At 42.3% G+C, this 124974-nt stretch overlaps 2 protein-coding genes and 1 non-coding gene across 4 annotated transcripts; 2 read left to right on the top strand and 1 right to left on the bottom strand.

Annotated features, from left to right (window-relative positions):
- Positions 1-31438: 31438 nt before the first annotated feature.
- On the top strand, positions 31439-92152 carry NID2 (nidogen 2). The gene is made up of 21 exons (XM_012758005.2): positions 31439-32161; positions 32764-33072; positions 39606-39838; positions 45372-46114; positions 56492-56641; positions 57021-57269; positions 58514-58714; positions 60478-60708; positions 68758-68901; positions 69972-70100; positions 70943-71086; positions 77648-77767; positions 78552-78785; positions 82244-82465; positions 83084-83253; positions 85533-85662; positions 86175-86346; positions 88873-89030; positions 90205-90328; positions 91166-91278; positions 91481-92152. The coding sequence occupies exons 1-21, from the start codon at positions 31943-31945 to the stop codon at positions 91489-91491; spliced, it is 4206 nt and encodes a 1401-aa protein (XP_012613459.2). The 5' UTR covers positions 31439-31942; the 3' UTR covers positions 91492-92152.
- On the top strand, positions 59185-59247 carry LOC142871693 (U7 small nuclear RNA). Its single transcript, XR_012919910.1, has one exon. It is a non-coding gene; the product is annotated as a U7 small nuclear RNA (small nuclear RNA).
- Positions 92153-92250: 98 nt separating the features above from the next.
- RTRAF (RNA transcription, translation and transport factor) lies at positions 92251-107521 on the bottom strand. 2 transcript variants are annotated; one of them, XM_076004027.1, is made up of 8 exons: positions 107338-107521; positions 105642-105766; positions 103499-103598; positions 98344-98430; positions 96695-96783; positions 94637-94705; positions 92674-92722; positions 92251-92577 (listed from the first exon to the last, which is right to left on the bottom strand). In XM_076004027.1, the coding sequence occupies exons 1-8, from the start codon at positions 107396-107398 to the stop codon at positions 92423-92425; spliced, it is 735 nt and encodes a 244-aa protein (XP_075860142.1). In that variant the 5' UTR covers positions 107399-107521; the 3' UTR covers positions 92251-92422. The 2 variants fall into 2 exon arrangements, with proteins under 2 accessions (XP_075860142.1, XP_075860141.1); XM_076004026.1 differs by having other exon boundaries at positions 92251-92598.
- Positions 107522-124974: the final 17453 nt, after the last annotated feature.

Below are 124974 nucleotides of genomic sequence, written 5' to 3' on the forward strand. Positions count from 1 at the left end.
TATACTTTTTCTCTAACATCTGTGGCTCTGTCTTGAGTAGAATTGCAGATGGTCTTTTGTTGCTTTTTTTCTCTTTTTAATATCTGGAGAAATAGCTCAGCTTTCAAAGTAGAATTATTAAAATAATTCTGGGTAGAATGTAAAATCTTTCACTTTTTCCAAGACCTTAACTCTTCCTGTAATATCATAAATTCTGTAACTTTACCTACTCCCTGCCTTCCTCGGCTGCACTCTTGTAATAATAAAGTAGACTCCAGGGATGGGATACCTTCTTTTGATTGGGTGTTGGTAGGAAGAAGGCAAGGGAGCAGGAGCAGAGAGAGAGTGACAGCCTGTCTCACTGTCCATTACACACAGTTGCCATATTTTATGCTGGCGCCTGCAAGTCATGTACCTCTGTGTGGCTCTGTCGGTGCTGTCTGTATAACATCTACCTTTAAGAAAAATTAAATGTTTAATTTAGTGGCCACATGTAGAGCGAAAGAAGAAAAAGAAGCTCCAGGTTCTGAGAAATCTTAAGGAAAAAAAAGAAAGAAACTGTGATTTGGTGAAAAACAATGCTTTCATGTTTCCAATATGAAAGTATCCATGCATATTCAAGAAAGAATATGTGGAAGCATAAGAAATAACAGACATCACTAGAATCCCATCATCTAGCCACGGTGGCTGCTTTCATTTTGATCTGATTTTCTCTAACGACTCTGTGTCTGCATGTCTTTACTCGGATACAGAGCAGAGGGGTAAATGGGCAACCTTTGGAAAAAGAAAAAAAAAAGTTGGCATGGTTTCTTTGGCCTATGCAATATATTTTTTAGTTTAAATTTGATGACCTGAGCATGCAAAAATTAAAAGATATCACATTTAATCCAGATATAGGGTTCTTCTTGAAAAATTGAGCCTGCATTTCCAAAGGGCGGGAATTGAGGAGAGATGGCCACCCTCAGAAGGGGCACATGTTCGCCAGGTTGCCATTGTCCCATTCTGGTTTCTTTTATGTGTTTATGCTGCTGGTTTGGCTCCTGTAGGTATTTAAGTTTGATGCCCCTGATGTAGAGTTTGGATTTTTTAAATCATTTTTTTAATCATTGCACTTATTTTATGTGTGCAACTCTATGTTCAGATGCTTTGTAGAGGCAATATATTATGTTACCAACTTTTCCATATGTTTCCCTCTGACTGTACCAGTATGTATATAGTAGTACATGGGAAGCGCATACAAGAACAAACAAGAAAGTAACCAGTATTTGGAATATTTTCTTCCACTCTTCTATGCAAATACCCTCTTATATCATGGCAGTCATACAGTACACGCAATCTTGTATCCAGCTTTTTTCACTTTTTATTGTATTATAAATATGCTACTCATCAAGTATATACAATACGGCTAAGTATTTTCCATGTGGTTGGAGATTTAGGTTTTCCTTTTTCTATCATAATTATGTTATGGTGAATATATCTGTGCTGAAAGATTTTTTCCTATATTAAGGATTCTTTTAGGATATATTCCTAGAAATGGGCTATGCAATTGAAGAATACAAATAATTTTAAGGCTTTTGATGTATGGTATCAAATTGTGTCCTAACAGGGTTATCCAGTGTCCTGATTTGTACACCTACCTGCATTGGGCAAGGTAGGTGTGCAAATGTTTCATGACACACTTAACAGAATTAACTATGTGTATAGTTATAACTATATATGATGAAAATATATTTATGTGCATTACTGGTTTGATACAGAAACATGATACTTTCTCATTATAATTTGCATTTTTCTCCTCCCCAAGAACCCAACTTTGCCCTTTGAAAAGAATAGAACGGCAGGGAAGAAGAATCACTAGTTCAAAAGGATGGCCACACCAATGGAGGTGGAGGCCAGAGTTGGTGGCAAGAGTTAGGGGCAGGAACCAAGAAATCCCCACATTGGGCAGAACCAGAGGAAGATGCCAGAAGCAGAGATACCTGAGGACAAGATGAGGCAAAGGAATGGAGGCAAAGGTTTAGACATCAGACTAGGATCCAGACATTGCAGCTAAAGCCCCAAATAGCTAAATCCACAGGATGCGAATGTTTGATCTTCTAGGGCGTGGTGTTTTCAGGTGCAGAATCCTAATGACGCCCATAGCCTGGGAGGCCACTTTAAATTTTCTGCCACGGGAAATTTCTCTATCAGTTCTTTCTCCCCAGTTCATTCCATCAGCTTGAAATTCCTCTTGTGAAAGAATTTGTCCAGAATCCACCATCCTGAATCTTACTCAATTATTCAACCCACAGAAGCATGCGGCCAACCTAGAAACCGAGTACCACAGACCTGGAAAATCACCCAGGGCAGGAAGAAGAAGTCAACGTGGCCACCCAACTCCAGAGCCAAGGGCAACACAGAGAGCGGCCAGTGCTCTCTCTGCCTGGAGCTATTTATTACTAACATGGAGTAAAAAAGCTTTTCATATGTTTTCTCTGTGAGCACTTCATGAAGCCAAAGTTTGAAGGGAAAGGGGAAGTATGAAAACCTGAAACCTCATGTGAATAAACGAGTATACTTAGCTACAGCCATGTGTAATCAAACTTGAAGGCAGTAGTTGTTTCTAGATTGAATATGAAATCTATTTCATTAAAGGCAATTTTATTATTTTCTACCTCTGGATTTTTGGTTTTGATCTAGTGATTTTACTGCCTGGAAAACCGTGAAGGGGAGGATAAAAGTTATAGCTGTCTCTAGCTCACAGTATCTTAATGGAGGTATTGATCTCTTTTTCAGCGTTAGCAAATCCAGCTAAATCCTAGCCTGTTTTTATATAGTCTGTGAACTAAGAATTGTTGTTAGATATTTAAAAGAGCAGAAAAAACCAAAAGGAAAATAATATTTTGTGACATGTGAAAATTATATGAAATTCAAATTTTAATGCCCATAAATGGAGCTGTATAGAAACATAGCCATGCCCATGTGCTTATGAATTATCTATAGCTACTTTTGGGCTACAATGGTTGAGTAGTTGCGAGAGAGACCATATGTGTCCCAGAGAACCTGAAATAGTTACTCTCTGGCCTATTACAGAAAAAGTTTGTTGACCCTTGCTCTAATGCATTTAGAGACATGGCCTTACGTAATTTCACACCGATGCCAAGGGTTCTATCAAGAGTGGGAGGGCCGGGCACAGTGGCTCTCGCCTGTAATCTTAGCACTCTGGGAGGCCGAGGCGGGAGGATTGCTGGAGGTCAGGAGTTCAAAACCAGTCTGAGTAAGAGCGAGACCCCATATCTACTATAAATAGAAAGAAATTAATTGGCCAACTAATATATATAGAAAAAATTAGCTGGGCATGGTGGGCCTGTAGTCCCAGCTACTCGGGAGGCTGAGGCAGGAGGATCGCTTGAGTCCAGGAGTTTGAGGTTGCTGTGAGCTAGGCTGACGCCATGGCACTCACTCTAGCCTGGGCAACAAAGTGAGACTCTGTCTCAAAAAAAAAAAAAAGAGTGGGAGATCTAAGAGAGAGACGTTCTCATGACTTGAAATCAATCAAGTATTGAGCTTATGTTGGTTAAATTTGTAGATACCATTAAATCAGGCAAGACAAAGAGGGAGTGTCAGAAAATAGATTAAAAATGGACGTGAGAAATGATGAAGTTGCAGTGGGCATTTGGGATCTAAAATGAAATGCTACAAGTGTTATACAAAAAGAGGAAAGCCCGAGGGTAAGCATGGCGTTCTGATGAATGTTTTCACGTTGTAGTGCTAGGTAGTGACGTCACAGCCCTGAGAGAAGGAAACGTGGGCAAGCTGTAGTAGCAAGGACACTCCTGTCAACTTGAGAGCCACACTTCACTCAGCCTCAACGGCCACACTTCTTGGTTCTTGTTGACTCTTCAGTCGACCTCTATGCTGGTGTCTGGATTTTGGAGCCCCATGCTCTAAACAGCTGGTGTGTTTAAACCGGGGAAGAAGGAAGGAGCAGCTTTGACACTGTGGAGCAAGGACTGGGTGTGAAATGGAAGGCTTGGCTTCCACTGCCTGGCCTTGCCACTTCCCAGCAGGGTACTTTAACCTCTCTAGGCTTCCTTATCTATGAAACAGAGATAATGTCTCCTTAAATGATTCTTGAAGGAATTAAAGGAGATAACATGGAAAGAGTTTTGTAAACTCTAAAGAACCATGCAGATTTGAGATACCTTTACTGCTGGAAAGCCCTTCTGTGACAATGACTGTTTGGAGCACTGAAGGATTACTCCATACAGCTGTGGAGGTTGTGCACTGCCCAAGGGGTCGCAGCCAAGAAGGCCAATGGCTCAGGCTGAATTCGTCAGCAGGAGGAGCACATTTTTCTCATACTAAGGCACCATCTGCTTGTCAGAACATGCACCCAGCAGAGGAGGTATCTTTCCTCATTCATCCTTATAAAGGTGCTATAGAAGTTTTATATATTTATATATAAACACATAGCAGCATTGTATATTTCAATGGTAATCAAGAAGTTAATGCTAGATAGTTGTTTTCTGTCTCTTCAGAGGAGATGGAATATATGCTAAATTCACAGCAAAGAAGAGGAGCTTTCTGTTGATCTAAGAGAGTTCAAGCATTAGACCACTTAGAATGATAATAGAACATCCATCTTTGCAAAATCTTTTAACGCAAAATGGAAAACCTCCTCAGTGTCTGCCATTTAAACATCTACCTGATATTCCTTTCTGTTCTCTGATTCTGCCATTTGTCCTGACATAAAAGACACAGAGCCTTCTAAGTGGCTTCCCTGTCCTATACTCACAAGGAAATAAAATTGTTTCTTTCTTTTAAATTTGTATGTATCAAACATCAAACTGTACCACATTGTTGATGTGATGGTGATAAGTAAGAAGAAAAACAGAAAAATTTGAAACTTTTTAGAGTCGTTACAAATGTCTTATGTCCTGTGCATAGATCTTATTTACAATTTTTTCCTGACATTTATTGATTAATCTATTCAGCTTTTTAGCCTAGTCTGTAAGAAATGCTTCCTGTATGATGATGCTTCTTGGCATTAGCAAGAGGCTGAGGTTAACAGGGAGTGACAGTCTGGGGATAAGCAGTGATCACGCTACTTGTTCCGAGCCAGGAGTTGAAATAAGAGCAAACGGTGAGTTATTTGCTTCAGCCAGATGTACCTTTCAAAGGTCCAGCATGTTAAATTTCCCTTCTGCTATTGGAGATGCTTTGGAAATTGTGGTTGAACATTTCTGGACTGGAAACAAAGGCTTCCCTCACAAATACTTTGTGCAGAGAGAGGACTCTTTGCTTTCAACGTATTTTTGCAAAGCAATGACCGTTGTTACCTGTATAACTTTGCACCATAGAGGACCATGTGGTTTTTTCAGTAATAGAAAATAGCCCACAACCTAAATACTGCTTCACATGCATTCATGACTGATGGAGGTGCTCCAACACTTGTAATATAGAATAGTTTACATTGTAAATATCTTTCTATATTACATAACCTTTTATTAAGCTGTGTAACAACTCTATGAGACACAGACAAATATGATCCCTGTTTAACAGAGGAGGAAATATAGTTGGAAAGAAGTTAAATAATGGATTCAGGATCACATAAGAAATGAGCAGCTAAATTGGGCTCGACCCATTGTTTTTAGTCAGGTTCTTTTTGGCCTCCTCTCTGAATAATAAACAGAAAAACAGCAGCTTATTTTTGGCTATTCTGAAAAATAAAGAAGCAGATACCACCATAAGATCACATTAGATTCTCAATTATATTAATCCAGTCAACCTGCTTGCTGCTGCATTTTCTAATATCACATGGTTTAAAAATTATTTTTCAGGGGCCTCATGAGTAGAGCATAGGATAAGAGAGGAAGAGCTTGACCTATTTTAATTGTTCTTCATTTCCCTGGATTCAGACCTCTAGAGGTTGTTTTCATTTCATCATCAGCCAAATAAAACCCCCCATATGTACTGAGTGCCTGCCCTTGAGAAATTTACAAGTAGGTCAGGAAGCCCGATTATACATATTCAAAATGGAAAGTATAAATATAATCCCAGTGCCTGGGAAATACAACTGGCAAATACAACTGTGGTCCCATTAATACACATATCTAAGCCTTGATGGCAGTTGACTGTGAGAAGTCCAATCTCTCCCAAAGCCTCTCTCCCTAAACAGATCTTTGGAATTCCCAAAGATGCACACTTATGTCCAAGGCCCAATCTTGGCTACCAGTGAGTGACAAAGCCAGTGTTCTGAGCTCCTTGTTCTGACAGCCTCACAGAGGTGTCTCTTCTCTGTTTCCAAGCACGGCTCCCCCTGCATGGCCACTGTCACAGCACAGGGCGTGCTTAGAGCAGTGCTTGGACATCATGAGAATCGTCTGTATTAGGAACAGAAGGAAGGGTTCCTGGGTTTAGATCAGAGCAGCATTTAACTAATGTGTAGGAAGCAGACAACACAAGAATTTCATAAGTGACAATCAACCGGCCTAGATGTATTAGTCAAAAATAAATTGGGGCCGGGCGCGGTGGCTCACGCCTGTAATCCTAGCACTCTGGGAGGCCGAGGCGGGCGGATTGCTCAAGGTCAGGAGTTCAAAACCAGCCTGAGCGAGACCCCATCTCTACCATAAAAATAGAAAGAAATTAATTGGCCAACTAATATATATAATATAAAAATCAGCCGGGCATGGTGGCTCGTGCTTGTAGTCCCAGCTACGCGGGAGGCTGAGGCAGCAGGATCGCTTGAGCCCAGGAGTTTGAGGTTGCTGTGAGCTAGGCTGACACCACGGCACTCACTCTAGCCTAGGCAAGAAAGCGAGACTCTGTCTCAAAAAAAAAATAAAAAATAAAAAAAAATAAAATAAAATAAATTGGGCTGCCTATTGCAGATAAACCAGGTGGGTAAGCCCAAGATGAGGCTCAAGAGGAACAGTAAGGTAGGCAACGGGTTTATAAGTTCCTAGTTTTTAATAAGTACCCTTAAAATAAACATTGTCTTTTATGCACAAATTGAGAGAAGGTTTTAGCAACAGTTAGAAATGTCCAAATGCAGGGTCAGTTTAGTCTTCACCTAAGAAAGAAAAGCCTGATTTGGACTGGATCCCGAAAGCAGGTGTTGACATACTTATTTTAGTCATTTGTGTAGCTGAGAGAGCTCTTTAAAATCTGAAGGTCATGAAACATACCTTATCGTTTTAATATCTCTCCTTTCATATGGTGAGGAACTAAATCTTTGTGGTTACCTGGGGACCATCTGGAAAGCCTCAAAGATAGTTTGATGGATAAGAATCTTAACATTAAAAAAAATGGGGGGCTTAAATTTAGGAAAGACCAAAAAAAAAAAAAAAGAAGAAGAAGAAGGAAAAGAAAAAGTTTATATGCACTGGGTAGTGCTTTAGGGATAATGATGCACATCTGTATGATGATTTGGAATGGAGAAGGTCTGCAGCCAAGGAAATTAGTTAGGAAAATATTGCAATGGTCTAGGCATGACTTGATGGGGGCCTGAGCAGGAATCTGGCATTGAGAACGGAAACGAAGGGACAGATTTACAGCAGCTGTTGAAGTAAAGACTGGCAGGACTTAGTGGCCACCTGAGAGAGAAGGCAAAGGAGAAGCCAAGGATGACTTTTAGCTTATGACCCCAGGTCACTGCAAGAAGCAGGGGAAGCCCAGACAGAAATAGGGATATAGCATATTAGAGCTGACATAGAAAAATTAAGCAGAGAAGGCAGGTACAACCTTGTAAAGGAAGAAATAGAGGGAAAGATATAAATGTTTCTACTTGTTCATTCATTCATTTAATATGCCACCTCATTCTGCAATGGATCTGAAACCATTTATAAAATTACACAGAATATAAATAGATAAATGAATTGGTAGATTAAAAAAATAAGCATAGGAAACATTAAATCCAGATGTGACATTATTAATAGCACATGGGTTTGCATACTGTAGATACCATATTGCATGTTACTAGAGTTACGGTGTAAATTTGGCGTAGACTTCTTAATGACCTGCACAGACACAAAAGCACTACCGGTAGAGGATTGCCAGCATCCATAAAAATGAATCTGCTGTTCAGGAGAAGCACAGCTTTTCATGACACTGAAACGTGCGTGCTTTCCTGTGCTCACAGAAAGAGGACACAATGTTGTAACAGATGATGTACTCCCTTGTCTAACCCAGCAGGGATTTGTGATGGAGAAAATTTATTACTAGATGAATGTTACCAGCTTTCCCCCGCCTCTGACTCCTTAAGAGTTTTTTGGGTTTGCTTATTCAGTTTCTTCTCTTCCTCTACCATTTGAAGACAATTTTGCCTTTGCAGACTTTTTTCCCCCTGGATTTTGTTGATGACTAATTGAGAGGAAAGGGAGAGGAATGAGAAGCCAAGATATGTGTGAACTGGGGCTGGGAGAAGGGCCCTTTAAGACGTTTTAGGAGGACAGTTTGTTTTGGGAAAGCCATGAGGTATAAAAAAAAAGCCATGAGGCATAAAACAAGAACAAAATGACTTTAAGAAACAGTTATAACAGTGGTTATATACCTTTTATGGTGTTTGAAAAATACTAGTCAGGGATGTCTTTATTTTGAAATCTTAGCTGGTTGCTGGAGTTTTTTCCATGAATGCAGGCACCATTCTGAGACTGGAGGATGCAGGCCATAGTTTTGTTATGGACGTATGAAAGGGTTGCTGTGTGTTAGACTTAAATCATCACTGCAGGTATGAGCAGAGAGCACAGCTTCCCTCTGACTGTTAGGCCAAGACCATAGTTGGTCTTGAAACTTTGGAATAGGAGCCAATCAAACTTAAGACTTGATCCACTTGGAGTTGCAAATTAAAGGATAATGTGCTGGTACGTGGTCTAAATAAAGATTGTTTCATTGGAAACAAAACAAAAGAAAACAAGACAAGAACTCACACAAAATGCTTAACTTGAAATTTGTTTCCATATTAATATATATGAATGCTCACTTTCTTAAGAAAACTCCAAGTAAACATGTATAGCGAGATCCACACTCTACATGGTTGGGATTGTCCAGTGGCACATTTAATTATAGGAAATTTTAAAATTTGAGGACATTTCTTTGTGAGGGCTACAAAATATGAGTGTTCCTACCTCTGCTTTCTCTGCTTTCACCTCTCCCCCAAAAGACTCTGGTTTGGGCTGTTTAGTTTTTTCCTCCTCTCTTGTTTTCTGAGCAGGATCCTGTGGTTGGTAGACTAGTTTTTCTGAGGTTTCATGATGAAGAATTGATAGGAAAGGGTATGGTATGGTGTGATGGTTACTCTTATGTGTCAACTTGACTGGGCTAAGGGATGCCCAGACAGCTGGTAATACATCATTTCTGGGAGTGTCTGTGAGGGTGTTTCTGGACAAGATCAGCATTTGAATCAGTAAACTGAGTGAACAAGATGCCCTCACCAATGTGAGCAGGCATCATCCACCCCATCGAGGGCCTAACTAGAACCAAAAGGCAGAGGAAGGATGAATGTGCTCTCTCTGTTTAGACTGGGACGTCCATCTCCTCCTGCCCTCGGGCATCAGTGCTCCTGTTTCTCAGGCTTTCAGATTTGGACTGAATTACATCGCTGGCTTTCCCAGGTCTCCAGTTTATAGACAGCAGATGTGAGACTTTTCAGTCTCCATAATCATGTGAGCCAATTCCCATAAAAAAATCTCACGTATATATTTATATTCAATTGGTTCTGTTTTTCTGGAGAACTCTGACTAATACAGATGGAGAAAGATAATGGGTAGGCAAGTTAGGACAAGTCAGGAATTTTTCCAAAGATTTGAGAGTTGAGAGACTCTGTAGGAACCGTGGGGTCTTGCGTGATGTTTGAACACAAGTGGTGTTTTTTTCTGGTAGTTTTATTTATTGCTTTTTACAACTTTATTGAGGTATAATTGACATACAATAAATCACACATATTTAAACTATTTGATAAGTTTTGATATAGGTGTACATTCCTGAAAATACCACTACAATCAAGATGATGAACTTATAGATGAGATTTTAAGAAATATTGCTGTGAAGTGAGTATCATGTTCATGGTGTTTAAGAAACACAAGGTAAGAGTCTGAATTATTTTGAAATTACATTTTGGTTGCTGAACTATGTTTCTTTGACTAGAACTCGACTCAGATTCTGGCCCATTGCTTCAGTAGAGTTACCTTATAGTACAAAATTTAGACGGCTGTTTCTTTAATGTTCTTCAGTTGAAAATATAACCTCAAAATGTAATTTTATGGTTGATGGATGGCTTAGGAGGGAGAAGGAGGCATTTGATTACATCCATGGTTTCTAGACAGTTTGCTTCAGCCAAGGGCAAAGTTGCTAATCTCCAGTAGAATGATGGATTATATGCCTTTTGGCACACTCCATTCTTGCAGCTGAGCTCTGGAAAAGTCTTGGACTACAGAGAGTTGAAAGCTGTAGTATTTAGCAAAAACTTGGAGTGGGATATCCTGGGTTGCTAATTAAAGCCACATCCAAATGTTCTGGCAATCAATAGAGCCAAGGGTAGGATTACGATCTTCTTATTGGAATTGAGGAACCTGACCGGGATCATCATCTGAATAAGCATCTACTTCATCTCTGCATGGAAGAATCAAAATCATCCTTAGGAAACATTTCTGAGTCTACTCTAACTTACAGATATGTGAGCAATCAAGACTCCAGGACTCCAAAGTTCTGTGGCACAGAATAGATCATTTTAGATTGGAAAATTTTAAAGAAGATAATATTAATTTCCCACCAAAGTCATAGAAAAATCTAAATAAAATTCTCATAAAACTTCAGTGTGCCTTTCTAGTGATCTCATCAATACAAATTAATTATAAGTTGTATCCCTTTATAAAGCAGTTAATTTGACCTGTTATATCAAGTTGCTTTCAACTGCAAGTAACAGAGACCCTAACTCAACTAGCCCAAACAACGAAGGATCTATTAACCCTAGTAGCAAATACACAGCTTGGGCATCTTCAGGTTTGGTTAGTTTAGTGGCTAAACGACATCCTTAAGAATCCAGTATCTGCCCAGCTTTCTGCTATACCTCCTCAGGATGTCAGCCTCATTTTTAGACTGACTCTCCTCCTAGTCACAAGGTGGCTGCAGAAACTCCAAGCATCCCATTTTCCCTCGACAACATCCAGTGACAATGAAGTCATTCCTCATTCTTGTTTACCTTTTATCAGGTATAATCTTTCCCCAGAGTCCCTCAGCTGGCTCTCCTTCATATCTCACTGGCCAGCTGGTATCATGTGTCCATGCCCAAACGAATAACTAGCAAGATGAATGAGAGTACCATGACAGACTTAGACTAATTAGGGTCTAATACTGGGCTGCTGCAGGGCAGATGGCTATTGAAACAAAGTCAGGATTCTGCTAACAAAGATAATGGGGCGAGTAACCACATCTGCCATGCAGAATTATAGTTATAATCTGATTGGCTATTAAAAACATATGCCATAGATGATGATTTTCTTTCAGATTCATTCTTAAGCCATTCTTTCTGGTGAAAACTTATTGGGACTAATAATCTATAAAGACCACTCCTAGGCTGGGTGTGGTGGCTCACGCCTGTAATCCTAACACTCTGGGAGGCCGAGGCAGGTGGATCAATTAAGGTCAGGAGTTCGAAACCAGCCTGAGCAAGAGCGAGACCCCGTTTCTACTAAAAAATAGAAAGAAATTAATTGGACAACTTAGAATATATAGAAAAAATTAGCCAGGCATGGTGGTGCACGCCTGCAGTCCCAGCTACTCAGGAGGCTGAGGCAGGAGGATCACTTGAGCCAGGAGTTTGAGGTTGCTGTGAGCTAAGCTGATGCCACAGCACTCTAGCCTGCTGTAGAGTATCCATACGTTGAGTCTCCTTCCTTCCTTGCCTTCCTATTCTTGCCCTTCACTCCTGCTTCCTAAGATTCCAGCCCCTGCCAGAGCAGTGAGATATATGCAGCTTCAGTCTCTGCTTTCTCTGCTAAGGCAGTAAAGTAGCTCAACCTAAAATCTCTAAAATCTACTGGCTCCTTGTATAAAATAGAAGTTTAAGAAGTTGAGGTTCATAATTTATAAAGGAGGAAACTGACACAGAGTTTACAGTAGATAGTAATAGATATTTTTAACAAATAAATGTAATTTGGGAGGATGAGAAGAATTCCTTATTTAAAATAGGATAGGCTAAACTTGGTACTCCTAGGAGGGAGGTGTAGATGTGGGAGGTGAGGGGTGTGATTTATTCATCTTCTTAGGACTAGCACTTCCTTCATGCTTAATGTACAGTAGATGCTCAAAATACACTTGCTGAGTGAAAAGAAGAATAATGGACATTTTGAAGTGGGGACAATGATGTATGTTTAGAGAGCAGTTTAAAGGTGGGAGACAAGAGGAAGACGGCATTGCCTGGCTGGCTCTGTGATCTTGAATAAATGACATTGTCACTGCCTTGAAATATTCATTAATTTCTGAAGATCAGTGATCTTGATTCCTTCTCTGTAGGAGGAGATCCATTTAAGGGCTACTAGTTCTTAACATTGTGTGATTCGGGAGTTCTCCAGGCTTTTCGGAGAAGGGGGGAGGCAAAGAGGACTGGGTGAGTGGGAAAAGCTGGTAGGGTTTCTCTGGTGAGTGTTGGGGTGAGCACAGGAAGGGTGGTCGACAGGGTTCCGAGCAGCAATGAGTACCAAGCTAGGCTGGCCTGAGCCCAGCCAGGCCCCGCAGCCTGAGCTGACAAGTGGGAAAAGTCCAAGGCTGGGGAGACCCAGACAAGGCAGATTGGGACTGTGACCTGTGGAGCCAGGCCCTGGGGTCCAGCCTCTGAGTGGGGAGAAGTGAATCCAGATGAGGTTGGTGTTGATGGAAAGCAGAAGTGGACGGGTGTCCCTGTAAGGGAATTTGGTTCAAGGTCAGTCTGAAGGAGAAGAATTCACAAAGTCAATTCAGAGAAGGAGACTTGAAATTTAAGATCTTGGAAGTGAAAAATTCCAGTCACTGTGTGGACTGGGAAAAGTTGCTCTTGGAAGGAAGTTAAAAAAATATATAAAAATGTAAACTCTACACACACAGTTAATCAACAAGCTGCACAACCGCAGAAAAAGGATTTCACCTCTTGGGTCCTGTCAGTAGAACCAAGTGTAATTCTGAGGTCCTGTTTGGGGCAGTGGTGCAGCTCATGTCCCGATGTGCCAGGGAAATTCTGCATAAGAATAAAGAGGCAGCTGCCCATAGAGCAGCTTGCACTTTGCCCTGCTCTGGTGAGGGTGCAGTGCACGTGTTATGTCGGCAGTCCCTCCGGCAAAAAGAGGAGGCAGATGGTGGGGATAAAGAGGAAGTGGGAGAACTTACCCAACGCTGGAGGACCTTCCAGGGGCCATCCCTTCCACATCCTTCTTTCACCAGCTGATGGGGTGTGGCTTCCGGGCTCCGCCACGTCTGCTCTCTCCTTTTCCTGCCGCACCTTCTGCATGCCCTGGCAGCAGAGCAAGGAATGAATGGACAGCCCTTCCCCCAGCTGCAGGGGGCCAAGGGCAGCGACAGGGGGCTGACCAGATACTCCCTTCGTGATACGGGAGCCGAAGGGGAACTTGGGTGTGGACAGAGTCCAAGCCCGGTGGTTGTCTGGGCTATCCCTGTCCTACAGTGAGAGTGATGTAGGGCCTAAGCCCTCCATTCACATGCCTCTGAGCTACAGATTTGTATATTTGAATAATATTTCTTCTCTGTGTTCTGTGCCCTTGGGTATTTTGAAGTCTGTAATATCACAAGTTTTTAACTACTTCTTTTTTTTTTTTTTCTAAACAAAAAGGATGAGGGCCTTAAGATATTCGTAGGGAGGAAGATTCTCTTCTTGGCATTGTATCAAATTCTTTCCTATGGGGGAGGACTGTGGAGGCAGGGTGGGGTAGGTTCAAAAAGTTTCTAACATGTTCTGGCTTTGGGCCCAACATTGTTGAAAAATGCTCAGAGGAGACTTAGAGCACTTGGGGTTTTTGCTTTAAAACTGTCTTTGTTTAGATGTTCACATTTGTTTAAATATTTTCTGAAACAAAAACAATAAAGGAACTTGAATAGAATTTTTTCCCCCCACAAAACAAATTCCTTCCCAATATAGGCCAAAGAGTTCACTCTGAAATCATATTCATGTCTTTATTAAGTATCACTCAAAGGAAGTGAAATATATAGGACCCACCCGATATTTAAAATACTCCAGACTTTTTAACAACAATAGTAGTAACTATTGTCATCTACTATTTAATGTTACTATTTGCTAGGTCCTGGTTTAAGTGTTTCACATGCCTTCCATCACTAGATCTTTCTAATAGTCCTTTAAACTAAATATGATACTATTATCCCCATTTTCCAGGTGAGGAACTAGTCCCTCGGGGGCTGAAAAGGCTTCTCCAGGGGATACTGGTAAATGTCAGAGCTTGGATGCAAACCTAGATTTGTTTGACTTCAAACAAGATCTGTATCAGTGTGTTCTGGCGAATGTTTAACCACCAGCTCTCTGGTAGGGAAGGGGAGGCCTGCTTTATAGTGTTTGCTGGTTTAGCATGATATAAATATTCTCACCATGATTGATTTCAAGCTACCAACTTGACTTCAGAGTTGGGAAGAAACTTGAACACAGAGTTAGGAAGAAATGCACAAAATTGACGCTTGCTGGTACCAGCCGCCCCCAGCACACTACACATTACCTTGTGTGTTATATTGTCATCAAATACATTTTGGGGGCTGGAGCAAATTTGTGTCACCCTGTAGGTTGGTGGCAAATCCATCGTCATTCTACTCTTTGTATCCCCATAACTTGTTCCTACAGGGTGCCTTCTCAGAACACTGCTGTGGAGACTTAATCCAGCCAGGCACTGCCCTAAAGGCTTTCTGGGTGATTTCTCACTTGATTTTCCCTACAGCCATTTCGAGGGGACTGCCATTGTTTTCCTATTTCACAAAATAAGGAAACACAGGCTCAGAGAGTTTAAGTGATTTGGTGAAAGTCACACAGCGCACAAATGAGGGAGTGGCATGGCTAGACTAAGGCTGGACCTAAGTGTATGAACCATGTAGACAATGAGCTTTTGGGGAGGAACTGAGAAATAAATAGGGACTGGAGAGAAGTAATGTTAGTTGAATAAGACTGGACATAGATGAAGTTTTTATCTACATAATGCCAAAAAATATATCAGTGACCTGATACCTACATTAAGAACCATTCAGCTTTATTTATTAAAACAAATCAAGTTCACATGTAATCTGAATAAAGCATTTCAAAATCCACTGTATGCACACTGGTGAAGATACAGACTTCAAACACTCAAGCAATGTTCTTCTGATACAATGATCTATTGGGAAAGATACTTTTTTCCAGTTTTCAAAACTAGGGCCAATTATTTAGTGAAATTGGATTTACAGTGAGATTTGTGTCCTTTTAGAGAGGAATTATCTGCACTTTTCTTTAATATCTGTAAAGATTTCTTTATTGCTACCAGATCAACTAATATTCAGTTTCTAACAATTGTTTCTATTATATCGGGATATTAAGGGACTAGGTATACAGTCCTCTCTAATGTACAACTGGTTAAATAATACATTTCTAAAATTCAAAGACTGTGGAAGAATGATACCCTGAACAACTACCTCATGCATGACTTAGAACACTAAGGCAGTCACAAAAACCATCTCTTTTTAGTTTTTTTTTTAATGCATCCTACATTTCAGTGCCTTAATCTTCTACAGAAAAGTTGATATGAATGATGCCTACCTAATATAGAAAAGTCTCTCCTCTCTCTGAGGGAACAACTGACCATTTGCTTTCACTTAAACACTAGGAATAAATGAATAGCATCAAGTGACTTGAGAGTTGAATTACATCCATGTTTGTGCTTCAGAAAATCTCCAATACTGTTAACACAAAAAAGTATATATTGACTATTGTGTACCTGTTAGATCATTGATCTCTTTCCTCCTTTGAAACATGCAAATAAATTATCTAATTGCATTGATTTTGAATGATTCTCTGTAACACTCTGATTCAGAGTAATGACTGAACGGGATACAGTGACCCATATCTGGATGATAGTGAACATCAGAATGATTGGCTGTGGCTCCAATTTTTTAAATCTGAATATTTTGGGTGAAATTACTGTGGTACAGTGGAAATAACATGGAGGGATCAAAGGGTCCGGGCTTGAGTCTGTCCCCAACTGCTGGAGAGCTACGTGGTCTGGGATGTGTCACCAGACCCCTCCTGGCTTTGGCTATCTCATCCCTAAAATGGTTCAACAAATGTCAGCTGTTCAACATAAAATGGCATTTATGATCCAGATGTTTGTATAATATTAGGTTTGAGGGGTTGAACAGATACAGCTGAACAAAAGGAACTTCTTTGGTCACAGCCATTGAGCTTTTAGGAAAAATATTGAGTTGAGAATTAGATCAATTTACTGTGTAATTTGGAGGTTGATGATTTTTAAAAAATAATACCTAATTTTTTTAAATCTTTGAGGCCTTTAAAAATGTGTTCAAAATAATTGTTTTTCATGGAACTTTGAAGTTGTGAACTGACAGATGAATATCTGGGGCTAGTCTTTTCCAGAAGAGCTTGGTCTGGTGGTTTTATTCTGTTTCTTACACTTTTTCATTCTTGCTGGTTTTAAGGTGAAGAAAGACAACCACCTGGATCCAGAGGGACTAAAGTATTGCCCCTGGTCCCTTCTTGGGGCACCCTAAATTCACTCTGCATGGAAGTGGTAGATGCATCCAGCCACAGGCTTAGTGAAGTTTTCTGATACATTGATACATGCAAATCACAAGCACTATTGGGTTAAGACTTGATATTTAAAGAATTAAATCCTCTACATTCTCCTTTGACCAGAAGGAATGTTGAGAAAGAAAAGTATGGTTCTGTTTCTCCAATGATGTGATAAAGTCTGAGACTTGCAAAAGACCTTAAGTAGTACAACTTGTGTAAGAATTCTTTGGGTGCAGTTAGTATAAACAAAGGGTCCTTGGCATGAAGAGAGAACTAAGCAGCTGCAAAAGATTTGCTTGGAAAATCAAAAGATTAAATACTCTTAAGAGAAGAGAGCGAGGGAAGAAATGCCCACGGAGGTCTCTGATATTTCCTTTTTCTTTCTTACCTCTGTATGGCCTTCTAGGATTAAATATGCCTATCTATGGCTAAAAAGACCAAGACCAAAAGAATCTTCTACTTAAGAATGAATATGTTGTTAGTATTTTCCCTTTATTGCTCTAAATTTAAGCAAGCATAGGGGCCTAAGGTTAAGCCACTAGAAATAACCAAATAAATAAAAAAGAGGACACTGATAGTACTTTAACCCCCATGAGAATATTATGAGTTAATAGGTGTGACTGATGCAGAAAGGAATTGCCTTTAAGTAAAATAATTGAAAGTTTATACCAGTATCAGTTTGTTTACTATGGAAAACCCTGGAGAGCAATAACACAGTGTAATAAATTCCTTGCTAGTCTTGCTATTCCTTATGATACAGCAGATATCCATGTTCCAAGTCTCTTAAGATATTAACATGAAATTAACTGGAACTTGTTTCATATTTCAACATAATTTAACTAGTCACATCTTTCTAAAATTGTCCTTATTGCTGCAACATAATTTTCAGTTCAAAGCTGGGCAATGTGCAATGTATAATTTCATCATGAAGTTTGTACAGCTTCAGAATTTTACTATAATATACTAGAAATACAATTGCTATTTTGTTCAAACATATAGATGTCAAAATGTGACTTTTTTGACCTCAAAAACCTCATTTATATTCTACTAGAAAATATAGTAGGCAAATAAATAAAGCAGACATTAGAATACCACAGAGTCATCAGAAAAAATGGGGGTAGATCTATATAATATACTGATGTGGAAGATTATACAAGATTATTGTTAAATGATAAAAGCACTTTCTCAATCGGCATGTATAAAATGCCATTGTTTTTACAAAAATCTTAAATAAATAATATATGTTAGCATATACATGGAGAAAAAGGAAAGAAATATACATTGTTAACAGTAACTATATCTAGAAATGAAAATTATTATAGAAAACCTTTGTATTTTATATAACATTTCTATAATATTTTAATTTTTAATAATAAGCATGTATCATGTTTGAAATAATCTAAAAACTTCAAAAATATAGATAATAATATAGACATGAAATAATTACATGAAAAGATGCTCAATATCCTGACTAATTAGAGAAACACAAAGTAAAACTATAATGAGGTACCACTACACACTCATCATAATGGCTAAAGTAAAAAATAGCTATAACACCAAATGCTGGAGAGGATGTGCAGAAACTAGAATATTTATACATTGCTCGTGTGACTGTAAAATGGTACAGCCCCTCTGGATTAAAAAGTTGGGTAGTTTCTTATAAAGTTAAGCATACACTTAGCATATGATCCGGGAATTCCACTCCTAGAAAAAGAGAAAGAAAAACTTATCTTCACACAAAATTCTGTACATAAATGTTTATAGCTGATTTATTCAGAAGCACCAATATCTGGAAAATAGCTCAATGTCCTTCAACTGGTGAATGAATAAACAAACTATGGTATACCCATAAAATGGAATACTACTTAGCAATAAAAAGGGACATGCTGTTGATTTATGCAACAACATGGGTCAATCTCAAATGCATTATGCTACGTGAAAGAAACCATACTCAAAAGGCTAGATTCCATTTATATGACATTATGGAAAAGACTCTACTTACAGGTGCCTTTATAGGGTTGGAGAACCAATAGATAGTGGCAGCCAGGGATTAGAGGTGGAGTGAGGAAAGTGGAGCATTCGGGAATGTTTTAGGGTGATGGAACCATTCTGTATCTGGATTGCGGTGGTGGTTACACATCTCTAAGCATTTGTCAAAATTCATAGAACTGTACAACAAAAAAGTAAATTTCACTGGATATAAATTTTTAAATAACTTTTAAAAAATAAACATGCTATTAAAAAGTCTAATTAATGCTTTATTTTTTTTAAAGTCTCTGAATAAAGTCTTGATTCACCCTGTAAATTATCTGGGTAGAGTTAAGAGAAATTGCATTTGGATTGACAAAGGTGGTTGCCAAGTATAAATTAACTGTGATATTCTTGCTACCTGAGGGAAGATTTGGAGTTCAGAACCATAGCTTGGAAATTCTCCATGTAGCAACTGCAAACTGTGTGAAGTGGAGGTGGATCAACACTCAGTTATTCATGAATGCGCTGCACACATTTAACACCAGGCATCACCCCCTTCACACACAAGGGTTACCCTTCCCTACCCCTCAATTAGACAGATAGGAAAGATTGTTTGATCATGTATATCTTAAATTCCTCAATCTCTGTCTTCCTTCTATCAAAACTACGAACGAAAAAGGCACTTGAGGGCCACAGCCAGGTTCTCTCTCTTCTGACAGCTTTGTAGATTGTCACTGTGTGTATCTGCTCAGGCTCCAAAATGTAAACTGTAGCATTTATGGGTGGCATGAGATTGTATCTCTTCAGCAATTAGCATACTATTTGGCAAAATAACTGCACTATTCCCAATTAGATTTTTCCTTTAAGTTTGTCATATGGAGGGGCGATTAAAACATAACAGAAACAAGAGGAAAAGAAGGAGGAGGAGAAGGAGGAAAAAAAAAAAAATAACACAACAGAATCTGCCAAGCCCGAGGCTGGAAGGCTAAGCTGTCATCATTCCAGCTCAGCCTAAAAAAGAGGCCGACCCTATTCACGTAGCTTATTAATGATTCAGGCCTGACAAATTTGGGTTTGTAAATAGAGGCTGAACCAGACTGTTCTGTGTAAATAAGTCTTTAAAATGGCACCGTAAGTAATAGCCGTGGTGCACCGGATGTTCTTAACGAGGTGACCGCTTCACATAGCAGCAACCCCGAGGGTCTAAGCTAATGAAAGGGCCCTCCTCCAACTGCCTTTCTATTGTTTTATTTTTATTTCCCTTCTTGTAATAGACCACCTTCCCCCTCGTGCCAGAACAGAGGGAACAGCAGGAAGCTAGCTTTCTGTGTATTTCATGCTCCCTGTTATTCTGTTTACTGTGGCTGCCAGGTGCTTCAAATAGGAGCTAAAGAAGGTCTTTTCATCCCAACTAGCAAGTTAATGCTCTGATATCTAGGTCAAGTGGGCAAGGGGCTCTTAAGCCCTTCTGTGTACTTAGTGTTTGAAGAGATGGTTGCCAGAAAGCTCAGAAAGAGGCGTCACTGGTGCTCTGTGCTGATCTGAGAGAGGGTTCGCTTCTGTCTCTGTTTACCTCTGGCTTGACGTGGGGCAGAACGGGCTAGAACTTTGGCTCACTGACCACTAGACTGGGAAATTGAATGTCTGCTCTGTTACTGCTTGTGCTGTGACACTTGAACGAGTGACTGAATCATTCTGAGTCAGAGTTTTGTCACACCACAATGAGGGGGTCAGATTACAGGATTTCTCAGGCCCCCTTTGGTCTTAAAAGACGATAAGTCTGTGAAATAAGGAAGAGAATGTGTGAAGCCCAAGTAGATCAAATCCATAATGGAGCTCAAAGATGCATAATGCTTAGGATTTTTCCTGAATCATTAAATGATATATATCCCTGTTTATCAGTACACTGTACGTTCGTATACAGAATAAAAGTTAAAGAAATGGCAATGAGAGACAAGTGGCACTTTTTTTTTTTTTTTTTTTTCTGAGATAGGGTCTCACTCCGTTGCACCAGCTGGAGTGCAGTGGCGTCATCATAGCTCACTGTAACCTGGAATTCCTGGGCTTAAGCAATCCTCCTGCCCCTGTCTATGGAGTGGCTGTGACCACAGGTACATGCCACCATGCCTGACTTATTTTTCTATTTTTTGTAGAGACAGGGTCTCACTGTGTTGCTCAGGCTGGTCTCAAACTCCTGGCCTCAAGCAATCCTCCCACTTGTGCCTCTCAAAGTTAGGATTATAGGCGTGAGCTACCATGCCTGGCCAAATGACACTATTAAAAGACAAGTTAGAAAGGCAGGGATGTTCTTAAGGTTCTAGGGAATGTGGCATAATGACGTTAAGCACTCAGGGTTTTGAGTCAGCCTACTCAGGTTTAGTTCTCAGCCGCAACACTTAGAAGCTATGTTACCTACGTTTTTTTCGCTGAGCCTGACTTCATAGTTACAAAAGGTGATAATAATATTATTCTCTTTAAAGAGTTCTTAGAAGGATTAAATGAAATAATGCATGCCTGGACCATGAAACATTTGATAAAAGATATATTATTATTATTACTACTACCTACTATGCATGATTGATTACTCCAGAGCGACTTATAGCAATGGAGCGTGCTAGAGACAAGAGACAGCTGTGGTGGAGTGTCTAATGCACCCAACTTCACATCCAAAGTCCACGGTTTTACCTCAAGATAACACAGAGGTAAACAATGTGTCTTCAAACAAACAAACAAAATTCCACAGTGCAGATACACCAGGTACTGCCCCATAGCTAGGTGACTTTGGCCGTGTCACCCACCCCTTCCACGAGGATGTTGGTATCTCTCAAGGATGTTGGTATGACTTACAAGAGATGACGCATGTGAACCACACATTGTAAACCACAGACTCCTCTGTAATTGTAAGGATTGTTCTAATCTAGTAAGATTATGAACCAAAATCTATAACAGAAGTCTTTCTAAAATGAGACAGCTGTGTCTCTGACAGGCTGAAATATTCTTTCTTTTTTTTTTTCTTCCTGACTCGAGGTTATTTTATTTTATTTTTTTTTAATTTTTAAATTTTTTTCTACTCAAGATTATCTCCATGGACATCTATTACTAACAAATAAAATGCCCTCTCTGTGGTGCTTCCCTGATTCCACCTGCTTTCATGTCCATGCCCTTCTTTCATTCCCACGACCTGACAGGGGCATCGGCTCTTTGTCCCCACCCTCACCCTGGCCCAGTTCTTCCTTCATAGCTGGTGTGGTCGGGCCTCAGCTGCCGTGGTCGGGCCTCTGCTCCCTCTTCTGTTTCCATGTACTTGTTATTGGAAGCAGACGTAAGAATAATATCAAACACTCATCTTGAATGCTAGGTCAAGGGGCATCTTTGAGCTAAGAATGGGGCATATTATGGTATTTGAGGACACTTAATCAGCAGCAGCTGAACTCCAATAGACTGGGGGGTGTGGACTGAAGCAGGGATGGATTAGAACAAGAGGGACCAGTGAGCGTTGTAACATGAGAGAATATAACCTGTCATGTAACTGTCACAGAAAAGGTGGCAAGACTTGTGCCTGCATGATGACAGTGAGAATGAGAAGGAGGCAAGACACTCTGCAGGAAGTATATCTATGAACTTCATTCTTTTTATTTTTTTTTAATTTTTATTTATTTATTTAGAGATGGGGTCTTGATATATTGCCCAGGCTGGTCTCAAACTCCTGGCCTCAGGTGATCCTCCTATCTCAGCCTCCCAAGTAGCTAAGATTATGGGTGTGAGTCACCACATCATTCTTTCAGTAAATGTTTATTGCACATTTACCGTGTGTCAGGTATTGCAGTAGAGGCTGGGAATGCATCAGGGGTAAAATAGATGAAATTTGATCTCCATGAATTTATGATCTGTGGCACCTGTCAAGTGCCTAGGTGTCAGTGAAAAGGAAAGCGGGAAGTCAGATGGTCACGTCCAGCTTGAGTGTCAGAGGAAATAGTGGTGCCATGAACAGCAATGGAAGGGTAGGACGACTGGGTTGGCATGAAGGGAGACTTGTTCAGTGCTCAGCACAACAAATTGGAAGAACTGTTATCGAACTCAAATGCTTTTCTAAAATGAAATGAGATCTGGATTAAACTCTTGGGTTTTGTGGTTGGTGCCAAGTGATCTACATGGAGTTTCTCAAAGTGTAATTAAGAGGCACCCAATTTGACTAGATACTCGCTTAGTCCTGGTCCCAAATTTTAGGAGACATTTTTCTTATAAACCTTGTATGGGAAAATTCATTAGATTAGTAGACAATGTCTTTGAATGTAGTTTTACAGAAAGATACTGAAAAGTGTATCAAGTTGATTTTTTTCATAAAGACCTATAAAAATCAAAAGCATAAATTAAATCTTAGTCAAGTTTTTTTTTTTTTTTTTGCAGGTGGTAAAATACAACCCAAGTACATTATTTTCTGATGATCTAACTTACTACAAGAAGAGAATATAGAGAAATGATATGTCCCTTAGGCTGTGTCTCAAATGTCAAGTGTGTTCTGGAAACTAATGCCAAGGGCTGGATTGTGGTTGATTCCTGACCAAATTCTCTGCCTGCTGTCTGACATAGCAATATTTAGTGTGATTCATCAAAGGAAGCTCTATAAGCCACAGATGTACATTAACAGAGTTCACATATAATTGGGACAATTCGGGAGCCTTGCTTTTTTCTTCTACTTTCTTACAAAAATTGACCACAGAGATAATAAGATCCTATCCCCCCCCCAAACAAAAGTATTGAATATGTGCACTCTTGAAGAAATTTCTTAAATCTTACTGCTCTGCACCATAAACTATAAAAGAGACCATTTTATCCTGAAAAAATATTGAAAGTAGATTCAACCAATCAGTACTTTCACCAAAGAAAAATGTATGTATAAGGTGTCTGTACAACAGTGGGACTCAGTCTTAGTTCTGATGCCTGAGTGTGACCCAAGGAATTCTGATTTAATTGGTTTGGGATGTGGTTTGGGCTTTGAGAGTTTAAAGAGTTCCCCAGGTGATTCTGATGTGCAGCTATTGTGAGAACCACAGCTGTTTCTGAGGTCTGCTCCGGCTCCTTGGTAATCAAACCCGCACAGAGGAAGGGGCTGCTTTCCCACTTGACTTTGGCAGTGGGAATGCACCCTATGGAACTCACAGGCTATCTATCAGGCTTCGTGTCCATGGTAAAAAAAAAAAAAAAAATAGAAGAAGAAGAAGAGCAGCCTTGGAATATAGCCCACTTTACATTATTTAAGATGTGAGAGCTTGTTCTTCCCCATGCTAATTTTGGCAGTGGTATTGCAGTATGAAGAAACATGAATAGTGTCTGATGTGGACATTCTACTGCTTGGGGATGTGTCTCTCTCAATGGAATCAAAGACCGAGGAGACTTTTTAGCCTTCACGTTTCTCTTTTTTCATTCCTTATTGTTGTGATTTCTGATGTTCATGCTCAGAGGATTTCTGATTCATTTTAGAGTTCACAGTCATTCTAGATGGCTTAAGAACCAGGTTCCTGTTACCAGATTAATGAAGCATAACTATGTTCATGTGTGATGTGGCCCTTTGTGGGCATTCGTATCCCAGTTCAGCTGCTACTAGCTGTTGTAGCCTGAGCAAGTCACTTAAATTCTCAGAATCTCATTTTACTTCTCTTGTAGGTTGTCATAGGATTACAAATAACATATTACAGTGTCTGCTGCACAACAAATAATAAATTATAGTTATTATCTTCAAGTCTAGATTGCAAACTCATTAACGGTGTGAGGTCACGTTTCCTCTACAAAGTTTAGATGTTTATAATTTTTTAAGCATTAATAAATGGTATTCAATAAAGATAATACAATTTCAACTTTATAAATGACAGGGAATATTAGAATTCTTTCATTAGGTTGTTAGAATTAGAGATACAATCTATGACCATGTTCCTGAGCAAGGCAACTGGTCTACCAGTAGTCTTAGGTGGTAAAAAGTTTGGGTCATAGAGTCAGTCCTTAAATTCTACTTTCAACCCTTGCTGGCTGGGTTCTTGATCAAGTTACTTAATCCCGCTCAGCTCAGTTTCTTTATCTGCAAACTGGCATGTTCATTGGGTGAATGAAATAATGCATATATTGCATATATGGTCCTTAGCCAGAACCCTGTACATCAGGGGTCCCCAACCTACAGTGAGTTGTATAATTATTTCATGAAATACTATAATGTAATAGGAATAGGAATAAAGTGCACAATACGCATAATGCCTTTGAATCATCCCAAAACCATACCTTCCTCCCTGGTCCGTGGAAAAATTGTCTTCCATGAAAACAGTCTCTGGTGCCAAAAAGGTTGGGGACCGCTGGTGTACATTATAAAGTTTCAGTTAAGGCTTCCTTTATTATTAGTATTATTATTGGCTTTATTAGCATTGTTCTGACTCATGCACCAACTTCTAGAGGAAGCAACAGTGGCCAGGAGGTCACATACAACAGAAATGAGGTGACTCAATTTTGTAAGAAGCACAGCATGTCTAGGAAAGAAGAAGCCAAGGTCAACAGCCTCTGGAAACACAGCCGCAGCCGCTGCCCAATGGAGACAGCACACGCTGGCGTCACTCTTGGGCGCCACCCAACTCATTAGAAGTTGACCAGCCTTTATTTATTCAACATTGTGTTGGGCAGCGGTAGGAGTCTTAAAGGAAGTGAAAAGTAGAACTTTTGAGGAACTTACAGTATGGGTGCGGACAGAAGTCTTTGTGGAAAAGATAGATACTGATGTTGTTAATATAAAATTAAGTGCTAAATTGTGTGGTTCAGCCTGTGCTTTCAGTAGAAGTTACAGGAGGGGAGAGCGGTATTGGCTTTTCTATACTATTCTTTCTAGAGGAAAATAATGCCATTAGCAATAATATCTTCAAGTATAATTAGCATTGAATGTATCTCATCTGCTAACATAAAAACCAAACCTTTTAATCCCTAGTTTTTCCAGCAAGAATCGAGAATGTAACAAATATGTGAAGAATCAGGGAGTGGATTAGTAAAAAAAAAAAGTCCAGGAGTTATAAAAGATTTCTTTACAGCAGTGTTTTTCAACTCAAATCAACAAGGGTTTGCTGAATAGCCCTTCTGTGACAAGTAGGTACCATGCTAGACTCATGAGACACAGAACGAGTTAGAGACAGTCCAGTCCTCAGTGTCGGTTCACATTCCAGTGTCCATGTGGGACTGTCAAGGAATACATTTCTAAGGCCCGACTCTTTCCTATGCTCATGATAAGAGACAGGCAGAAATAGAGATACTAAATAGATAAGAGGACACAAGAAATAAAGATACACAATAGTGCATCATTACATGAAAACTACTCTTGAGGCCCTTTAGCCAGTTGAAGGGACAGACATAAATGGTCCATTTCCGTATTTCAGGTGAGGAGCTAAGACAGGGGCGTGCCCAGGTGCTGGGGATGCACGGGGGAGAGCTTCCCCGTGGACGCTGGACCAGAGCGAGGCTGCCGCTGGGAGGCAACCTCTGAACTGAGTGCTGAAGGGAACCAGAGATCTTCAGAGATGGGAAGGGTGTTCCAGGCAAGGAACAGCACACACGGAGGCACACCAGGGGCTGGCTGCTGGTGTGATGGGAACCTAGAAACATTTCAGCATTGATAAAGATGTCAGGCAGGAAAGGCAGGAGATGACAGACAGAAGCCAAGCCACAAGGGCCTTCCCACCCTGGCCAGATGGCTGTAGCTTTACCCAAAGGGGAGAGAGATCCACTAACGGTGTTAGGCAGGGATGTATGATGGTTTTAGATATACATAGAGAAAGAATTTAGGGAAAGATGGTATCAGGTAGGACTTGGTACTGATGCATGTAACTGTGGCTTAAGCAATTAGGGGTTTGTTTTCTCACATGATAAGGAGTCTGGTGACTGAGTGGCTCAGATACTTATCCGCTTTCTGTGTTTTTGCTTTGCCATGCTTTTGTTTTCATAGTTGTCACTTTACAGTCAGAGGTGGCTGGCCAAGTTCAAAACATCACATCCACGTTTAAGGCAGTAACAATGGGGAAAGATGCTACTATTCTCTTTAATTATCAATACAAGAGCCTTTAAAGAAACCACCAGACTTCCATCAGATTTCTGGTAGTTAGGTCGGGACTATACTAGATGGCCACTTTTGGCTGCAAGAGAAGTCGAGAAAAATGTGGGCAAGGGAGAGGGAATTTGGAAGTATATCTTCACAAAGCTAACTTATTATTTCTGCCACAAAAGCTAGTAGCTGAGAGATGATGAGGACCTGAGACAGGTTAACAGTGATAAAGAAGAAGTGGATATTGTTGCCATTAAGTGAAACTGAAAACTCAGAAATTCTGAGTAATAGATCTAGTTCTCCTAGATGTGGGCTTGAAGTGTTATCTCAGGGAGATACTCAGCAGGGAACTGGCTATAAGTTCAAAACTTAAGTGAAGACTGAGGGTTGAGGATTTATTTGAAGGTTGTGGGAGGTGAGGCCATTAGAGGAATCAAGACACCCAAGGACAGCAAGGAGAGAGAAGAGCCGTAGGCCATGATATTGCCATATTTTTAGATACTGGAGGCAGAAGACAAGTACCTCATAGAAGATACCATAAAGAAATGGCCAGAGAAGTGAAAGGAGTGGAGGATGCCTAGAAGTGAGTGGTCAGTAGATTCAACATCTATTTGCCACACTGTGGAGCAAATGTGTTTTCATTCTCTTGATTAAAATAATGGGAAGTGTCATCATTCTTGAAGTCTTGGTATTTATAACATAAATATAGCCACAAACAAATGTAACTATGGAGAGTCTGAGGTGTATTGGCAAAAAGGTCCAATAAGATAAAGACTAAAAGGTACCCATTGGGTTTGGTAGTGTGATTAGAATGATTTCACTGTTGGTCTTTGCCTGGGCAGTCCAGTGATGGAGGTGGAAAGATTATTTTTGTTGTGGATTGAAGCAAGCAACAAGAATAAATCCCTTTCCCGTGAAGGTGCTCAAAAATAAGAGAAATAAAACTAAGCTAACAAGGAAGTAGGATTTTTACTGGTAAGACTGGGATGTATTTAGAGGCAGAGGGGAAAGGGCTAATAGGAAAGGGCTGAAGATACAGGAGACATCACTGCTAGGAGAAAGGCATAATCGTGATTGGCTTCCACCAATCTTAGCTCATCTACTGGGGCTAAGAGAGGAGCACAGCACTCCTAGGCTTGCTGTACGTTTTACCTGAACAATATGGGGTTTCTGAAACCAAGGAATAAAAGGGTAATGCTGTTGGGAAACTCAATAGTGTCTGCTACACCAACCCTCTCTCTGCTTAAATATGTCGTGGCAAAATTGCATCTGCAGTGATTCATTATCAAAAGATTGAAAGGCTCATATTGCACATTTAAATACTTACTCCATGGTTTTTCTTAGCCTTAACCTAATTTTAATTAAACCTGAGTCTGTGAAGACATGCTAATTTGCTCAAATCTATTTTTTTCTACATACTAGCACACCCACCTTGGAATTTAATGGACACTAAAATTATGCAAAGAATTGCTGTGCAACAAGAACTGGGATATTTTCTGCCAAGACCACCTCCAATACAAACATATACACACACCAGTCTGTGTTATACATAGAATTTGCTCTTGAATACCAACATCTATTTGCCACACTGTGGAGCAAATGTGTTTTCATTCTCTTGATTAAAATAACAGGAAGTGTCATCATTCTTGAAGTCTTGGTATTTATAACAGAAATAGAGCCACAAACAAATATAACTATGGAGAGTCTGAGGTCTATTGGCAAAACATCTGGCACCATCCCTGGTTTCTGATGAAAAGTGTTGCAGCTAAATAATTGTACTTCTCAAGCAATGCTCAGATCCTTGAGGACCCAACTGTGAGGACCCCACCCAAGAGGGCTAAAAACTGGTACAGAAGTCCTCTGTGACATCTAGCCTGAAAGGGGCCTCTGCCTCTTCAGCCAGTCTGGCAGGTCATGGAAATTCTACTCTTGCAAAGGGAGCTGTGGATACAAGAGAAGTGTTTCTTCAGTATTTACTTTGACCAGTGAAATAGCTATGACAGATTTTTTTCTTTTCCCCAAGACACAAAGTGACATTTTAAAGGAGAAACTACTCTTGGTGCCATACAGTCTTTTAAAAATAATATTAGAATAAAGGCTCAAAGGAATGTCTCCATAAGCACAGCTGTCCAAAGCCTCTATTTCAAGGAGAATTCAGCCACCTTATGCAGACAGGGAAACAAGACTGCTCATTTTAGTTCCTCGGATCTATTTGTTTGTACTCAGATAGCATCAGATTCAAAACTAGTGACACCCTCTTGGATCAAGGGCTCTTTTTGCCTGTGTTGCTATTAAATGCATGCTACATTGTAACATTGCTTCTCTTTTCATATTTATGCTCTGTTTTCCCAACCAGATCATACGCTCTTTGAGGTCAGGGCCACATCTTGTACTCCTTTATTTCTTGCAGAGTTGTGTTTATCATGGTAAACTTGTAGGAAATCATTGTCGAATGAATGAAAGAATGACAAAAACTGGAGAGCAGTGGTAGGTGAGTTGCTAGGCAGCCTGGCAAAGAGGATTACAAGAGTCAGGTCTGATTAGCAGGAAAGGTGGTACAGGGGAAAGAATGTTGCATTTTGAGCCAGCAGACATAGGTCCTAGTCCCAGGCTGGCTTGCTTGTCTTCACTCATTCAACAAACATTTCTTACACTTCTAATGGACCAGGCAGGCATTGTGGCAGCCACCAAATAAGACAGAATCCCTGCCCTCAAAACGCCATAGTGGTGGTGAGGGGGACATGTGGAGATCAGGATTATAAAAGGAGATATGTGTCATAGACGATATGATCATGGGCACACAGAAACAAGGAGAAGGGGCATCTAAATCAAACCATGGTTTCCAGAAACCCTCCTGAAGGAGTGGGGTTTGGGTTCAAGTCTTGAAGGATGAGTACGTTTTGGCTTGAAATTGACTGGGAAATCTCACTGTAGATAAAAGAACTTGCATGTGAAGATGTTCTAAATCATAAAGTAGGATGTTGCATTTGAGAACTAAATTCTCAGCTGAAAGGTGGCTGTGGTTAGAGACCTAGGCTAAAGCTACTTTTCCAAGGGCCTTGACACAATATAATTTAGTGGTTAGGAGTAGAGGTTTAGAGATCAGAAAGAACTGGGTTCAAGTCTCAGCTCTGTTACTTAGCAGCAATGTGATAATAACTAATTTTTTAAAAACCCCTCTAAGCCTTAATTTCCTTAAAACAGTGTCTGGCTGTATCAGCTATCTATTGCTGCATAACAAATTATCCCAAAACATAATGGTTTAAAATATTAGTAATAAAATATTAATAACACAGGCTGAGGTATCAGCCAACATGGCACCTTGTTCATCAAAGTCAATGACAGAGTGTCTGCTAGCAAGACAGAGTCACAATCTTTTTTTTTTTATTTTTTTTATTTTTTTTTTTACTTTTTTAAAAATTTTTTTCCCAGAGTCACAATCTTATTTAGCCTGATACCATTGAAGTGACATCTTTTCACTGCTGCCACTCTGTTAGAAGTCACATGTCAGTCCACACTCCTGGAATAGGGATTATGCAAGGGAAGGAACACCAGGAAATTTGGATCATTGGAGACCATCTTAGAGTCGGCCTGCCCCAATAGCTTCTGGCTTAGTAGCACTGAACAAATGTAAATTACTATTATTGTTAGCTGATTTAGGAAAAATTACAGGGGCCAGTGAAGAATTTTCTATCAGCCAGTAACTTTAGGTGACCCTGGGCAAGTCAAGTCATCTAATGTGTTTGAGCCTTCATTTCATCCTCAGTAAAATGAAAATTCCTGACACCAGAAAGAACGAGAAAATATATGTGCAAGCATAAAGATACTTTTATATAACAGCAAATACACAACTCTCCACAGTCTGAGGGAGCAAACCGCTTTGGGCCAGTTTTTTCCCATTTTGTGTTTATGCTTGTGAGTCTCACAGTCTAATACCGTCAAGGTTTTTAGCGTTTGGTCAGGATCCTGCAGGCCCACAAGAGTCTGTAAAATTGGAATAAACACCTACAAAGAGAAATCTGTCTTTCCAGTGTTCCTTAAGGAATTTTCAAGGGTTCGTTTTTTCCTTTCTTTTTAAATACCATTGCTTCTAAGGACCCTATGGGGGGCCTGAGAGAGAAAACAGACTGGGAAATTTCAAGCTCGCGATAATAAAAATGGTAATAAAATCTCATCCTGCTCCTGAGGCTTCCCAGAGGGGATGTTTGGGGTGGATGGGGTTCCCCTCTCCTGCGCAGCTGGCTTAGCGGTCGGGGCTTCCATCCTGCGGCGCAGCTCGGGTTACCAGGCCGGCGAGGGCAGCCCCGACGGGGCGGGCAGCGGGCGGGAGCCCAGGGCTCCCCCGACGGGGCGGCTCGCCCGTGTCTGCCTGCTGCCCTAACGGAGCGGATCACACACAGGCGCGTTTCATGCTCGTCCCTGCCGCGGTTTCCCCGGGGAAGGTATTTTCAGAGGGAGGCGGGGCCCTCCCCCGCCGCCAGCCTCCGGGAGGGGTCGGAACTCGGGCGTCCGTCCCTCCCGCTCCGGACAAAGGCGCGCTTCTTCTCCGGGCGCCTCTGGGCGCAGCGAAGCGGCCAAGGAGACTGCGACGACACCCCTTTGCTCCTCGGACCGAGGGCCCGGCCTTGGGGGCCAGGGTCGCCCGGGACCCCAGGACAGGGTGCAAACCTCACGCCCTAACTGCAGCTCCCGCCCCGCCCCGCCCCGCCAGCCCGTCGGGCCGCACCGCGCAGCCAGCGCAGCACCGGCCGCCGCGGGGTCCCTGCGCGCGGAGTCGCCTCCCGCAACGCGGCCGCCCTCCGACCTTGCGGGCCGCCAGCTCCCGGGGCTGGGGGCGGCTTGCGGGGCAGCGGGCAAGGGAGGCGGGCCCACGGAGCTCTCAGGAGCGGAGTGGAGGAGGAGCGACTCGGAGCGCCAGCCCGCCGCTCCCGCGACCGCTGCCTTAGAAAACTTAACGAGAACCAGATGTGGTGGCAGCTGCCGAACTTTCTCAGAGCCGGGGATTGGTCGCCGGCCGAGGGCCGCAGCCAACCAGCGCGCTGGGCAGGCCTGGAATCCCGCCCCGCCGGGGCGCCCGGGGTTTCAGGTTCGAGGCTGGCGCGGCGGGGCCAGTGGGCAGGCGCGCGGGCGGCCGGGCCGGGACGCGCTCTGCGGCGGGGCAGCCCACGGGCCGAGCGAGCATGCCGGGGGACCGGGCGGCCGGGCGGCCGGCGCTGCCGTCGCCACCTCTGCTGCTGCTGCTGCTGTCGCGGGTCGCGGCGCTGCACCCGGGCGAGCTCTTCCCCCACGGGGAGTTGTTGGGGGACCAGCTCCTGCTGGAAGGCGACGACGAAAGCTCAGCCGCGGTGAAGTTGGCGATTCCCTTGCGCTTCTACGAAGCCCAGTTCAGCACCCTCTATGTAAGTTCAGCCCCCTCCGGCTGCGCGACTCGGCACTTTGCTCCCAGGGGTTGATACAGGGTCAGTCTCACCGACGCTTGCCCTCGGAGGGGAGGAATTAGTCCCCAGCCCCGGTTGTCCTCCAGCGCCCCTGTGGTGGGACCCAGCGAGGAAGAGATGCTGCTGCCTGACCGGCAGCTGTGAGGAGCAAGAATTGTTCGCAGCCACTTACGCGTCCCAGGCAGGAAAGGTGGTGGCGTTGCTAAGGTGGCCACTGGGGTCTGCAGTTAGGACCGCGAGAAGGCTGTGCACGTCTGCAGAGATGGGGTGTTCCCTCCTCGGACCAGCAGGCTTTCCCCCCAGGGACATGGGGCTCCCGGGGTGTTCGGGGGTGAGAAGATGGGTGAGGAGTTTTAGGGCGCCTGGACCTATTGTATCACGCTGCTGGGGTAGTGGTAGGGGATGGAACCGTCGCTGAAGTTGCTTTGGTCACTTGAACCTTGGCTCCCTAGTGGGTGAGAGAGGGGAAGCTTCTTGTCCTGGGCAGTCCCCTTCCTTCCTTGCGCGACAGGGTGGCCGCCCTTGGGCTTGAGCGAGCGTCACTTTTTTTGCCCCTCTCCTAGGTGGGCACCAACGGCATCATCTCCACCCAGGACTTCCCCAGGGAGACTCAGTATGTGGACGACGATTTCCCCACAGACTTCCCAGCCATCGCCCCCTTCCTGGCCGACATCGACACGAGCCACGGCAGGGGCCGGGTCCTGTACCGCGAGGACACCTCCCTGCCAGTGCTGGGCCTGGCCGCCCGCTATGTGCGCGCAGGCTTCCCGCGCTCCGCCGCGCGCTTCACCCCCACCCACGTCTTCCTGGCCACCTGGGAGCAGGTGGGCGCCTATGAGGAGGTCACACGAGGGGCGGAGCCCTCGGGGGAGGTAAGTGACCAGGGATGCTTGACCAACGAACGAACTGAGGGATGGGCTTGAATTCTGGGCAGAAACCCAGGGACTGGTTCGGAATTTCTTCTGAGTCTGCTCTTGCGCTGAACCTTATGTATCATTTGGTGGCACCAGGGCTGAAGCGGTTTGGAAGTGAAGAAGGCTATTGTCTCTAGACATCTTCTGAGGCTCTGACAGGTGGTCTCTCTATTGAGAACAACTGCTTAGGGGATATGAGACCCCAAGTACAGATGGAGTACAGATATGAGACCCCGAGTACTGTGGAAACTCCTTGGAACATAAGCCAATTTACTGTTTGGTTGCTTATTTTAAAAATCATCTCTAAGTATACTAGTATTTCTAACTGTATATTCATCAAAGCAAAAGTCAGAAAATACGGGGAATTTAAAAAAGAACAACCACTCATTTCCCTGCCACTGTTAAACATTTTCTTGTATGTGCTTTCCAGAATTTTTTCTTATGCATATCTCTATTGCTGTTAACAATGATGGATTCACCATGCACATACTGTTGTATAACTTGCCTTTGTTTTTTTTTACTGAATAGTGTATTGTGAATGTTTCATTGTCAATAAATATATTTCTACAACAGCATTTGTAATGACTGTATATTTGTAATGACTGTATCTAGTGGACTACCGCAGTTTACTAAACCAGTGTTCCCAGTGGTCATTAAGGTTATTTCCAACTTTTCATTATTATAAATAAAAGCATGAAGCACTCTTTAAAAAGTTAAATCTTTGCACATGTTCTTAGTTGATATTCCAGGAATTGCAATTGGTAGGCCAAGCTACCAATTGGTAACTTTTGCCTAATTGCCTTCCAGGCACCAGTTTACTGTTCCTTAGTTTGCAGGAGACTGTCCTGGATGTATTTTACACTCTCTGACTGGAGAAAGTAAAAGAACCCAGGCCCCCAGTCTTTAGTCTTGTCATCAACTCTTGCAGTACTCCAAATGGGCATCGGCTGGGGCCGGGTTGGCTTGGTAAGTGAAGAAATGCCTCATTCCTAGAGTAGGGAAGGGCTTCCTTCTATGAATTGAGATTTGAATCTAAAATGTCATACTCCATGGCTGAAACTGTGTGATTTATCTCAATGTTAACTCTTCAGAGTGTTTCTTAACTCTAGAAAGTTAGCGCATATCCCCTCCAAGAGGTTAAGTTGCTTGCCCGTTGTCACTGATCTCTATCTTGTAAGGATGCAATGATACAAGTCCTTTGCATAACGACTGTTTAAATGCAAGGTTTCCTGAATTACCTTTGTCTGGGCCTTTCTTGAGCAGGGAGAGTTAGGATAGAGAAAGATTTGTGGATTCCATTTCTCTTTTGCTTTTCTAATTAAAATCTTTCCTCAGTCATATGCTGAGTTGGCTTCAGAATCTGTTTCATTTAGAAAGGAAAGGAGGATTCTGTTTGGATAGGGGATGTTTTTTCAATTACCCACGTTGAAGGTTCTTCTGAATATTTTAAAGAGTTCTGGGACTTGAGTTCTTGTTTTAATAGTTCTTTGGAGATAGATTTTGGCAAGCAGTAATCTACTTTGCTTGAAGGACTGTGTGAGCACTACATGGCTTTCTTAAATCTTGGCATACTAACCTTATATTGCAAAGTTACTGGAAACTGGAAGATATCAGAGGAATGGTATCTTTACCATTTAAAACAGTTTTAGTCAGTGCCCTTTCTGTCCATGAATATGTGTGTTGGGTGTGACAGGATGTTGTACCTGATATCACAGGAATGTCAAGGTATAATGGCATCTGAAAAAATGTGAACAAATAGTGTTTATCAATTTAAGTAATCTGAGATTTCTTGAACTGTCATAGGCACTTCATAAAACAGAGACATCAAGGTGTTGACCTTTGAAATACTGATTGAAGACATAAAGAGAACTAGTGTTTACTTTAGCTGTATCTTTTTGGAGGGAGAAGGACTATTTTGTTGTCATTTTAGGGATGGAGATTATAGAGGACTAGGTTACACATATCTGAGTATTGTGGAGAATGTTTTGTTGGTCTGGACTTTAAGTTGGGTGGAAAGTGCTGAAAGAATGGACATTAAGAATGAGGAGAAGATACCTGCTGACTTTCTTCAGGAAAAAAAAAATTAAAAAGAAAAAAGAATGAGGAGAAGAGATTGTTCTGAGCTAGGGCATGTCCTGGGAGAAGGTTGAGTGAGCTGGGGCCGGAGAAATGACTAAAGGAGTCATGGGGCAGTGACATAAGACAGATGAATGGAAGGTTGCCCCCTATGGTTTGAATGTTTGTCCTCTCTGACATTCATGTTGAAACTTAATCCCCAATGTGGTGGTATTGAGAGGTAGGAACTTTAAAGGTGATTGATTCATGAGGGCTTTGTGCTCATGAATGGATTAATCCATTCATGGAGAAATGGCCTGTCATGGGAGTTGGGACTGGTGGCTTTATAAGAAGAGGGAGAGAGAACTGAGATATCACGTTCAGCCCTCTCATCTTGTGATGCCCTGAGTGCCTCTGGGACTCTGCAGAGAGTTCCCCCCCCCCCAACAAGAAGGCCCTCACCAGATGCAACCCCTTGATGTTGGACTTCTCAGCCTCCATAACTGTAAGCAATAAATTCCTTTTCTTTATGAATTACCAAGTTTCAGGTATTCTGTCATAAGCAAAAGAAAACAGACTAAGACATTACTCAATGAAGGCCTTAACATGGGGACTACAGCATGTTAACTTGGTTCAAAGAATGATAGTCATTGATGCAGGTGGTTGGAGTCCACTGAGAAATGAGAAGTAGAAGCAGGACTTTGTTGTAGCTTTTTGTCATGTGGAGCTAAGGTCGGGAAGAGTAGAGGTTTACAGTCTATCTGAGAGAGTTTGACCTGAGTCTGAGATACAACTGTGAAGGACAGAGAGAATAGAGACATCTATGGAAATTGGTTGAAGAAATGCTGAAGTTTTGCTGAAGACTAAGAGTCAGGAAGAATATAATATTAAGTATGTGATAGCACCGAGCAATTATCTTTGAATTTTTGGCAGGATCTGTAGGATTTGGTGCAGAAAAATAAATTAGGGAAGATCATGCATGTGAAAGTGTCCTATAGGCAATGGGAGGTGAAGAATTATCGGAGGAGGTCAGTTTTCACACCAAAACACTGGAGGCCCAAAGTCAATGATCCAACTCCAGAGGGCATGTGGCCCTAAGGAAGACAGGAAAGAGAACTTTGCAACCCCTGTAGGAGTCACCCTAGTTCTTACTTTTCATTTTAATTTTGGTGTGCCTCTATAGGCAAGCCCCTTGGGGAGAGGGATGGCACTATTCTGATTTTTTTGCCAGATGGATGCAGTTAACTAAGTGAATTGCAAAAATTAGAAACTCTTAGAAGGGCATGTGTTATATGCATCAGCCTGGCTCTGCTGAGTGTCAAATCAACATCCATTGGTAATGTCCCCATACCTGAAGGAACAGTCAGACTCCTGCCTGGGTTTCTGCTGAGGGTTCTGGCTTTTCTCTTTCTGATAACAGGATGGCAGAAACCTTGAAGCTGCAGCCACTGGTAGTGATCCTCTCTGTGCTGCTCCTCTCCTTGCGGAGGCCCCACTCTCCTCTCTGGGGTCCTGGGGGCGCTGGGAACCAGTGACCCTTTTGTGGGGCTTGGCAGCCCATCTGAGGGTTTCCCTTCATAGACAGAGCCTGTGGGGCTCTTGCAGAGGCTTGTATCTAGGAATGCGAGGACCTTTCCTGTTTGGAAGCCAGTCAAGGAGTGCTTTGAGAGGAGGAGCCCTTCAGGACCTCATGAAGTGGGCTCTTTAGCAATTAGATGTAGAATTTTGTAGAACAGACAGAGAACTTTACAAGTGATCATTTGGTGTGTGGGTGGCTTTTAAACAGCCCAACTCTTTTGGAGTTGGGATTGTAAATTCTACTTAAAAGGAAATTGTTTTCTTCCTCTGATATTGGCCTATTTCAGTGGAGACAAGGAAATTAAATACTCACCACCTATAATAAGTGTTTGTGTCAGAGATGGCATATAGAAGACACTGAATAAATTTTAATTGAAATGAATTTGTTGGCTGAATGAACGAATAAAATAAAATGCTAAATACCCAGGCTGCACTGCAAAAAGCCAGACTTTTTCCCTTCACAGCTCTGTTTACTTCTCTCTCCTCCCACTTCCCCCATTCCATTTAATTCTTCACAATCTATACAACCTCCTTATCTTACAGAATTTCTCTAAACTTAGAACCAGGATTTTCTGCTGTCTTGCATTTATTGCGGGTGATCAATGCCAGGAGCTTTGAAAGCTTAGCTTTTTAAAACAAGGTTCTGCCACATTGCTCAAGTACTTTTCTTTCCCTAGTTGATCTTTATTTATGCTGACTCAAGCAAAACTCTGAAGTTAGTGAGTCCACATTAATTGATGATGTAGAATATCTTATGTACAGACATGATGCAGAACAGCCTTTGTTTACATTGGCAGCAGTTAAGGCTTTTTAGCTTTGAGAAATTCTAGAAAACAGTCTTTGCCTTTTGTTTTTGAAAAAGTCAAGCTTTGCTGATGAAACAATCAACAACCAGAACATTAACAAATATGCTAGACCACTGTCTATTACTTTGTGAACTGAATGAATGAATGAAACAAAACAAGATGACTTTTGTATGTTAGAGAGCTAGAAGAAAGATTTATTGTATTTTGTTTTATCTTGAAAAGCATGTTAACACCTACATTTCTTTTACCTATCAGCAAAACCTCAAAACCATACTTTGGAATTAAACATTGAAAAGAAAAATTAACATTGGAAAAGAGGTGGAACAACTTCTGGGGGTAGAGGTCTTAGAACAGAGCTAAAGGAAGTGAACATTCCTTCCTTGCTGTTTTATTTAGCAAAATGTAACATTCTTCTCTGTGCCTAATTTTGTCTGTCTAGAAAAATGGGGAGGTAATACTATAATACTTATCAAATAGTGTTTCTAAGAGTCACATTATGTATGAAGTTAGTAGCATTTTAAAAATACCTCCCCAGTTCCTTAGTAAATTGTAAAAGGAGTGTGATATAGTGAGAAAGGTAGTCTAAGAGTCCTAAATATAACATCTTTTTGAGATACACAAGCACCATTAACAAATCTTTTGGGGGGTTGGAGAGCAGATAGATACCTGGATGAAAGAAAAGGCAAAAATCTGTCTTGTTGAAAATGCAAATGTAAGTGGAATGTTAAAGAGTGATCCTAGAAAAACCTGGATGTGGAGTGTGTGGCTAATTCAGGCTCCGGGTCTGTCTCTGGTCTGCCTTGGCTCCTGCAGTGTTTATAACATTCACAGGCCGCCTCCGTGACGCCTCCGCACCCCCACCTGAGGCCTAGGGCACACAGTCTCCTCTGTGGCCTCCACTACCTTCTCCAATAACTCTCTTACAATTTCAGCCAAAGCTGTTCCCCTCTCCTAAAGTGTGAGACTGTCCTGAGCACCATCTCTTTGCCCTTTGCTTCTTTCTGTCTTCAGCATTCAGCATAATGTCTAGCGCTTAGCAGGCACTTGGCTGCTTGAACGAATGTACACATGAATGAATGAACGGAGTTTACATATATGTAAACCCCTAACCGAGCAAAATAAGGTAAATGCTAACTAGAGATACCAAGGTGTTATGGAGGGTCAGAGAACAAAAATAATTTTACAGGGAATCTAAAACGCCTCTGAGTGGCAGCATTGGAAGACTATGAGGATTTCTAGGAACAGGGAAACATGAGCAAAGTGTAGCAGCAGCACAGACATGGTGCTAGTGGGGACTGTTAAATAGTCTATGAAGATGCAATGGGACCGAGCCCAGGAGGGAGTTTGGAGCCAGGTTACAAACCATGGGCATGCTGAGGAGTGGTTAGAATGGCCGAGTGGTGCAGGGCTTGGACTCTGGAGCTGGCTGCCTGGCACCGCGAACTTGTTACCTGACCCTATGTAGACCTGTGAGCCGCTGTGTCTCCCTTTCCTCGGCTGTGAAATGTCTGCTGCTGGTGTGGAAGGGTAATGGACTAGAAAAGAGAGTGAGGCTGTGAGAACAGTAAGGAGGCTGGACACAGGGCCTTCCCATAATGGGCATTTCATAAACTGATGAATGAATGAATGAATGAATGAATGATCCAGATGAGAGCTGCTGAGTGCCTCGGCTTGTAAACCAGGGCAGTGACTATGGGAATGGACAAGTTTATTTTGCTACTTGTTCTTAGCCCTGAAAGAGATTTGGATGAGAGAAGTTTGAAACCTGCAAAAATATTTTTATTTTTTTAGCCTATGTTTTACCTATGCATATTTAAACTATTAATCTAAAATTGATAAAAGATGATTTTAATAATAAGTAGTATTGCTTATAAAATTGTATTTGTAACTTGAAGAGGAAATTTTAAAGAAATGCAATGTTTAAAGACAATTTGGAAAAGTCCTGGGAATGGGGAAATCCTTTGCACTTTATGATGTTTTGGTTACATTCTGGTTATTTTCTTCTTTTGTTTGTTTTTTTTAAGGATGTTTCCAATTTTTTTTTCCCCACAGCTGAACACTTTCCAGGCAGTTTTGGCGTCTGATGGGTCTGATACCTACGCCCTCTTTCTTTATCCTGCCGATGGCCTTCAGTTCTTTGGAACACGCCCCAAGGAGTCTTACAACGTGCAGCTCCAGCTGCCAGCTCGGGTGGGCTTCTGCCGAGGGGAGGCTGATGACCTGAAGAGAGAAGGACCATATTTCAGCTTGACCAGCACTGAACAGTCTGTGAAAAATCTCTACCAGTGAGTAACACGGAGCTGAGGCCCTTTCCTGTTTGCATATAAGAACTTTTAGGAGGTCCTCTAAAAGTGACCATAAGACCATTAAGATGATACCTTGGTGGCCGGGCGTGGTGGCTCACGCCTGTAATCCTAGCTCTCTGGGAGGCCGAGGCGGGCGGATTGCTCAAGGTCAGGAGTTCAAAACCAGCCTGAGCAAGAGCGAGACCCCGTCTCTACTATAAATAGAAAGAAACTAATTGGCCAACTGATATATATATAAAAAATTAGCCGGGCATGGTGGCGCATGCCTGTAGTCCCAGCTACTCGGGAGGCTGAGACAGAAGGATTGCTTGAGCCCAGGAGTTTGAGGTTGCTGTGAGCTAGGCTGACGCCACGGCACTCACTCTAGCCTGGGCAACAAAGCGAGACTCTGTCTCAAAAAAAAAAAAAAAAAAAAAGATGATACCTTGGTGACTTCCAAGCAAGGCATCAGGTCAAAACCAGGAACTAGATTATACCATGGTAGGATTAAGTTCACCAAAATATGAAAGGTTGTTTATTTGTCCTTCCCTATTGAGTATAGATACTGGAAACAGAACTCTGTGTGTGTGTGCGTGCGTGTGTGTGTGTGTGTGTGTGTGTGTGTGTGTGTGCGCGCGTATTTGGGGAGCCACTGAGGCTTGCTATGAAAAACATTGCTCTTGGAGCCACATAAAAATATCTGGTAATATAACTGCCTGAATTGAGGTTTGCCAGATTAATCATTTCTCAGAGGAGACATTGTGATTTAGTCTTTTGGACAGACACTGTTAAAAATTAAATTGAGTAATGTAATTTAGAAAAAAATAAATAAAATGGGTTGGTAGGTTTTCAGAAGTCTCAGGATTTCTCTCTGACTTCATTACCCGCAATGCCTTGAACCCATTCCTTAGTCCCATCAGTGACTTACTCTGCTAGTGCAATAACAAGCCTTGTCACATTTTGTCAGTCCAGATAGTCCACTAGGGTGCTTGTTGAATTCAGAGTTTTGGGGGATTTTGTTTTTTTTTTTTTTTTTTTTTTGGTCCTTGCTTTTATTCCTTCCCTGAATCCAGAAGCCAGCCAGAGCATGTGGTTTACTTCCTGGCCTCCCTTAACTGCTTCTCAGTTTCATTAAATCATTCCTGGGTGTAGGAATACCTTACAGTTTTGCATGACACCTGCTTTGTTCTACTCACTACCAGAAAGAGGGCACTAGCGCCAGGTATAGTTACTCAGAGATGACATTTATGGAGTGCTTACTATTTGCCAAACATTGTGCTAAACATTTGCCAGTTGTTATCTTAATTAAAGCTCAAGAATTGTAGGAGGCAAGTACTACTATTTTCTCGAGTTTACAAAGGAGCCTGTGATCTCCAAGTTAAGTGACAAAGCCAAAATCCAAGCCCAAGTCTGGAGCTCTGAACTACTTCTTTTATGCTGAGTCCCTGTTGGTCTTTCCTCTGGGCTGCCGCTTAGTTTAGACTCTGGAGCAAACTCAGCTCCTTGCTCCTTCTCTGGTTCCACCCTCCTCTTCTATGTGGGAGTGCGCAGATTCTCTGCTCCTCCGGCATTATAGAGAGTGCTCAGCAAGCCAAGCATTTAAACTACAAAGATACCCAAGGCACAGGCCCTGCACACTAGCACCTTGTACCCTACTAGGCTAGACAGACAGACAAACTATAGAGCACTGGAGTAAGTGATGTCTGCACAGGGTCCAGGAGGCAGAAGGGATCAAAAAGCCTGTAGGAAGAAGCAGCTTTGTTCTCCCACCAGAGCCATAAAGACCACTTAGAACACCCACACGCACACCACACACACACACACACACACACACACACACAGAGCACTTCCATTTACTCCTTTGTGCCTTTCCTTATTTTCATCTTTGATGCTTCCCAGAAACCTCTGATTTGCTTGGTGAGAGCAGAGTAAGATATGAGGCCAAATGACTGACAGATTTTTCTTTAGTGTAATCCATGCTTAATATAAAATAAAATAAAGTATAAGCAATGCAGAATAATGTGAAATAAAAGTAAAATTACCCACTTCAGGTGATAATTAGTGTTAATAGTCTTTTCCAGAATTTTAGGTATATGAAAAAACTTTTTTAAACCAAAATGGTTCTTTTGTTATACATGTGGCATTTTCATATTTTTCACTATCTTTAGGGATCTTTCTGTCAGATATCTGTCTATATTATCATTTTAAGGCCATAAAACATTATATATGTTCTATATTATAAATATGACTTAAACATTTAACATGTTTCTTATTTTTCTTGTTATAAATATCTTTGCAGTAAACAACATAATACACATTGCTCACATGCTCATTTCTCCTTTAAATTCTTAAAAGTGGAATTGTTGAGAATAGATATATGCAGTTAAATGTTTTGATATATATTAAAAAGTTCCTTCAGAAATGTGTCACCAAATTATATTCTCGCCAATAATCAAGAGCTTGATTGGCAGAGTCTATTTCCTACAGGCTTTTGTTCTTTTTAATGTTTGCAAATCTGATCATATAAAATGTTCATATTTTCACTCTAATGTCTTTCATACTAGCAGAACTGAACACCTTTTCATATCTTTAATGTCCATTTACAGTCATTTGCCATGTAATGACATTTTTGGTCAATGGCAAATGATATATATGACAGTGATCCCATAAGATTATAATACCATATTTTTATTGTACCTTTTCTGTGTTTAGATATGTTTAGATACACAAATACTTACCATTGTGTTATAGTTGCCTACAGTGTTCAGTACAGTAATATGCTGTACAGGTTTGTAGCCTAGGAGTGATAGGCTATACCATATAGCTTAGGTGTATAGTGGGATATACCATATAGGTTTGTGTAAGTACACTTTATAGTGTTCATACAATGATGAAATTAACTAACAATGCATTTCTCAGAATGTATCCTCATTGTTAGCTGACACATGATTATATATATCTTTTTTTTTTGGTGGTGACTTGTTTGTTCTTATCCTTTTCTATTGCGGTGTTTAGAAAGAGCTCTCATAGATAAGAAAAAATATAGCAAGGATAGTAAGCTTCTTGTGTTGTGAATATTTTATCCAGGCATTGTTTGTCTTTGAACTTACTTATGATTTATAAGTTGTAAGTTTTGGGTTATCAAAGTTATTGGTCTTTTCTTTTATGATTTTGGGTCTTGGTGTTATTCTTAGAAAGACCTTCTGTATTTCCAAATTATAGCAATGTCTCTCTATATAATCTTTTTGTTTACTTTTCATTATTAAAATTTTCAAAAATATGCAGAAAAGTGGAGAGTCTAGCTAAATGAACACCCAAATACTCATCATTTAGATTAATATATTATAAACATTTTGCCAGATTCATCTTTTTGTTTAAATGTTTTAAAGTCACAAACATCATGCCAGTTCATTCCTAAATAGTTTGGTCTGTATCTCTAAAAAGTAATTTTCTTAGTCAATGGAATCTTTCTCTTCCTCACACTTGCCTCATAGTTGTAAGCTCAAAGGTCATAAATTCTATAATTCATAATGTTTGTCATATTCTTCTTCTGAAAATTTAAATATGAATGCACATAGGTGCATTTTTGAAATTATACTCTTCTATTTGCTGAACAAGACAGTAGTTACTAAGTATGTATTATGTGCAGGGCCCCTGGTAGGTATTTCATGTTGTTTTTTCACTTAATTCTCCTAACAACCCAGGGAAGAAGACAGTGTCATCCCGTTTTATAGCCCAGCTTTTCTTTCTAGGAAATAAAGTTCTTTCTATCACTAAGCTTTCCAAATGACCTTGGATTTTAAAATGAACTCAAATTGGTTACTTTCCTATCATGCATAATGACAAAAGCCAGGATAGTGATTTATATCTAATTAGAAGGTTATTTTATTTAGCTTTTATATGCCATAATTTGTATTCTCCTGTTCTTTGAAGCTTTTATAGTTTTCTGTATCTAACTTCAAGAATAAATGTCACAGCTGCAGTACCTCCAATGTGATGATAAACTCAATAGCCTCAGATCTTCAGGATTTTCTCTTCTTTGGTTTTTCTTATTTGCTTGCTGATAAACACCAACATTAATTCTTTTGTACTTACCAAATATACATAGCACATTGCACACAAGATCACAGTTATGCTTTATACACACACACACACACACACACACACACACACGAGGAAGATATTCTGGAATTGTGTTGAAAAATATTATTACTATAGAAATCCACATGAACAGGATGAATACCTACCCAAAGGAGGAAAGGCCTTTTGTTCTTGTACAGTTCAATACATTTCTTATTATCTTATTAGTCATTAACTCTTACTCATCATTGACTAATTTTTGAGGAAATTCCATGGTGTGGGAGAATTTGCACATAGTATTTTATACAAACATCAGAGGAGTACAAAAACTGCTGTATTTAAGCTAGCCACCTTTGTTTGCTCAAGATTACCCATATTTTTAGAATATGCAGTTGTTCCCTAAAGGATGTAGTTGTCCTCTTTAGGACAATGTCTCATTGACTAAAATAATGGATTATTGGGATATTTGAAAGACTGAATAGAGTCTCTGTTCTTTTCTCATGGAGAAAATGAGTGAGCTGTTTCCAGATGTTTCTGGAAAGACCTCTCACCTATGATCCTTTATATTTTGATTAAGCTACTTTTTAAATTTTCCCCTAAACTTTGTTTTGCATTTGCTCACATTTTTTTTTTAGACTTGGGCATTTATATTTCTTTGAATTTTTTTATATTGACTCACCATTCTATGTAGATTAATTAATGGATTAGTCCATGTGAATAAACAGTGAAATGTCTTTAACATTCCATAAAGTAATGATAATTCAGATGCTGATTGACTGTAGTATATGGGATTCATTTTCTGACATAATGTAATGTAGATGTTTAGAGCATGGGCTTTGGTGTTAGCACTGAATTCAGGCCCAGGCTCTGCCAATTATTAATATTAGTTATGTGATCTTAAGAAGATTAGTCAACCTCTCTAAACCTCTTTTCTCCTCTGTAAAATTGAGCACAATCACCACGCCTACCTTGCAGATTGTACTGAAGAATGTTCAGCACTTGTCACAGGCTGGCACATAACCAGCTCTCAAAAGCGTGAGTAGTCGTTACTGTTTCTGTATTTGGCAAAGATTTTTAAGCATAGGTTTCCTTGAGTCTGTTACAAGTTTCCAGACAAGTAGAGGAAAAATTCCCACATTCCTTACATGTTTTCAAATAGCCAGATTTTAGATAAACCATTTGGATTGTAGAGCAGATTGATAACTTGATGGTCTGGCATTCTATGGCACACCACCTTTGACACATATTGTTAAATAAAAGGTAGTCTACATCACAAGTCCACGATGGTCCTTTTAGTTACCATGTAAGCCTGCTTCTATTTGGTTTTATACACCAGTGCAAACTCTGAGTCAACTCCTAACAGTCTTTTGGTTTTAAAATAAATTGCTCACCTTTGTAGGAAGGTGGGTGAGTGGGCACTTTTGTTACAATGGACTGTTTCCTTTTTATTTAGACTAAGCAACCTGGGCATCCCTGGAGTGTGGGCTTTCCATATTGGCAGCACCTCCCCACTGGATAATGTCAAGCCAGCAACAGCTGGAGGAGAACTTTCCACTGCCCACTCTTCGGCTCCCTTGGAGCCTTCCTTCAGCCAAGCTGCAGCCCTAGAGAGGGACTACACTGAGGACAACTTGGATTATTATGATGAGAATGAAGAGGAAGTGGAATACCCGCCGAGTGAGCCAGAGGAGGCATCCAACAGCCACAGCAGCATCCATGTTGCCCTCCACCCAGAAGCTGACTCGGAGCCTGTAGGAGGTGGGATCTCCCCTCCACAGTCTGCCCTGGCCTCCCCTCCGCCATACCCAACACCTAGTTCTTGGCCACTCTACCCTGAAACAGAACCTGCCACCTTGGACCCTCAAACCAAAGAGGGGGCATCTTTGGAGGAAGTGGAGGCCCCCAGTTTAAAAGTTGAGTCTCCAGACCAGACAGGGACCAGAAACCTGGCTCCACCAGAGGTGGATGGAGAATCACTGGCTCCTTCCTGGGGGGCCCCACCACCCCACCCTGGAAATAGAAGCATCCAGCCCCACCCAGGTGAAGCGGCGGTGCCTTCAGAAAGGGATGTTCCTCCAGCCCATCCTGAAGGAGAAGTTGTTCTTCCAAATTACCCTGTGCTGGCTCACATTCCACCCCTGAGTCGAGGGACGTATGTAGTAGGAGTGGAAGATGACATCGGTTCCAACACCCAGGGTAAGTGTGTTAGAAAGCTGGGTGCTGAGGTTTCATTTTAACAGTGCTTATTTGGCATAGAGTTGTGATTTTTCTCTTTAAGTGAGTAGGTGAAAAGTTTAGCAAAGAGAAGATTGGAACTGATTTTTAATCCCTGTGTTTCAGGAGATAGAGTAAATTTCCTTTGCCAAATAAATCTTGGCAGGCGGATTCTGTTTAGGAGCCCTTGGATCATTAATAATGTTTTTAAAAAAAATAGGCCTCATGAAGTGAGTGGGGAAGAACTGGGTTTCTTATGCCAGGCACGCTCTCAATCGTAATGAGGTATTTCAGTTTGAAAGTTCAGCAAAGGTAAAATATGTTGAGGCTTCATACACATTCCAGTGGCAGAGGGCTCACTGCTTTCATTTTAGGTATTGAGTTGTGCTGGCTCAGATGAACATGCCAGATTCATACTTCGTTACGGGCCAACCCTCACTCTCCCTTTGCTTAGGAAGAGACACTTGCGGTGTGTGGGAGAGGAGAGCCCACGGGGAGAGAAAATGACTAAACACCTATGTCTGTTGTCATTCCTGGTTCATGGCTGTGCAGCTGCGGCATGCAGCTCCCTGGAGCCTTGTCCTCATTTCATGACTCACTGACCAGAGGGAGAGGCGAGGAGGGAGCTGCCGAGAGCAGAGTGTTGAGCAACACAGACACGGAGCCCCCCGTGCCCTCTCTTCCCGGGAGAGACTTGTCACGCCAGCTCTTTCTTCCCAGCCAGGGATGGAAAGACATGAATGGGAAACTGACCACAGATTCATTCCATTTGTTCCAAGGACTGCTCCTCTGACCTCTAACGGTAGGAAAGAGGTCAGAGGTGCCAGCTTTCTTCTGAACCTAAATTTTTTTCCACCTTTTCTGTTTCCTATCCCTGTTATGGCAAAAACACGCTGACCTAGCAAAGAGGAACTTCTGCTGTGATGTGGAGCTGCAGGATATTGCACTTTTGCAGGAGGGAAAGACAATATTTTGTGCTAATGTGGCACCGTGCAAGGATTAGAGGGGGAGCTTGGTGTCAGACCTGAGCTTGAATCCTGGCTGCCACACTCCCCGGGTGACCTGAGGCAACTCATGGAACCACCAAGCCTCGGATTGCTCATGAATTTGTTGGGAGGATTAAACGAGATAATGTATGTGAAATTCTTAGTGTCTTCACTAATTGGTTTTTAACACATGGTAGCTGCTGTTAATTGTGGAAGATTTGAAACTGTAGGAATGGGGCAGAGGATGGGTAGAGAGTGAAGAATGTGCGAATTAAGGAATTTTGCCTTAATTTGTGCCTAAGGGGCCACATTCCATAAAGTTGAAGATGTGAATTTTCTTGGGAGTCTTAAGAACCTTCAGATCCTTCTGATAATCTCCCGAATTTCCATTGTGAGTTCTCTGTATCTAAAGAAACCTTAAAGCCAAGTATCAAAGATTTTCACAAAAGGGATTTTTGTGAGGTAAAGATGCATTTCTGAACAGCCTTTTCATTTGTGAGTTGTGGTTTCCTGCCCTGGGAAGAGCTTGGGGATATTAAAAGGCAGATCCACGGAGCCCACTAGCAAAGAGTTAAGAAGGGGCCGCATGCCCTGTCAGGCCGCGAGAGGCTGAGCTCTCTGGAGCGGCGGTGCGGGAGGCTTGGGGAGCTGGCCGCAGAGAACAGCAGGCTGCAGCCATGACCCTTGTGGGGCATGAACTATGATATTTATCCGCTGCTGGATGGAGTCTACTACTGACGTTTTGGAAATGGCAAAATGCCTGTGAAAAAGCTGGTTAATACACCGAGACATTTAGGAGGAAAAAAATCTAACTAGAAGTTTTTGAACCTTGGAGGAAAAACACCCTATCTTTTTCTAAAAAAGGGCTTTAGGGAGATGTGTGAAGTAGAGAAGCATGCAATTGTTAAATACTTTGGGGGGAGGGCAGTGGCCATTTTTTTCCGAATGAAACACTGGATGGGCCCCAGAGGCCCATTAGGCAAGCGTGGGCTCACTGTGGGAAGCGGGTGGAGTGGGCATGGCAGAGACTCCCACAGCTCATTGCCTGGTGCCAAGTACCCAGGCAGGGGCCATCTGCCTGGCTTTTTCTATTAGTGCAGTAGAAAGTGCATGGCTTTGGTGCTAGGTGGACTTGAGATTGAGTCCCAGCTCTGCTATGTTGTTTGGGGCAAGCCATATACCCTGTTTGACCCTTGCTTTCCTCAGCTATGAAATGAGGTAATGCAAACCTCATTATGTGCATGTGAGAATTGGTATATTGGGCATGGGAATAATACATTTTATTATACTTTCCCTTTTAAGCTTCATATTAGGCATCTTGCTAAACCATGAAATTAAGATTTAGTGTAAAGACCAGAAAATATTTTTCCTCTTACTCTTTTTTTCTCTTTTTTTTTTTTTTTTTTTTTTTTGAGACAGAGTCTTGCTTTGTTGCCCAGGCTAGAGTGAGTGCTGTGGTATCAGCCTAGCTCACAGCAACCTCAAACTCCTGGGCTCAAGCGATCCTTCTGTCTCAGCCTCCCAAGTAGCTGGGACTACAGGCATGAGCCACCATGCCCGGCTAATTTTTTCTATATATATTAGTTGGCCAATTAGTTTCTTTCTATTTATAGTAGAGACGGGGTCTTGCTCTTGCTCAGGCTGGTTTCGAACTCCTGACCTCGAGCAATCCGCCCGCCTCGGCCTCCCAGAGAGCTAGGATTACAGGCGTGAGCCACCGCGCCCGGCCTCTTTTTTTCTCTTTAGGGACTCTTTTTTTCAGACTTTTTTTGTTCAGAAACCTAGATTCTTAGCTGAGCACAGTGTCTCACACCTACAATCCCAGCTACTAGGGAGGCTGACGTGGGAGGATTGCTTGAGCTCAGGAATTGGAAACTAGCTTGGCCAACATAGCAAGACCCCATCTCTAAAAAAAATAAATAAGCAAATCTTGATTTTGTTCAGATTATGTCTATACCAGGTGGGAATGTCCTAGTCACACCCTGGTTTTGTTTTCATAGATCACAGACCCGGCAATACCCGGATGTGTGAGTATCCTGTGTCTGGGGAGTCTTGTTCTTCCAGAGAGCACAGTTTTGTTATTAAGCTGAAAAGTTACCCGAGCACCTGCCACGTACCATTCTCTGAACTAGATGCTAGTGGGAGTTATTGCTAGCTTTTACTGAGCACTCCTTGCTAAGTGGGAAATTGGCTTTAGATTACGTCATCAGTCCTCAGAATTTCCCATGAGGCAGATGCTATTATCCTCCCCATTCTACAGAGACAGAACTGAAGCCTGGAAATACTGACTGACTTGCCCCTGAAGAGGAAGACCAAGACTGCAGCAAAGCCATGAAGGGCTTAGAGAAAGCTGTAAGGTAACAGAGAGAGCCAGAGGCACTCTCTGAGTACAACTGTAGGGAGGGAAGTCTTTGAGAAGGAGGAGGGGTTGGAGTCAGGCCTTGGAGTCAGAGTTTGAGTTAAAACTCTGGGGAAAAGGGGAAAAGTGTGAAAGCATTCTGGACAGAGGAGTGACAACAGTGGACGTGCAGAAGTGGAAGGGGAGAGAAGGGCAGAGAGAGAGAGTAGGTTGACACAGTGCCTGGGACCCAGGATGGCCTGTGTTGTGAGCAGCCAGGAATGAGCTTGACTGTCAGGGGTCTTAGATGTGCTAAGCTGGCTGAAGTGGTGCAAAAGCAGCTTAATTTAATCTCAATCTGCATGACGAATCAGAAAGAGGGGGACACCTGGCTTTCAGAAACCTCCTGTAGTCGAGTCTTGGCAAAAGCTGCAGGAATGTGTTGCCCACTTGACTTCCACCCTGGAACGAACACAAATAGGCCCTGCCGCCCAATCCAGTCTGCCAGGCACAAAAGCCGTCTCCTGGGTGCACTTCCAGGCTGCGGAGGGTCTGCGGATGAACTGGGAGGGACCCCCTGTACCTGTGAAGACTCCAGCCTGGAAAGATCCCTGGTAGGGGCCTGTTCCCTCCCAAGAAGTAGAGAGAGCCTGTCAGTGTCGTGACAGCCAACCCAAGGTCCTGATCACTGTGCCCCACCCCCCACATCAAAATTAAACATGAAAACCGGAGGGAAAAGCATACCACTGTTTTTCATTATAAGGTTGGATGTGGTTCTTCTCACTAGTCAATCATTCTGTGGGGTGAGGAAACTTAGAAAAAGCTGTTCTGCAGTGAAAATATCAGTTCTCTTTCTTGAGGTGGCAGTAAAAGTTGTTAAGAGTAAAAGCCGCGCCAGCTGCCGCGGGTCAGCCCCGTGCGTGAAGCCCTCTCGTGGGCACAGTGAACGTGGCCGTGGGGCCGCCCTTGTCGCTGGGCTGGAGTCCCCAATGGAGGAGGGCAGGCGGCCAAGGGCTGCACACAAGTGCGTACGTGCTTCTGGGAAAATGAAGATTGAAGGATGGGTCGGAACAAGTGCAGAGGAGAATTTTCCATTTCTGTTAGAAACTCCCAACTAGGACAAGTCTCCAGTACTTTGGCAGTGCCCTTGTTTCTCTCTCCTATGCATCCCCACCCCATTTTTCTTTCTGGATAGAAAGAAAAGGTTATGAGGAAAGTAAGGATATGAGAAGAGTTTTTTAAAAAAAGCTATAGATGGAAAAAAGAAGTGAGATTTAAAAAATCTTCATGTTAAGAATCCTTTTGCAATGACTAGTCCTCAGGTAACAAATCTGTGACAAAGCTCATTCGAGCCTGGCCACCCTCTTCCCTCCCGCTGTGCCCCGAGATGCCAGCAGACTTGTCTCTGGGTTGGTTTTGACTCTGTGACAGGAGCTTCCTGGCAGAGTGTGGATCCCAGAGGGCCTGCCCGTGTGGGTAGGTAGGGTCAGAAGAGAGGAGGCCGTGGAATAGAAATTGTGTTTCTCAGAGGCTCTTGTCCCCCTTCTTCTCACTCACCTGGGTCCTGGCCAAAACCACTGATTTCCATGCCTTTCTTCTACCTTCGTGACCAGAATCTGCAATTTTAAGCCAGGTCCCCTGGCTTCCATGCCCCCTGAACTTGAGTACTGCTGGTGTAATGGAGGGAGCGTGAAATTTAAAGCCAGATGGTCATTTAGTCTCTGTGGGCCTCAGTTTTCTCATCTATAAAATGGAGGTAATATCTCCTTGCCAGGATAGAGAGAAGTATGTGGCAGTGCGCTCAGAACTATAATGTAAAGGGCATACAAATGACCACTGAAAAGGATGTAAATTGCACATCTCATCGAGCTGGGATCCAGACCTTGATTCCCAAGCCTTCAAGAAGTTCAGCATCTTTGAATCTAAATGCAATTTGAACTAAATGCAGAGATCTATTCCAACTAGCATGGGTTCAGTGCTGGGCCTGTGGGAATCACTTTATTTGTCCCTGGAGCTCCCTCTTTCCCCTCTCCACCTCCCCACCTCTGCTAAGAACCACTGCTCTAGGAGACATTATAGAGTTCTTATGTGGCAATACAGCATCTTTGATTAAGTATGAATAATGTAGACCTGACTACAAAAACTTATAGTAATGGTAATACTGTTACTGCGTCCCAAAGAAATCTGAGAAGTTGTATTGTCCAGAAGTCTGGCTTTTCTTACCCTTGACAAAGAGCTGCCTGTGGGATCATGTTTCTAGGGCTGGCCTCCCCTCTGCAGGGTAGGGGCTGGCTGCTGTGCTTCTAGGCTGCCTTCCCTCAAGGGCCTTCCTGTTGCAGCCTTGTGGACGGAGGCCCCAGTGGGCCCTAAGCACTGAGCTCGACTCCCAGACAGGCGGGAATGACTGCCAAGAGCATTCCCTGCCATTCTGCCCACCCCAGGAGCCGAGAATTGGTCAGATTAAATTGCTTAACTACATTATGAGCAATCCCTAGCTCAAAATGGTAGGCTTGTGAATGTCCTGTATGTCAACACCAACTAGCCTAAGAATCACTTGGGGAGTGCCTCAGGTGCAGATTCCTGGGATGCACCTGGTAGGACTAAGCAGGCCCTCAGAACTTGAATTTTTTTTTTTTTTGACACAGAGTCTTGCTCTGTCACCAGGGCTAGAGTGCTGTGGCTTTAGCCTAGCTTACAGCACCCTCAAACTCCAGGGCTCAAGCGATCCTCCTGCCTCAGCCTCCCGAGTAGCTGGGACTACAGGTGTGCGCCATGACACCTGGCTAATTTTTTTCTATTTTTCTTAGTGGTGGTGGGGTCTCACTCTTGCTCATGCTGGTCTTGAACTCCTGAGTTCAAGTGATCCTCCCACCTCGGCCTCCTAGCGTGCTAGGATTACAAGAACTTGCATTTGTAACAAGCATCTCAGGTGATCCTGATGCAGTGGTCCCCAGAATCCCCCAGGAGGAATGCAGCTCTCCCTGTGAAGAAGGGGATGGCGCCGTGCTGAGGGTGCAAGTTGCTGTCAAGGTTGGGGTGAATGTCCCTGATGCCTTGGGCTATTGCCGAAACGCCTGAACCCCTGCAAGCCCGTCCCTCCTCAGCCTCCCTAACTGGCAGCTCCACCCTTCCAGTTTCCCACACCAAGATCTAACGTCATCCTGAACTCGCTCTCTGCCTCTCACACCCCACACATGTGCAATCCATCAGTAAACCCTGTGGATTCCACTTCCAGAGTATCCCAGATCCGGTCCCTTCTCGTCCTCTCTACTAGCACTTCTTACTACCAAGGCACCCGCTCCTTCTGATTTACCATAGTCAGGTCATGTCACTCTTCTGCCCCAAACCCTCCAGTGGCTTCCCGTCTCACTCAGACAAAAGCCCAGCTCCTTCCTGGGGCCCCTGAGGCCCCGTGGGCAAGGCTCAGGCCAGCTCTCCTCTCACCGTCCCTCCTGCATGCCCATGCGCCCTTCCTGCCCAACGTCGTGCCCTCCCCCTACTCCTGCGGGAGGCTAATGCCTGGCCGCCTCCAGGCCTCTGCCCGAACGTCACCCTCTCCTGAGGTCTTCCCTGACCACGCTATTTAAAAGAGCCAAGTGCACTTGCTCCTTCTGCCGTCTTGTCCTTCCCTGCTTTATTTCTCTGCACAGCTCTTCACACATCCACCACCCTAAATAATGTACTTATTCACTGACTGCTGCCCAGGAGAATGTAAGCCCAGGAAAGGAATTTTTATCTCTTTTGGTTCTTGCTGAACCCCTAATTTCTAGACCAGGGCCAGGCCTATAGTGCGCGCTCAATACATATGTGTCAAATTATTGAATGAATGAATAAAATTCGCAGCAGGCATTTACTTTTCACCTAACAAGCTGCCATTGTGTTAAGTGTGCAGACCTGTGTGTGCGCGGGGCGTGAGCGCAGGTGTGGAAGAAGGATTATAAAGGGAGCCTGAAATCCCCCCAATTAGGGGCGAGTCCACTTTCCTTCCTTCCTGCGGCTATCGTGGAGTCGGACGAGTGAGTGTGCGTTCTGGGCTCAGCAAGTTCCATCCTAAAAATATGGCTTTCCATGAAAAACTGTTTTAAGAGATTTCCAGGTTTGCTTACCAATAACTAGTTAACTCATCATAATCATGGTTTGAGTCTCACAAGAGCCTTTTATGAGAGCCTAACCATTATAATTATTTCTATCATTATAGAAAAATAGTCTGGTTTCCAACCAGTTTATAGGCCTCTGCACAGCTATGTTTGTAAACTGCTGGCTGGGTTACCCTGCTCCTCTCTTTTCACCTGTATAAAAGCTACGACTACGCCTCATGTTTTAGTTAACTCTCCATTACTGTAGTCTCCCTTCCATTGTGTCTCTCCCTATTTTATACCTAGTGTGAGAATAGCAATTGGGCCAAAAAACAAGTTCTTCACATAATAACCAAAGCATCAGAGATGCAATACTAACCCTCATTTCCTTAGCTGTGGGCAGAGCAGTGTGTGGAGTTTTATTTTTACCTGAATTTCCTGAAAATGACTACCCTGTACACCTGCATCGGATTGCCTTTTCACCTTGGTGCTCAGAAGTACATTAAAAAAAAATGTGATTTCTGGCAATGCAGGTTTGAGGAAAGGGGGGTGAGGGGGTGTCTTCCTGATTTTTCAAGATGAGGAAGCTGAGGCAGAGCCAGTGAATTTCCATAGTCTCCACAGAGCCCCTGAGCAAAAGCTGAGGCTGAGTCCCAAAGCCTGGGATCCCCTGCAGCCCCTCATACCGTGAGCGCTGGGGAGAGTCCTGCCGGCCACTTTGCGCCATGAGCACACTTGCCAGTGTCCAGTCCCTCCAGGAGATGCTTGTTTGCTTTAGTTGTCACTTTCTGAGCTGGAGAAACCTGAGACTTTGACACACCCAAATCACATTCATTTCTTTTTACTCAAAATGGTTTTCTTTTTCCCTTAAGTCAATGGTAGATAGTGATCTATAGTTTTCACCCCAGCAACCTCTATAATATTTTTGTCATCATCTGTTCTGTTTTTTTTCTGCCTTAAGTTTTATGTCACTTTCCTGTTTAAAAAAAAAAAAATTGAGTTATGCCTAATTTTCTATTTTTATCCAACTGGAATTTCTCAACTAAGTCATCAAGGCCCTGTACCAAATCTTGAGTCATTAACTTCATTCTTACTACGTTCCTAATCAAATTTTCCACTTGCATCAAGGTTGCCTGTCTGTCCTGCCGGCCCCCGGCGTGCTGTGTTTTCACGGATCTGCAAGTAGCATGCAGGCGCTGGCCAGACGTTAATGCTGCTGCTACTGCTCTCACTTCTCGCTTGTGCTTTTCTTCCAACATGCTGTCATACTCATCTGGATAATCTCTGCTTTTGTCTACCGTTAAGCCTGATTGACAAGGTATGACTCAAATCCTACTTGTTGAAGCCTACGCTGACTCACCGCAAACACCTGATCGGAGCTCTAACCTAGAGCTCGTGCCACAGGTACTCTGTAGTTACGATGCTGAAGCCAGGCTTCCTGGGTCCAAATCCAACATTTGCCACTCCCCGGGACTTCAGGCAAGTTGCTTTAATCCTCCGTGCCTCAGTTTCTTTACCTGCAAACAGGGATTAAAAAATATGCCCTGCTACCTAGGACCCTTGTGCAAATTAAGAGTTAACAAAGCTTGTAGAGTAGTATCTGGCATATGTTAAACACTGTTTCGGTGTTAGCTTTGTTACATTTTTATTTGCTGATACAAATCTTTATCCTGGCGGTGGTGGTAAACATATGATGCTCTATCTTCCCCTCTTGTTTTTTTTGTTTTCTGTTCTCCCCTGGAATCCTGGGTAAATATTGATCTCTCAACTTCTTCCTTCCCCTCCTGTTTCCTCCTTTTCAGACCTGGACCTGGAACACACGATTACCTAGTTTTTCCTAAGCAGAGGGTGGTATCCTTCTTCCTCAGGAGCTGGCACTTCCTGCCAGTCACCAGTGTCTCACACTTGAATTCCTAGTGAATTTCTCGGTGTGCTCCTGGAGTCTCCAGCGACCGCTCCAGGGGCATGGAGGCGGAGGTGTGCGCGGCCACTTGGCCTCCTGGTGGCCGTGCTTGGGAATGGCATGTTCCCCAGAGTCCTGGAGAAAGCGCCCTCCTGTCCATCCACGACCCCTAGCCACACCCTACCACCTTGGCATTTCCTTTATGGACAATGGTATTTGCTCCAATCCCCCTGTTTCTTTGTAGCATGAATGGCCCTCTTCTTTATTTTTTTAATGGACAGAATAAGTAGGGAATACAAGAAACAGCTACTGGAGCACTGAGCTTACTCTGGTCCACCCTGGCTTCCTAGGAGACCTATGACTGTGGCCCAAGCTCTCTACTAATGAATGGAAATTGGCATGTGCCACGCCCATCACAGTGAACCCTGCCTAGAGCATAGAGAGTTCTAGCAGCTTGTTCCCCGTTCCTTTGCCCTCCTCCATCCCCTTCTCCACAAACACTTTAAGACCTTTCCTTCTTAGGGAAAAAATAAATCTGGGTAGTAGACCAGCCTAGGTTTTTTAAGTTCAGGGTTATCTAAAAGAAGAGAAGAATGGTTATGCATAGATCACATTTGCTAACTCCTTTCTTATGTCTTCCTCTAAGGAGGTCATTACTAGCAAGTTGAACCATATAAAACTGTTGATATTTGGCCATTTTGGGTTCATAAAAATTGATGGTTTCTTAAACATCAACCTAACGTGTACTTATTGATTTGCTTTCATTTTATTGCACTCGGACCCAGGGGTGCAGCTCCGTCTCGGCTCACCAACTCTGCAGAGAGGCCGCGTCTCCCATCTGGACGGGAGCAGTAGGCAGTCCTCCTCGCCAGCAGCCAAAGCAAGTTAATTCCCCTGGGTTGAATGTTATTCCTGCCTCTTAAACATCAAAACCCCATTTGTTTGTTACAATCTAAACCACTTTTATGGCGCAGATGCTGTGTCCGCGATGAAGCTTGGCAGCAATGATGCTGGAATCACTCAGTCCTTGTAATGCAAGTTTGTTTTATTTTTCAGTCTTCACCTATAATGCTGCCAACAAGGAAACCTGCGAACACAACCACGGACAGTGCTCCCGGCATGCCTTCTGCACGGACTACGCCACCGGCTTTTGCTGCCACTGCCAGTCCAGCTTCTACGGCAACGGGAAGCACTGTCTGCCGGAAGGTGAGTGACGGGCCGGGGCTGCTGTGCGCATGTTGTTCCTGCTGCTTTATGGCCCTGACATCTCCACTGCTTACAGCGCTAGTAACTTGCAGTGTTCAATAAATGTTTGAGGAATTAACTGGTTTGGGCTGATTTCCCAATTGGAGGATTATCCAGAAATGTTTCCTTCTTTTTGCCAGCTCATTAGAGCCAAAGTGGAGGGGAGAAAAGAGATCATAGGCCGGGCTGTTTCATAGGTGGATAATTGACTGGTTTGGCCTTCGTTAAAATGACTTGTGAAAGAGTAAGTTTTGGAAGTTGTCAGGGAATTATTTTATCTGTGTGCACAAATCCCTAGCCTGGGCGATGCCCGCAGCTGACTGGATCTGCTGTCTTTTAGGGGTACCCCATCGAGTCAATGGGAAAGTGAGTGGCCACCTCCGTGTGGGCCACATGACCACTGTGCGCTTCACCGACATGGACCTGCACGCCTATGTCGTGGGCAACGATGGCAGGGCCTACACGGCCATCAGCCACATCCCGCAGCCCGCGGCCCAGGCCCTTCTGCCCCTCACTCCAATCGGAGGCCTGTTTGGCTGGCTCTTCGCTTTAGAAAAACCAGGCTCTGAGAACGGCTTCAGCCTCACAGGTGAGTAGGGCTTCTGAAGGGGTTGGTAGCATTCGCTGCTTTGCTGCTTTGCTCCTCGGAGTGTGCTGCCTTGGGTCTTTACACAGTGAAAGAGGGTTTCTAGAGCCACAGGTGTGTGGTTTTCTGTCCAGAGGTAGTTGGGGATGGTTTGGCCTCACACAACTGATTTTTTTGAAAGTGATTGCTTCTCAGTGTTCACTCAGCTGTTTTGAGAAATAGGATGATTCCATTTGGAGCATTTGTGTTCTCTTATCTCAATTTGTTGAAGCAGTATTTGTCAGGCTTTGTTTAATTGAGTTATTGTGCACAGGTCTGTCGAATAGGGATGCAAACATGACGTTTCCAGGGCACTTGGGGATGATTTGATTTCACTGGGGGGGATGCCCTTCCTTTCTCCCACCCCATGTCCCTGACCTGTCATGGTACAGGCCAGTGCATCTCAGACTTTCACCTGCAAGAAAGTCACCTGGAGGTCTTATGAAAATGCAAATTCTGATCCAGTAGCCCTGGGTGAGGTCTGTGCTTCTGCTGCTCTAACAAGCTCCCAGGAGATGCCAATGCTGCTGGTGTGAGGACTACCCTTTGATAGCCAGGATGCAGAGGATACGTTTTAGTTTCTCACCGCCCCACCTGAAAAGGCTTATTTCTTCATGGTTTTCTTTATTTCTTTATTGCACGAAAAATAAAGTACTGCGAAAAAAGTTCTTCCTCCATTTCCACTGCAGAGCACAAGAGCTGTCAATAGGATCTTGCCTTTTAATTAAGACTTGACTCAAACCTTGGGTCAAAAGTAGGTAGATAAAACATAGTATACCTAGTTAAATTTGAATTTCAGATAAATAATAACTTGAATAAGTATCCCCAAAATGCTGCATGGGACATACTTATCTGAAATTCAAATTTAATTGGGTGTCCTGTTTTTGAGTTTTGTTTTTTTTTTTTCCCTCCCTTTTTTGTTTTTGCCTAGTCTGGCAACCTTAGAGAAAAATCAAGAATGCTCAAGAGTTTATTTCTCACAGAACACAAGCTCCTACAAAGAGAAGCAGTGTGAGGTAACACAGGATGAAACCACACTCTTTAATCAAAAATCTGGGTAATTTATGGAACCAACAGCTGATAATCTTGGCTATCAGATAATCTCCATCTCCTACAGCAGTAGAAATTGGGAGGGAGCAGTGTGCACTGGTAATTATTTAAGCAGCCTCTTTCACCCCTGTGCTGAATTTAGTTTTATTCTTTTCCAGGTGCTACCTTTATCCATGATATGGAAGTTACTTTTTACCCAGGAGAGGAGAGGGTTCATATCACTCAAACTGCTGAGGGACTTGACCCAGAGAACTATCTGAGCATTAAGACCAACATTCAAGGGCAGGTGCCTTACATCCCAGCAAATTTCACGGCCCACGTTTCTCCCTACAAGGAGCTTTACCATTACTCAGACTCAGGTATGTGTAACCAGTTTTCCCATCTATAAAATGGACATAGCCCCTATCTCACAAGATAGTTATGAGGATCAAATGTGTTACTACATGGAATGTCCTAGAACAGTGCATGGCATGTAATGTGGGCTCAATATCATTTTTATTCTTGTTATCAAATATATATCATAAGTGAGCAGAATGCTGGCTGCTACACACAGGAATATCAATATCCCAATACTTTCAAATAATATTAATGTTGTCTATGGGGTAGGGAGGGATGGTATAATTACATAGCGTTTTTAACCATCCTACCCTCTGAAACATGGGAAAATATTGACTACTGAAATTTATATTTGTTTTGTAACTTTTTCAGTTGATGATTTCAGCTTGTGTTAAAAATCACAGATGTTGCACAATATTATAAAACTAATGTTAGATTTGGAGTCAGAAGAATAAGAATTCATATCCTAGATTTGCCATTTAAACCATGTGGGAAGTGTTACAGCTCTTTTAGAATTTCTCTAGCAGGTTTTCTGGTTTTCACTGGAAAAACTTCCATGCAATAAAAAAATAAACAAAAATGTGATGTGTGGGAAAGATCACTTAATATCTGAGAGGCTATTTTGTTCTCTTTAGCATGGGAATAAAAATACTTTTTCTGTCTACCTTACACGGTCAATGTGTGAAGCGTGATGTTCTGTAAGACACTAACTGCATGTGAGATACTGCCTAGTCACAGCTGCTGCTCTGCACTACAGCAGTTTGGTTTGAGCAGTGCCTTTTTTTTTTTTTTTTTTTTTGGAGACAGAGTCTCACTCTGTTGCCCAGGCTAGAGTGAGTGCCGTGGCGTCAGCCTAGCTCACAGCAACCTCAAACTCCTGGGCTCAAGCAATCCTGCTGCCTCAGCCTCCCGAGTAGCTGGGACTACAGGCATGCGCCACCATGCCCGGCTAATTTTTTCTATATATATAAGTTGGCCAATTAACTTCTTTCTATTTATAGTAGAGACGGGGTCTGGCTCTTGCTCAGGCTGGTTTCGAACTCCTGACCTTGAGCAATCTACCCGCCTTGGCCTCTCAGAGTGCTAGGATTACAGGTGTGAGCCACCGTGCCTAGCCTGAGCAGTGCCTTTCTTAGGCCGTTACTTCTCTGATGATGTGAGAGATGTAGGGAAGAGGATGGGAAGTAGAGGTCTGGAGTGTGCACAGAATAGCTAATGGGCAGATGACTGGCCTGGGCTCGACTCCCAGACTCAGAGAGAATCCTTTCCTTAGAACCCTTCAGATTCAATGAAGTGCCAGGGGTTGGAAGCTATCACCTTTTCGCAGTGTAGAGGATGCATTAAAAACTTGGGGTGTAGAGTCAGACTGACCTGAGTTTCAGTTCCTGCTCTGCCACACACCAGCCCTGCGTCTTGGGCTACTTACCTAACCTCTGTGAGCCGCTGCTCGCATGATTGCAGTGCCCACCTCATTGCGCTGTTGTGAGAAATAACGGAGGCAGTACGTATAGAGCACCTAGCCCGGCCGGCACAGAGTAACAGGTTATTCTTTGAGTATAATGACACCAACAATTGTAGTACCTCCTCCCTCTTGGCCCTGTGACTTTGCATCTACTCAGGTTCTTGAGATTTCCTTGCAAGTTCCCCGTTTAAACTCACGAAGTTCCCAAGGGAACATGCTCCAAAGAATTAGATGGAAAAACTGTGCAGAAAAACCCACCCCATGTGAAAATCTCTAATATTTAAAAAAATGTACCGGTTTGCCCGTGCAATGTGTCTGTTGCAGCCGTGACCTCCACAAGTTCCAGAGACTACTCTCTCACTTTTGGTGCAATCAACCAAACACGGTCCTACCGCGTGCAGCAGAACATCACTTACCAGGTGTGCAGACACACCCCCAGACACCCGGCCAGCCCCACCACCCAGCAGCTGAACGTGGACCGGGTTTTCGCCTTGTACAGTGATGAAGAAAGAGTACTTAGATTTGCTGTGACCAATCAAATTGGCCCCGTTGAAGGTAAGGTTTCCTTTTTTGTTGTTGGGCAAAATTTTGAGGGGTTACTAAGGGTTACCGAGTGCCTGACTTTGTGTCCGGTGCTGAGTGGAAGGATAAATCGGGGTTCTTGAGGTGGAGACAGGCAGAAATGGAACTTTTAGAACAGACAACCATGTCCCTGCCAAAGTTGGGGAAATAGAGCACAGTAAGTGAGGCTGGTGTGCAGCCATCCCCAGCTGTATGTGCCAATCGGGAATGTGCCCGTGATGGGCAGGTGGGGCCAAGGTAGGAGGGAGAGTGATGCTGACAAGTATTTATAACTGGGGTAAGTGCAGGGTGCTAGGAGTCTAGTCTGGAGGTTCTAGGAAGATGTCTCAGAGGAAGTGACATTTTGAGCTAAAACTTTTAAAGGATGACAAGGATTTCACCAAACCAAGAGCCCAGTGCCTAGGAAGATAGAGTAAAACCTCATGTATGAAAACCTCCAGGAACATAATATACTGGTGAAAGACTAGATGCTTTCCCTTTAAGATCAGGCACAAGACAAGAATGTCTGTTCTTGCCATGTCTGTTCAACAGCGTTGGAAGCTCTAGCCAGGGTGGTTAGGCAAGAACATGAAATAAAAGGCATCTAAATTGGAAAGGAAGAAGTAAACTTATCTCTATTCTCAGATTTTATGTGTAAAATCGAAGGAATTCACTAAAAAACTATTAGAACTAATAAACAAGTTCAGCAATGTTGTAGGATACAAAATCAATATACCAAAATCAATTGTATTTCTCTATAGTAGCCATGAGCAAACTAAAAATGAAATTAAGAAATTCCATTTCAAAAAGAAAATGTTTAGCAATAAAATTTTTTAAAGTAGTACAATACTTGTACATTGCAACCTATAAAACATTTTTAAGCAAATTAGAAAACCCAAATAAATGGGAAGATGTTCCATGTTCATGGATTGGAAGACTTAATATTGTTCAAATGGTAATACTTCCCAAATTGATCTATTGATTCAACACAATCCCTATCAGAATCCCAGCTGACTTTTTTTGTGGAAATTGACAAACTGATTCTAAAATTGAAATGGAAATTCAAGGAACTCAAAGTAGCCAAAACAATCTTAGAAAAAAACCATGAAGACTCGATTTTTAGAGTAATCAAGACAGTGTGGTCCTGGCATAGGTTAGATGTACAGATCAATGGAATGGAAGTGAGAATCCAGAAATAAATGCTCACATTTACAGTCAATTGCTTTTTTAACAAGGGTGCCAAAACAATTCAATGGAGAAATAGTTTTTAACAGATGGTGCTGGGACAACTGAATAACCACATACAAAAGAGTACAGTCCACACCTAACAGGTACAATGCACACTGGGGGAAGGGCACACAACTTTGACTCAAGTTGTACAAAAGCAAATTATATAAGCAAAAATGTGTATACCCCCATAAAATTCTGAAATAATAAAGTTGAACCCCCTACCTCCTAGCATATACAAAAATCAACTCAAAATGGGCCCAGAACTTAAAATGTAAGAGCTAAAACTTTTAGAAGAAAACATTGGAGTAAATTTTTGTGACCTTGAATTTGGCAATGGTTTCTTAGGTATGACATTCAAAGCACAAACAAAAGAAAAATTGGTTGTTATCACAATTAAAAAATTTTGTGCTTTAAAGGACATCATCAACAAAGTGAGAACATAACCCATAGAATGGGAGGAAATATTTTAAGTCATATATTTAATAAGAGCCTTGTTCTAGAATATATGAAGTACTCTTACAACTCAAAGATAAATCTAATTAAAAGATCACCAGATGATCTGTAAAGACATTTTTCCAAAAAACATATACAGATATCCCAGGAACACGTGAAAAGATGCTTAACATCATTAGTCATCAGAGAAATGCAGATCAAACCTGCAATGAGATACTATTTTACATCATGTGGAGGACTATAATAAAAAATGGGTAATAAGTGTTGGTGTGAGGAAGTGGAGAAATCGGAACCCTCGTACATTGCTGCTATGAGTATAAAAAGGTGCAGCTACCATGAAAAATGGGAGTTTCTCAAAAAGTTATATATGAAGTTACTTTTGACAGAGCAGTTCTAACTAGTACTAGGAGAGAAATGAAAACTTAGGTCTTCACAAAAACTTGTGCACAAATATTCATAGCAACACTATGATAACCAAAATGTCAAACAACACAAATGTCAATCTGTTGATGAATGGATAGAAAAAAATCATTCACACAGTGGAATATTAGCCACAAAAAGGAATGAAGTATTAATACATGCTACAACATGGACGAACTTTGAAAACATGCTAAGTGAAGGTAGCCAGTCACAAAGATCAGCTTATTGCATGCTTCTCTTCATGTAGAATTATCCAGAATAGGCAAATCCACACAGACAAAAAGTAGATTAGTAGTTGCCCAGGACTAGGGTTGGGGGCAGGGAATGGGGGGTGTAGGGAGTTAACAGCTAAAGGGTGTACAGGGTTGCTTTTGGGAGTGACGAAAGTGTTCTGAAATTGTGTGGTGGTTTCACAACTCTGTGAATATACTAAAAGTAATTTAGTTATGCCCTTCAGATGAGTGAATTATGTGGTATGTGAGTTATATCTCAATTGAAGAAAACAACGCTGGAAACAAAACCCTAAAGCAGTTCTCAAATTTCAATGACCATTAGCCTCATCTGTGAAGATTGATTTTTAAAAATAGATATAAAAAAGTTCTAGAGCTACCAAGGGATGAAACGGCATGGAGGAAACTTAAATGCACATTGCTATGTGAAAGAAGCCAGTCTGAAAAGGCATCATACCATGTGATTCCAAATATATGACATTATGGAAAAGGTTAAATTGTGGAGACAGTGAAAGGATCAGTGGTTGCCAGGGGGTCAGAGGGAGGAGAAGCTGTATGATTAGGTGGAGCATGAGATTTTTTCAAATGATGCTATTCTGCATGATAACTGTAATGTTGGATATAGGCCATTATGCATTTGTCAAAACCTATAGAACTATACAACCCAAAGAGTGAGGCTTAACACAAACTATGGGCATTAATAACATATCAATATTGGTTCATCAATGATAACACATGTGCCACACTAATGCACGATGTTAGTGGTAGGGGAAATTGTGTGAATGGGAGGCGTGGGGGTACATGTGAATGTTCTGCTCCATATTTCTATAAACCTAAAACTGTTCTAAAAGATAAAGTCTGCTAATCTTTTGAAAATGTTCTGGGCAAGCCAGAGGATGAGGTGGTAAAGTCAGGGATCTTAAGATGGGAAATGACTTTGTCAAATCAAGGGGACATTTTCATTCTGAAAACCAATAGACCTTGTTTTTCCCTAGAATGCAAGAGCCATGTGAGGAGAAAGAGAATGTAGCCCTCATTCAGTTTCTTTGTTGATAGTGTTCAGCCCAGAGTTAATGCTTCAGAGAGGCGACTCTATAACCGAAGAGCGGGTCTGTGCTTTCTTGCTGGGGCTGAGGGCTCCTTAAGTCTCAGCAGGCTCAACAAAGTAGAATCGCTTTAGCAACGTGCTAACAAGAGCGTAAGGTCTAGAGGACTAGACTCTTCTCTAGGATACAGAAGTGACTTTTGAGAATCCTGAGTTTATTGGTTTGCTTGGTTGTTTTGGTTTAGGGAGCTTGTTTGGAGATGTTAGGTGTTGGGTATCCAAAGCTGGGATTGTAAGGTCGTGAACTAGTATGTGAAAATGTCAGTTGATTTTAGAGAAATGTGTATTATAGATTAGGAAGGAAAATATTTTTGTGGATTTCTGAAGGAGAGATTAAAACCAAAATTACTGGGGAACACACTCTTTACCTTTATATGTCCGGTGCATTCCTTTGCTGGGTGTGGACATTTGATCTGTGATGACAGCCATCCGTGAAATGGAGGCCCATAGAGTCCATTCAGATTCTGGAATCATGTAGGGAAAAGATATATCTATGGATATATTTTTCCTGGAGACATACCAAATGGGAGTTAGAAAAGATCTGAGAAAGCCAGCAAATTGGCAGGTACTAAGTAGCTAATTTGTCCTGAGAATTTTATGACGTTTCCCTTCCACCCAAGTCAAGTAATAATAGCAAAGGGTGGTTTACTTGGTGCCACGCACTGGTCCAAATACCTTACATGAATTAACTCATTTAAGCCCTACAACAACCTTTACCCAGGGGAAAGTGCATTATTATTATCCCATTTTACAGCTCACAAGACTGAGGTCACAGTAAGTGGTGTGAGTTGGGACTCACACCTAGGCACCAGCTCCAGAGCCCATACTCTCACCCCTCACGGCCCTGCTGTTCCCTGTGGACTCCCCTGGCCTTGTAACTTGCCTCATCATTTAGACCAAATTTAAGAAGAGGCAACATGTGTGTTTAAACCCTTTGCGTTTGAACCCTACTTCACCCACAGCAATACTATTCATTCTACTTGAATGGGAGAAACATGAGGGAAAAGAAAACAAAGGAAACACCAAAATGAAAAGCCCTTTTCTTTCCCGTCTCAGTGCATAGCAGTATCATCTTGAGTCTTTCACCTTTTCCAGAGGGAGCTGTTATCTGGTTGGAATGCGCGCGCAACAGCGCAGCTGCCTGTATCTGGCCACCCGGCGTGGGCGCCGTGGTTTCCCAGGGTGGGATGCAGACTGAGCGTGTCTCTCCCAGCGAGTAACCAGGGCCAGCAGCCCTTGCTCCCTTGGACCACTGGTGCCGCCCCTGGTTGAGCTTCAAGTGCGGTTGGCTGTTTTTTGTGGGGTCACAGAGCAGGATCCCCAAATCCTTCCTGTCCTTCCACTGCAGGGGTCGTCTGGGAGAGGTGGGGAGACTCTGGGCAGAGGGCTGTGCTGTGAGGCTGGACAGACTGTCCCTTTAAGGAAAACCGCTCTTCCCCTCTTAATTAAATGAGTAAATTAGTTCCAGATCCTCTGTCAGAGTCAAGCAGTTTAAGAGGGTGAGGGCAAAACACAAAATGTCTTAAGAAGGATATTGCTGTTCTTTGCTGACTATAATAGGAGAAAAGCTAACAGGCCATAGAGAGTGAATCGTGAAATGGTTTTAGAAATGTATTTTTAAAATGTTTTTGGAAGCCAAGTTCAGTGAACAGGGGCCCGTGCTCAGAAGGGCTCCATGCTTGGTTTAATGCTTTGCTGTCATCGTCATGAAATTCTTAATTTTTGAACAAGGAGCTCCATGTTTTCCTTTTGCACTGGGCTCTGCAAATTATGTAGACAGTCCTGTCAGTGCAGTACGTTGGAAATTGGTATCATGTGATTATAGACATTTTATTAATTTCAGGTAGGATAGTGTATCCTATCCAAGTTTGCTAGTCAACTTTTGAGCTGCATTTTTTTTTTTAATGCCTAGCAGAGTGGTAAGCTCTTGACATCCATGTGAACTCACTAATCTTTGCTGGAATGTGCCATGGTGAAATTTTGATGCTGGAAAGTACTCAATAAGAAGGCTAAGCATTAGTATTTATAAATTAAAACATTTTGAGGATTACTTCCTCCTTTGATAGGGTATGCCAGACATTTTGTACAGAATCTTCTAACATGGAGAAATAACAGTGGGGGAGACTCAGGTTCTTGTCTCCCATTGGGCCTTCAGTGAGGTCATGACCCTGTTCTCGGCTTATGCGTGCTGGGGCCTGACTCAGGGACCTGGCCTATGGTCTCAAGTTAACTCTGCAACCGCAACCCCAGTGTTGTGCTGCTTCTGCCTGCCAAGGGGTCCAGAGGGAGGGACTCCCAAGGACGCCTGCGTGATTCGGGGAGCGAGGCTTGTGCTGACAAAGTGCTGGCACTGTTTGTCAGTCCGCTGTTTGGCAAAGACTCTGTTACTCCAGCCAACATCATTGAGGCGAACCAAGGACAAACCCGTAGCCCTCCTCGTTTTCAGCCAATAATGTGGGAATCAATAATATGGGAATGTTTTCTGCTACAGGACCACACTGTGGTGTTACTTACAAAGTGGATGGTAGGAGTTTACCAGAAGACATGAGTATCTCAGCCAAGACATCCCAGTTCGTGGCAGACTGGCGGAGAAAATGGGAAGAAGAGCCGTAACGTGGGTGGGGGCGAGCGCTGGGAAGATGCCCGCTGTCCTGGACGCCTGGGAGGGAGGTGGTCTGCAGGGCAGGCAACAGCAGCAAGCACCTGGGGTCTAGAGTAGAAGTCGCTTGGGCAGGGCTCACCCACAGGAGGTGAGGGGGGTGGGCGGATGTGGGTGAGACAGAGTGAAAGGCTAGTTAGAGGAGGAGGAGGCAGTGCTGCCGAGGTCAGCCTGCAGATGCCAGGGTGCTGGTGTCCGGGTTAGCAAGGGGACTAGAGTGCAGGGTGGGACCTGGAATGTACTAAGCTGGCTATCCAAGACAGGGAATCGGGCACAGAAGTACAAGGCCAGAGGCCCAAGTATAACTTAGAGCCCCCTTAGTAGCACAGATGGCTTAACGTAAAGCCTCACGGGCTTAGTTGGAGCTCCTGAAATCTTCTGAATCTACAATTAGAATTCCTAAGGACTCTGAGGCAAAGTGACAACCTCAAATGAGGATGAACAGTGGCCCCACTGAGGAGGAGGAAGGAATGCAGTTACTGGAGGCTAGGTAGACCTGCCATTGGGAATGGCCTTTCAAATGCGTTGTATTGGATTTTTAAAATTTATTTATTTTTTTAGCAGTTCTGGCAGATATAAGCATTTTTATCTCTTTTACACCTGAGGAATCAGAAGTGCCCAAAAGTTAATGGATTCATCCCGTTAATCCCGGTTGCAGCAAAGTGATGGAAAGCATGAGTTTTGGAGCCACGTTGTCTGGGTTTTTATCTTGTTCTAGCTCCACCTACCTCTTCTGACTGCACAACCTTGGGCAGGTTACTTGGCCTCTCTGTGCTGCAGAAAAATGAAGATGATTATAATGCCTTCCTCACCATGCAATTCTGAGAATGCAATGGAATAGTATATACACACAGTTTAGAACAGTGCCTGGCACCTATTAATAAATACTCAAGGAGCATTAACTATTATGTTGTATCTAAAAATAGAGTTCTTTAGGGGAGATTTCAGATGTTCACAGTCATCACTACCTAGTGGGTGGATGGATCCATGGCAAGGTTACTCCTGAAGAATAAACACTGGGAAAGTCATTCCTGTTTAATTGGTCATACAAATCTTTTTTTTTTTTTTTTTTTGAGACAGAGTCTCGCTTTGTTGCCCAGGCTAGAGAGTGCCGTGGCGTCAGCCTAGCTCACAGCAACCTCAAACTCCTGGACTCAAGCAATCCTTTTGCCTCAGCCTCCCAAGTAAGCTGGGACTACAAGCATGCGCCACCATGCCCAGCTAATTTTTCTATATATGTTAGTTGGCCAATTAATTTCTTTCTATTTAAAGTAGAGACGGGGTCTCCCTCTTGCTCAGGCTGATTTCGAACTCCTGACCTCGAGCAATCCGCCCGCCTCGGCCTCCCAGAGTGCTAGGATTACAGACGTGAGCCACTGCGCCCGGTCGGTCTTTACAAATCTTTACAAAGCAAGATATCTTTATTAATTAGACTTTACTCATAAAAATAGTGAATTTTAGTGAGAGATTGACCAATTTAGAGACAGAAGTTTGGGATCTGAGTCCTTACTCTACCATTTCCTGACTGTGAGCTCAGGCAGTTTTCCCCATGTTTCTCACTTTCCTCGTGTGAAAATGACCCATCGTGGGGGCAACAGCTCACCACACAGAATTATTCTCAGAATCACAGGAGATGATGGAGCAAAAGCACTTCTAAATAAAAAGATGTGTTGGACGTTTTTATTCCCCGGGCCCAAACCTACTGAGAGCAAGAAAAGGTACCAGTTGTGTATAGGGTAGGCAATGGGAAGCCGTTTCTGGACTTTAAAACTGCCATGCGGATGACACATCTGGCTTTGGATATTGATGATTTACTAAGGTCTCCAGGTGTAGCACAAAGCAGATGAGCACACAGTCAGTTCCACGGACTCTTCTGTCTCCTTCCTTCTGTGTCATTTTCTTAGCAACAGCCAGATTGTGCTTTTATTTCCTTTCTATCCATGCAGAGGACTCGGACCCCGCTCCAGTGAATCCTTGCTATGATGGGAGCCACACGTGTGACACAACAGCCCGGTGCCATCCAGGGACAGGTGTAGATTACACCTGCGAGTGTGCATCGGGATACCAGGGAGATGGGCGGAGTTGTGTGGGTAAGAGCCGTATCTCTGTGTCTTTCAGGTAGCCCTGGTGTGTGCTTTGCCCTCCCCAGAATTAAGGCATTGTGGGAGACAAGCGTCTACCATCTCTGATTTCCATTGGTCTGTGATTTTAGCAGCTATTAATATGAATACAGTCATTTAAAAACTAAAGCATGGCCTAGTTACGTTGGAAAAGGGGAGCATCTTGGGCTAGAGCTGTGGAATAAAAAAAAAAAACTATTACAGTTCCTAGATATTTTGAGTTTTATACTTTTGAGCCTGCATTAAGTAGTTCTTGGATTTACTAATAAAGCATGATTTCTGGTTTTGTTTAAATTTCAGACATTGTGTTTCTTTCATCTATTATAGCCCAAAAAGCAGCAATAGAAATTCCTTTATATTTTAAAGAAATTGTTAGTGTATTTTTCTTCTAAGTATCCATTATTTTTAAAAGACTTAAAGAATTCTTAGAATATTCATTCAAAAATTGCCTCCCCATATCTTACTCGTGAATGACTCTAAATAAATTTTTATTTCTGATCTGTAACATGCATTCGTATCTGATGTTTAGAAATTCTGTGTGTGTGTGTGTGTTTTTTTTTTTTTTTTTTTTTTTTTGAGACAGAGTCTTGCTCTGTTGGTTGTGCTGGAGTGCTGTGGTGTCAGCCTAGCTCACAGCAACCTCAAACTCCTAGGCTCAATCGATCCTCCTGCCTCAGCCTCCCAAGTAGCTGGGACTACAGGAATGCGCCACTATGCCTGGCTAACTTTTTTCTGTGTATATTTTTAGTTGTCCAGCTATTTTCTTTCTATTTTTACCAGAGTCAGGTCTTGCTCTTGCTCAATCTGGTCTCAAACTCCTGAGCTCAAATGATCCGCCCGCCTCAGCCTCCCAGAGTGCTAGGATTACAGGTGTGAGCCACCGCGCCCGGCCAGAAATTCTGTGCTTTGACTCATGTTTAGTCCACCAACCGTCAGTCCCACTGAATCATCATAGTAGTTAGAAAACATTGAGTTTTCAGACCTTCACTTCCGGGATCTTTGATTTAACCAGCATCTTTCTGTTTCCATTTTTTCCTTAGATGTAAATGAATGTGCAACTGGCTTCCACCGCTGTGGCCCCAACTCTGTGTGTATCAACTTGTCTGGGAGCTACAGGTGTGAGTGCCGGAGCGGGTATGAGTTTGCAGATGACCAGCACACTTGCATCTGTGAGTACCAGAATCATTTCCCTTTTTGGCCAAAATGGTGCTGAATCTTGCTCTTTAACCCATTAATGTTTCCATGTCTGTTATACAGAAGCTTTGGGATGTGGTTTCCTTAAAAACACAATTTACATAGAAATAACCCAAAGCTATGGCTTAGTTCTGCCCTGTTTGTTTTGTTTCCCCGTAAATATTTTTGGTGGTGGTATTGAAGGATGTTCACCTCAGCTGGGATTCCCGTGTGTCTTGGTATTTGGCCTAGTCATGTAACAAGACTATGAACCTCTAGTAAACACCCCAGCTCTAGATAGAGCTCAAGTATTTCTCAAATTAGAATGAGGTAGATTTGTAAATCACAGGTGCATAATTATACCACTTGTCCAGCAAAAGATCTCATCTCAAATAAATGGACCCTAATAAATAGGGCCCCCCCCAAAATGCTTCAGACCTAAACATGGATCCAAAAGAACTAGAATTCCAAACTCATTCCATTGACAGAACTAGATGATAATAGAAAAACACACTTTTTAATCCAGTGGCATGAAAAATAGCAGTGATGAGAGAAACTGTGTGTGTGTTTGGCAATTGCCTTGGAGTGTTATGAACTTTAATCTAGGATTGTTTGGGATGTTCATGCTTAATATTTTAACCACAAACCCATATCAGCACTTCTCGAACTTTAATATGTGTGTGAACCATCTAAACTTGCTAGAAGACAGATCATGACTCACTGGCTCTGGGGTGGGGCCTGAGAACCCACATTCCTCACAGACCCCAGGCGTGCTGTGAGGAGGGAGGCTCACCCTCCACAGGCCTGAACTCCTAGATGTCCGTGCTTCTCTTTTCAGTGATCGCCCCGCCTCCCAACCCCTGCGAGCACGGCAGCCACACCTGCGCGCCTGCTGGGCAGGCCCGGTGCATTCCCCACGGGGACGGCACGTTCAGCTGCGCCTGCCTGCCTGGCTACACCGGCAACGGGCACCAGTGCTCCGGTGAGTTACCTGCGGGTGGCCTCAGCCACCTGGAAAGCAGCCTTGGATCCACATCCTCACATAGATAGACCGGACCTCTCCCAGAAAGGGCCTCTGCCTTCCTTTCACTCAGACATTCTCACAGCTGCCAAAAGAGGAAGAGAAAAGGTGACCTCTGAGTCAGAAAGGGGAGCCAAGGGTGATTCCCCTTGGACGAAGCTGGCAGCGCGTGTGGTTGTCCTTTATGGAGACGTTCCTGGAGGACCACAGAGCCCTGCCAGCTTGTGACCCTCAGTTCCAGGGAGCGAGTGACGGCTGGGAACTTAGCAGGGAGGTGCGTGTGCTCCTGTTGGAAGTCTCTGTCCTTCAACCTCTGTGGTTCGCAGCTTAACTCGGCACTTCTAGTCATGCTGCTCTGCGATGCCATCTCTAAATACGCGTATGATTCTTTCTCTTTAATTTTTCCCTATCTTCTCAGAAAAGAAGAAAAAATTCCACGGATAAAACAGATATTATGCATACCTAATTCAGCAAAACTTTTCCCTCAGAAATCTATCTTTAAGACTTCATATAATATTTTATAAAACCACTAAACCAAAATGCAAGGCTAACCATGCACATTTAACTTAGAATGTGTGTGGGTATTACTTAAAGACTAGCTATAACTCTCTGGGTATAAATGTTCATGAAACTAGGATCAGTAGTTCTTTAATATAGAGATTATTCAGTACATCTACATAAACCATGAAAGATTGTCTAAACATACCCAGTGGTATGTGACCGGCTTGAAACTCAGTTTCACGTCAGCCCTGCACACAGTTATGGGAAACTGAGACCGTGGGGGTGAGAGAATGGTGGGCAAGGCGTTTGGAATGAGACAGGGCCTGTGTGGGGACTACAACCCTTAACAGGCAGGCTTTCCCCTCCTTGAGTTGCTGTCTGCCTCTGCCGCCACCACCTGGGCCCACTGGGCTGGTTGCTGAGAACAGCCCGGGAACTCCTGGGAGCATGCTAGCAGATGTAGAGAGCGTGGGCTTCTCCTCCCCAGATGTTCCGTCCTCAGCCTTCTCCCCTTTTCCCTCAGGTTTTAGCAGGCTGAGGACACGTCTCATTGATAGGACAAATGCGTGACGGCAGCCCAGCCCTCTGCTCCTCTGCAGACGGGGCAGGCCACGTGGTGCTGTCTGAGCCCTGGTCTTGGTTTCCTGCTGTGCAGAAGCTCTGCTATATGGTTTCCTTGGAAACATAGTTTATATTGAAGTGACCTAAGCTGTGGTTCAGTATAGCCCCTCTTTTTTTTTCCTAAATATTTTTGGAGTTGAGTTATTGAAGGATTATTTGAATATTTATCCCCTCCTAAAACTCATGTTGAAATTTAACCCCCAGTGTGGCAATATTGAGAGGCGGGACCTTTGAGGTGATTGGGTCATGAGGGCATTCTGCAATCACGAACGGGTTATTCCATTCATGGATTGATGGGTTCATGGGTTGTTGTGGGAGTGGACTGGGCTTTATAAGAAGAGGAAGAGAGACCAGAGCTAGCTTGCTCAGCCCCCAGCCATGTGATGCCCTGCACCACCTCTGGACTCTGCAGAGAGTCCCCACCACCAACAAGACCTTAATCAGATGGGGCCCCTTAACCTCGGACTTCTCAGCCTCCAGAATTATAAGAAACAAATTCTTTTTCTTTAGAAATGTCTCAGTTTTAGGTGTTCTGTTGTAAGCAACAGAAAACAAACTAGGACAGGTGGAAACCCTCAACTGGGATTCCTGTGTATCTTAAAGCCCAGTCTGGTAACAGACTGTGAACCTCTTTAATAAACACTCCCAGCTCTAGATAAAGCTCAAGAATTTCCCAAATTAGAATGAAGTAGATTTGTCATTCACAGATGTTTGCCCAGCCAAAGAGCTCCATCTGTTAGACAGGTAGGGGGTCCCCTCTATGGGTATGGAGTCAGGGTGAGGTCCACAAGCCTGACAGTGGGAATGATGCTTTTTCCACCTTTGTGGAACTTGTCATTCGGTTTGATTTAGCCCACTACCAGCTCTAAGAAATGAGAATGCAGAAAAAAAACCTGTCTGTAGAATTTCATATTTAAACATCTGGCTGCTCAGGTCAGCAGAGGTGGTGCTTTGAAGGTATTTAATTCCTTAGCTCTTTAGTTTCAAACAGAGAAGTTAAAATTAATTGCAGCCTAGATGTGATAAGTATTAATAATCAGATGTTAATTTAGGTAAGATACTGCCTGCTCTAATCCTTTCTAGAATCATTCTCTCTTCCTTCTTTTTGCTTCCACTTGTCCTGTAAGCTTTGATTACCTTCTGGGGTCACATAAGGACCCCGAAATGAGCTATTCTTTTATGTTGAGAATTTGAGTATTGCCACTGTTTGTTGCTGCCCTCTCTTATTTCTGTCATTTTCAATGGTCCTTGTTTTATCTCTGGTTCTCTGCTTTTAGGATTCTCTCTGGAGCTCACAAACCCATCAAGTGCTTCCCCAGTGCATTAGTTTCTATTACTTATATAACAAATTGCCCCCAAATGTAGCAGCTTAAAACAATTCACACGTGCTATCAGTGGGTAGGGGCCTGGGAATGGCTTAGCTGGGTCCAGCTTCAGGATCTCTCACAAGGCTGCAATCAAGGTGACTGGCAGGTCTGCAGTCTCATCTGAAGGCTTAACTATGGAAGGATCCTCTCATGGTTATGGACAGGAGTCGGTTGTTTGAGGACTGTTGGACTGAGAGCCTCAGTCCTTGCTGGTCATTGCTTGCCTTCAGTTTCCTGCCACGTGCGCCTCTCCAGCATGACAGCTTACTTTATTAAAGCCAGCTTGAAAGTCTGCTAGCAAGATAGAAGTCATCACAAAAATGACATCTCCCCAGTGTGGCTTTATTGTGTTAGATAAAAGCAAGTTACCAGAGGGGAGGGGATTACACAAGACCATGAATACTACCAGGTGTAGGGGTCAGAGGCTGCCTACCACAGCCAGTTACCACATGGTTGCCTTCAAAACAAGCCATTTTTCTAAAGACCCATGCACAAATCAGGCTAGGCTAATCCATGAATGTAACTTGGAGAATAAATATATAAATATATTACTGTGTGCGTGTGTGCACATATATTTAAAGGTATTCCATAGTACACGTGTGTCTCAGTCACTGAAGGATATTTGATGGAGGTTCTATTTTGTGGGAAATGCACCTTCTTGAAGCATGCACACTCTTTTACTCCATCAAACTAAAAATAACAAAGTGTGTGGGTTTTTCTCCAGGCACAGTTTGTGAAAACCCAGGCTCGCTGGTGAGGCTGCCCTTGGATTTGGGTTCTCAGTGTGGTCTGAGTCACTAGCAGGAGGCTTTTATTCAAGTGGAGTTAGATCTTCTCTGGTTTCCCTCAATCTGGAGTCATTTCAACCCTGTATTGGTGCAAACTGGGTATTTCTCAGGCGTTTCTGTCCTTATGGATCTTGGTGACTTTGCCAGGTGCAAAAGCAAGTTGTCTTGTGCTGGGACCTTCCCAGGGAGGAGCGAGTGTGAGCCGAGGAAGCTGGGCTGCAGATGCGTGCTGATCTGTAATGATGAGCTGTCATCACTCAGGAAAGGGGGCAGAAGGGAGGGACTGACATTCTTCTTTCTCAGGCTTTATGCTCCAAGAACGTAGATGGTGGGCATGGTATGGTAAAGTCGGTACAGTCACAGGAGATGAAAGTGAGGCTTGAAAGGAAGCTTATTATACTCAGGTCTGGGGTAGGGTCATCACAGGGGTACAGCCAGAGGGTGCTCAACTGAACAGGGAGCAGAGAGAGATGGGGCTCCTGTGGGCTGAAGCCTTTGTTGGGGTCCAGGGTGGGGTCGAAGTTAATCGGCACCAGGGAATTTCACTGGGCTCAAAGGCAAATGTGTGGTGGTGGGGACTGGAGTCCAGAGGTTGGGTTTGTTATCAAGCGGCTCCAGCTGGATTTGCTCAGAATGAAGGCCCTGAGAATGAAGTTGAAGCCCCCAACGCTTGGACTCAAAATGGAGGATTTTAAATACATTTTCCAAACTGGTTCTTTACCAGCTTAATAGCGTGGAGAACTGTGCCGGGGTTGAGCTACCTCTCATTACCTGAATGATAAGGGGACTCTACTGGTCCTTGAACAGTGTCATCTTAGCCTCAGTCTTCTGTCCCTACAGACCCTTGCCCGTGGCTGTTAAGCATAGTCGGTGGCCCCCTCCCCAGTGGTGCCATGAGGAAAGCTGCTCCGTTGCTGAGGGGCTGAAAGTCTTCCCATGTTTTCTCTCAATGCATGACATCCTGTGAAATAGGAAAGGAGACTCCCTCTTTATACACAGGCTGTGGCTCCCCACAGCCCCGTTAGCATTTGCACTCCCCAGGAGAGGCCCTGGCGCGGCTGGATGCTCATTTTCCGTCACCGTGTGAGGCACCACCCCCTGAAGGAGTCGGGGACGGGGGTCAGGAGCCTTCGCCTTCTCTGGCTTTGTGGGGACGGGGATTTCTCACCTGTGATGCCTTCAGTCTCTTTGTGGCCCCTCTCCCCCATGTTGGTTGGTCTTAGCAGCTACTGTCTCCCCAAAACCTTAGTGTCTGCAGCGGTGGCGGCATGGCTGTGGGCAGGCCGCGTTCAGGCTGGCCGCGGGCTCCAAGAACGTCAGTGAACCGTGGCTCTGGGGAATCCCCCGCTCTCCGTTCAAAAATAACCATAAGAAACTGATCCATGGGTGCTAGAAATAGGCCTTGTGTCTGCTTCCCGTTCCTGTCATTGCTGCTTCCTGTCATTGCTTGGGGTTCCTGTTGCCATTAGAAGTACTTTCAGCGCATGTATTGTGAATGGCTTTAATTTCTTGCATTTGGCTGGATGCTAATTTTTTCAGCTTTGGTTTCACAGCCAGTTTTACAGCCTCTGCCAAGACAAGGAATTGGACGCTCACCAGCCTCACCCTGCTGGCCACCTGAGCTGTCCTTTTGGAGAGACAGAGAGCCAACTTCTAGAATAATTAAATATAACAATATTGGCTTATTTGGGGGCAACTGAGGTGCTAACTAGAACACCTTGTTGGTGTCTATCCTTGCAGATGAGTTTATATCTACTTTCCTGCCTTCGTAGGTGAAATGAAGGCACCAGCTGCTCACCAAGCAGGGCCTCGCTGGGTAGTGTTAGACTTGGCCATGTTGAGCATTCAGAATGTTTCTGGACTCCAAGGAACCAATGTATATAAACTAAACTTCCCAGAGGCAGAGGAGTAAGCAGAATGCTACTTGGCTAACTATAATGTGAGAGATTCCTCTTCAGTGAACAGAAGGGCTGTGTCTAGTGTCCAGTGACTCAGCTCAGCAGGACCTGAGAGAGCACCTTGGTTGGGAGGAGGTGGCTCAGTGAGAGTGTGGTCAGAACACAGGTGGTGTGGAGAAGCCTACAACAGTGTCATCTGGGACATGGGGGGGGGCTGAGGGAGGAGCCACCCCCATCCCCAGCCCAGTCCCATCACAGGGCTCCAGATCCTTGGTTTCCCAGGCCGATGTGTTTTTGCCATGGGCTGTTACCAAATTGATGTGATTCTGTCCCATCTTGTTATTTTTTCTATTCACACATTTAAAAAAATAATTTCTGCTCATCATTATGAATGTCACTACTGCTTTGCTTTTAGCCAAGCCTCTATCAGACCTACACCCTTTGTTTATCCTCCTCTTATGCTAGAAGATTTCCTCTTAAGAAAGCTTACCTCATGTATGGAGCATTAGTTTTAACAATTAATTTCTCGGGTTATTTTGGGGGGTGGGGGAGTGACTTGCTATTGTTGGGATGTGCTGATTTCATTAAATAAATGGAATACAAATGGCTTTTGTTTGAAGTATCAGGATTTTACAGTTTTGAAAACTATAGTTATGGACATTAATCCTCATGGTACCAGGTGCAGAATGGAGGGGCTGAATTGTTTATTCTGATGTGCCTGACGAATTTAGATTCTCTTTTTTATGTGTTGTTTCAAAACCCCAGATAATAATTTTCTTATTTTTTCTCCTATATTTCTAAAAGTAGGAAGTAAAGAAAATGTCTGAGTAATTGGGGATTCTAGATAGTGGGGCTCTGACTAGACAAGACCGAATGTGTTTCTTAGTTGAAAAAGTCTTAGGGGCAGCCTCTGGCTCCTTTGCCTCTGTCATTGAATATTACAGGGAGACAGTACAAACAGTGAAAGGAAAAAAAAAACTATCGTTACATATATTTATTTTAGTGTTACTAAAAGGAAGTTAATGATTTATAGTCTAAAGGTTAGTTCAAAGGTAACTTCCTGGAATTCACTATAGATGAAAGATGTTTTCAAAATATACTGCAGGGTGTTTTTTTCTGCAAGTGACCACCTGTTTGATTTCTATACTGAACATTTTTAGTCTGTGTTAACTCACATGTTCCTTGACTTTTTTTTTCCTATTAAGTTTACCTTTAGGTGTCAGCATTTTCCTGCTCACCCCTAAAGGTCCATATTGATCCACATGTACAGAGACCACATAGTAGCACAGATTGTGTACAGTGAAGTCATGCCGTTCCTTCCTTCCTTCCTCTGTTCCTGACCCGCAGATGTTGATGAATGCACGGAAAACAGATGTCACCCCTCAGCTACCTGCTACAATACCCCTGGTTCCTTCTCCTGCCACTGCCAACCTGGATATCACGGGGATGGATTTCAGTGCACACCTGGTAAGGTTTGCAGGGCCAGATTAGGCACATTCATCTCCTGGCTCCTTCAGTGGTATATTTCTGTGACAATAGGCCCAGTCTTGGTTTAGCCCAGTCTGGGGCCTTTGTTGGATTCTTCTCTCGGTGACCACCTGCTGCACTGAATGTTCTCCAGGGCCTGGAGCAGATGCCCCCACTACACAGCAGCAGCTCTGGTTAACTGGCCTAGTGATCTGCTTTGCCTCAATAAGTATGAGTTGGATGATGTATCGAGGTGACGTTTATTAAGCAGAAGCCACATACACCAGTGAGCTGGGAGTAGGTGCCCACGGTGACGACTTTCAGGAACTTGGCCAGCTCAGGGCAGTCTGATGACTGCCATTGACCTAGAGCTTCTGAGGCTTGAATTCTGGGCCCCAGGGGATGAGTGGGGTTTGACTTGTTTTCTCCAGGGTCTCCTGGGATGTTTGGATAGATGCCAGGGGTTGCTCTTTGTTGTATCCAGAGAGCAACAGGCCCCGAGGGCTGATGGAAGGGCCTGGCTGCTTTCCCTTTAGAGTCAGCTAAGGACTTACCAGTGGGATGGGAAAATTGGGGAGAAACTAGGTAGATAGTGGCAGAGCTAAAATAAGAATTTGAGGCTCCAAAATCCCAGCGCCTTGCTATTTTTCTCATGTTGTACCATCTTCCAGTTGTACAAAAAATTTTTTTCAACACAGGAGACTTTGAGGTTGGCTGGTGAAAGTGATGGGTTGCAATATCTTTTATTTCTCCTTTGTGTCTCCCTCTGCCTTCGTCCTGGAAGACTCTACCTCGGGCCTGAAACCCTGTGAACACCAGCAGCGCTATGCCCGAGCACAGCACGCCCACCCTGGGGCCCGGCTCCACGTCCCCCAGTGCGATGAGCAGGGCAACTTCCTGCCACTGCAGTGTCATGGCAGCACTGGCTTCTGCTGGTGTGTGGACCATGATGGTCATGAAGTCCCTGGGACCCGGACTCCACCGGGCTCTACCCCGCCTCACTGTGGACCACCACCAGGTGAGCCAGCAGGAAAGAAACCTGGGGTACTGGGTTAGGCCTGGGGCTCAAGGACAGAATGGCACTGATGGTAGGTAGATTACAACCCCTGCCCGGACAATGCGGACGTAGGGCTGGTCACTAACCTTTCATAGCCTCTTTCCTCCCAGGAACACTTGAATAATACATGCACACCTACATGCACACAAGTTATAGGGACATGTATACATGTGAAATATGTGATGTCTTAGACCCCATCCAGTACAAGTTGAGATTGAGTACATAGGTCAGGCTGAGGCTGCTGCCCTGGTTCTGTTATGGCAGCGCTTAGAGAGATCTGAGAGGCTACAGGATCTGGACAGACTAGTGTTTTGTCCAGAAGGAAAACTGCCTTCTTATGTAAATATCTCACTTTGCCTGTTGAATTGCAAGAAACAGGATGACATCTGTGTTAATATCATAGGAAAAATAAGTACGACACCTGTAGGTTTTCTAACCTGATAACCCCAGCCCTCTCCAGCTTAGCCCAACATGTTGAAAGGTAATCACTCTTGCCTTGGCTGCCCTCAGGAGAGATGCAGGAATCTGGTTTTTGTTAGCCCAGATGGTGTGAGATGCTGAGGATAAACGTGTCTGTTGCCATCTGAGAGTTCCCTGGCTGGCCAGGGCACAGTTACTAAGTGCTCATGGCCGATGCCAACAGCAGGCAGATACAGTAGCTCTCTGTTCCTTGATCTGTTCAGAGAAGGGTAGAACTTCTTTTTATTATTGTAGAAGAACTTTATTATGAAGAATATAGGATTGATTTAATACTGTTTTAGCTAAAATGATTCCTATATCTATGTTTGCTAGCCAAAAAGCCATTTTTACTATTGAGAATGGTTCCATAAATACTAGTCTCAGCTTTTAATGTGTGAGAATAAGAAGAACTGGAGAATTACCAACAGTTTTGCTTCTTTCTATAATCTTAATGGTTATGGCTGCGACTCTGGTGCTTCTCAGAGTCATATAGGTAAAAAATGGTAATTGCTTGATCCACAGTAATGCTCTCAGTCCCTCTCTGTCTCTATTTTTAGGAAAAGATTCTACAGGTCTAAAAAAAAAAAAAAAAAAAAAAAAAGGCTACAGAGAAATCCTATTTCGCCCTGCCTTGTCTTTGAAAAGTCTTGGTTCTAACTCCAGCTGGGATTTGAAGGAATCAGATGGTTGGGAGGTGCCTCAGGGGAATGGCTTAGAATTGTATGAAATTTATTAGGACAAGCATGTGTTAGGGACAGCGATTCAAAGAGAAGCCAAGGGACTGTGAGAAGTTAAGACTTAAAATAGGGACAGTTCTTTTGTGCAGACTGTCTCATGCCCAGACTTCTCTCCCGCTGCTGGTTTGGCGTTGGCTGCCATTTCTGACTAGTCTTGCCTGCGTAATGGGTCAGTTTGAGGGGGGTGAGAATGCTCTGTGCCCAAGATTTCAAAATATTTACACCCCTGCCAACCAGAGACAAAAGAGAAAGAAATCCATAGTTGGATTGAGAAGCAGCTTCAAACTGTACGGAAGGAAAGGGATGCCTACACATGAGCGATTTGAGACGCCCATTTCCCAGAAGTTGGCTGTGCTGTGTGTCTGCCTTCCAAACAGATGTGCCTTGTTGGGTGGTCCCTTGAACCAAAAATGGAATCTCTTCAGTTCAGAATGTGGAGCGGGGGTGGCATTGGGAACTTTTCCAGGGAATCCCACCTTGAGGTGGGTGGTGAGGATGTGAGGAACTAGCATTCCCCTCTCTGGGTTCCTCGAGACACATTTGGGCGAGGAAGTCAGAATCCTACCCTCTCCACGACTTCCACCGGCCATGCATAAGCTATGGTGGCAACTGAAGGGCATCCGCCTCCGCCAGCCCTGATGAGTCTTGCAGTTGAGGTAGTTGCGTTTGAGCCCTGACAATTTTATTCACAATCTTCCTGTTTTCCCAGAGGAATCGTAGGTGCTGGAGCCCAGGCATAACGTTTGCAACTTGTTCTTCCAAGTCACTGGAGGATTTTGAGCAAAGGGGTGACATGAAATGCCTTTGTGTTTCAAATGGACCATCCCAGATGCTAGTAGAGTTTATACTGGGGGGTGGGGGGGGGCAGAGGCAAGTATTAAGGAAAACCAGTAAGAAGGCTATTGCAGAAGTCCCATCACGAGAGGACCAGGGTGACGGGGGTGTGGGGTATGAGAAGTGTAGATTTTCTGAGTGGATTCTAAAGGTAGAGCTGACAAGATTGTTTGACATATCAGATGTTGGTGGGGAGAGAGGTGAGGAGTCAAGCATGCTGAGGTCCAAGCAGTGGAAGAATGGAGGTGCTATTTGCAAATAAGGAAGACTCTAGGGAAGAGGAGCAGGTTTGACGGGCTGGTCCGCTTTTGTTAGCTTTCCTCCAGATTTCTATCATACCTGCAGGTAGTGATAGCAAGTAGGTACTTGGCTGTGTGATTCTACAGACCATGGGCTTTGAGTTGCAGGAATTACAATAAAAAGGAGGAAGGAGAAGCAGCTCCTTTTATTTAAGTTCCTTTAGGTAATCCCACCCATAAATAAGTTATTTCAACAAACCTGCATCAGAGTCTTCTCAGAGAACAGCTGTGTTAGGGGCAGGGCCTTGGTAGCACTGTGGAAGCCGCCTGGGAGGAAACCGCTCTGCAACAGAAACCAGCAGGAGTTTGAGTGTGGGGTGAGCTGTGAGGGTGGGGACAGGAGGGACGGATGCTGGAGGAAAGAGGGGGGACAGAACAACGTGGTAGAAAGCTAGGGCCTGCGGGAAACGGTTCGCCTTTGAGATAATCCAGGAGCAGGGTGGCTTAAAGGACTTCTAGGAACTGGGCTGAGAGTCAGTTTTAAGTTGTTTGTCACTACTTCTGCCGTGTTCCACACAGCAATTCCACTCAGTTCCACTTTTACTCCGTACTGTTTTCCAGTGGATGGCAACTGGGGGTCACGTGGCACAGCCAGGCTCTCAGTAACACATTCCAAGATGCACACTGGCCAGTCTCAAGGTGGCCCTGTCAGCAGCAGGTCCTGGAGCCTGACGCAAGTGGGAAAGAATAAAAATTGGCTTTAAGCACCACCCAGGCCACTGAGTCCCTAAGGAGTATCTGCACAAGTGCCGGGTCAGCAGAGGCGTCCTGGGCGCAGGCGAGGCGGGCCGTGTGGGCCTCTCCTGGCTGAGGGAGGTGGTCCCCCTTCCCGGGCCGCCTGAGTCTGCACCACTCACCTCACCTCTTCCTGTTGTTTCCTGATGTGCTGGGGCCTTGATGACGGACCCTCCGGCCCGGGGAGATGGGAGTATCAAGATGATCTCATCTTCTGATTCCCACAGAGAACGTCTTAGGACACATTTGCTTTCCGAGCCCAATATCTGGGGACTTGGCTGAGACCTCATTACAGGGGGACCATGCTGCATTCTGTCCCTGGCTCACAAAGGCGCTTTACTCCCCAACTGCTCAGAGCCCACCCAGAGGCCCCGGACCGTCTGTGAGCGCTGGAGGGAAAACCTGCTGGAGCACTACGGCGGCTCGCCCAGGGACGACCAGTACGTGCCCCAGTGCGACGACCTGGGCCACTTCACCCCCCTGCAGTGCCACGGCAAGAGTGACTTCTGCTGGTGTGTGGACAAAGACGGCAGAGAGGTGCAGGGCACCCGCTCCCAGCCAGGCACCACCCCCGCGTGTAAGTGCCAGGGGTGGCCCTGCCTCTCCTCGGTGGCATCTGAGGCCTTTCTGTAGGGATGCTGCCAGCCGTGGGTGAAGGTGGGGACGTGAGGGGTCACCAAGTCTAATGAAAGACGTCGCCGTACGCTGTGTTAAGTTACAATCTGGTCCTCCACCTCAGATCCCGAGCTGGATTTGGTGTTTGGTTTTTGTCATTAGCAGCTTCTGTAATTAGAACATCTGGAGCTCGGCTCAACAAGCGATTATTGTCCCCTCCCAGCCCAGGGTGAAAGGCGACATATGCCACCCTGGGGCCCCAGAGAGAAGCTGACACAATACTGGTTCTGTTTTCTTCCCCTTGAAAAACAACAAAAAAATACCCCGTTCTGCTTTGTTCTGAAGGAAGAATTTTGTCTTCCTCCCTAGTAATTGGAAGTAATTTACATAATTGATCCTTGGGAAAAAAAACTAGAATTTCTTGTGAAGAACATCTGGAGCACATCTGTCCAGGGTGAAGAACTTTTTATATTTTGGGAGGCTCTGGTATGTGGGAAAGTAACTTTTCTTTCCCTCTCCCCACCCGTCCCTGTGTCCCCTCCTCTCCCTGCCCATACGCCTCTCCTCTTCCCCTGCGCAGGTATACCCACGGTCGCTCCGCCCACCGTCCGGCCCACGCCCCGGCCTGACGTGACGCCTCCGGCCGTGGGCACCTTCCTGCTGTATGCCCAGGGCCAGCAGATCGGCCACTTGCCCCTCAACGGCACCAGGCTTCAGAAGGACGCAGCCAAGACCCTGCTGTCGCTGCATGTAAAGTGGATTTCTTCGGGGAGGGGGGGGGGCTGTGCGCACAGTGGAGCCCTGTCGCGGGGCGGAGGACTGCACGGGGAAGTCCTGCAGGGTCTCCGGGCTGCAGTCCCTCTTCATAGGCCTGATGCCAGCACCCCAGATGGGGGGGGGGGGCTCTCTGTTGCTGGGAGACACGTCTGGCTAACCAAGGCTGCTTCACAGGGTTTCAGATCTATGCAAAGGGAATTTCAGAGTTGACAGGATGTGGAGGCTGCATGGTAATTCAAGGGAAAATTGACAAAACTTTATCCCAAGTCCCCAGGGTTTTCTGCATGTCAGACATATCCACAGTGACCCTGGAAATAAAACGATAGGAGGACTTAGCTGCAAGGTGTGGTTCCTGTGATCAGCTGAGAATTTCCAAGGGGAAATCAGTGTCACCTCACTGTTTCAGCCTCCTCTCCTCCCATTTTGGTTCTGTCACTTTGACCCACCTCTTTCCCAACTTCTCTGACTTGTGTGTAGACGAATATCTGGGGAGCACAGGAGTGGATGGAGCTTTCTGTAGGGGTGCCGCTTCCTAAGCCAGCAGCCTCCCTATTGCCAAGGCACCCCATTTTGGAGAGAGGGATTTCTTCTCTGAAATGGGGAAAAGTGAAGGGGGCTTCCTAGAAAGGCATTGACACTTACAATGGGAAAATCATCTGATTCCATTTTTAGACGCCAGGCACTTGCTCACCCATGAGAAAGTGCAGTGTTCATGTTTATATTTACTTATGTTAATGAACTAACTCATTATTTGGGTCCAAAACAGCTCAGAAGCAGCCAGTGTTTAGAAAGAGATGATTTTTTTTCTTTCTTTTAAAAGTTCAAGTTTGGTTTTCTTTCTCCCTGGTAATCCCTAGCATGTTGTTTTGTAAAAGTTTCTTTGGAAGAGGTAGAAACTAAGAAGTTACTGTCACCTCAAGATACCTTATCTTTTATTCTAGCCAAGTTGGGTGGCTTGACTGCACTTCTGAACGTGGCTTTGATAAAGGCAGGGTGGTGACAGTAGTGGTAGTGGGACTGAAAGAGAAATGGGACATAGGTTATAAGCACATTTTAAGCAAATCTCCTTAAACTGCAACTTTTTCTCCAAGAAACTTTGAAGTCTCCACATGGGTTTATGAACCCCATGGTTCTCTGGGTTGATGGGAGCTCACATGAATGTGTGTACTCTTGCCTGGGGCAAATGACTATTTAATTTTCAAGTAAAAGTGTAGTTGACCTTAGGTCCCCCTGTATGAACTGGTTGCTTATCCACAGGAGCCAAACCCTGTTTCATGCAGTCTCTTGTGCTGACTGCTCTCAGAGGCCTAAATCAGGCCAAGCCCCAAGAGGCTTTGTTAGGCAAGGCAGGAACTGGTGTGACCTCAAGGACAGCCAGATGGTCCCTAGATGTTTGGCTTTGCACATCTAGGCTTCTCAGAGCAGGAGTCAGGATTAGAAACTGAATGAAGCAAGTACTGTATGGAGTTGAGGAAAGGAATATCATATAGGCTTGGAACTTTTAAAAAAGACTGTCATTTATTTAGCTATAAGGGAGAGTTCTCTAGCCAGAGGTTGGATAGCCACGACACTCCAGTTCTTTAACCCATCAAATTATAGGCTTTCTTTTACACAAAGTACAACTGAACGCTTGCTTCCTAGGAGTCAGGGACAGAAGTAAGATGGACTGCAGCATAAGTGTAAAGGAAAGATCTCATCATATTAATAGAGGAGTAGATTTTGTTGGCATGTGTTGACAAATTTTAGAATGGCTCTTTGAAAAAGGGCTGACATTTGAAAGGATTCAGTTTTTGCCCAGTAAAATACTAAGGACTTATTTTGCTGAGACCATGTCCTCTAATGACTGAAGGGGCTGATTTTTTTTTTTTTTCATTAAATTTCTTTGTTTTTACTGTCAACAGCACTTAGGCTAATTGTATGCTAATTACAGATTAGGACACTTTACAAACATTTATGGTATTAATTTTTATAGCAACTACAGGAAGTAGGTACTGCTATTAGTCTTGGTTTGCAAATGAGACCAAGGCAGAGAGAGGTTAACTACCCAAAGTTACACAACTATGAAGTGTGAGCGTGGGTTTGACCCCAGGGAGTTGGCCTCCAAAGCCCACATGACCAGCCGCTCTGCTCTGCTTGCAAGACCACTGTGCAGGGTTGCTCACCAGAGCCACAGATGAGTGAGGCAACTGAGTGTGTGAACTCAGGACATTCAGAAGCCTAATTTTGACAATTCTATGATTTGGTGCACAAAGGGCTCCATAGTCATTGGAATTGATTACGACTGCCGGGAGAGGATGGTGTACTGGACAGATGTTGCCGGGCGGACAATCAGCCGTGCCAGTCTGGAACCGGGAGCAGAGCCTGAGACAATTGTTAATTCAGGTCAGCAGCTTCACGCAGCAGACTCTTTGCATTTCATTTGATTCTACTAAGTCACTTGCCTATTTCGTGCTGAAGTCTCCCCTCTTTCCCTTAGCCTTCCCCTTCCTCCAACAGAGAAGGTTAAGTTCTAGGCAAGTCACTTTATTGAGCTGTACAAGACTAGCTCCTCTGAAAACACTTTCACACATAAGGAACGAAAAGGTGATTCTTACGTGAGCCCTTCACAAAAGAAAGACTCATGGTAAGAATCCAGGTTGTGGCGATGGTTTGTTCTGCCTGGCCCCAGCACTGTGGATGCCCTGGTGCCATCAGCCTGGTATGTCTATTAGTCTAAAAGAAGCTAGACATGGTAGAAAAAGTAACAACAGAACCTGTTCCTCTATTAACCTGGTTCTTGGGACTTAGACTGTTGGGCACTCTTTTTCAAAACTGTTCAAACAGCAATCTCTCTGCTACAGGTTCATCCTTCATGCCCTGCAAATGCTCCAGTCCTGCCTTTGCTTTATTTCCAGGTCTGATAAGCCCCGAAGGACTTGCCATCGACCACTTCCGCAGAACGATGTACTGGACAGACAGTGGCCTGGATAAGATAGAGAGGACTCGGCTGGATGGCTCTGAGCGCAAGGTCCTCTTCCACACAGAGCTGGTGAATCCCCGCGCCATCGCTGTGGATCCAATCGGAGGGTCAGCTGGGCTTCCCTAATTCCCCTCTGTTACCTGTACATCCTGATTTAAATAATACGGTGTGGGGAAGGTCAGAACAAGACAGTAAAAGCTCAAGTGCATTAATTTAACAAAGATTTATTGAGGTTCTAGTTAGGGGTCAGGCACTGTTCTAGGCAAAGACAAGGTCTGTTCTTTCAGGCAGCTTATATTCTATTAGGAGTAAATAAGACAGTGAACAAACAAAAATATTAGACTGTAATGTGATGTGTAGTGAACCCAGTGTTGAGAGATTGGGGGCTACTCCGGATCAAATGATCAGGCAAGGAGATGACACTTCAACTGGAAGTGAAATGGGTCTCCTTCAGCAACACATCTACAAACCACGGTGTAAAGCCACAGTAGGGTTTATCTCCCCTAAATGGTGAGAGTAACCAAAGCTCACACACTGGGCATGTTATTTTCTCTGGCTTCATTTTTATTGTAGCAAAAGTCAAGATAAAAATTTTCTGTCTGTGACAATTATTAAGGTCACCAGCTGGGACATATAGGACTTAGTCAATATTTCAGTACTTGTTAGAACCAGGGAACGTTTTATACCTTGAGAAATTCTTGCCACATTTAAGTGGAGCTTCTACCAAATGAAATTCTGGAGAAGCCTTACAAATCAGTGAAGAAAGTGTTCAGCTTTAATTTTCAGCAAAGCGTGTTTTGACTATGAAATACTTAGTGCAAAGCCTCAAAGGTAGTTCTGAACTTTGGGGTCTACACACTGGGGAAGGTGTATCTTTCTCTAGTCCAGTTGACTTAGCCACAAGAATGAATAGCCCTCTTTAAAACCCTCTTTTTCCATAGGCTTGCCTTTCTGACATTTGGGAGGTCCCTTATTCCATTCTTGATGCTTGACTGAAAGTAGGGGGAGCTGCTGGCCTGTGAGCAATGATACCTTGGTCATGTCTCCATGATCTGGGGAAAAGGCATACTTTTAAGTTGAAAGCCACATCATAGCCATGAGTTTAAAAACCAAAAAAGTAGAATTTTGTTATCACAACAGCAAATAATAAGTGCTTAAAGGACTTAAAAAATAATTTTTAATGAAAATAAACAGCCGGAGCCAAATGTGAATGTAACACAGTTAGTTAAATCTTCCTCAACAGCTTAGTGGAATAGTCATTAAGCCTTCGTGGGTATTTCTCATTCACATTCTATAGACTTTTATCTTACATGTTTTTTTCCTTAAGCAATCCACAAATGATTGTGTGTCTGTGTGCGCTTGTTCTAGACTTAATGTTTTCAATGATCTTGAATCATTTGGGGGAAGGAGACAGATCGTGAAGGAGAAAGCAATGATATGCTTTACCAGTTGGAATCCTCCACCTTAGCACGAAGTGGAAACTACTTTCTGGCTTTTGTTCTCAGCTTTCCTCTGCTTCATCTGTTGGGCATAAGGGATGACACAGGGAAAACCTATGATTTCTTCCTCTCCCTGCTTTGAGGTTCTCTTTAGCTCAATGGATTCATTCAACACTCCTATGGCTTTTATAAAACACTATTTTATAAAAAGTGCTTTCATCACTTCTGCTCTAACCATAAACCTGTTTCCTTACATAGAACCTATTATCAATTAAAACCGTATTATTTTCTAGTTATCTGTTAAATGATTATTTTTCATTTTTAACAAGGCATTTAAAAGATAAGTGCCTCAACTTAGAGTGTTTCCATCCCTGGGTGCCAGGTACAGGCCAAGTGAGATTCCCCTTCAGTAAGTGCCAAACATCATTTTCCTTGAAAGAGACAGTTAAGAACAATTTCCCTCTCAAATCCCTGGCCCAAGTGTCGCACTTTTATAGCTAAGCCATTCCTAACAACTGTATTTCTTTGCATTCTAAACCGAAGATCCAATTCAAGATTTCAACAAATTAAGGGTTTCTGGGCAGCTGAGTCGGGTGTCTCAGAGGCAAGGATTCTGATACCTTAGACAATGATTTCTTCCACATAGTTACAATTGTCAAAAAAAAAAAGGAAAATATGGCTGTATATTATTTCTATGTAACAAATTGCCCCAAACAGCTTAAGACGAACATTTATTGTCTCAGTTTCTGTGAGCCAGGAATCTGGCTGTGCCTTAATGGGGAGTGTCTTTGGCACAGCATCTCCCAAGGCTGCAGTCAACTGTTGGCTACAGCGTAGTGATCTTAAGGTTCGGCTGGGGGAAGATGCACTTCCAAGCATTGTCCAGTGGGCTGTCGGCCAGGGACATCAGTTCCTTGGCACGTGGTCCTTTATAGGGCAGCTTGCAACAAGGCATCTAGCTTCCCTCCGATGGAGAGAGGGCACCCAAGGCAGAAGCCACAGGTTTTTGAAACCTAGTATTGGAAGTGATAGCACGTCACTTCTGTGTACTCTGCTCACTAAAAGCAAGACATTAAATCCAGCCCAAAGTCAAGGGGATTGCTTAAGGCTGTGGGGTGTCACTGGGGGATGTCTTAAATGCTGCCACAGGCTGCATGGCTATTCTTTTACAATCTTCTTTTAACTTATCTACAGCAACTTGTACTGGACAGACTGGAATAGAGAAGCTCCTAAAATTGAAACATCTTCTTTAGATGGAGAAAACAGAAGAATTCTGATCAATAAAGACATTGGATTACCCAATGGTTTAACCTTTGACCCCTTCTCCAAACTGCTCTGCTGGGCAGATGCAGGTAATATTACTGATGGAATGCAGATAACCCTTCAGTGTGAGCACTGCACTAGATTTTACTACAAAACCAAATCCTGTAATTTAGATCCTTTTGGGGTAAATAAATTTTTAACAGTATAGCACATAATCTACTCCTTTGGTCTATACATTTTTAAAGAATATTTTAAAATGGTCCTTATAATCTTTGGTGAGGAAAGGAGGGTCTGAATCAGGCAGTTAAGTTTGTGCTGCTTGCCTGATCTCAACATGAACACTTGGCATAATTTTTAAGAGTTAAAAAGAAATATTAGCCACTGTTGAATTGACAAACTTAGATAAATCTATTACTGTAACAGTATGTAATTATGCCAAGAACATTCTTTGAAAAGTGATGTACAAGGTGGCTTCCTTCAGTAATAAATCTGGGTTGCTAATACCCAGGCTTATCTATTTGTTTGCTTCTCATTAGCATAATTGAAAAGATATGTGTCTTTTTTATATTAAATAATATGAAAAAGACTGTTCTTGAAGAAATATAATCTAATTCAAGGGATTGTAATGCAGATGGATCACTTTACAACCCATCCAAAACAAATTACATTTTAAAAGAGTATTTGAAATTTAAGCCAGGGCTCCATGAGAAATGTGAAACTTGGAAATTCTTGAATTGTTTAGTTTTTGCAAAATTTGGACTGACTCCTTTACACTGAAAAATATGAGCCATGTTACTATTTTAGTTGCTTTTCTTCCCTCTCACTGAAAAAATAATATATTCTTTAAAAATATTTAAGGATTTTTGTCAAAAGGTTGCCTTGGCTATTACACATTGTTTACAGAGGACAAGTATTTACTCAGATGTTAGGTTTATAAATTTATAAGCTAAGGTTTAAAATCACATATGTTATCTCTAAAGTCCTGCTTTGGAAGAAACTTCACCAGATTTCAGTAAATGCAATCCTATCTCTATTAAAAACTGAAAAGCTATTCAACAAACTGGAGACTAATAATAGAACAGGAAATTTTGTAGTTGCTAATTTGTATGATTACAATGGAAGTAAAATATCCTATTTCCTATTCTATTAATACTTTGTTTCTTTTGATAAGGAATTTATCTGCCACTATCATTTTTGGCAGAGCAGCTTTTCTTTCTCCATGGTGCAAAAGGATCTCATTTTCCTCCTTTAATATTTTAAAAGGAACCAAAAAACTGGAGTGCACACTACCTGATGGAACTGGACGGCGTGTCATTCAAAATAACCTCAACTACCCCTTCAGCATTGTTAGCTATGCAGATCACTTCTACCACACGGACTGGAGGAGGTGAGACCAACATACTGTGGACAAGCCTGAGAAGGCTGACTGTTTTAGAGGACATACTACTTGTTTTACCAAAAATTAATTGACACTAGTAATTAAGTCCTCTGCTAAGGCTTTTGTTTCATTATCTTATTAACAGATAACATCCTTCAAGTGTAACTGCTTTTGAAATTGTGCCTTTACTTCACCCAGAAATTTAATGGTATTGCTCACATGTAACTTAAAAGTGGCAAAGCTATTTGGTAATAAGCTATCTAAAAGGGAAGCACATTAATCTAAATCTGTTCATCAGAGAATAAAAGGCTACCTTTCAGTGGCACCATGAGGTATATTTTTTCTTCTTGAGACAGTCTCACTCCATCGCCCTGGGCAGAGTGCAGTGGTGTCATCATAGCTCACTGCAAGCTCAAGTGATCCTTCTGCCTCAATCTCCTGAGTAGCTGGGCGTGTGTGTGTGTGCCACCTAAATTGATTTTTAAAAAGATGTGGACATATTGTCTACCAAGGAAAACTGAAAAATACTATTTAGACTAGTTCTCAAATGAGAAACTGGGGAACATAAAATGTACATGTCTAAGCCCTCTACCCCATTCCTTACAATTTTGACTTAATTGGTCTGGCACATGGCCCAAGAAATTGTATTTTAATAGATTCTCATGTGATTCTAATGTGCAGCTAGCATTAAGAACAACTGATTTTAGACCAGTGGTTCTCAAACTTCAGTGTGGCATCAGCATCACTCAGGAGCAGAGACTTCTCTCTATTAAAACTGACTTTTGTGTTTAACCTTGTATCTTTTTACCTAGTGATTGACTCTCCATGAATTCATTCTGTTACTAGGGACGGTGTTATATCAGTAAATAAAGACAGTGGTCAGTTTACTGATGAGTATCTCCCAGAGCAGCGATCTCATCTCTACGGGATAACTGCAGTCTACCCCTACTGCCCCACAGGTAAATGGACATGCTTCATGATGCTCCTCTGGATTAGCAGGGAGAAAAAATATATATAAATGGATTACCCCTGGCCCAGCTTAGCTCTGCTGCCACTATTGAGAGCTCATACATCTACCTAGCTTAACCATATACAAAATGAAAGACATGCTGTTGCAACTTAGTTATAAAATACCTCCCCCCCCCTACTCTATCCTCACAGGAAGAAAGTAAACAGGACCATGTTAAAGGTGGACTTGGAGTTTACAATCAGAACCTGGACCCTAAAGAACATGTACTGCAAACAAAGGTGAAGAAAGTGGAAAAGGAATTGGCCATGAGAAGTTCTGGGACCTACAAGATGAACATTTTTAGTGCAAAAAGACTAAGTATATTTTGTGAAAAGTTTATACCTCAATCTTTACTACTGTAAGTTTTAAAAAGGTAATAGAATTTTAATTGTTGCTTATTAAAGCAACTTTTTGTAAACACTTATATTTAAAAGGTCAAATTCAACTAAGAATGAGAGTTTAAGACGCTAAATCTGATTTTTGCTATAGATTCTTTCTGGCCAAGAAATTAAAACATGTGAGAGTATAAAAATATACAATCCTAAGGATCATAAACTTTGATATACAGAAGCCAATGCAGAACTGATGGGAAATGACCAGTTTATAGTTTCCCAACAAAAGGTCTAACTTTTTTTTTTTACCTCTGCATCAGTGCATTTCTATTTATATCAAAAGGTGCTAGAATGATTCAATCTATTTTCTCATCCTTGTAAGTGCCTCTATAGAAGCACCCACAGAAAATACTACATTAATAAATACCAAAGACGTAACAGTTCTCAAATTTTCTATGTTATTCCAATAAAATATTTTAAGTTTTCCTATGACTTAAGGATCTATATTCTCTGTATGACCAAGATGGGGCTTGACGTATTACCTCAACCACACAAGAAAGATTAATTATACATAGTAAAAAGAAAAAATCCACTTTCCCAAACTTTATTAAGGAAAAAAGCAGTGGTGGTAAATCTCTAGAACATTGTCAATTTTCTAGGATTCCTCCCTGGAAAATGTGACATTTGATTTCCAAACACATGCCAGAAGTGTACGTGGTTCCCAACTGTACTAAGTAGGTGAGAAGCTGAAATCTTAGTGGTTCATCTTCCAACTTTCCCCAGTCTGTGGTCTGTCTTTGGATCAGCAATAATTGCCTGAACAGCTACTATGGCTTCATTAATTTTTGTCTGTAGCTCTCTGAGCTCTTCTATATGCAGCAATCGTAGAATTTGAGCAGCTTCATTAAGAACTGCATCTATTTTATAAGAAGAGAACACTATCAATATATAATTTGTACACTTAAGACCATTCATTTTCCCCCAAGTCTCTAAATCAGAACAAACTCACTTACCTCCTGTGTCAAAACCAAGAATATGTTTGTCTAAAGCAACAGGCAAGCCCTTTATAAAAAAAAAGATAAAATGAGACTATATGATTAACAATCCTTTCTCATTTAAACTATGAAAAACAGCTAACTATTCTCTTAACTTTCAGCTGTAGGGGCAAGGGAACTAAGAATTTTCTGTTTAAATTTATCTTGGGATGGGCAAGTTCTTCCATATAACCACCAATTAGGAAAGAAGGGCCTTTAGACCATCCAATCCTTTAGCCCAGGCACATAAAATAATACATCCATATTGCAGTAGGGCTTTGTCACTACTGCTATGGAGAGCTCCATTTTAACTACAGTAAGCAGTGTACAGGTAAAAATAGGACTACTTTTACATTACTTTCCTCAAGTTTCTGAGCACATTAATTTCTTTACAAATTACACAAACATATCTAAAATATACACAACTATTTTTCTCAGTGTGATGTTTATCAGATTATATATAATTTAACTTTTAATAGTTCATTTAGAAACTACTTTGAAAAACCACCATTTAACCAGTCATTACTTACAGGACATACCAAAGATGGTGACTTATGATACCAAACTATACAGACTTCATAATAAAAATGAAGACAGGCAATCTAGACTTTCACTGATTATACTGTATAAAATCATTACCAATAAAAAGACACTACCTATACTTTCAAAGATAAAAGCCATCACTACTCAAATGCTTTAGTCACTGTTCAATACTTGCCTAATCTATTAATGAAAACCTACCTAGGCTCCATCTGTTTTAAAATAGCTAGTAAGTTATACGTATGAAAGTACAGTAAGCAAAAAAATTAAAGAGTACAATTGTACTGAGTGGCTTTATATGGTGGTCTTGTACCAGCAGCTCCATTTTTCCCTGTCTGCCAAAAGACCACCAAGGAATAGCTACCCCTGAAAATTACCACATGCCTCAAATACTAGTTATGAATGGTTATAAAGAAGTACACTAAATTATTATAGGGTGGTATCTTTTGAGATGACATTAACAGTTTATTGTCAGTGCTCCAAACCTTAATTTGCAAACCAGAGCAAAGAGATTTGGCTATGCCCTTATAGTTGCCTGCCTTTTAAACCAAAGAGACAGTTTTTGCTGCATGAATGAATGATTTTATTATGCCAGAACAATGTACTATCTGTCCTTATAGTGTGGGTGAAATAAGCTGATCTTTAATTTCCAGTGGCCTGATTCATACATAAGGAATAAGCCAATAAGAACCTTTAGGGGAAAAAAGTATCTTCCACAGACACTGCCCTGGAATTAGTAACCTTTTAACACTGCTGGGCCTGCCTAAAGGGCTTAGAGGACAAAAAAAATATTGGAGATGGGAGTGGGGCACCAAAGTCCAGAATGACGGTTATGCCAGAGACACTATCAAATACCTCTAGCTACTGCTAGTCCTGAGGACATTCTCTGGACTGTCTCATAGTTAATGAAACTTTAGGGATATTTGAATTTCTGATATAATCAAAAATATCTCCCAACTATTCTTTTAAGGGGAAGGTAGTCATGGTATATAGGTTTCTCAGCCTACAAAGCAGGACTGAAAGATGGTACTGTTTGTCATCTGTACTGTAACCCTTACATTCCAATACAGGCCTCTACCCCTTCACCTGGGCAGACTGAAAAGCTCATGCAGATGGCCACATGGAACCTTTGCCCCCACCTTCCATAAGAACACAGGCTCTTAAATCAGACTGCCTGAGCTCTACCACACTGATCAACTAGATGACCTTAACCAAATTACTTTCCTATTTTATGCCAGGTAATTAGATGTGCTATTGCTAGCCTTTCTGAGGTATGAAGTGAAAATTCATCTGCACTGAAGTAAGCTATCCTTCTATAGGCTGTTCTAATGTAGAATGAGCATCTTACACAGATACATGCAAAGTTTCATTAATAACTTCTTTAGAATTTATAAAAACATACCTCTTTTGTTTGATTTGCTTTAGCAACTGCATCCTGTGTCAGGCGCTCCTGAACCAAAATGCGAATTGCCTAAAAAAAACCCCAAAACATTGTCTTTACTAATTAATTATAGGCTGTTTGTCATTCTTTCTTCTCTGATCCTAGAGAATAAGGATGCTCAGTCTGATGAGGTTAGAATTACCTAGTTGAATTAATAAATTAAAAATTTTAAAAACCAAGCTGTTGTAATGAAAATTTTCACTTTTAATATTTAATAACATGGAATGATATAATTAAAAACATTTTTTGAATGGGGAGTACTTGTCCCTGGTTAAAAAAAATTTTTTTTAAATATAGAAGGACACATATAGTAAGAAGTTGGTCTCATTGCTACCTGAGCCTAGCTATCCCTCCAGAAGACAATCAATATTACCAGATTATGTATCCTACAAAAACTCCACTAAATTACAGGTATGCATATACCATCATATATATTGCTTATACCTTGCTCTTTTCACTTAATTATAGTAAAATATTTTTAGACCTTTCAAAGGATACAGGCATTTCATTATGGCAGGCACAAATGCATGCATGTACACACACTTAAAAAACAAGATTCTTAAAATGGAATTTTAGAGGGATGACAATTACAACTCAAAAAAAGTGAAAACTTGAAAAATTATTCTTAATAAAAAGCAAATGGTATATTTGAAAAAGATAATTAAGACAATGTTTAACAGTGATTGCAAATGTATTAAACAGTCTGGTTGCCAAACAGTTAATATACTGATTCTTGTATTTGGCAAACCTAAGATGTTTGCCATATTACCATGTATTATTTGAATGCCTCTTAAACAACTGAAAGAGGTTGTCTAATATGCAGCTTGGACTAGAATTTTATAAAGCTTTTTGTTGTAGCTAATATACAATTATTCCCATCGAGTTTTCAGAGTCTAACAAAAGCACCCTCAATATGCTATGCATTGTCTATTTCTCTTCTCATTTAATGATTAAAGCTGACCTGTTCATTGTAGAACTATTCCAAGTCAATTTACATAATTGAGTAAAGAACAAGCCTTTGAAACAGCTAAATTTCACTAAAAACAACTTTTTGTCTTTTGGCATCCAATCTGGGTTGGGAAAATCCAAGTTAAGATTCAGATTCAGTCTAGAAAATTGTAATAATTTAAGAATAGAACAGTCTTTCCCTTGTTAAAACTGATATTAAATATATATAATTCTAAAAAGTAGGGTAAATTATGGTTTAATCTCTTCTGGGTAGAGTGAAATTTTATTATTCAATTTATCACAAAGTACTTTAAAGTAACATACATGCAACAAGGTCTGATTGAAAGCTTTTTAGTCTCTTGTAAAATTAGTAATAATCTCTAAAATAATTTCCTAATCTGGTATCTTAAGTACCAATCTCCTGATCTACCCCACTGTACTTTCACAATTACTAGGAATAAATCTCAGAAACAAGAGAACTCTTCCAGATTACTGGGCTCCCTGAAGTGGAGGTATGAATTGAGTATCCTTATCTAGGATGAAGGATTCAGAAGACAAAAACATTAATTTTTCAAAGAGGTTTGGGGGAGTATATATAATTCACTACTGATTTGGCATTTTCCACTATCTTAATGAATACCAACAATGAACCCTTAAAAAGAAGTAATGTAAAAAAAAGGATGGCCCGCAAGATCAGAGTGCTTAAAATCCCAGCTCTATCACTTTCTTCATCTTAGACATCATTTGTCTATCCCCTTTACGTTTCCATCTCTTCATATACGTATATTTTTTTAAAACAGACATTAGCATCTACCTCTAGGACTGTTGGGAGAATTGAATGAGATCATCTTTGCAAAGGATTTAGCCCAGTGGCAGGCACACAGTAAATTCCCAGATATTAGTTATTACTAGACAATCCAAAACAGATAAAATCATGAAATCTGCTTTATGTCCCACATTCCTCTACTATATTTTAATCAAAAATAAATTTAAATATCAATAGTTAAAATTTAGAAAATGAATACTTTTCTATATGCAGTTTCTATCAAGAATCAAGAATATGAAGCTGACCTTAAGCATTACCAGGTAATCATCATGACGTTGAATTTGAAGGAGATTAGCCAAAGCCATCACACCAGCCTTGAAATCAGGATTATTTACTATAAAAGATTAAAAATGAACAACAAAAACCCTTTATAGCTCTGCAAACATATAATCAGACATATTTGTGAATATATAAACTTACAAAAAACATTTTAAATATTCTAGTAATAATAAATCTCTTAATTTTTAAAACTGCTGCTGACAAGAGAAAAAACATAAAGCAGTGTAGAGTATCAACAATTAGGTAAACTGATGAGATAAATGGTTTTCCCATTACTCTCCAGAGGGTTCCAGACTCACATGGGTGGACTTAGGATTTCTCAACTTTACAATGGGTTTATTGGGATGTAATGCCATTGTATTGAGGAGCATCAGGACTTATGGTTCCGCTTATGATTTTTCAACTTTACAATGGGTTTATCAGAATATTAAATGCATTTCTGACTTAAGATATTTTTGACTTCGGGATGTAATCCCCCTTGTAAGTCGAGGAACATCTGTATTTCATTAACCAAACTGAAAAATCCAATAAATGACTAATTTAACTCACATTAGGCTTGTCCTGTAAATTTTTCTGCAAGGCCCATATATGTAGCACTTTTAATCAACATTTCTTCCCAAGACTATTAGTTTTAATTCATAGATCCCTCCAACCGGCAGTTTGCCAAAACCTGTTCTCTACGCAGCAGCTCTGGAGTATCCAAGAAGCTCATTCATTCAAAATGATAACTCCCAAATTATAGGTCATAAAGAATCAGCCGGTGAAAGAATATTTAACATATCATAATCTAGGTAATTAGAATCTTCATACTTTTAAAAGAGGAAAGAATTACTAGAAGACACCTGGGACATAAAATAATGAAAAATGTTACCACTTATCTCATAGTGTCATTGGATTTTAAAAAAATTTACACATCCAGGAAGACAAACAATGACCTCCATGGTTAAATACAAATCAAAACCACAAATTACTAGGAGCAAATCAAAGAACAGCATTTTAACATTCAGATATTCATATGCAAGGGGAGGGAGAAAGTACATTTAACTGACAGTAAAAAACAATGAAATATCAACATAAATGCTGTCTGCATGGAGCCTTCTTCATTTACTAAAACCAAGTAAACTTGGACTTCATTCTAAGAAGTAAAAAACATTTAAAGATCGGGCGTGGTAGCTCACGCCTATAAGCCTATAATCCTAGCACTCTGGAAGGCTGAGATGAATCACTTGAGTTCAGGAGTTGGAGACCACCTGAGCAAGAGCAAGAGCCTATCTCTACTAAAAATAGAAAAAATTAGCCAGGCGTGGTGGTGCTCACCTATATTCCCAGCTACTTGGGAGGTTGAGGCTGGAGATCTGAGCAAGAGCAACACCCTATCTCTACTAAAAATAGAAAAAATTAGCCAGGCATGGTAGTGCTCGCCTATATTCCCAGCTATTTGGGAGGCTGAGGCAGGAGATCGCTTGAGCCCAGGAGTTTGAGGTTGCTGTGAGCTAGGCTGACGCCATGGCCCTCTAGCCTGGGCAACAGAGTAAGACTGTCTCAAAAAAAATAAAAATAAAAAACATTTAAGAAACAAAAATTATTGATCAATTTTATGCATTCATATACTCACCATCCAAATTGATCAATGGCTCTGCATTTTTAGTTGCACTGTCAGCATTTTTTGCGTTATCAGGTACTAAGTCCTTGTATTTTTCAGCTATAAAAATAGGCAAAAATATAATCTGTAGAACTGCAACTTGAGGTAAAATAAACACTGCTAATTTACCAAATTTAACTGAGCCAAACTTATTACAGGTTGAGTATCCCTTCTCAGAAATTCTTGGAATCAGAAATGTTTTATATTTTGGAATATTTGCATATACATAATGAAATATCTTGGGGATGGGATACGAATCTACACACAAAAATCATTTATGTTTCATACATACCTTATACACATAGTCTGAAGATAATTTTATATAATATTCTTAATTTTGTGCAGGAAGCAAAGTCTGTATTAAGTAGGTATATAGGATTTTCCACTTGTGTCCTCAAGGTGGCGTTCAAAAGGTTTATGACTTTGGATTTTTGGATTAGGGATGCTCAAGCTGTATAAGCAAAAACCAACTCATCCAATCAAAATTAATTTTTGCTATAAGAAATCTAACAAAACTATGTGATTGAATCTTTTTGATTAAGCTAAAATTATTACTGAAATGCTTGACACAAATATCTTTTTATTACTATTTCTAAAGGAAATCATTTCAAACATCTAAATTTTAGGAGGGAAAAGTCTGCTTTTAGAGCTTCCTCTGAAACTTGGCAAAGAGTAGGAGCAGGGTAAGTATAGGTTACATAAGATTAAATAGAAACTCAATAAAAAATAAGTTTATCCCCAATCTTCTTTTGAATGTTGTATATAGAATCCAAAAACCTTGCTTTCCAAAAAAAAGCAACACTTCAAATATACTACCATCATAGACAAACCTAAAGTTTATTTCATGGAAATGTGAAATTCAGAATTCCAAAGGCAGATTTTATTACTTTCATTGGAAAAATAATAATACTTAAAAAGAATTCATGAGCAAAAGCTCTTAATAATAATTCACTAAACTTAATGCCCAAAATGGCACCTTAGGCTATAATGTTTACATGATTTGCTAATGAAACAAGGGAAAAATAAAAGCCTTAAAATTTAAGTCAGACAGGAGTCAGCCTGAAGAGGCTTCCTTGGCCAAATCTGGAGGAGTATAAACATCAAAATATGTGATGATAAAAAGTATTCTGATCCACTGAATAAAATAATCCATAAATCCATACAGATTTAAACAAACAAACAAACACACTGGAGAGATGGGAAAGCTCCTCCTACAGTAGAAAGCCAACAAATAAATGTAGAAGGAATGACTGAATTAGAAAAACTCCTCTTGGCAATCATCAACATAATAACTGATTCAAGCAAGCATCATCAAATGAAAATTTGAGGAGCAAAAGCATACTGACATAGTCTCAAAGAACCTCCCGGCAAGGTATTACAAAGGAGAAAATAGTAATTTTACTGTGGAGAAACCTTAACGAAGTGATCAAAGCTAACATGACTAGTTATGGGACATATCACTATCCCATATCTCCTGATATTATGCACTTAAAAGAACACATCACTTTTGTGTTATTCTTAACAAGTACAAATCCTAAACCTGAACCTAATCATGAGGAAACACCACACAAACCCAAACTGAAGGACATTCTACAAAATAAATGTCAGTGTCATCAAGCACAAATAAAGACAAGAATTGTTCCAGATTAAAGGAGACTAAAGAGATATAACAACTAAATGCAATGCATAATCCAGGTCTGCTTTGGGGTGTTTTTTTTTTTAGGGGGGGGCAGTTGTTGAAATGTTAACAACAGCTAAGATATAATAGTATTTTATCCAAGTTAACTTTCTGATTTTGATCATTGTACTGAGGTTATATGAGACAGTCATTTTTAGGACATGCACACTGAAGTATGTAAGGGTAAAAGGGAATCACCTAAAACTTACTATCAAATGGCTCAGGAAAAAAATATGTGGTGTGTGTCTACATAGAGAGAAGCATAAATCAAATGAACTAAAATGTTAAATTTGCAGAACCTGGGTACATGAAAATTCTTTGTACTATTCGTGCAGTTTTTCTACAAATCTAAAATATCAAAAAAGTAAACGAAAACAATTCAAGTCAGATTTTTTTTTTTTTTTTTTTTGAGACAGAGTCTCGCTTTCTTGCCTAGGCTAGAGTGAGTGCCGTGGCGTCAGCCTAGCTCACAGCAACCTCAAACTCCTGGGCTCAAGCGATCCTCCTGCCTCAGCCTCCCGAGTAGCTGGGACTACAGGCACGAGCCACCATGCCCGGCTGATTTTTTTTTTATATTATATATATTAGTTGGCCAATTAATTTCTTTCTATTTTTATGGTAGAGACGGGGTCTCGCTCAGGCTGGTTTTGAACTCCTGACCTTGAGCAATCCGCCCGCCTCGGCCTCCCAGAGTGCTAGGATTACAGGCGTGAGCCACCGCGCCCGGCCTCAAGTCAGATTTTAATCATCTTAATTGACAAGCTAGCAAAAAGCTTGAAAAATGGCAAAGCACAAATAATAGAAATTCACAGTGGTTTCAGCAAATTTCAAATAAGTAACTGAAAAGTCAAGAAGGCAATATATTAATGTAAAACCACAAAAGAACATCAGCACCTCCTACTGATAAAGAATGGTATTACTTTAACCAATTTTCAAGTCTATTCTTGCAATCTAAATTTTAATAAACAAAACCTCTTTTGTAGTTTAGACTTTATTATACACTCTTGATACCATTTACCTTTCAATTATATATTGATTTCCTTTTCATTTAATATATAAGCTGTTTATTAATCCATTAAAGCACGTTATTGCTGAGAAATAGATGTACTTATAATTAACTGTAGAGATACATAATTATATGGCACCTACCACTGAAGGTTGAAGGATTATAAAAATAGAACAAATGGAATAAACAAGAGTAAAATGGAAATAAATTGAGATGGGACTAAGAATTTATTTGGGAATAGCTGAAAAACACTTTTGATACACTGGAGAATGCTTTATTACCTATAGTTCCTACCAATCCAGAGAGGGATAAATAAAAAGACCTTATTAAAGGTCTTCAAAATCAATTAATACTACATCAAGGCCACAAGGCTTATGATTTCAACATTTGTTTTCTAAAGGAAGAAAAGCACAAATATTTTTTTTAAGCTAAAATTGAAAATAAAAAAAAGTCTCAAATTAGAGTTTTCCTTAAGATTTTTGCCATAAGGCTTCTGAAATTTAAGTCTGAGGCACTAGCAAAAAACTGATGCTCCAAATCAATAAATGTATACATTCATATATTCTGCATTCATTGAACAACTACTAAAGTTGACAAGCACTTACTGTGTGCCAGAAACTGTCAGGTACTGTGGCAGACAGAGTAACGACTCCCCCTAAAGATATCCATGTCCCAATTCCTGGAACCTGTGTATATGTTACCTCACATGGCAAAAAGGACTTGCAGATATGATCAAATTAAACACTCCAAAATGAGGAGATTATCCTGGATTATCCAGGTGGGCCCAGTGTAATTGCAATGTTCTTGTAAGAGGGAGGCAGGAGGGTCAAAGAGAAAAAGATGACAATGGAATAGAGTCAGAGAGACTGAAAAATGCTAAGCTGCTAGATTTGAATATGGAGGAAGGGGGTAGAGAGTCAAGGAATGCAGGCAACCTTTAGAAGGTGCAAAAGGCAAAGAAACAGATTTCCCTGAGTCTCAAAAGGGACCAGTTCTGCTGACAACTTGACTTTAGCAGTGAGACTGATGTTGGATTTCTGATTCCAAAATAAGACAATAGATTATTGTCTTAAATCACTAAGTTTGTAGTAATTTGTTACAGCAGTGAGAGGAAACTAATAGAGGTGGCATGCAGGAAACGAAGCTGAGTGTCAGCTTACAATTTACTGAGGCAAATAAGACACAGAAGCAAAACAGAAAGTGGCAAATGACTTAAAAGGCATAGAGTTAAAAGGTATGAAAGTTCAGAGGGAAATATTACTGCTACTAAGATAGCATTTGAGCTGGATCTTAAAAAGATGGGTGGTATTTAGATGTGTAGAGATAGACTGAAATGGCATATGAGTGAAGGGAAAAGTCAACAAAGAAATTGAGGGCAGGAAAAAGGATATAAATAGGAATCAGTGTTATTCTAGTTTGCCTGGGATGTCAAATATGTAAATACTAGTTGGACACCAGTCACTGAAAGCCTTAAATACCTAGCTAAGGAGCCTAAAATTCCTTTTGTAGACAAAGGGAAATAATGTTTCTCAATATGTGACTGGAGTTGTTCCTTGAAAACCACAAGTAGCATTCCAAAACAGATTTACACTTCAGAAAGTTAGCTTGGTGGGCCATGCAGTTAAGAATAGAATATGACACTGATGAGTGACTAGTTGGGAAGATATAACAATATTCTTGGCAGAAAATGCCAAGAGCCTGAATTAGGGTGATGGCAGTGGGAACAAAGAAGATAAGATACAACAGACATGGAAAAAGATCAATGGGAGCAGGATGTGAAGGAAGGGGAGAAGCCAAAGATATCAAAAGGCTTCAAAAGCAAATGATTAGAAGGACTGGAACTGACAGTACCATAAAAGAGAAAAACATAAAACAGAGTATGGAGTTAAGATAAGATGATCAGATGTGGGCAGGCCTTTCAAAATAAAATGGGGGAAATGAGTTTAATGGAATTTTTTTTTTTTTCACTATAGGTACTAATATTCAGATGCTTCTAATGATAGAAGTATCCAAACCTAAGTAATACATTTTGGCCTATGGTGTATTAATGTGTATCGGCATTAGACATTTTTCAGTCTCATGTGAAATTATCTACTACACCACCACCCCAAAATCCCATCAATTCTCGAACACTAAGAAGAATTTCATTTGAAAGGCTAAGGTACATACTACAAAAGATGGCAAATTTACCAAAGTAATGTTACTTTGTGAGAAGACAGTCAATTAGCCTTCTCCAGAAGACACCATTTCTAAATTCTAAAAGAAAAATGTAAATATCAATGCAAGACAATAGAAAGTACTTCTAACATCTTGTGATAAAAATGAACTAAAGGTAAAACAATATGAGACAAAAAATGAAACTGGTAAGTTCCCTACATTTTCATTCTCCCTCTTTCCTATCTTTCCTCTCTCTCTTTAAAACACACATTCCCCCCAAAACATACCATTATCTCCATATTCAAGTCTAACAGCTAAACCAAGAAGCCAGTCAATTGCTTCTTGTCGATCTTGAATCTTGAAAGGACAGTTAACATCTCTGAGATACTGTGAGAAAAAAAAATTCAGTTTCATTATTATCCTAAAGTCAAGGAACCAAAAGAATGGTACAGTTGAAAGAGACCTTAGTTTGGATCTCTAAGGATTTCTTATAACATTACTACACTTTTGATGTGATTACATAACCCAAAGAAAGGAAACATTTAAGCGTACCATCTTAAGAAAAAAGTGAATTATTTCCATCATGCTTTTTTGAAATTTGAACTGATCTAGAACCACCTCCTCACTTTATGGATGAGAAAACTGAGGTCTACAGATACTGATACTTGCCAGTGGTTACACAACTTAGATCTGGGACTTGAATCTAAACTTTCTGATTCCAGGTCTCAATATACACAGAACAATTAAATAAAAAAAGACAATTTAAAAAAGGAGGAAGTACAAATAAGTCAATTATTATCTAAACTTTAACTTTCATATTATAGAAATGCCACTGAATAGAGCAAGGCCATGTTAACACAGAAGAAGGGTGTAACTGAGTATTTTAAGTAAACATCAGAAACTATATATCCAAATGAATGTCCTTCAAATAAGCCTCTTAAGACCTTAAAATCTAATTCCGGCACAATGTTACCAGTCAAAACTTCCACAGTCCCCTTTCGGAAATCCTTTCAGGGATAATTAATTAATTAGTAACTTTTAGCCGTAACTTATTTTCTAATCAAAAATGTAATTCCTTCATTCACAAGATTTGGCTATGATCCAAAAAGAAAATCTACTTCAAACTATAAAACTAAGGATATTTAAAAGATGTAACTCATGATCTAAAAGTAATTCCAAAAGAGAAGTTCCAAATATGCTTTAAGCAATGACATAACCATTCCAAAGAAACCAACTTGAAGGATAATATCTGTTTGGGTAAGTTTTGATACATTTATGTTTAAGTTATCTTACTTACATCAGAAAATTTTTCTACATTTTCCAAATACCCTTCTACATGTAGAACTTTGTATTATTTTGTACATATGAATGAGCCATAAGATGTAATATAAACAAATATAAAATCCTAACAATATATTTCAAAGTCTTAAGAAGCCCATTGAAAACTTCAAAAATACTTTTTTAAGAGCAAAGGAAAATAATCCAGTAGTAGTATAGGCGGTGGCAATAATAAGCATACAGCAGTTGCAATGGGCCAAGCCCTTTTGTTAACAGGTATATCACTTATTAACAAAAAATCCACCCCTATGAGACAGGTACCATTGTTACTACGATTTATTGATGAGGAAATTGAGGCAAAGAAAGGTTAATAAACTTGTTCAAGGGTCATTGCCCTGGTACACAACTTATATAATCCCCTAATTCATAAAATCATTGATTTTAAGGAGAAAGTTAGGGACCTATCAATTACTCTACCCAATGAAAAACTGAGCCCTTTTCATATTTTTAAAGGAAAGTATCTTACTCAAAGTAATATAGCTGATGAAAATGTTTAATGTAAGTAATGACATTGTAAAATGTGATTTTTATACTAATTTTAAAACCATTTCTTTTTTTCAAAAATGTTACTAAAATTAAAGTCAAAGAGAAAATTATTCTAGCTGCAAAAATATGATATACACACAGACCTTTTCAGGACTATTTCTACTACACAACAGGCATATCTATAAACTTTAAATATAACCATAAACATGATATAGTTCTACTTTTCAAGCATGTCAATAATGTCTTTTTTTAAATATAGGAGATAGTACTATAAATGTATTATTGCTATATTTTTAGTCTAATATAAAAATTCTGATTTTGGCCATTAAATGAAAGTCAAGTATTTACCATTTATGGACTATACATCATTATTTATTTAAGAAACTTGATGTTTCTGGAGAAAATTATTTGCATCTAATATTAAAAGCTTAGTAGTCAGAGATAATATAATTTGTTCTAAAATCAAAACCTACATCCCTGAATTCCAGCTTTCTTAACACTGATCATTATTATTTATCTTAAAAGAGTAAAATAACTAAAAGCTTATCTTCACAAAAATTCTTAGAAAAGCTCTCTGTATTTTCATCTTACTTCCTAATTCATTACCTTTTCAAAGAACTTGGGCCAGTCACTGCTGTGGATATTTCTTAAATTACCTCTGTCTTCAATCTTGTAGTGTCTGATTTTCTGGTCTTCTAGCCAAACAATAAAGTTTCTAAATTCTGTTTCATCTGCAACAAAAAATATTGCATTAGATAAAATACTTCTTTCTCCACAGATAAATGGATCCTGTGGAATTTTTTTAACCTCGGAATACTAAATTAACTGAGCTCACAGAAGTAGGAGTTGAAAGGACAGGCTCTGGAGCCACAGATTAACAATGATCTGTTCAAATCTTGGTCTGACTTCAAATTCTGGGTCCAGACACTTAGTGGTTGTGTGAACTTGGGCTAATCACCTATATTTGCTGTACCTCAGAGTCTTCAGCTACAAAATGAGGGTAATAATAGTTTACTTCATAGAGCTGTTATGAAGATTAAATGAAAAAAATGTGGATTAAAACAATGCCTGGCATAAGGTCTTGCCATTTAAGTGTTATTAATATTCCAGTTCTTTTGGGAGCAGAAGGGAGAGACTGAGCAAACTTAAATTTATGGCAAATAATAAAGTAAAATAATAAATAATAACAAAGTATAAAATTAAATGACAAAATTCAGAAAGACAGACACTGTAACTACAATTATCATGTAATGTTATCTGTATATGAAGTACATACATTTTTTATTTAATCCTGCCCACACTCTTTTGAGGTAATATTCCCATTTTACAGATGAGACAATTGAGACTCAAAGATTCAAATCCAGATCTAGGCTCTATTGTCACTAACCCTTTCTTGTTAAAGTAGAAAAACAACATACTGTAACTTGATATGCTTCTACAGGAGATCAATAAAACACTGTTATCCTGTTTAGAAATTACTTTCAATTTCTGAGTCAAATTCAAGCTTCTATTATGATGGTTGAGAATTATACAATTATCACAACTTGTACTTGATCGCTCTCAAACTTACTAGTCTACAACTGGCCAGGAACTATAGAAGGAAATGAGTACTGGAAGGTAATGGAGTTATGGTGAGTAGCAGTGTTATTACTTTTAAAAAGTTTAATGCTGTAAAATCCCAAATAACTCTGTATTTACAGTTCAACCTCCCTGCTAATCTGCTACTAACTTTTTTGCATGACCCACAGAACGTAATTAGCCAGTTACTATACATGCTTACCCTTCCACTACCGGTCCTAGATTTCACTGTGTACTATCTAGACCTCAAACTGTTTCGTGGGTTTTGACTGGCCCCCGACCCCAACCCCTTAGCTCCTGGCAGGCAGTGAACTAGCCTTCAAGTTACCTAGCACCTTCCTCAGAATCCAGCACCGTGCTGGCCCGTAATAGCAGGTGTTCAAGGTATCATCCAATTACATGGAGTTGAAGATTAAGTAAGGAAAAGCAAGGTTTTCCTTTTTGTGTGCTGAGGAGGTAGTGTGTGGGTGGCAGTGGTGTATGGAGTTAACCAAGTGCAGAAAGTGGAGATGCCGAGGCTGGAGCGGGTGAGGGGGCTCTGAAGCCGGGGGCGCGGCGGCTGCAGAGAGCCCAGGTGCGTGGCGGCCTGGAGGACAGGGGCCCAGAGGCCCCCGGGGCACACAAGGCCGCCGAGGGTCCCGGAGGGGAGACGGGGTGGTAGTGCTAAGGGAGGGACTTCCGCCCGGGTCAGGGACACGCGACCGGGCTGGGGCGGCCGCCTCACCTTTGCAGTTGAAGCCGGCAGGGTTGTGGTAGTCGAGAGCCGTCAGCTTGCGTCGGAACATGGTCCCCGCTTCTCGCCCTGGACCCCCGGGCCTCGGCCGGGAGAGGAGAAGCGAGGTGGAGCGGGCGGCGCAGGCACCGGCGACGCGGCGAGAGGGCGGGCTGGCGCCGGGACGCTCCGGAATGACGGCGGCTTTCGCCAATCGTCGCTTAAGAACGGCGGCCCCCGGCAAATACGCACCAATCGCGGCTCTGGTTGGGAAGGCGGGGCCACGGCGGGGCACGTCGACGCTCAAATAAACTTTATTGTCAGCTTCCCAGTTGTACAATAGGCAGAAAGCAACTAGGAAGCTGGTTTCCTCCCCTTCTTGACCCAACGTGCAGAGAATAGTATATAGAGGTTTTTTTGCTATCGGCTACACTGCTCGTTGGATTATAGAATTACTGTTTAGTAGTTTGAGCACATTCACTTATTTATTGCTCCTCCTACATAATAGGAGCTCTTCTAACATTGCTAAGACAAAGACTAAAAAGCAAGGTCCCTGTAGTAAGATGCTTGCAGACTAATTGGGAGTAAGCCACAGGTAAACATAAAACTGCAATACTATGTGATAGTTCCAGATATCACTAGCTACTGAGTGAAGTCAGAAATTGGGAGTCCTCCCTCTACGCCTGGCATCCTTAGTCACAGCATCCAGTAGGTCACCAATTCTTGCCATTCTGCTTCTCCTAACTCTCAATTCTCTCACCTCCTCCCTGACCTCACTGATAACTGCGGCAAATCAGTCTCTCATCATTTTTGCTTACTCTAGTTATCTAACTAAGGCCAGTCTTGCCTTCTCCAATCCACTCCCCTCATCCACCTCACACCCTACAAGAGTGATTCTCTAAAGCAAAAACCTGCCCATAACTTTTTCTGCTTAGCATCTTTCAGTGGTTCCGGGATGCCTCCTAGAAATATTCAAAATTCTTATTATATTTAAGATCCTTCCTGAGCAGTCCCCCTGATTTTCAGAGACAGCAGTGAGCAAGACAGACCAAGCCCCTACTTCCTTAGAGTTTCAAAGGCTAATGAGGGAAATAAACAATCAACAAATAAGCAAGTATGAACTATTGCTTGAAGGTGGTGAGAAGTTCACCATGCAGTCAAAAGGGTAACTTATTTTGAGGGAAGTGGATGTACAAAGGCAAAAAAAAACAGGGCCCAAAGGGGCTAGAGCTTCTGGGGGCTGGAGGGTGGGAAAGAATGACAGCTGATGAGACTATAGCCAAAGGCAGGGGTCTGATTAAGAAAGGCCTCTCAGCTGGGCGTGGTGGCTCATGCTTGTAATCCTACCACTCTGGGAGGCTGAGGCGGGAGGATAGCTCAAGGTTAGGAGTTTGAAACCATCCTGAGCAAGAGTGAGACCTATCTCTACTATAAATAGAAAGAAATTAGTTGGCCAACTAAAAATATATAGTAAAAATTAGCCAGGCATGGTGGTGCATGCCTGTAGTCCCAGCTATTCAGGAGGCTGAGGCAGGAGGATTGCTTGAGCCCAGGAGTTTGAGGTTGCTGTGAGCTAAGCTGACACCATGGCACTCTAGCCTGGGCAACAAAGTGAGACTCTGTCACAAAAAAAAAAAAGGCCCCTCATAATAAACTACCAGGAGCTAATGAAGTTCTCGGGGGGTAAGTGAACTATATGTGTTTCCTTTCATCTCAACACGATTTTAATTAAATACTGTGTTAGCATCTATGGAGCATACAAATGAGTAAACTATAGTCTATTTTCAGGAAGTTTAAGTATAATAACAAACAGCTGTGTAAATAAATACTTATAATTTAGAGTTAGAAAGTGATAAGTGAATTATGGGAAATACAAAGTGTACTATAAGGCCAGAATACACTGTAAAATAATCTATATTTTGCAAGTAAGATACTTAAACAAATTTTTAAAAAGTTCAAGGGTGTCTCAGTTCCAATAAAATTTGATCAAAGTTACAGCTGTAATCAAATGCTGTGGTGCATGCTAGTTATATAATTAATGAAATACTAGCCAAAAAATAAGAAAAAAAAACCTATCAAGGAAAAGAAAATAATAAAGAAATACATATAATTGCAAATAATGTATTTCTTTTAAAAAAACGGAAAAGCAACTTTGACCATTTGTTTCCTGAAAGTGACCCTTTAATGCAAAAAACTAAGTTGTTTGCTCCTGGCCTAGTCTTTATTTCAGGGCCCCAAGTTGTCAGCCACTTGAGACTGTCCCTGCTCATCAGCCTGAGCCATACTTAGGGGTGGAGAAGTTGGAGGAAGATTCAGATGCAGAACACTGAAGGGACCCACCAGACTTGGGCAGGGAGTAAAACAAATTTTGGAAAACAAATGTAGCTTATTATAAATATTCAATCTCTTTTTATTTTAAAAACCATTTGTCTTTTTTTCTCTGAATTTGAAGGAGTCAAATTGGCCTATCCTGAATGAAGTGTCCAACAAGAAGTGAATTGTAGATAATCCCATTTCTGAAGACTAAGCCCTCTTATGCACTGCAAGAAGAGGAAACTGACCTTTATTATCCAATGACCTGAGCTCCAATCTAATAGTTGATCAGGGAGTTGATAGACCATTAATCCATCTGTTGAATTATTCAATACAGTTTTTAAGTGTCAACTGCATGCCAGTCTTCTAGGCACTTTGGAGGTGTCTGACAGCTAATAAACAATAGTCTTGACCTCAGGGAGCTAACCATGTTGCAGGGGAAGACAAACAGCACAATCATAAATAAGTAAATTATTTACTATTTTAGCAGGTGCTAAGTCCTATGGGCAAATCATAACAAGGTAAAGGGGTAAGGAGCAGGGGTGGAGATGGCTGGGAGAGTGGGATATGGTAAGGGTTGTGGTTTTAGATGGGACAGTCAGATTAGGCCTTACTGAGTAGATGAAGTGTAAAGAAAGGCTTGAAGGAGGTATGGACAGGAGTTAGCCACATACATGTATGGGGTAAGAGGATTCTATGTAAGGTAAGAATGGTTTTTACATTTTTAAATGATTGAAAAATCAAAATATGAATAATATTTTGTGGCACATAAAAACTATATGGAATTCAGATTTCAGTGTCCATAGGTAAAGTTGTATTGGAACACATCCATGCCCATTTTCTTACTGGCTGCTTTGGTGCTACAACGGTGCCATAGAATAGATGCAACAAAGACCATATGGCTCACAAAACCTAAAATATTTGCAAGAGTATATATGTTCTCAGAAATGTAGAAGTGGCAATTTCAACATTATTAACAGGGCAACACATTATCAAGAAAGACAAGCATCAGAAGTACGAGTTACTCTTTGAACGTTATTTTCACAGCTTGTAACATTTTTTAAAGTCTTAGCAATTTTACTAGATGCCTTTGTGCAAATTATTCTTCCAAAGACAGTGAACAGAACAAGTTGATAACACTTAGGAATATCCACAAAAGTCTTTGTAGTGCACAGAAAAACAAGTTTTATATTCTAATGAATGTTATCAATTGAACACTCCATGAAATCAGATTTGTTTGAACACATTGTATAATGCAGAAAGGTTTCTCTATCTGGGGGAGCCTCCTGAAGAGAGAACATCTCCTTCATCTCTATGAATCTTTTTTACTAAATATAAAGACTTGCTTTTTTTTCATTAAGGTCAGTCTCTGGAATTTCATGATTTTGTATTAAAAGCAAAAAGCAGGGCAGTGGAGCTCAATGTTATTGGTAGAAATGGAATAGGAACCTACATAGTCATACAAGGAACAGAAAGCATTCATAGCCCACAGCTGATACTGCAGGGGAAAACTTGTCTAACAGTGACAACAACACAGAGGAAAACACAGCCAAGAAGTAGAGAGAGGCTATTCCCAAAAACATCTGCCAAGGAGCTAGATGCAACTTTTCAGATATGCAAGCCAATAAATTCCTTTTTGTGCTTGAGCTAGATTGGTTTGGGGTTTTATCACTTACAACTGAAGTAGTCCTAATGTGAGAACGAGGTCCAGAGAGATTTAAAAGAAATGATCCACAGAACTGGTGGGACTCAACATGGGTTGAGAATGAGACAGATGGCTTAAGGGACCTCTGGAAGGTTAAGCGTCAAGAGAGGTGATGAAGAGTGGATCCTCACAGAGATACAGGAGGGCTGGTAGGAGGGAACTAGTCTTGGGAAGCTGAAGAATCAGGTTCTGGACCTGATGAGTTTGAGGCAATGGTAGATGTGGCCCATAGTCACTCCTGAGATGCCAGGAATTAACATGAGTGGGTGGACATGACTAGAGATGTCCATTGAAGAGTCATCAGCATAAATTTGTAGTTGAAACCATTACAATGAGCTCCCGAGGAAAGAGGGAAAGAAAAGAGGGCTGAAGACTACATCTTAGGAAAACCCAGTATTTGTATTCAAGTGGGAGTAGAAGGAAGAGTCTTGGAGTATGGGAAAAGTGGTTGGAGAGATAAAGAGAACAAGGAATATGTAGTGTCCTAAAAAAATCCTAAAAGAAGAGAGGGCTTGGGGAGACAGGGTTGGGGGTGGAGCAACAGAGATCAACATTTGGATGATAGAATTCTGTGGATGTTTCCCCTAAAAATTAGAAAAGCCACCTCTGAATGCTGGAAAGCAATATATGAATAAGAGATTGTGATATTGTATATTAATACTGTTGGCTGACATACAGCCAAACCTGTATTCTCTTCTTTACAGATTTCCTGTGCATATTCCTGTTCTCTCTCCCCTTTCCCTAGTAACTCAGTGAACTCGCAGATTTACTAACCCTGAGATGCCCACCAAGGCTTGGCCATTTCCCTTTGTTTCCAATTTCTGAGAACTGTTCTTTCTCCCAGATGATAGGAGTTAGGCAGGGGCTGCTACTGTAGGGATACTTGTAGTGCTGGGTATGGTCTGGTCCTCACAAAACCTTTGACCATCTTGGAAAAGGCATTGGCTTGACAGGTGAGCTCCAAATGACAGGCTTTACTTTGGGGCCAGACCTCCCAAAGGTTCTAAAACCATGGCATTGAGTTCAGCCTGCAAGCTACAGAGAAGGGGAGGGATGAGAGCTCCTTCAGATTTGCCCTGATCCCACCATGGCTTTCAGACCTCTGGCTATTTTAAGTAAAATTCTATTTTGATGGAAAACACAGGATATTCCATCTTCCCCTTCAAAGTCTTTCATAGCTATTCTGTGCTCGTGACACGTGAAACCCCGGGCAGCTCACGATGGGTCAACTAAGGTGGATGTCAGACCTGGGTAAAGAGTGAGGGTGGAGAACATCCACTCATCCGTTCGGCAGGTATTTATTGAGCACCTCTTTTGTACCATGCTAGACACTGGAGATACAACAATGAAGAAGACAGACCTGATCCTCCCCTTCACGGAGTTTACAGCCCAGCAGGGAAACAGGAAACAACAACAAGGCAAAGAAGATAGAGACCAACAGAAAGGGATCTACATTCAATAGGGTATTCAGAGGAGGCTGCATATATTTTATAATCTCAGCTGGTTATAAAATATGAGCTGTTGCTGGATTTCCAAAGGAGGGAAAGGGGCAAAACATGAGCAAAGGGCCCTTTGTCAGGGCACAGGGAAGACCAGGCCAGGGAGGGCAGCGAGCCAGCAAATGGGGGAGGTGCTGGTGGTGAGCCAGGAGGGTGTGATGGAGTGGAGGGACAGCCTGGCAGAGGCCTGGAGGCCAGGGCAAGAAGTAGGGACTTTATTTCATGTCCAACAGAAAGCCATTGAAGGCTTGAAATGGGTGACAAGCTTGAGACTTGGGCTGTAAGATCCTTCTGGCTGCCATGTGGAGAACAGAATGTAGCTGGCAGAGAGTAAGAAGCTGAGAAACCAGTTTAGGAGACTGTCACAGGGGCCAGGTAAAGCGGCAATGGTAAGTGTCAAAAGCTGTGTGCATTGTCTAGTAGCATAAGGTATGAGGGATTATCTGTTGAAAATTGCACTCTACTCCCTTTTCAGCCATCATCTAGGTGATTGAGAACCAGCTGTATGACCTGTTTACCTTCATGCCTCCCACTGACTACTCGACATTGCTAGAAGAGCAGGACATCCATTTGCATAATTTTCCAATCATAGAAAAATAAATTCTAAGGCTGAGAGAATGAGCACATTAGAAAGAAAGGAAGAGATATAGCTGCTATCGATCAAGACGTATTTCCCAGCTATACCGTTGTGACTCTTAATTCAAATAGATTTTCCTATTTTCCAAAGAGATGCTGATCTCAATTCCCATCCTAGGCTCAGAAAAATCAAGGCAGTGTCCCACTACATCTTTTTTTTTTTTTTTTTGAGACAGAGTCTCGCTTTGTTGTCCAGGCTAGAGTGAGTGCCGTGGCGTCAGCCTAGCTCACAGCAACCTCAAACTCCTGGGCTCGAGTGATCCTTCTGCCTCAGCCTCCCAAGTAGCTGGGACTACAGGCATGCGCCACCATGCCCGGCTAATTTTATATATATATATCAGTTGGCCAATTAATTTCTTTCTATTTATAGTAGAGACGGGGTCTCGCTCTTGCTCAGGCTGGTTTTGAACTCCTGACCTTGAGCAATCCGCCCGCCTCGGCCTCCCAAGAGCTAGGATTACAGGCGTGAGCCACAGCGCCCGGCCTCACTACATCTTTTTTTTTAAAAAAGCTCCCTGGAAAATATTGTAAATGGGCTAATATATTGGGGTTTAATAATAAAAAGGAGACATTTTGCTGTTTGTACTCAATTCTACTTGAACACATTGTTTCTCTTTATTTTGCGTGTTTGCAGGGTCATTCCTACTTTAGCTTTGGCTGATAAGAGCAGCAGCTCCCTGGGAGTTGAGCGCTGAGTTTCTAATATTCAGTGCTGGGCACGAGTATTAGCAAATGCCAAGGAAAAGCAATCTTTCCCGTCCCTTCCTTTCCAGCTGTAATCACACTCAGTTTCCCTGATGGCATTGGTGGAACCTGACGCCTGACCTCATTGGTCCCACTAATGACTATATAGGAATAAATAATTTAGATTGTTAATGAGGGTTGGAGTTATTTCCCCCAAGAGCCCAACTTTCTGGCAGCCTTAGACTTTAGAGTGAGGTGGAGTGTGTGTTTCTAAAGCTGTTGCCATTTTTACACTCTTTCCTCACAGTCAGGAAATATTAATATTTGCAATTTGGTTTTCAAAAAAGTATGGATCTTTTAGTAATGGGCTGTCTTTGATAGCACCCTGGGAAATAGAGTCTGTCCCAGCCTGTTCATTCCAAGGCTTGCTGGAGAAAGTGATACAACAGTGCACAGTGTGAACCTTATTTGTGCTTCACATCTCCTTTCCACACATGGTGGAAGACAAATCACTATCAATTTATGATGAGTCATTTATGATCTCTTTTTTTAAGGGTTGCACCTAAATTTGGTGGAATTTCTGAAATGGCAAGGAGTGGGGTGATGGCTTGTGGATCAGTTTGGTGTCCTCATTGGCCCAACCTGGCACCCCCTATAATGTTCTCATCTCTGTCCAGTCTTTGGTTGTTGGGGTCACTGCTGTGCCTGTCTCGTGCCCCCTGCCAGGTCTGCAGGTCCTCTCCACCATACGGGAACATCGCACTGCTCCCATACCAACCAGCGCCAGGAACTCCACCTCTGCACCCTCTGTGGCCCAGGGAACATTGACCCTCTGCCACGGTGTAGCCCGTGAAACTGAGCCACTCAGCCCCGTCTGCCTACCTCACAGACTGCCAACGGGGGCCACCTCTCCACACTGCAGCATTGGAGACCACGTGCCCAACAGATGAACTTTTGGGAGACACATTCAAACCATAGCACCCCGCTTTGGGGATCTCATAGACCAGGGGTTCTCAAAGACTGGTCTCTGGACCAGCAGCCTCAGCCACAGCTGGGAACTCGCTGGAGCTCCATGTCCTCCAGCTCCACCCCAGACTCGCGGACTCTGAACCTCTGAGCGTGGGGCCGCCATCTGTGTTTCCACAAGCCCTACAGGGGACCCTGCCGTGAGAGATTGAGAACAGCTGTCCCGGGGAACGTTGTGGGCTTCCTGTGAGCTGACCTCTTCTGCACAGGCATTCGGAACTCTGCTCGCTTCCCCTCAGGGCCATTCATTTGTTCTTGCTCAGCCGCCGTGACAGCCGAGGCACAGCCCTGCGTCCCCTGCAGCTTGCACACCGGATCCCCAGAGAAGCAGCTTTCATCTGGAAGCATTTCTTTCCCACTTCTATTGTTTCCCAAGCTTTCAGGCGCTGAGTTGATTAAATCCAGAGTAAGAAATAGGCCAAATTCTCTGTTCCACAAAAACTAATTACCTTCTCTGTCCTCCTCTGTTCTAGCCTGTGTGTTTTTTTGGGGGGGAGGGAGGGCTCTTTTCCTTCTTTTTCCAAGCACATGCCTCTGTATTGTCCTATGGCCTTCTTCACTGGGCAGGTATCCCCGATTTTGGTACAGGTACATGTCCTAAGATAAGAACCTCTGTCCCTGGAGGGAGCAGCATAGGAACTTCTAAGGTGGCCACCTTTGCTCAACTATTGACACTGCATTCCTTCAGGGGTGTCTTTCTCTTTACTCTCGATTTATACTCTCGCCTTTGGTGATTTCAGCTATTCCGTGTCTTTTCCATGGCTTCATCTTTCTACCTGTCAGTGAAGCCTCAACCCACCTATTCAATCCCCGCCTCCCAGAAAAGCTCCAATTTTGCAATTTTTTGGAACAGCCCCTCCTCTGCACCTCAGAGCCCGCGTGTCCGAGACTGAACGCACCACCTTCCACAATAAACCCCCTTGTTCTCTCGCATTTTCATCTCAGCTAATGGAACCGAAGTCTAATGTACCATCCGGGCTAGAAACCCTTCTCTCTTCCTCCTCCCCACATTCAATGGGTCACCAAGGCACAGTGGTTTTACCTCTTCATCATGAACTTTCCTTCTCTTCATCCTCAAAGCCACGTTCTTGGTGAAGGTCCTCAGCCTCTGTTATTGAGACCACAACTTCCCGGCTGTTAGTCATTGCACCCACTCACCACTCAGCTGGAGTAGAATTCTAAAGAACAAATCAAATCATGGCACCTGTCTGCTAAAACTTTTTCAGGGGCTCTATGCCACCTCCACAGTAAAGCCCAACACCTTCTCCAACAAAGCCTGTGACCACTTGGCCTGAAACTCCTTTTCCTTCCCTTGTTCCCAAAGCACCCTGGACTCCAGCCACATGGAACCACTTGCCGTTCCCAGAACATGCTGGGAGCTTTCCTGACCCAGTTTCCTAGGACTGAGAGGTCTCCCTGCCTTCATCCTTTCCCAGCCTGGTGCATTCCTGTGACCCTTTAAATCTCAGTTTCGACAGCAACTCTGTACAGGTTTTGCTGATTTTCCCCACATCCAGCCAAGCCTGGATGCTATCATCTGTGCACCTTCTGGAGCTTTTTAACAAGGGCCTCTGTAGAGCTGCTCCCAAGTAGGGGCGGGATCCCAAGGGGCTGTCTCTCATTCATCTTGGCACCCTCCGGCCTATGCAGATGCTCATGTCAAACCAACACTGGAGTGGCCTACAAAGATCAAATTTTCCTGGCGGGCTACTTTATAGCTGCAGAATCCCCACATCCCTCACACTCAGAGTTATAAACATAGTTCCACTCAGCCCTAAAAAAGCTGGAATCCCAGAGCAGGCCCAATATTTTGTCCCAAGTCACCAGGGCACTGACTCTGTCCACACTCTATTCCCCCTGGGCCTCCCAGACTGCACTCACCATCTTAGTAGGCTCAGAACCCAAACTGTCTACTATTCCATCACCTTCCTTAACATAATTTTACTAGTTCAGAGACTCTTGTCCTGGGAGAGCAAGGTTGCAAATCTTCGTGTTTCATTGTAAGAATTTCTGGAAGGTCTCATCAAGTTATCCACAGGCAGTTCACATTCCTAGACTCACGTTACCTTGCTGTGTCCACCAACCCTAAACTATTAGATCACAATCTTTACCCAGTCCTAATCAGGCCTCCCTCCTCCACATGAAAAGATCTGCCTTAAACCAGACATCAGTCTTAATAAATCAGACCTTCCTCTTCTATTGAGGCCCTTTCAGACTTTGTTATGGTGGGAGCAATAAACTCAGCTTTGCCCTATTAACAGGTTGTCTGGGAGCCAGCATGCAATAAGGATTTACCTACCTAGGGGATTGCTGGTTTGCATTCAAAGGGTTGCATTCAAAGACAGTTTTGTTCCCTCACCAAGTTCTACAATGAAGAAGTTCTATATCTTCAGGTGTTAATGCCCAAGTACTGTGAAAACCTCAACCAGGCATGGAGATAATACCCAAAGTGCTTTTTTGTCTCTAAACCAACATTTACCTTTGAGTTAGGTGTGGTGGTGTTCACCTGTAGTCCCAGCTACTGGGGAGGCTGAGGCCAGAGAATTGCTTGAACCCGGAGTTTGAGACCAGCCAGGTCGATATACCAAGATCTCATCTTAAAAAAATAATAATAACAAAGTAAAAATCTACCTTTGGATTCTTCCTGGCAGCAAAACCCATCGGCAATAGAAATGCGACGCTGTGGCGCTTTCTGAGAACTGACCAGCAGAGGGTGCTCTTAAGAAAGAAGAACCGTTTGCAAGCGTTTCTGTCACAGACTGGCAAATTCCCACACAGGAGGCCCCGCTTAATTTTAATTATTGTAATTAATGGTAAATGCAAGTGGATTCCACAGGACAAAAACCAGCCATGGAGTGACAGAGGTGCCGACTGCGGGAAACCCAGCAGAGAACCTTCCCACAGTGGTATTCAGGCTAGGATTTCAAGCCTCTTGGTGGGGTTTGGCCTTCTTACCAAGACTCTTGAAATAACAGAATTTCCCTCAAGTAATTCTAACATTTAGGACATGCCATATTGAAATCCTTCTGAACTACTTACTCTGAGGTTCTTGAGAAACTATTCTCAAACAGAAAGTGACTCTAAGCCAGGAGTTGGGAAACTTTTTCTGTGGAGGGCCAGATAATAGATATTTCATTTTTGCAAGCTATACAGTTTCTGTTACAACTTCTCAAACTGCCCTTAGAGCTTCAAAGCTGGCATAGAAAATATGAAAGGAATGGGTGAGGCTGTATTCTAATGAAAATCTATGAACACTGAAATTTGAACTTTGTATAATTTTCATGTCACAAAATAGCATCCTTTTTAAATTTTTTTCAATTATTAAAAAAGGTAAATGATAGGATGGCCTTGTTAATAAACTAGCAGGGAAAAATAAATTATCTAACTCCTGTTAAGTAAGGGCATGTATCTTAATTTTTGTTTTTAAGATCATGTGAGGTTTTTTGTTAATTGATCGCCTATTGAGAGTGTTTTTATAATATTTTAAAAGAGTTGAGTAGACAGAAAAGAATTATAAATTTTCTTCATAAGACCAGTTTGGCCAGAATATAGATAAGAACATCTCCAGGTAAAGGAAAAAGAAGAGAAAAATCTAGGCATAATGACTCTATAGTCATTTTTATTATTAACTGAAAGTAATCACTATTTTTTTTTGTCTCCATAAAAACTGTGTGTACCTTTTGCTCAGGTCTTGGCACTTTTTTATTTCATGGCCTCTCTCTTTTCTTTCTTTCCCTTCTCTCTCTTTCCCTTTCTCTCCCTCCCTATCTTTCTCTCTAAGAAAGCAAAATAAACTTTTTACTTCTTCATATCTTAATATTTGTATGAGAAATCTTTCTCTACCTGTGCCATGAGCTCCTAGTGAGTTCCACACCCTTACAGTAAAAACCATTATTATTAATAGCTTGTAGGCCACATAAAACCACCCAGATTTGGCCCCTGGGCTATGGTTTGCCAACCCCTGCTCTAAGTGAACCCTCAGCCCAACCTTTAAACTTCATCTATAATGTCTGCATCTCCCTGAGAGAATATCGTTGTAAATTCTTCTCCTTCGGATCATGTTGAAATAGTCATCCTCCAAGAAAGATGAAGGATCCAAAACATCTCTTTTGAGGTCCCACTATGTCTATTATTGAGCAGAGAGCTGTTAAAAATTCTGGGACTGAGTTCAGGGTTAGTAGAAACACATGATTCTCAAGGTCAATCCAACTAACTGTCCTTTCTGGTTTGAATATTAACTGCAAAATGCATTTCTTGCCAAGGAGCCCCTCCACTGGACTGGCATCGAATTAGGGGAAAGAGCGAAGATGGAGCTGGATAAGCCAGGGTTTGAACCCCAGCAGAAACTTACCTGTTGAGATTTTGGATGTGTAACTTAGCTTCTCTAGCTTCTGTTTCCTCTTCTGTAATATGAGCGGGTATTATTACGTGATGGAGCTTTAGAGAAGATGTCAAGAACCTGAAACACAGTAGGCACTAAACTGATGGTAGATTTTATTACCCAATAGGTGGAGATGAACTCTAAGAAATAAATGCCTATGTCTATCTGTGAGAAAGCTGGGGTACTCACCAACGTTATTAACGTGTTATGTAATAGGAATGGATTGCAAGATCCTTGAGCTGGTTCTACCTGAGGGTTTGAAAAGCAATCAATCAATCTGGTTCCACTTGAGGGTTGAAAAAAAAATTTTTAAAGATCCTTGAGAATGGAGCACACATCAAGTTCTTTTTCTGGTGCACTTAGCTCATCTCAGTGCCTGGAACCTAGAGAATTAATTGTAAGGAAAAACCTGTACTTCAATGAAATACTATGCATTGTTCAGAATATAGCCTTCTGCCTTATCTAATTCTGATTCTGTGGGAACTCTGTGTCTTTCCTTGCTTTGAGCTATTTTATAATGCTGTAAGTTGTAGATAACTGAAAGCAATGCAAAATAATTTCTTGCTTTAGACATGCAACTAAATTCTGTCTAGTGGAGGCTCTACTGGCTTGTCTCCCCCTTTGTGAAAGAAGCTAGTTTTGCATCCATTTGCAAATTCATTTCAGTATTCCTTATCTACAAATGTCTCTGCTTTGTAACTTTTGCTTTAACCAGTTGTAACAACTGCCTGATTTCCTTATTAATAATGAATTAAACAAAATCTTTAATGTATTCATTTAACACCTCTATGGTCGTCATAATTTTATACTTTTTTTGGTGGAAAATTATCTTTTAACATGCCATATAACATCCCTGAGTTCAGGGATGTTTTTCTATAAAATATTTGAACAGCATCCCAGGGGATAACCTACGACACTTGCAGCTTGCCTTTTTATGTTTGTTTGTTTTGTTTTGAGACAGAGTCTCACTCAGTTGCCCTGGCTAGAGTGCCGTGGCATCAGCCTAGCTCACAGCAACCTCAAACTCCTGGGCTCAAGCAATCCTCCTGCCTCAGCCTCCTGAGTAGAACCAGATACTGGGTTGAGTGGCATTGTTTTACATTTTTGCACATCTCTGTAATGTCTCCCTTAATAGGAAACAGCTGGTTTCTCTTAATATGCATTTACATTCAATCTTTTGTGACATCAATATGCAGCTCCTAAAATCTCCAAGATACACTCATGAGAGGAGAGTAGAAAAGGCAAATAACGTCATAGTATTATTATGAAAATAATTTTGACCCTGTAGATCCCCTGAAAGGGTCTCAAAGACCCTCAAGAATTCTTGGAACATGCTTTGAGAACTGCTGTTATAAAATAAACCAAGATGACCTACAGCTGGGAGTAGTAATTTTTTGGTAATGGGATATGCCAGTACACCGTGCCAGTCCCTTTCTTAGAATGACAGTTTGCTTTCACAAGTATCATGGAACAGCTTTCCCTTGCGTGTGCGCATATGCAAGTGCACGTGTGTGCGGCAGCATCTGTGGCTGTGTGCTGGGATTCTGTCACACATTTGAGTTGGATATTGCATATTCCTGGAGTAAGGACAGGACATGGGGTGGGGGTGGGAAAGGAAGGAGCATCATGCTTTTTTCCTAAAGAAGCTCTGGGTGAGTCCTTGAAACTGCATTTGCGAGGGCCTTTGTCCTGAGATTCTTTCTTGATCCTCTTCTCAAATCATGTCTAGGACAGTGAAGCCACCGGAAACCTCGGCTGCCACTCAGATGACCCTGCCTCTGACCCTTAGAGGGGCACTGGGCTCTGAGATGACACAGAAGCAGTTGTTAGAATAGTCGGTGGAAAAGGAAGATATTTTTCTCTCTTGAAAATCCTGAAGAAAAATAAACACTAGGAACCTTCCCTGCTACAATCATTCTTCTTGGTTTTCCTTGCACCGGTTTCTCAATTCCAGGAAATACTTTCCGTGCAAAGCGAACCTGGACGCTACTGCTGCCACTTTGTAGGCACCAAATGGCCACAGCGAAGAAAAGGTCAGTATTGAAAAGAGAGAGCTCACTGATTTCTTCATTCCAGAGAAGTAATTTTAAGTCGACAAACAATCTGCTTATTCTACAAATAAGAACAGAATCAGAACTTTCATTCTAACCTCCCTTTTACCTACTTGCATTCAATTTATATTATGAGATAGCATTAGGAGTTAAATCTTTGGAATCAAGACAGATCTAGGTTTGTATCCCGGATCTGCCACTTTACAGCAATGAGAATTCGGGGAAACATCAACCTTTTCAAATCTCAAATTCCTCATCTATAAAATTCGAGTTCCTCCCAAAGCAGTGCCTGAGTCAAGCACGTGGATGCAGGTAGATTATTAGGGGTGGTGGTGAGGGCGATCCCAGGAAGCAAAAATGTAGGAAGAGAGAGAATGAGGCAGATTCAGGGAGGGATAAACAACACGGCATGTTATTGAGCTGGTTACTGTTGTGGGCGATTGGGGCTCAATCCTGTTAGGGCCCCTCAGAGAAACCACATAAAATGCACCCAGAATTATCCCTCTGAAGTGGGGGAGCCTGAGACACCTCTTCAGGCTGTCACCCTCAGTGGCTGAGGAGTGCCCCTGGGGGTACTAATTTCCTTTGGGAAGAATGAGCTTGCAAAGAAATCTCACTGCAGCTGTGGCTGCAATCAGAAGTGGGTCAGGGATGCGTCATGAGGCACAAAAGCTGTCTGCTACAGGAGATTAAATAATATCCATGTCATAGAGTTATTGTGAGCATTAAATGAAATGCCGTCTATACGCGGTTTAGCATTGTGCCTGGCACATAGCTGATTGCTCGGTAAGTGGTCACTTTATGGCTGTGGGTGCTGTTGTCATCGTCGTGATTATTATCAATGTACGTGATTGTTATTAGTGTACGCGGGGGAGTGAGAGACAGTGGTAAATGTGTGCCTTAGAGGATTCCACTTTGGTAAGTAACTGTTTCCTAGTTTACTTCTCCCATAAAACCACAAGCTGGGGAAGGTGGGCACCATGCCGTCTACCCCAGCACAAGGGCGCCACACACGGTAAAATACTGAAGTGTTGGAAGGTGCTAACAAGGGCAGCAGGAGTCGAGAGAGGAAGGGATGCTTATTCCCTGAAGTCATTTGCCGACAACACGGAATTCAGACTGGGCCTTTAAAGACGAGCAAGATGTAGTTACCCGAGGAGTTGAGTGACGACGTCCCAGAGTGGGTGACATCATAAGCTGAGGTGTGGAGGTGGGATATACTCACAGGGCAGTGAAGGGGATGGGATGAGCTAGAACCGAGGGTCTGGAAGGCGAGATAGGGTTAGCAGGGTGCAGCCTCACTCTCTGGGGCCCTGAGAACCAGATAGTCGAGGGTGGACGTGGCGGCGTTGACAGGAGCTCCGTGAACCAGAGCTCCCTGGTTTCTGAGTGTGGTGACAGCTGAGGTAACATCAAAAGTCTGGCAAGATGTGGTTGGCACCAGTTCTTTCTTGCCTTTACCTCACTATCCCAACTCCTCTAGTGAAAGGACTTCAGTTTCTCCAGAGCCACAGTTCTACCCATGGGCGACAGTGACTCCACCTCTGTTCCCAGGTCCAGGGGTGCTGGGCACAGGAGCCAGGTCCAGCCAATAAGAGTCTTGGGACGTGTTCCTGGGATCCAGCCAGGGCCTTTGCTTTCCTCTGCGATTGCCCGACTGATGAGATGCAGGCCGGGAACTGCGGACACTTGCTGCAGGGGCAAGAGTCTGAGCCCTGAACCAGCGCAGAGGAAAGCGGGGCCACGGCACGAGGGTGACACCTGATGACAGCATCTGAGCACTGCAGCCAGCTGGGCTCGAAGGGGGACCCATCTGTGGGCTCGTTGGTTATTAGCTGTTATTAGCCACTTACAGCCTGAGAAGTCCTGATGGATGAATACGCAGGGCGGGAGGAGGTGAGAGTCAGAGTGGCCACGCTGGCGGGTGTGGCAGGGACTCAGACCTGAGGCACTGAGGATCCACACCAGGGAGCTAGGAAGGAGGTGAGTCGGGAGGAAGAAGGAGGCAAGAAGGAGCTGACTACTGTTTTCCTCTCTTCCGAAGGTTGCTGTCAAGTAGTGTCTAATGATGCTTTCTCAGCTCTTTGTGATGCCCAATACCTGCTCTCTTTCCATTTCAACCACTTTGTCAGACAAATGGATCAGATATTCTTGTCCTACTTTATGGCATGGAGGGGTTATAGGACTTCTCCAAGGGACCACTGGGGCCCATTTCTGGGTCTCTAGCTCAAGCCAAATGGGCTCTTGCTTGCGTGCAGTACAAACAAAGGTCACCAGGTACCGTCACCTCACTGTGGAGATGCAGCACCCCCCTCCCGGCTTGTCTTATTATTGACGTGGAGAAACAGTAATGGTTCTCAGTGAGGAAAGGCCCGGGAGCCCACAGCCCCCTTCATTAAAATAAATTCTGCCTGAGTCTCCTGGTTCTAAATAGAAGAAAATGTAGATTTGGGGCAGAACCGAAGGGAAAGGGATTTCCCTTGGCAAATTATTTGCAATTTGTGTATTGGAGCTGACCCAGCTCCAATTCCCTCTGTCATTGTGAGTGCTGTCTACAATGTGACCAGCTTATTAAAGAATGAGAGCTGGAGGCCGTCCTCCCACAGGGCCACGACTGACAGGAGCAGAGTCAAACCCACCTGCGCCTTCCTCACAGCGCCCCGTGTCTAGGAGCTGGCTAGATTCTCACCTTCGGGTTGCATGGTCACACCCAGGCAGCCACTGCCTGCAGCCAGGCGCATATGAGCAGGCATACTTATGGTTTGTGCCTTTCCTTTGGCAGTATGCAAAGCGAGCTGTCATAAGTACTTAAAGTAGTGGTCCTCAGACAATAGCATGCAACAGAATGCATGTCCTGAAGGTCGCTATCAGAGATTCTGAGTTAGTGGGGGGCCCAAGAGCTGCCTTTAAAAGAGGCATTCCAAGTCATTCTGAAGCTGGTGGTCCATGGCCCACAGTCTGATAAACAGTAGTGTCGATACAGCACTGGCACCTTCATCTGTACCAACTGGCACCTTCATCTGTGGTTTAAAGATGCTGCTATTGGTGGCACAAGCCCTGGGATATCTTGTGCTTGTTTTTTTTTACTAACATGGGCATAATTTGAAGGACATTTGGAAGTCTTTTATGACTAAGATCTTTGAGGTGCAGCTAAACTGGAGTTCTAAGGATTTATCTTCTCCTGTACTCCTATTAAATTGTGGATAGCTTATGGAGAACTCTACTTTCTGTGTTCATTTTTTTTTATAAAGGAAAAATCCCCCTGTGACATACCCACAGCAAGTTAAAGTGTAAATACAAGCTCATCTTTCTGCATGGCCCAACCTGCTGGAGCCCTTGATCCTACTGCCCCCC

The sequence above is a fragment of the Microcebus murinus genome, chromosome 6, assembly GCF_040939455.1.
Source record: "Microcebus murinus isolate Inina chromosome 6, M.murinus_Inina_mat1.0, whole genome shotgun sequence".
NCBI lineage: Eukaryota > Metazoa > Chordata > Mammalia > Primates > Cheirogaleidae > Microcebus > Microcebus murinus.

What these genes read in the sequence shown, in the direction of transcription:
- NID2 (XM_012758005.2), top strand. Translation starts at nt 31,943, where the DNA reads ATGCCGGGGGACCGGGCGGCCGGGCGGCCGGCGCTGCCGTCGCCACCT. An exon ending in TCTGTGAAAAATCTCTACCA is followed by an intron (nt 39,839 to 45,371) that starts GTGAGTAACACG and finishes CTTTTTATTTAG; the next exon opens with ACTAAGCAACCTGGGCATCC. An exon ending in TCACTGTGGACCACCACCAG is followed by an intron (nt 78,786 to 82,243) that starts GTGAGCCAGCAG and finishes CCAACTGCTCAG; the next exon opens with AGCCCACCCAGAGGCCCCGG.
- RTRAF (XM_076004026.1), bottom strand. Translation starts at nt 107,398, where the DNA reads ATGTTCCGACGCAAGCTGACGGCTCTCGACTACCACAACCCTGCCGGC. An exon ending in GGCCCAAGTTCTTTGAAAAG is followed by an intron (nt 103,599 to 105,641) that starts GTAATGAATTAG and finishes TTTTTCTCACAG; the next exon opens with TATCTCAGAGATGTTAACTG. An exon ending in ACTTGAATATGGAGATAATG is followed by an intron (nt 98,431 to 103,498) that starts GTATGTTTTGGG and finishes CTATTTTTATAG; the next exon opens with CTGAAAAATACAAGGACTTA.